At 39.1% G+C, this 144,179-nt stretch overlaps 6 protein-coding genes across 7 annotated transcripts in view; 3 read left to right on the top strand and 3 right to left on the bottom strand.

The window, feature by feature from the left end:
• The window catches only part of LOC139456280 (protein-tyrosine sulfotransferase 1-like), a 60,479-nt gene extending 4,781 nt beyond the window's left edge, over positions 1–55,698 (bottom strand). The window contains exons 1-3 of the mRNA XM_071237904.1: positions 55,584–55,698; positions 14,819–15,938; positions 1–5,403 (exon numbers count right to left, since the gene is read on the bottom strand). The exon at positions 1–5,403 is cut by the window's left edge and continues 4,781 nt beyond it. Coding sequence (XP_071094005.1) covers positions 5,088–5,403; positions 14,819–15,624 — 1,122 coding nt within the window. The 5' untranslated portion in view covers positions 15,625–15,938; positions 55,584–55,698 and the 3' untranslated portion in view covers positions 1–5,087. The remainder of the gene's footprint in view (positions 5,404–14,818; positions 15,939–55,583) is intronic.
• Positions 55,699–76,970: 21,272 nt separating this feature from the next.
• On the bottom strand, positions 76,971–80,391 carry LOC139455497 (coiled-coil domain-containing protein 86-like). Its single transcript, XM_071237047.1, has 4 exons — positions 80,232–80,391; positions 79,825–79,954; positions 78,323–78,397; positions 76,971–77,626 (listed from the first exon to the last, which is right to left on the bottom strand). The coding sequence occupies exons 1-4, from the start codon at positions 80,348–80,350 to the stop codon at positions 77,561–77,563; spliced, it is 390 nt and encodes a 129-aa protein (XP_071093148.1). The 5' UTR covers positions 80,351–80,391; the 3' UTR covers positions 76,971–77,560.
• Positions 80,392–83,405: 3,014 nt separating this feature from the next.
• LOC139456279 (arginine/serine-rich coiled-coil protein 2-like) lies at positions 83,406–91,883 on the top strand. 2 transcript variants are annotated; one of them, XM_071237902.1, is made up of 8 exons: positions 83,406–83,494; positions 84,607–85,069; positions 85,430–85,521; positions 87,024–87,191; positions 88,436–88,775; positions 89,287–89,414; positions 90,206–90,331; positions 90,798–91,883. In XM_071237902.1, the coding sequence occupies exons 1-8, from the start codon at positions 83,426–83,428 to the stop codon at positions 91,056–91,058; spliced, it is 1,647 nt and encodes a 548-aa protein (XP_071094003.1). In that variant the 5' UTR covers positions 83,406–83,425; the 3' UTR covers positions 91,059–91,883. The 2 variants fall into 2 exon arrangements, with proteins under 2 accessions (XP_071094003.1, XP_071094004.1); XM_071237903.1 differs by lacking the exon at positions 83,406–83,494 and adding an exon at positions 84,148–84,235.
• A 680-nt stretch (positions 91,884–92,563) lies between these two features.
• On the bottom strand, positions 92,564–127,121 carry LOC139456277 (E3 ubiquitin-protein ligase DTX4-like). Its single transcript, XM_071237901.1, has 9 exons — positions 126,905–127,121; positions 122,130–123,063; positions 107,514–107,575; positions 106,388–106,546; positions 103,827–103,888; positions 101,413–101,559; positions 99,747–99,908; positions 98,980–99,069; positions 92,564–97,302 (listed from the first exon to the last, which is right to left on the bottom strand). The coding sequence occupies exons 1-9, from the start codon at positions 127,119–127,121 to the stop codon at positions 97,078–97,080; spliced, it is 2,058 nt and encodes a 685-aa protein (XP_071094002.1). The 3' UTR covers positions 92,564–97,077.
• A 423-nt stretch (positions 127,122–127,544) lies between these two features.
• On the top strand, positions 127,545–132,754 carry LOC139456276 (coiled-coil domain-containing protein 92-like). The gene is made up of 4 exons (XM_071237900.1): positions 127,545–127,729; positions 128,278–128,429; positions 130,852–130,899; positions 131,744–132,754. The coding sequence occupies exons 2-4, from the start codon at positions 128,303–128,305 to the stop codon at positions 132,460–132,462; spliced, it is 894 nt and encodes a 297-aa protein (XP_071094001.1). The 5' UTR covers positions 127,545–127,729; positions 128,278–128,302; the 3' UTR covers positions 132,463–132,754.
• Positions 132,755–141,908: 9,154 nt separating this feature from the next.
• Positions 141,909–144,179, top strand: part of LOC139455496 (mitochondrial import inner membrane translocase subunit Tim22-like) — a 9,754-nt gene continuing 7,483 nt past the window's right edge. Inside the window, exon 1 of the mRNA XM_071237046.1 lies at positions 141,909–142,164. Within this exon, the coding sequence (XP_071093147.1) occupies positions 141,909–142,164 (256 nt within the window). The remainder of the gene's footprint in view (positions 142,165–144,179) is intronic.

Genomic DNA, 144,179 nt, shown 5'->3' with positions numbered 1-144,179 from the left:
AGAGTTGAGAGGTGGTCTGCCCCGTGTGGTTACCATTCTCTGTGATCCAGTGTATGATATCTCCAGTCTATAATGATAGGTTACCATCCTCGGTGATCCAGTGTATGATATCTCCAGTCTATAAGGATAGGTACCTTGACCTATTTGACAGCTTTGTTCAGGAAGTGACACCGTCATCCCTCTTATCATTGACTTAATACATAAATTATCTCAGACAAGAGCTTGAAATGAACAATAAAAAAAGAATTACTTTTCTCCACAAAAGTACAGCATAGATCTACATTAAAAATTGTGGCCTCTGAACTAGACTTTTGATAGATTAACATAAACCCAAATGCTGTTATAAACAGCCATAAAATGTTTTCCTCAGTATAAAGACAAGTGAAGGAAGTGCTTATAATTCCACAAGTTCCTAGTTGTATAAGAGACTGGTGATTACAAATTCTAACCCTAAACCTAAACTTAACCCTAAATTTAAATATTTTTAATTGTTGCTTCTTCCACATCATATTCAAGTACAATGTATTCAATTAATGTTTTTTTAATACTTCTACCCAGGGGTTACGTATTTTTTTTTAAAATGTCTAGGCAGGGGTTACGAATGTTTTAAAAATTTGAGGCAGGGGTTACGATTGTTTTAAAAATGTCTAGGAAGGGGTTATGATTTTTAAAAATGTCTAGGAAGGGGTTACCATTGTTTTAAAAATGTCGAGGCAGGGGTGATGATTCTTAAAAATGTCGAGGCAGGGGTTATGTTTTTTAATAATGTCTAGGAAGGGTTTACGATTTTTTTTTAAATGTAGAGGCAGGGGTTATTATGATTTTTAAAAATGTCAAGGCAGGGGTTACTATTTTTCATAATGTCAAGGCAGGGGTTACGATATCTAAAAATGTTAACCCAGGGGTTACCAATTTTAAAAATGTTAACGCAGGAGATTACGATTTTTAAAAATGTCGAGGCAGGGATTATCATATTTAAAAATGTTGAGGTAGAGGTTATGATTTTTAACAATTCCAAGGCAGGTGGGAGTTTTACCAATGTTATGGCAAATGGGACAAGGCTATTTCTAATACACTGGATAAAGATGATACACTGGATAAAGATGATACACTGGATAATAAAGGTCGACAGTACCAATTGTACATGCACTAATTGTGTCCAGACAACATTTTTATCACCTAAAGGATGAATTAATAAATGGTTCTAATAATTTACTTAATTTCTACATGACAATAAAATATATCATTTCAAAATGACATGACATTTCTATAGTTAACATTGTTACTGGCCAGAAATCGTCAATGTTGATAAAATTACATTACTAAAAAAGTATGCATGCAGTCTCATTTTGAAAATAAGATCTTTATAATCTTCATGTTAATGAATTCAACAGTGTCAAAATACATTAAGACCTTCGTATAAAACTAGCTGCATACTGTTCAGCCATTTTAGGAGTTAACACAAAACATCCTGAAAAAAACTTGTTTACACTCCACATGGTGCTTTTAACATGAAATATCAATAAGAAATTTCAGTAATGGAATTCCGTATTTCAACAACAGGTTGAGGTATATATGAGAAAAGCGTAACAACTGCATTCATTTCCATAGATGCCTTCTGGTCTAACAAGCAAAACACTAACAGGATATAAACTCTTTATATCATGATAATACATGACGCTGAGGGAATCCAGAATAGATTAGAAGGTAGAATCAGGGAAACCTGAAAGAGATGAAGAACAAGGAAGGATGAGGGCCCAATTTGGTCCACGGAAATGTCAAACTTTAAAGTTGTGGATAAACTTTGAAATATTGGTTTGAAAACTATCAGATATGTTGAAATGGGTAAAATGAGTGGGAAAGGTACATTTTTCAAACTTCAAGTGAAAATCTAAGCATGAGCATGTCAATGATCCAACATGAATGTTTTATCTACATCTCATATGATCTCAGCCTGGATCAAAGACTTGCTCATCTTCAAATATTAGCAAATTAGTATAATGGCTAATGTAAAGGAAATATACTTTTGGGTAGAATCTTGGCAACAAGGTTAAAAACCATCAAAAAACATCACTGATTAAGAAAACTGAGGTTGCCATTTTTTCACGAACTTGGCCACCATTTGTAATCCACATAAAATAACTGTCTTTGATGTTGTGACACATAGGCATGAGACATCAAATGAAAGCTCTTTTTATGCCCTTTCTGCTGATACCCAATAGCCTTTATATCTCAATAAAACAGAAAATTATCAGTCAAAAACTGTTTCTGATAGACATGACTGAATGGCCAAATTTCCTCCCAAAATGTTCTTAAACCTTTAAATTCTTATGTTAACCCATATACTAAATTCTTAATGCTACCTCATCCTTTTTAGACATGGTTTTAATAAGGGTTCTTTTTGGTCCACTTGAAGAAACAAGTTAATCTTATTTAAAAAGGGCCACTATACTTTTAGGGAGAGTGTTTTGATCTGTTTTAACTCAAATCCTTGACCCAAGCAATCTCATTAAAATCAGATCTTAGTTCTCGCTACTGCTTAACAAAGATCTGAGGACATCCCATTAGGGGTCACGTCAGAATGACCTTTCATCCAACAAATCAGAGCGTCACTTACCAGATCATGAAAGTGACAGTCGGAATGTGTTTTCTAATCATGCAGCCACGATATATTTAACACGGGGCATTCCGAACGACAGTTACAGGTTTGATGATTATATCCATACAATCTATGCCATCTATAAGCCATTCCAGAATGTTCTTATTAGTTTTAAATTTTTTAATCGAGAAAACGTCAAAATATGTTTTGAAGAGTAGTCGCCAGTTTGAAACTAGTGTCGGAAAGCTCGAGAAAGCTGCCTTATGATTGGCCAATGTCGATTTCTTGTCAGTCATTTCACTGGTTGGTCAAAATTTGCGAAAAGTCGTTCTGACGTGACCCATAATGGGATGTCCTCAGATCTTTGTTTAGCAGTAGCGAAAACTAAGATCTGATTTCAATGAGATTGTAACCCAAGCTAATTGTTTGTGGAAAACTCTCCAGACAGTTGGTGAAAATTTCATTTTGAGGTCACTTCTTGCTCAAGGTCAAATTTCATCCCAAAGAAAAATTGGCCTTTTTTATTCACTGTTGCCACAACTTGTCAATGATGTATGACTAAGATTGACAAGACAAACTGCTTTATATCAGTCGCTTGAACATTTCCAAGACGTTTCCTGTAGGGCTGGGACGGGTAACTCGGGTACTCGGGTCAGGTAGGTACTGTGTAGGACCTGGGTACCCACAGGACTACCCCGATCCGTGGTTAGTCACATGATATATTGTTTCATGACAAAAATTCACAATATAACTACATTGTGACATGAAAATTTTAAGTCTCTAATGTTCGCATTTGTTCATGACTATGAACACGTTCCTTCTGACTTATGTATGTTTGAACAAAGCTAAAACTTCAGTTAACTTCAGTGTATGCATGACCACATCGTTGTGTACGTGTATCTAAATACATTCTGCCAGGGCTACTGTCAAACTATTCCCAATCGGACATTTTGTACCTATCTCTTGACACCAACAGCGGGTACCCAGGTAGGGTTGGGTAATAGGGGGGTGGGTATCCGGGTAGTAAAATTGGACTCGTCCCAGCCCTAGTTTCCTGACACTCTTTCAATGGTTTCCCAAAGCTCCCCTTTTGTCTTTATTGAGCCAAAAAGCACCCATATCTCATCTTGTCCTTCCAGTCGACTCAAGACAAGGCTGAAAAATTACAATCAAATGTTTCTCAGTCATCTCTTTGTAAACTTTGGTTACCGGGATATGTGTTGTAACTATATTAGTGTGAGAATGCATGTTCCACAATTATCAGAATATAATTTTACTTTTTAGATCAGTTCACTTGTCAAATGATGACTGCTTCATTTACTACTATTTCTACTGAAATATCAAACAGCTGTTCTTAAGACTGTGCACATTGTTATAATGTAAAGACTCACAGGAATACAGGCTCTTAACATGCTATTCTTAGCAGTTGAGATTCATCAGTTTTTAAGAGTTGCATCACATCAAAACATTATCAATATTTGAATGAGTGCATTCTGTATAGAACAACCAATATCAACCCCACCTGTGCTAACAATTAAAATCCAACAGGTGATAATGCAAACATCAAAAAATGGTTTCTTTTTATTACAGTTTGTATTCTATCGCTGTGTTTGAAATTAGGAATCCTTGGGTCTTATGTTGCGGTAGGCCAAATGTTGCGGTAGGCCAAATCTTCAGACCCCTTAAACCTTAAATGTTCAACATTAGGGCAATGAAAAGGTCTCCTTGAAATGCTCATATTATTTAATCAGGTCATACTGTCTTTTGCTCCAGCTTTTTTTTTTTTTTAAATTTAAAAAAATTAAAATTTCAACAGCAATACAGCTATCTTTACACATAGAATAGAGCAAGGTAAGGGTACTGTGAGTTACTGAACACAGACACTTTTGGAAACTGACAAAGATTTGTAACTTGTTTTTAACTGTGGAAATATTTTTACGCCCATCTTACAAAACAGATAACTTTGTTGCATTCTCAATCAAAGTCAGATTCTTAAATTCTATATTCTATATTTTTTCTCCCCTGCCCACACCGATTCCTAGCATAGCATGGGGATGACAACACACAAATTAATATGGATGACCTATGAACAGTATAACACAGCCCAGTTTCTGTCACAGAAGATAACCCTTTAGAATAATGAACGACAATATCAATGGTTCCCACATGCCAATGCTGATCATTTAAGCCCAGATGACATTGGAAATCAGTGGTTCAGTGTGTCTTACATTATCCAGATTAATACAAATACTATGTTCAAAACTAAGGGCGTCCTGGGGTCCTTGTGTTTGCTCCAGTAGCATTTGCATTGTGGGACCCCCTAACTGTGTAACATTTAACATTTGGATAACGACAAGGACCCCTTGACGTTCAGGCTTAATTTTCGTATGCTGCAAAGTTTATACAGAAATTGACTGTAAAAGGATGATCTTTGAGACAGTATTCATAATCATTAACACATTCATAATGCCATAAAGTACCCATGTGATCAGTGCACAGTCAAGTTGGATGAATGTCTATTTTGAGGCTCTTTGCCTTTGCTTTCTTCCAATTTGTCAAAGATGTCCTTTTCACGTTTTTGCCACAGATCTTTATTCTGTTGTAAATGTAGCGTGTTGTCAGAAACTTCAGGGTCTGGCTTTCCGTAGTCCGGTGGGTTGGCTTCTGGATCGTAGCCTAGAGTTTTTAGCATTGGGGCCACCGAGGCCATATCATGTACAACGTCATCCGGAATACTGCCCACCCATTTGGTCAGTGCTTCAACGTTAACCGGCTTGATCACTTGGTCCGTGGATTTCTCTGTTCTGAAAAGAGGACAGAATACTTGGAATGGAAGACCTGATTTATTTTCAGGGAGTGACTTTCATATTATTATTCATCAACCCTAGAACTTGGAATTGCTCTCACGTCATTAAATAGCATTTGTTTTTGGGGAAATGAAACACTGCTAAACAAAAGGTTATGGGGGTAATTATCATTTACCATTTGGAACCCTCCGTCTATGTTCGTTTTTGAGAGAGAGATGTCAGATATGCTGCTCCAAATGCTTCCTTGGATTGTGCCAAGAATTTTGAAACCTCCACATTGATTGGTTAATTGGAAAGTTTACCTGACATGACCTCCTAGGGAGTGCTTGTCAGATCTTGACAGACAAAGATAACAAATAGGAGATAAAGATCTGTTTCTTACGAGAATGCTTTTTGTGATGTGCAGTGTTAACCTCTTTCAGTGATCTACTTGGAATAATCCATTTGTCTACTGTTAACAGCGATAGAAAGTTTTAGTCCACTAGTCCTTCTCATGAAAACAATAACATATAGCAAAACCCTTAAATATGGCAAATGTCTAAGGTACTAAGCAGTGTCCCCGCTGGCTTTTGAAACTGCCAGCCCTTTTGGACTGGCATCTCTAAAAATTACCAGTCCCCTATAATTTTTGCCAACTTTCAACAAATATAAAAAAGTATGGAAATTATTTGGTTTTAATTCTTTCAACATCATGTTCAGTGCAAAGATGTCATCTCTAAAGTAACTTAGTTAGATCTATAAGCCATTCACACAAACTTCAGTTACAATTTTCTCTTCTTTTTTTTATATATACATTTCAAGACGTCACTACAAATGGATATTTAACCTAGAAATAGACACGGGGAAACCGTGATGGTAACAGACAAGCAGACTTGAATAACACCGATGCTTTGTTCAACAACAAAGATTTATAAGGTACTTTATTTGCCGGTCCACAGGGACTGTCACATGTATTACCGGTTCAAGCCTTATTTTAACGGTAAAAAACTGGTAATTACGGGTAAACGGGAACGCTGACTAAGTCCTTATGAAATACCTTAACTTTTGGGCAACGAAAGGTAACAAAAGTGAAGAAAATTTGGAGAAAGAAATGGGGAAAGAAACAAGTTATGAGCTATCTCCCTCCCTTCATAAACACAGATCTGTCGAGCTTCTCTGTCAGTCAGTCATTGTTTTTATCAAACAATTGAAGGTTTTAATCATAGTAATTTAATTAATTAATTTATTTATATTGATAGTGACAGTACACAAGATCTTTTTTCAATAATTTACTTATTTCTGGTCAACACAATTAAAAACACACTGCTTTTTAAAAATATTTAAAAATTCAGTCAGCTGATTGGTAAATCAAATCTTAAAAAATCTTGGCATTGACTATGGACTATAGCATGTATAGGCCAATAACTCCATTTGATGATGGACACATCAATATTAGCAGGGTTAGAAATTGGCACTAGTCCTATAGTCCTTGCCAAACTGCCCAATAGTAAAGGTATCTTAAGGACTAGTAGAATTTGGACATTTTTAATGGTTTTGCTATATGCTATCATTATAAGGACTAGTAGACTGAAACTGTTTCTACCGCTGATTAGTTATATGGCTGGCTGTTAAGTTTGATGTGGGCTACTGGTAATATGTCTCTTATTTTTGTGCAATAATAGTAGAACAAGAAAATAACTGTCATATATAATGGTCATGTACCTTTTTAACCGTCAAAGACCGACTAAAATCGGCATAGACCACATTTATAGCAATTATTGTGCATTGGAGTTCTAAGGGTATGTGACACAGACACAAATGCTGTGATCATAATTCATATACACACAATTTCATCTTCACATATCCAGTGTTTACAGAACAGATGTCCAATATGCAGACAAACCAAACTAATGTGCAAAAAAACTGAAGCTAAAGAAATCAGATCAGGTAAAAAATCAAAATGCAAAAATGCACTTGAGGTCACAAAAACAAATATATTGAGCATTTTTAGCTACCTCCACCTGAAACTATGTCCAAGAATTATGGCAAATATGGCGGATACCATGAATAAAGAGTCATGTTATTCCACGAATAACTTTGCAGCAAACTATACTAAGCCTTGGTAAATTAATTACAAGCTTTTCATCCCACCTACCTCGCTGCCAAAGACTCTGTCCTACATCAAAGCAGTGTTCAAAATACAGGGGGCCCTGGGCTCCTGGAGAATTGCTGCTGCAGCATAATTTGAATCCTGGGACCCCCTAAATCGTTCACTTGTACATTAAGGTATCTCTTGTTTAGTTTAGACCACTGCATAATATCATCCCCAAGCATCTACAGATGAAGTAAACCACAGTGTATTATGTTGCCTTGTTTCTAAATTACTTGAAGAAATATCCTATTAAGTGAAGTCTGCAACCAAGACAGCGATTTGCAATCTTGGGGCCTGGGCTGGTATTCATTTAATATCAATTTTATCATATTTGGTGACTCATGTCAAATTTGCAATTATGATAATTATTACATCTAAAACTGTGTCTAGTGTGACATTTAAAGTAAACACTTTTCTGCTGGATCACTCAACAATTATTTTGTATGTAACTCGGTGCCCAAGCAGCCCATGCTTGCGGTGAAAGGCGACTATGCTTGTCATAAAAGGCAACGAACGGGTTCCGGTGGTCAGGCTTGCTGACTAGGTTGATGCATGTCATCGATTCCCAATTGCGTGGATCGATGCTCATGATGTCAATCACTGGATTGTCTGGTCCAGACTCAATTATTTACACCGAGCCATCATATAGCTGGAATATTGCTTAGTGCGGCATCAAACAACAAACCAAAACAAAACAAAACATATGCCGTACTTATTGACAAAATAGAATAAAAATTGTTAATCAGGGATACCAGAAAGATGAGTAAGCGATGTCGTGTTTGCTAGTTATACTTTAAATACAAATATGACATCTAATATTTTTTCTTATCTATGATATTATTGGGACACCATTACTTATAGAATGATTGATATGTTGCACTTAATATACATTTAAGAACCTACAGCTTTAAATGCTGAGTGTTTCCAGAAGTAGACCATGTCGCATACATTTTAGATACTGGCACTGTATATATAAAATAAGTTAACAATTTTGCATATTACATGGAAAAAAATAAAGGCACACAACACTAAAGAACATGCAGTGATTTTAACACAAAGAGCAGGACTATAGTTCAATGACTTGGACCCAAGAAATGTAATAGTCAATGGCAAATGTCAAAAAGTCCATGAAACGAAACAAACGCATGCTAATGCCATGTGCTCTCAAATCAACAAAACTGGCAGATAAACCATAATAACAAACCAAAGCAGTACCGTTCATGATTGGATGAATACATATGATCTGGCTAGCCTAATCAACATCGCGACAAGAAAAGTGCTTGACTTAGTCACTGAGGCTCCTGACAGCGTTTCCTTATGATACAGAGAGTATGATGCAAAGACACACACTTCTCAGGTCTTCAATTACAATTTTGATGGCTGCAGCGGTAGAAATTGGCACTGGTCCTGTAGTCCTTGCCAAACTGCCCAATAGTTAAGGTATCATAAGGACCAGTAGAAATTTGCCATTTTTAAGGTTTTTGCTATATGTTATTATAAGGACTTATATAAGTGGACTAAAACTGTTAGTTTCTACCGCTGTGGCTGTGCATTGTTGTATTAAATCGATACTAAGTAGGACATCTAACCCTTACTATTTACCTAAATTATGAAACATGTGACGCCTTGTTTTGCATTTCTATCGATTAAAAGTCTGACTACTTAAACAAATCATTTGTAAGATTGAAATTTTATCAGCTTATGACCGGTGAGCAATCCAGGCTCTGAAACTCTGACATGTTATACATGTTATATACATTCTTATCAAACATTCATGCTTCATACATATCCCATCGGTTGACAATTTATGTACATTGATGCATTGAACAGAGCAAAATACAAAAACCAAATGCATTTAAAAAGATATTGAATGGAGTGAGTGAGTATGGTTTTACGCCGCTTTTAGCATTATTCCAGCAATATCACAGCGGGGGACACCAGAAATGGGCTTCACACATTGTACCCATGTCGGGAATCAAACCCGGGTCTTCGGCGTGACGAGCGAAGGCTTTAACCACTAGGCTACCCGACCGCCCCTATATTAAATGGAAATCTAAAACATAATTTATTGTGGCCTTATGAGTGAGTGAGTGAGTGAGTGAGTGAGTGAGTGAGTGAGTTGGGTTTAACGCCGCTTTTAACAGTATCACAGTTATATCGCGGCATGTCAGCTTAATGTGGGAGGAAAGCCCGAAGTGATGCAGGTCTCAGACGTTTACCACTTCGGTGAAACCCACGAGCACGGGTATGGTGCTGACAAACCTAGAAACATCATCGGGGCGAACCGGGATTCGAACCCACAATCATAGGTTTCTGGCGTGCCCAAGGGACGCAACTCTGCACAGCGAATCGCGGCGCCTTAGACGACTGGGCCACCCGTGCCCCCTGTGACCTTATGTGTGTGATTCATGGTTCATAAGGTCTCTTCCTTATCTCCAGGAACCCTCCTCCAAGATAAAGCCTTCTAGTGTTCCCCTGTCATAATTAGAAAATGCAATCCCACATCTGTACTTGTTTTCATTTCCCTTAAAGACTAACAAATAGCTCTTCAATCATCTTTTAGAGGAGTATTTAGAGCTCTTCTTTCAAGTGACTTAATAACTTTACAAAAAGAAAGCAGCTATTAAATCTACTGCGGATGTCATCAGCATGATGCAATAGTTAATTTTTCCTCAGCTACGGTAGAACATGGTCATAAAGAACGAGGTGAGGTAAAATGGGGCTTTACTTTGCGTTCCTAATTACTGCACTAATGCAGCAATGTGCATGCACATGTGTGCTTGGCTGCTTATACTAGTCTGGACTAATGCCGTTTACATAGTGCTAGTCCACTGAAATACCATGCCACAGTGTAACATGGATACCTCACTCAGACACAGTGAACTGACTCTGATCCGACCTTAATTCTTGTTGGATCCCATTAATGACGGAGCTGCTTTCTGGACAGGATTGCCCTATCCACTAGACCACAGAGGTGGTTACAAAGAACATGGTAGACTTACATTTAGTCTCTGAAATCTTATATTACACAATATCCTTCTTGACTTTAAAAATATTTAAAAAATCCCTATGCTGATTGTGGAATAGAGCTAGCTTGAGCTGGCTAGACTTACTTTTGTATGAGTTTCTAGATAAAAAAAATTCATAAAATAAATATATTCCACGGTCATGGTGCACGACTAAGAGCATGTACCGGGTACTAACGGTCCTACTGAACTTTACACAAGTCTTGACTCCTTTACCATAAACATATTATCTAAAATTCATCATTTAATTTTGTTTAGAGTGATGAAAATAATGGGCCTTTGCTAGCAGATAAGTGTCCAAAAAATACAGAATATAATTCAGCACCTGTTTATAACAGTTGTGTATAATAGGAAAAATATATACAAACTAACAAATATTTCAGCTCTTTCACACTCAAAAACCACACACACACCACACAAACCAAATGGTTACTAACAGTAACAAATCGTTGCAAGCCTAACATTGCTATAGCAAATTGCAAGATTGCTATAACAAATTACATCCACAAAGTACATGGTATTTATACAGTTCTGTATCTAGCCAGTGACTGATATATATATATATATATTTGAATAGTGGGGAAATCTAAATGGTGGCTAATTTGTCAAGAGTGCATAACTACACATACAGTGTAGAATGAACACATTTCATCAGGCACGAAGAGTTTGTTATCTCCATGTGTTACTTCAGCACCATGTGCTTCCCACTTAACATGTGTTCCTGCTGTGGATAATCACAGTTGGGAAAGCGACAGCTGGATTAGGCTTTTGTTATGATAACATCACTCAAACATGTGTCAAAAATATAATTATCAAAATTCCATAAAAGAAAAAAAATTAAATTCATAAACAACATATTCCAATTTCAATGCCCTCATTCACAAACTATCATTATAAATTGTATGCTACTAATTTCTGCTCAGGTAGCCATGATGGCAGCATCATAAATTGGCATTAGTCCTGTAGTCCTTGCCAAAGTGCACAATAGTTAAGGTAGCTAAAGGACTGGTAGAAATGTTTAAGGGTTTTGTTTTTAAGGGTTATGTCATCATTATAAGGACAAGTGGACTAAAAATGTTAGTACTGCTGTGGTGGTATGTTCATTTCTCAGGTAGCAAAATCCAAATATTCCCAAAAGCGTTTCATTTGATCAAACAACTCGTTCATTTAACATCTTATTCAGTCATGTCAGTCTCATCACAAACATGACAAAATAAAATCATCATTCATCTTGGGACAATTTGCAACGAAACCTGACCCTTGGAAGTCAAATTCAGTCATCCAAATAAGTACATTGAAGCCGAAATTTGCAACCATATATCTTTCTAGTGTCAAGTGTTTAGGTGGCAGTTTTAGGGGTAGCCATTTCTTATTAAGAAACAAATCTGACAAGTCCACAATTAATTTCAGCTTATTATCTTATGTGACATGCTTCCTCAGTGAAAACTACCTGAACTTTCAACTCTCAAGTTCATAATGGACAGGCTTGTGTCTGTGTCAAGATAGCTACATCTACAATGATGTAGGTCCACGTCACCACCTTGCTCTACTAAAAAAATTAATTTCCACAATAAATTAATTTTTTAGATTTTCATCCAATTTTTATTTGAATTTGACAATGTTTGAAGTGGAAGGCATTTATATATATTTAAACAAATTTTTCAATGCATCTGTGTACATTAAAATAGATAGTTGTGATTCACATGAAGCATGAATATTTGGTGGGATAGACTAACTCTCAAAATATATAATTTTGACAGAAACAAACACATGGTAACTCAATATAAATTGAAAAGGAGCCCCAAAATGAGATGGGAGAACAGAAACCTGGGGAAAATCTAGACTAGCATTACAGTAAAGGACCCGTGAAGATTCCGGGGTAGAATAGGTCTTCAGCAACCAATGCTTGCTGTAAAAGGCTACTCTGCTTGTCGAAAGAGGAGACTAACAGGATCAGGTGGTCAGGTGGTCTTGGTTTATGCATGTCATCGAGGCCAATTGCGTGGATCTATGCTCATGATGTCGATCACTGGATTGTCTGGTCCAGACTCAATTATTTACAGACCGCCATCATACAGCTGGAATATTGCTGAGTGCGACGTTAAACAACAAACAAACCAACCAAACCTTGCAGTAAGGGCTGGGCGAAAGGGAAAATCATATGGTTCAGAGACTGGGAGTGAGGCTATTGGTATGACTATGAATATGATGTTTTTCATCAAGTAAAGAAAGAAGAGAACAAAATTATATTTGAAGATACTTCAAGGCAATAAGATGATGTGGGGAAGGGTCTTTGATAATGAGGTTTGTAGGATGAAAATGTACTAATTAATGTAGTAAGACCTAAAACATAATTTATTTCCCACGGAATGCTTCATATGACCTAACCAGCAAAACAAAAAGGCAGCAACCTCTCGTCCCTGAGTCATCAACTTGGTAAGCTATGACCCTTCATCAACACAGTGTATCACTATGAAAATAATAATTGCCAATAAACAAGATAAAAGCCAATTGCTTGTACAGCAATCATAAGCTGGGCCAACCATGCACAAACAGTTTGGGAAGCAAAGTCTGCTCGTGTTTTGATGTTTGGAGACGCTGTTGACAGCGACTTAGCCATCTTTACACATAGCTGGGGCTATTTAGGTCTGCCCTTCACACTAAACAGACAGGGGATCAAATACTGGGGATTCCAACATGCCCTTGTTAGTTTATTACCACTTGACCAACATGACTGCACCAGAATTCCACATGCCACAAAGAAAGTCTAAACTCTAACCTGATTTTTTCAAAATCAAATATTGGTTATTGTGTGAGAAAATATTTTCCGAAATTCATGTGTCAGATTAAAGTGTGATTTTCACCTGAAAGCTTGTTCTTTTCATCCCTTCACTTCCTCAAAAAGTAATTCTTTTACACTCTTTATATTTTTCCAAAAAGAAAGTCAATATTTTTGAAAGGCAGAAATCTATAAGACACAGCACTGGAGACATTGGTTAACGGAAGACCCAAGGTGTCAACGTTGTTGCACTTTTGAAACAGAAACATTTTGTGTCAATTCAAATTCTTTCATGCATTGATTATGAATAATATTCATATCATAACTGATTACTAACAATGTGACATGCTTCAAATACCATGTCTTTTTATATCGGTCAACAAATTACTTCTATTTTTATCTCTCCAAAAGATCTCATTCAGATCAAGAGATTCTTAATCGTACTCTAGGGCCCCATTCAACAGAGGAACTAAGTGCTACGATTATCAAGTCTAGGTAAAGATTTCAGATTGCCAAGAAGAACAGGGCCCTGGGCAGTAGGTTACACTCATAGTTAAAGCATTCACTCTTCATGGAGGACACCCTGGTTCCATCACCTAACCTAAATTACAATAATGGTTTGTTTTCATGAACTCATTGTTGCATCTGTGTAGGAACTACCACACTCTCTTGGGGTGGAACTTATATTGTTTGTTTGTTGTTTAACGCCGCACTCAGCAATATGACAGCTATATGACGGCGATCTGTAAATAATCTGACTTGCATCAACCAACTTTTACGACAAGCATAGTCAATTTTTACGTTAAGTATGGGTTGCTGAAGACCTATTCATCCACGCAATTGGGATACGATGACGTGCATCAACCAAGTCAGCGAGTCTGACCACCCGATCCCGTTAGTCGCCTCTTACGACAAGCATTATGAGTCGCCTTTTACTGCAAGCATGGGTTGCTGAAGACCTATTCTACCCCTGGAGCTTATAAGTCATCTGACAGGTCAATATGACTACGATACCAGTACATGTATACTTAGTAGCCCATTCAATACCATCTTTAACAATTAGCTACTCATCAACAAACACAAATAGGGGCAAAATAGAAACACCATCAACTGCAATTTGAAGCAATAACTTCACTGAAGTCCTATTTTTGTTCTTTTGATATATCTGGAATTCATGGCCTGTATCTTAGAGAGAACACTTTGCTGCAAGTGTCTTAACACCCAGGAGTGAGCCTGGTCTTACCCTGCTTTTAGCAATATTCCAACAATATAATGGTTCGAAACACCAGAAATGGGCTTCACACATTGTACCAATGTGGGGAATCGTACCCGGGCCTTCTGCGAGACAAGCAAACGCTGCACCACAACCCCATTATGACTAGGATACTCATGTTTAATTTCGAAGCACTGGTTCAGGAATAAATACAACAAAGAGCCGACAAGCTCATTATGATAGTGTGGTCAGTTTGTACTTACTTTGATAATGAGATTCCTCCTGGCTTGCCGACATAGTCCTCGTGATGCAGCACCGACTGATTCCAGGGGAGCTCCAGGAAGTTGAGGATCCGCCGCATCCACAGTTCGGGATGTAGCACAAGTTGTTCATAGTACACAGGCATACAGCGATATGGCCCTACTCTCAAACACTGACCATACATCGACTCAACGGCCTGGTTCCACTTCTGCAGACACTTCCTGTAACTCTTCAAATCAAAGCCAGATATGGTGACTTTGCGTGTGATGATCGAATGTACGACAGCTCTCCCGTCACGGACCATCAGGATGTATTTGGAGTAGGGGAACAACTGACTAAGGTATATGGCAGATTTTAATGTGAAGGGATCCTTGTTGCACAAGTGGGGGGCGGCTTCGCCATGTTTGGCAATGATTTCCAGAATGAAAGCACGCACAGCAGAGTCTAGAACATCTCCAGTGATTCCCGCATTGGCTAACCGTTTCTTCTCCGTCGGAGACTTCTCCCACTGGGTTCTCATGCCGAGAATCCGAGGGACCACCCGTGTCTCCTCACCACATCGCACCTCGGGATGAGCGTCTAAAAGCGCCCGCATTAAAGTAGTCCCACTTCTTGGCATGCCACCGATGAATATGATGTCCATGTTTTCGTCGTAAGGAATGGCATTGTGTTTGTTGTCATACATGAACTTGGTTGGTTCCTTCGGAACCATGAACATTTTGGGTCCGTTATCACATGGGAGAGCATAGTACAGAAGATACACTGCTGCCAAACAGAACACAACTCCATAAAATAGTTTTCTTCTCATTACGGCAACAAAACCAATAAACAAGATAAAAATGGCTTTCGATTCAACCTACCTAAATCACAGATTGAAAATAAAGTTTTCAAATAAGGATTTCACGGATTAAAGCTTTCTGGTAATATCACAAAATCGGTGGCAACAGGTTCCTTTCAAGACTCATTCACTTGTGACAATGCTACACATGTCCAACAGCATACTTCTGAATTCTGAGTAGTCCTCAGAATAATGAAATTCGATGACAGATAACACGGTGTGGGTAGTAATGGACACGGCTGGCAGATGGTTTCAGTCTTTACAATCCATTGCTGCAGAGTTCCCTGTTAATAGAAAAAAGATCAGCTGACAATCCACATAAACAAAAGAAGTAAATGGCTCTGAAGCTCACCTGACTTTTTGGACATTTGCAACATTTATATACACACCCATGTGATACATTGTCAGAAGGTGTCAGGGATATTGAGCATGTTGAGTATTTAGTATCAAGGAGATATTTCCATCTATCAGGGAGAATCTTAAAACAACAACCATTAAATTTAAATGTTAACCAGTCATCATACGCTATCAATTTACAATGGCTTAGTACCCATGGTACCATAATGGTCAGTTCTCCTTATCCATACTCATCAAACATGCTTCCTGGGCCTTCATTTATGGAATATAAAAAAACAATTTCAGAGAATCATAATTTAAATTTGTCACAATTTAATTCTTTTTTTCTAAAAAGGACAAATTAATTATTAAGTGTGGATGTAGCATGAGATTTGTATGTATTAACGTTTTCAGATTAAAAATCATGATCGATCAATCATGTTGTCAATTAATATTTCAGTAATCTAAAGATTAACTTGATTAACATGATAAACCCACAGGAATACGTAGCTGTACACACACAAAGTATTTTTTATTGACCAATGTATTCTTCAGCCTCGTAACTCAAACCCTGTGATGAGCCACTGGGCTAGCCAACCACCCCAAAGCTCAAGAGGAATCACATTAGATTCAGGTGAGCTAAAAAATCATTGTTGATAACAACTAGATGTGATTTAATACTGACAGGCCATTGTAAACGATACTGCCGATTAGCAGATGTCCCAACATTTTACATGACTAAATTATTCAATAACCTTCTATGCTTGTTTGCACACTGAGCAGAAGTTATTAACTGTATTTTCTTAATTGTATGTTAGCTCATTGATCTTTTTTTGTTTGCTTAGCAATAGAAATTAGCACTGGTCCTATAGTCCTTGCCAAACTGCCCAATAGTTAAGGTATCATGAGAGCAAAGTGAAATTTGCCATTTTTAAGGGTTTGTACTATATGTTATCATGTATAAGCACTAGTGGACTAAAAATGTTTATTTCTATCACTGTTGCTGTACAAATCAAACTGCTGAAATGAACTGTAAAATTAACTTCATGGGCCAAATATTATTCTAAACCTCAGAACATGTTGAATCCATATGACACTGATTTAAAAAAACAAATGTCTTGCTCAAGATTTTTGTAATTCTGAACCCATGTCAAGTCGTGTTAGTCGAATTACAGGTTTACCATCATCGAGAGCTGAAGCCTTCATCTACACAGGATCTAGTATCAAAGGATAAACGATGATCAGAGCTGCAGATGCTCAATATTGTGTGATGCTGGATAGCCATTTGAGATAGTTTTACCCCTGAGTAACATTATATGCAGTTCAGTCAATGGTATTCATTACATTTCCTCTTTCTGAGGCTCTTGTGATGACTAATACACTGGTGGTATATGTATGTTGACAAGAAACGAATGGCCAAGGAAAGACTTTTTAATGTTGGTTTAGAGAAACTGCAGATCAGCGTTAGAAATTGGCACTAGTCCTGTAGTCCTTGCCAAATTGCCCAATAGTTAAGGTATCATTGGGCATGTTGGGACCAGTAGAAATTTGCCATTCTTATGGTTTTGCTATATGTTATCATTATAAGGAGTAGTCGACTAAAACTGTTACTTTCTACCACTGCAGATAAAAAATAATAATGAAAATTAGAAGAAATATAAAATCTGAAAATTTCATTGATTTAAAAGACATGACTATTTTGAATTAGCTGAAATATTTCTGACTGCAGCTGCAACTCAAAAAGCCAAACAAACCAGATGTGTCCCTTACTGTTGACATCCCAATAGGCACCAACAAAGGGTCATTGGGCCCAGTACAACATCCCTATAGGTGCCTGTGGTTTAGCTCAGTTCCATATCGTGAGCCCTTCAACAGACTAGCTTATGCAGCCCGGCACTCAAACCAGGAGTCATGAAATGCTCCACATAATGTGATTATTACCAGGAAACTAGAACAAGAAATATCTTGAGTGCAAACAATGTGCATCTGCAACATCTGTATCCATTGGGCTTCTCCAAGCCATGGCAAGTCACTTATAGAAGTCCCTATCATACCTATACATGGATGAACAACACCGCAACAAGTATCCCAACTATCCGTTAAATAGGGAGACATTCCACCAAGGCAGTTACAACGTTTCGCAAAATGAGGTGTGCACTTTGGGCTCTCAAGGAGCTAGACAATTTGTTTGGAAGTTGTGTTAATTTCTTTGAATAGTTACCAAAAGATTTAATTTGGGTGTTGTAATTCCATTACATGTGTACACTCGGTCTACCTGACTAAACGTCTAAATATGATTAAAATGGGTTGCCGAGCGCTGCAAACACAAGCCCGCGAAATTCACACTTAGTCTGAAATTAAATTGTGCTGGGGACAAGTAAAAATCCAATGATCTTTTTCCTTATTGAATTAGAATTAGAAGACTGTAACTCCGAACAAGTTCGTAATGCTTCAATATGCTACAAATTGGAACTGAACGAAACTGTCATAAAATGCAAACAAATTCTGAGGACCTGGGTGAAATAAAGTTTCTGGACTAGTCTTAAAAAACACAAATTCTTAAGGCTGGCAGAGCAACAGATGGGCTGTGTATCATATATGTATGTCAACAGCAATAGGAATTGGCACTCATTAGTCCTGTAGTCCTTGCCAAACTGGCCAATAGTTAAGGTATCATTAGGACTATTTGAAATTTGCCCTTTTTAAGGGTTTTACTATATGTTATCATTGTATTGTTTGTTTGTTGTCTAATGCCACACTCAGCAATATTCCAGTTATATGATGGCGGTCTGTAAAATAATCGAGTCTGGACCAGACAATCCAGTGATTGACATCATGAGCATCGATCAACGCAATTGGGATCAGAGATATGTATCAACCAAGTCAGCGAGCCTGACCACCTGATCCGGTTCGTTGCCTTTTACGGCAAGCATGGGTTAACATTGTAAAGACTAGTGGACTTAAAAAAGTTAGTTTTTACCCCTGATGTGGTGGTGGTGGAATTGGGTTTAACGTCGCGTCCAAGATTATTCCACTTATATAGCGACGTGCATGTACGTGTGTGTGTTTGTGTGGCTGCTTGTACTAGTCTGGACTGATGCCGATTTATAGTGCTAGCTCACTGAGATACCATGCCGCAGTTTAACATGAATACCCCACTCAGACACAGTATACTGACTCCGAGCCGACCAGTCCTTGTTTTAGCCCCTTGGTGCCGAGCGCCAGACAGGGTAACAACAAGTACCATCTTTTAACGTCTTTTGGTATGACGCGGCCGGGGATCGAACCCCGGACCTTCCGCTCTCCGGGCGGACGCTCTACCCCTAGACCACGGAGGCGGTCTGCCCCTGATGTATGCACACCAGGCCAACAAAAGGACGATCAGATCATGGAATGAGAATAACACTGACACGTAGCTGGGAATCTAGGTGGCAGTATGATTTATGTGTATATTGTAATGTCATGCATAACAAAAGTGACGCTTGACATAATCCAATCCGCTGAATTCAGCAGATGCATCGAAAATTCTTATCCCTGACAATGGAAGATGACGATCACAATTTCCACTTCTAAAAGCTAACTTAAGCTGAGATTCAGGTGAGCTGAGTCCTGAGTGCTGTGGATGCCCCAAATTATTATTATTATTCTTACAGTCAAAGTAGAATGCTAAAAGATCACATAATAAATAATTAACTTTCAAAAGTTGAAACAAGACAAAAAAAACAATGAAACGACCAGCTACATGGCCAACGAAAGGACAGACAATATACGAAGATGCATTCCAAGTCCATCCTCAGCTAACTTAAAGCTGAGATTCAGGTGAGTTGAGTGATGTAAGACCAAGTAGGACAAAGACGTGTGGGGCTGTGTGCACCTTGCCACCTCCGCCTCAGTGGCAGGGTAATCATTCAATCTCCAGGGTGAACACAAAGACGAAATGTCACATAAAGAGAAGAAAACAAACAGAGCCGGCGTCAAGTACTGTGTTATCACCTAGAGAGGTGCGATGCTGCTGGAAATAACAATGTATATTGTCATGCACCCAACACAAACACCCTTGTTGTAGAAAATGGATCTGTGCAGAAATACAAAAAGGCTACATTGCACAATGCAGATGAAACTGTGATACAAAATGTACAGAAATTATGGAATTGTTTAATGCATATACTGCTACTTGATTTGATCGTGAGGTACATTATTGAGTGTAACAGCAGCGATAGAAACTAACAGTTTTAGTCCACCAGTCCTTTTAATGACAACATATAGCAAATCCTGTAAAAAGCGCAAATTTCTACTGGTCCTTATGAAGTTTGGCAAGGACTACAGTTGAGGTGAGGTGAAATTGGGTTTAACGTCGCGTCCAAGATTATTACCCTTATATAGCGACGTGCATGCACGTGTTTGAGTGGCTGCTTGTACTAGTCCGGACTGATGTCGACTTATAGTGCCAGCTCACTGAAATACCATGCCGCAGTTTAACATGAATACCCCACTCAGACACAGTATACTGACTCCGAGCCGACCAGACCTCGATTTAGCCCCTTAATGCCAAGCGCCAGACAGGGTAACAACAAGTACCATCTTTTAACGTCTTTGGGTATGACGCAGCTGGGGATCAACTCCTGACCTTCCACTCTCCGGGCGTACACTCTACCACAAGACCACGAAGGTGTATAAGGACTATAGGACTAGTGCAAATTTCTAACGCTGAATAGTGTTAAGCAGGAAAGTCATGTTTAAGTACTTGTCATAACCCTAAATGTTCACGCACAAAATTAAGGGGTAACCCTAGATTCAAATAAACTACTCAAAATAAGTTAAAGAACACCCAGTTTTTATCATATTACTACACTTATTCTGTCATGCCATGACAGATTAACTACAGTAATATGAAAGAATCAGATGTTCTTTAACATCTTGTCAGTAGATGATATTAAATTATGACTAGAACCTTATTCAAATCTTCTTAATCATCATTTAATTAGTATCAAGCGCTTCACTGAGTACTGCTGACCACACCCATCTCACGTACACGTTACGTCTGCGACTGTTCATATGAATCTCTGACTGGCAGGTTTAAATACAAAATGTCCCTTTTTGTTCCAAAATTGGCTTTTCTTAAGCACACAATTTATGGGAAAATTAGTTTTTGATATTCACCCCAGAACATATATCACAACCAATGTCACATGGTGAACGATAACTCAGTAAGGCCCCAAAAATCAATGCTGCTTGAGACAGTTTCAAAGAATACCAATAATTTCTTCCAAACCTTTATGTTTTAGATGCAGCTCTCAGTTATTGATGAGGATGAGTGGCACTTCTTTATCAGGATAAAAAGGTACAGTTGCTACAACTACATGATTGTAATGGCTTGTATCACCAAAATGACCCTTGATATAAACAAATTCCTCAGAAATCTGCAGATCCGTGGAAAATTGTCATCCTTGTTCATAAAATAACTACATTTTGGGAACAAAACAACTAGTCTCTCTGGACTGGTGATGTATCTACCGTATTTCCTCTATTAGACGCCCGGGCTTCTATTTATTTCAGACAAGCCTTTGACCCGGCATCTATTGGAGGCCGGGCTTCTATTAATACCCCCATTTCACTATGACCACGAATGTCCCGTTGTATCAATTGATCGACCCGGCGTCTATTAGAGGCCCGGTTTCTATTTTTTGCACTGAACAATTGACCCGGCCTCTATTAGAGGCCTGGCATCTAATAGAGGAAATATGGTATTCCTGACTGGAGGATGCACCTTGTGCAGCATTGTTGCATAAGGTGTTTGGGTTGACAAACAATTACCAGGATATGTTTGTACAACACATGACTCAAATGCCAAACACCCACTGAGATCCTTTAGCTGTGCTACAAAAAGATGAGTAAGAAATGTTTCATTTCTCATGTTTATGGTGGTGAGCTGGTTTTCTTCAAAAACTTGATGCCCTTACTTGCTCCAAATGCCCACAAGCACAATTTCTGTAACACATTGCTGTTTAATGTGGCCAAGAGATATTTGAGAGATAACTCCCTTTCCACTCATTCTAAAACCAGTAGGTTCTTCAGCGCATCCACAGGACAGACTTTACTAGCAGCAAAGGTAATATCTCTGGCTATACATGAATTCTTATAACATGTGATGATCCAATTGACACAAGCCACAATGTCATCAAAGACAATATGAAATGTCTTAATTCTTTGTTAGTTTGTTTGTTGTTTAACACCACACTCGGCAATACACAAGCTAGATGACGGTTGTCACTAAATAATTAAGTCTGGACCAGACAAGCCAGTTCCTGACATGAGTATCAATAAATACAATTGAGTGAGTGAGTTGGGTTTAACGCCGCTTTTAACAGTATCACAGTTATATCACGGCGTGTCGGCTTAATGTGGGAGGAAAGCCCAAAGTGATGCAAGTCTAAGACGTTTTCCACTTAGGTGAAACCCACGAGCACGGGTATGGGGCTGACAAACCTAGAAACATAATTGAGGCGAACCTGGATTCGAACCCATAATCATAGGTTTCTGGCATGCCCAAGGGACGCAACTCTGCACAGCGAATCCCGGCGCCTTAGACGACTGGGCCGACCGTGCCCCCTAAATACAATTTGGATATTATGACATGCATGAACCAATTCACGCAGTCTGACCATCCGATCCTCTTAATTGCCTCTTACGTTTGTTTAACGCCACACTCAACAATATTACAGCTACATGACAGCAGTCTGTAAATAATCAAGTCTTGACCAGACAATCCAGTGATTGACATCATGAACATCAATCTACACATTTGGGATCTATGACATGCATCAACCAAGTCAGTGAGCCTGACCACCCCATCCCATTAGTCACCTGTTACAACAAGCATTAAGTCGCCTTTTAAGGCAAGCATGGGTTGCTTGGGCAGAATTAGATGTAATAAATATCATAATTGCAATTTTACCAAATATGATAAAATTGATAATAAATGAATACCAGCCCAGCCCATCCCTCCCCAGCCCACCTCAGCCCACCCCACCCCAGCCCAACCCAGCCCCCAAGATTGCAAATTGCTGTCTTGCTGGCAGACTTCAACATGTTCAAGTAATTAAGAAGCAAGGCAACATGATACACTGTGGTTTTCTTCATCTGTAGATACTTGGTTGCTAAAGACCTTTTCTAACCTGAACATTCACAGGTATCTTATTTCTTTGAAATACTGGTTAAACAAGCCAGTATAAAAAAAAACAGACTTGAATGATTTATAAGCAATGTGTCTAACAGGAATGTCTTTTCTTGAGCAAACGATCCACTGTCACGACACAATAATACTCAATGATCATCTGGCCAAGTCACACCTTGCTCCCATCCAATACACAGGATATGGTGGTGGTATCCTGCTCCAGATTCCCAAATGGATAAATATCCTTAGAAGTTGATGGTTCACTGTTTAGAAATGGAGGGTGAAATGAATTTTTAACCCCATGAAGATTTCAGGTTAGAATTGGTTCCCAGCATCCCAACATGCCCAAGTTGGTTGTAAGAGGATCAGATGGTCAGGCTCTGTAAGTTGGGTGGCCGAGTGTCATCATACCCTGATGGCATGGATCATTGCTCACAATATTAATCACTGGCTTTTCTGGATCAGACTTGATTATTTACAGGCCACCTTCATATAGCTGGAATATTGATGAGTGCTGTATTAAACAAACAGCTATTCCAGTAGTATTTGTGTCTGTATTCTAACCCAATTTTCAATATTCCAATACCGTATTCGACGTAATAAGCGCCCCGCTCTAATAAGCGCCCACGGCGGTATTTACTAATATATTGGCCGGTGAACAATCCAAATTAGCACCCCTTCCGATTGATCAATGTTCACAAGACTTATTTATTCGCGTACAATACGCACACGTGTGTTATATGCACCCTTAATTATGGGCGATTAAATTCTAGAAAAATATATCTGTCGTACCAAAACATTTCAGGCTGTCAGCATAAACCACGAAATTTATCTTTCAACTCTATTTTTTCCCCCAACATAACATTCTAATAAGAGACCCCTATTACTAATTTTGAGAGCGCCCTGGGCGCTTATTACGGGGAATACGGTATTCCATTTTATGCATTAGTGTGTACTTTTCTGCATTGTGTAAAGCCCTGTGTCATGTTAAGGTATGCCCTTTTAAAGCAAGTGTGCCAAGAAAATTTGTACAGCAAGAATAAAAATGGCGGCAGCCATCTGTCTAGAGGAAGTCACTTTGTACACTACGTCACTGGTACTTATATTTTTCAGTATTTTTATTTTTTATTGGCCTATAATAAAAACAAATACACATAGCTACAAGGTCTGTCCTGATTTGACTTATAAGTGTGCCCTCAGTCAAATTATCTAAACCTGCCAAAGCAATCTTAACTGTGTCAGTTGCACCCAAATACAAGGAATTTCGAACATTGCAAGAAGACAATTTTCAGCATTATTTAGAATGAAGACATGGAATTATCAACTGTCATTAGATTTGGGTTTTACAGTGGGCACCATATTGCATGAACATTGCAGGAGCTATTTGGAACACTCACTCACCCAACGAAGAAGCTTTCAATTTTGTGATGCATTACTGTGTATAAATGTAGACAGTGAATCGAATCTCGTACTTTTACCTTCTAACAAATCAGCCAAGTGAAAGTGACGGCCTCCAACATGTTCAACAATGATTCTTCCTAGGCCAGTCCTTGAACTGCATACAAATGTCATATGTGATACTTCCCATAAAAGATAATAAAAAATTCATGACTTGAATGCCAGAAAACGGAAATCCTTCTTTTGTTCACCGAAGAGTACATCCAATTCGAAGATCAGAATAGATTTGTTACTTAAAAATACATAGAACTAAGAACTAAATTTCATAATTCTACACAACAGCACATGCAGATTAAGGCCAGAAAGCATTGGGGATGAACAAGTGATACACATACATACCTCAGGCACAACTAGTGAGACGAGAACAGCCTGAGGCATGTCTTGTTCTGATGTGATATGCATCCTACAACCTACTCTAGGAGCTCCTGTCTTGTACAATTGTAAGTTGTCATGTACATCTAACTTACAAGGGATAACCTGATTATGTTTCCAAGTTTGTGATTAAGGGTCACCAAAACACTGTAAGACCCATATCACTTCGGGCTTGACCTTCCCTTTCAAGGCGAGGTGTAATGGGGTTTAACATCACGTCAAAGATTATTGCAGTTACATTATTTTTAGTCGACTTATCCTTATAATGATAACCCTTAAAAATTCAAAACCCTTAAAAAAGGCAAATTTCTTCTTCTCTTTAAAGATATGTTAACTGTTGGGTAGTTTGGCAAGGGCTATAGGACTAGTGCCAATATCTATCGCTGAGACAACAACAAAAAATTATGCAGAGCTCCAGATAAGCTTTTGGTGTTGTGGGTATTTTACCCATGCATTTTAAAATCATTGGGTATCAGTAATTCTATCTGCGTATTCAAATTTCTGTTACCCACTAGTTTTTACACATGTGGGTATTTAAGATAAATATTAAAAAACACTATTAATCTAGTCCCTGCAAACTGGTGTCGTGTGGGTTCGAGAGCTTTATAGGACTCAAAAATACCACGATACTTCCACAGGAAAGTGTGATGGCAAATGATCATGATGTAACTGTCATCGTGGAGTTTGGCAAGGTTGACGGAATGCCCGTTTTTTTCAAAATAGGTTGCTGATTTGCTAATCGAATACGCAGGGTTACTTCACAATATTTTGATGATACGCACAAGTTTTATTTTTGTAGCGTATCTGTAATGTTCGTTGCGTATTTGATACGCTTGGATTATATTTTACTGTGTATTTCTGCATTTCTGATGCGTATTTTACGCAGTTACGCAGCTTATCTGGAGCTCTGATTATGACTCATATATAGCAACGTGCATGTGGAAGGGGGGGGCTGCCAATACTAGTCGGGACTGATGCCGATTTTATAGTGTTAGCCCACTGAGTTACCATACCGCAGTTTAACCTGAATACCCCACTCAGACACAGTATACTGACTCTGAGCCGACCAGTCCTTGTTTTAGCCCATTTATGCCTAGTGCCAGGCAGGGCAATAACAAGTACCATCTTTTAATGTCTTTTGGTATGATGCGGCTGGGGATCGGGCGCTCTACCAGTAGACCATGGAGGCAGTCCCCATATCAAGATGATGCACAGGATCATAAATGAAACATTGTTTAAATGTATGTCCCTAACCACTCACTCACTCACTCGCCCTCACTCACTATTCCGGGGTAGAATAGGTCTTCAGCAACCCATGCTTGCCATAAAAGGCTACTATGCTTGTCGTAAAAGGCGACTAACGGGATCGGGTGGCCAGGCTCGCTGACTTGGTTGATGCATGTCATCGATCCCAATTGCGTGGATCGATGCTCATGCTGTCAAACACTGGATTGTCTGGTCCAGACTCAATTATTTACAGATAGCCATCACATAGCTGGAATATTGCTAAGCGCGGCGTTAAACAACAAACAAACAAACAAAACACTCACAGTGAAAGCCCTGCATTACTTCAAGCATTCTTCCCACATCAACCTGACACATCGTATCATAACTGAAATACTGTTCAAAACATGTTATAGTTCACTCACTCACTCTGGGAAGCATGAACTGTCTGTCTGGGTGAGCTAACAAACATCACTGAGGCAGCTTCCAACGAAAAACTCCAACATGAACCATTTATTACGAACAACTTCATCATCAAAATCCACAATCAGCTTTCTTTATCAATTTTTTATCAAAATGTTTCAGATAAATCTAGAACTCAACAACAACAAATTTCACCAGTGTCAGACTACATCACGATAATGCTATTTGTGGAGGAAGTCAACTAGCTGTGTCAATATTGATTCATCACTTGAGTTGAAAACACTCGGGAATGAAGATTACATGAGAGGTCTTCAGGTATCAGGATAATCTCGACTTGTTCCATCTACCATATTTGACGTAATAAGCACCCCGCTCTAATAAGCGCCCATGGCGATATTTGCTAATATATTGGCTAGTGAACAATCCCAATTAGCACCCCTTCCGATTGATCAATGGACACAAGACTTATTTATTCGTGTATAATACGTGTGTTATATGCATCCTTAAATTATGGAAATTAGTACATCTGTCAGGCTGCCAACATAAACCGTGAAATTTACAATCTTTTAACCCTGTTGTTTTTCACCAAAATAATATTCTAATAAGAGCCCCCTATTTCTAATTTTGAGAGCGCCCTGGGCGCTTATTATGTCGAATACAGTAATTGTACAATATTCACTCTCCAGTACTGTGTGTTTGAGCGTAGTTCCTTCAGAACTATGATCACTCATCCTGCAAAATATGACAACCTCTGCAGATCTGCAACTGACAATGTCATAAACAAAACCATTATTGACACGTAACCCTTTAATCATGCGGACATAAAACAATCTGAAACTTTATTGATCTGAAACAGGGATTTATCTAGACTTGCTCAGCTGCTGATATATTCAACCCAACCTCTGCAGCAATTGTCAGTAAAAATTCCCAAATTGGATTTACCATGTTCCTTTTTATGTAAATTTAGTAAAACTAATATGATGGCTTCATCAAGGTGACTAATGCATTCCATTGATAACAGGGGCAAGTAGGAGAAAAGGGCTAAAAATAGAACCTTATTGTAATGTTAAAATACCTCTGAAAATAGTGTGCCTAAAAAATCTCAATTTGGAATAAAATGACAATTATTTCTCAATTTGCCTGCCAAGGGCCATCTTCCCAAGGCAAGGGAGTTAACTGACTGTAACAATCCAGATTCCACCATTGCTGAACTGGGCTGGAATTTCTGGGTTCAATCGTAGAGCCACCAGTGGCTATTACCAGTTACGTCCCTTCTATGCATTGTCAATACAATTTTTATCAAGATCCATCATACACTTTAATGTGATGTCAGGGAAAGAAGAAAAATAGAAATTCAAGTGTGATACCAACATGACTAAGGTACCATATAGCTGTTTTGGAGGGGCCTTAGGAATTTAAGTGTGCCAACATCAAGAATACTATTGATAACAAAACAAGAAAACAGCGTGCCACCATCCCCTTCCAATGGCACATTAGAATTTTGTTTGTTCATATAGTAGTGAATATAAACTATAAAAAAGAGTCCTATAAAGCCTGAAGAGGAAATAAGCACTTGGGCCACTTTATGTCATCAGATAAAAATGATTAAATGTGAAAAAAATACACACAAAATCTCCCCTCTCTGGGAAAAATAACTCAGCCTTGAAAAGTATCTCATAGACATGCACCAAGTAAAATAACCTGGATCGGGAGCCGAAACTCTGTAACGAAATAATTGACGGCACCAATTTTCGAACTATTAGTCTCGACAAGTATCTCTTAGATAAGCATGCAAATCTTTATTCGAGTAATTTCAGTAACATCGGAGAAAACTTGTCCCCATTGCACACACATCCGCCAAGTAAACCAACATGAATCAAGGGTTGTCTCTTAGTTATGCATGCACACTTTCATTCATGTAACTTCAGTAGTTTCTGAGAAAACTTGTTCCCATTTCACACACATCCACCTAGCTGAAAAGCATGGAGCAAGGCCCATAACTCTATAAAAAATGAATTTATGACACCAATTTTCAAAATCATTTGAGATCATGACCAGTAAACTCATTGTGTAAAATTTCATTCCTGTGACTTAAGTAGTTTTTGGAGAAAATTTGCCTACTTTGAGAAGTGGACGGAAGGACAGATGGACATGATGGATGGACAGACAAACTCTGTTCCTATAACCTCCACCCAAATTTTGCAGAGGGGGACAATAATAGGTTATCTGAAATCAGAGCTCCAGATAAGCTTTTGGTGTTGTGGGTATTTTACCCATGCATTTTAAATTCATTGGGTATCAGTAATTCTATCTGGGTATTCAAATTTCTGTTACCCACTAATTTTCTACACATGTGGGTATTTAAGTTAAATATTTAAAAACACTATTCATCTAGTCCCTGCAAACTGGTGTCATGTGGGTTCGAGAGCTTTATAGGACTCAAAAATACCACGATACTTCCACAAGAAAGTGTGATGGCAAATGATCATGATGTAACTGTCATCGTGGAGTTTGGCAAGGTTGAAGGAATGCCCGTTTATAATTTCAAAATAAGTTGCTGATTTGCTAATCAAATACACAGGGTTATTTCACAATATTTTGATGATACACACAAGTTTTATTTTTGTAGCGTATCTGTAATGTTCATTGCGTATTTGATACACTTGGATTTTATTTTACTGCGTATTTCTGCATTTCTGATGCGTATTTTACGCAGATATTCAGCTTATCTGGAGATCTGTGAAATGTTTGTCTTTCACTCTTGCAATCATTAGAGTTACAGTCAGTGTCACTCACTATGCTGCTATCTGTTTACCATCAACTGCTCCTTTCAGTGATACCAACACATGACCCTGCCATCATGCTACTTCCAGAGGTGCTGAGAATCGAGTTCTGTGATGTGGCTAAATAACTGCACTGCCGCTGGTGTAGTCTGAGGCCTACAAGGCCACCACATGCCTACCACATGTCCTGCAGTCTAAATATCCTGTTGCTGTAGCTGGGAGGCAGGACAAGATGTTACATGTACACTGACAATAGCAACAAGTATGTGTCAGTGTCATCATTTATCATCACGTCATAAGAAATTCTAAGCATTCCATGAATAATTAACACACTAGATTATCACCAACTGTGGCAAGCAATTAAAAGTTACATGTCACACACAAGGAAGAGAGAGTTAGTGTGGCATGTTTTATTCATCACTTAACACCCTAACAGCCGATACTAAAACGTGTTTCACACATGGTACAACTATTAAAAGAACAACCTACTCACAACTCAGAACTACGAACTATCTGTCCCTCATGAATTTGTACTGAAAGTCTCCCGTCAAGGCTCGAAACTTGCAAAAATGATTCATTCAGGACCGATACTCCATAAATCCTTATATCAAAGGTTGTAGGTTGTCAGACTAACATCTAGTCTCTAAAATAAACATATTTTACAGAAAAAATTGTTAAATTATAGTCATACAATTTAATAAAAAGGCCTCAAGAGACTTTCTTCATTTTCAGATACTGAAGTAATCTAAACTAGCCAAATATAGACTTGCATGGGCTGTATTGGATATATTTGTATCAGGGTCTGTATGACAGACTATCCTCAATTATCAAGGGTACAATGTCTCCATTCTATTATGATAAATAAATAACCTGGACCCACTCACAATACCTTTGTTTTGAGGCTGGTTCGAATGACATGGTTAAAACAACAGATGACTACCATATTTGTCGTAATGAGTGCCCCACCTAATAAACGCCCACGGCCATATTTGCTAATATATTGGCTCGTTAACAATCCCAATTAGCACCCCTTCCGATTGATCAGTGTATACAAGATTCATTTATTCGTGTGTAATATGCACTCGTTATATGCACCCTTAATTATGGGCAATTAAATTCTGGAAAAATATATCTGTTGTACATAAACATTTCAGGCTGTTAGTATAAACCACGGAAACTTTTTTCGACAAAATAATATTCTAATTAGAGCCCCCTATTTCTAATTTTGAGAGCGCCCTGGGTGCTTTTTACGTTGAATATGGTAATCAGATTTCGCTGTTCATGACTCAAGAAGAGGTAATCATAAATTAGTACTCAGAAAAACATCATTTCTAGTTAAGAGTTCACTTACAACATGATTTTGAATGTATAAAAAGGGATTGGGTCATCAGGTGGTCATGGTAAGTCCTGTGCCATGATCATGGTATATATATTTCCTCATGAAAAACACCAGAGGAGGAAAGGTTCTTTTGAAAACAAGAGTCTTCAGATGAAATGTTTTTACAGACTAATCGTTAGTCTTGAGTCATGGGAGTATGTCATACTCATGATAACAGAATGGACATTATGAGTGAGTGAGTGAGTGAGTGAGTGAGCGAGCGAACGAGCTCTATTTAAAGTCACGTTGGCAATATTTCAGCCATAATGTGACTTGAACAAGTTATACAATATTTAATAAACTGTCGACGAAGTACAGTATAATAACTGGCGATATATATCACAGATTGACTTAAAACAACTTGTAGAACATTAAAAATATCTGATTATTGGGGTACCTCTGCTACCTGCATGGTTCCCCAGCAGGATTTACACTTCCCCAAGTAACTGGTGACTTGTTTAGCCAGAGATTAAAAGTGAACAAATATTCTGCAGTTAAAATAGAGGTAGATATAAATATACTTTGAAAGAGGGGGTCTTACAAACTCTCTCAGGAGGACTATAATTTCCCTGTCCTTCAACCCCTGTCGAAGGCATAGCCATGAACATGATAAAAAATCTCAGTTACTAATCATATGAAACAGAGAATCCAATATATACATGATACATACAATACAAGTGTCATTATAATGTTCATTGTCAATAGAGATATCTCATCATGAAATAACAAACACTTATGATAGCTGTTTTCATACACAACATACTGACATACATTTCCCCAATTGTGGAATGATCACACATATCTACCCATCATGACCCATATACACGAGACCAAGTCTAATACCTCCCCGAAAGTGCCACTAACACATCCTTCCCCAGTTTCATATTTCCTCCACTTTCATTAACAATGACAAAGTACCCAAACCTGCAATGCTGCACTGTTAATCTACATAGCTGGTGCATGCTTGGTACAGTGTGCATAGGAAATCCTGTTTCACTTACATTTTAGTGAGTGAGTGAATGAGTGAGTTGGGTTTAACGCCGCTTTTAACAGTATTCCAGTTATATCACGGCGTGTCAGCTTAATGTGGAAGGAAAGTCCGAAGTGACGCAGGTCTTAGACGTTTACCACTTCGGTGAAACCCACGAGCACGGGTATGGTGCTGACAAACCTAGAAACATAATCTGGGCGAACCGAGATTCGAACCCACAATCATAGGTTTCTGGCGTGCCCAAGGGTCGCAATTCTGCACAGCAAATCGCGGCGCCTTAAACGACTGGGCCACCTGTGCCCCCCACTTACATTTTAGAGCAGGCATGATGAGATTTTTATATCGTAATTCCTCTAATTGATGCCGGATAAAAACTATGGCTGTCATTGCATATTGTGATATCGATGTATTGATAAATTCCATTGTGGATCGTGTATCAATACAATTTTATGAATATTGATACTAAATTAACAATTCAGTGCAGGAATGTTTTACATTGTTTACATTTGGGAAGATAATGGATCAAGTCAAGTTCATAGTTAGCATTAAGTTGATTAATTGAAGGTCTATACACGTTGTTAATCGATGTATTAATATGTCATGGTACTTAATCAATATCTCAATACAAAACTTTCCAATCAATGCCAACCCAAGTGAAAAACATTTGGAATCAATGAGACCGGGTCTCCATTAAAATACCAAGTCAAAATATCTCAGAGCTCCAGATAAGCTTTTGGTGTTGTGGGTATTTTACCCATGCATTTTAAAATCGTTGGGTATCAGTAATTCTATCTGGGTATTCAAATTTCTGTTACCCACTAGTTTTTACACAGGTGGGTATTTAAGATAAATATTTAAAAACACTAATCCCTAGTCCCTGCAAACTGGTGTTGTGTGGGTTCGAGAGCTTTGTAGGACTCAAAAATACCACGATACTTCCACAAGAAAGTGTGATGGCAAATGATCATGATGTAACCGTCATCGTGGAGTTTGGCAAGGTTGACAGAATGCCCGTTTATAATGTCAAAATAAGTTGCTGATTTGCTAATCAAATACACAGGGTTATTTCACAATATTTTGATGATACGCACAAGTTATATTTTTGTTGTGTATCTGTAATGTTCGTTGCGTATTTGATACGCTTGGATTTTATTTTACTGCATATTTCTGCATTTCTGATGCGTATTTTACGCAGATACGCAGCTTATCTGGAGCTCTGTATCTATTAGCGGAAATACGGTAATTCATTGCAGGCAGTTGTGTTCACCAATCATCTGTCACAGAAATGGCAGTCTGTATTTTTTTTAACAGCACTACAGAAGGGGTGACTGGCAACTATTATCCAAGAAGTTTCATCGATGTTTAAACTAAGTTTGTTAACTACTGCTCGATCACTGAACAGATTTTACTAAAAAAAAAAATCCCCTACTTGTCAATTTTCTAAACATCCAAGGTGCTTATAATGGCAAATACGGTATATGTATTTTAATTCCTCCACCTTCACTATCCGCTAACATTGGCTCGGATGACAACTTCCAAAGGTTTGCGGGCAGTCGGGTAGCCTAGTGGTTAAAGTGTTCACTTGTCACGCCGAAGACCCGGGTTCGAATCCCGACATGGGTACAATGTGTGAAGCCCATTTCTGGTGTCCCCCGCCATGATATTGCTGGAATATTGCTAAAAGCGGTGTAAAACCAAATTCACTCACTCACTCCAAAGGTTTATTATCACAACTTGACATCCATTTTAATCCTTACACGTATGTGACTACACGTACAAAGACTAGAACTGGGAAGTCACTGTTTCAGTAGTCATCAATTGCGCCATTCTTCACAAGTTTTCCTGTATGTTGCCAAAACATAATCCTGAATTAACAGTGAGTGAGTTGAATTTAACGCCGCTTTTCTCATTATTTCAGTTATATCACAGCATGTCAGCTTAATGTGGGAGGAAAGCCTGAAGTGATGCTGGTCTCGGTCGTTTACCACTTCGGTAAAACCCAGTAGCACGCATATGGTGCAGACAAACCTAGAAACATAACTGGAGTAAACCAGGATTCGAACCCACAATCATAGGTTTCTGGCATGCCCAAGGGACGCCTTAGACAACTGGGCCACGAATGCCCCCACTGAATTTACAGAGAAAAAGGTCTATGACATAGCCTGGTGTTTAGTAGTGGTGTTCTTGTAGTATCATTATCAGAGCCATCTTGTGTACACGTTACGTCCTTTACTGATTATGATACAGCAATACAGCACTGTATCGTGATACAAGGCCCACAATACAATACATTCACTTATGACCCCTGTATCATGATACATACGATACTTTTCATTACATGTTATATTGGTGTAAAAACATGTGAATAATAACAAACTGTTAAACCACCAGCTTATGGAGATTCTCTTGTATTTCATAGTTGGCTAAAAATAGCATACCAATCACAGTGCCCTCTACCAATATGTTTCTGGCCAACAATATGCCATCTTGATCTCGGAAATTCTATAACAAGTGATTCACAGTAAAAATACCAACTTGTAAAATAAAACTACTGTACTGTAATATGAATCGTATGGCACCAATAGTATCGGGACACGTGTTGTATCATGACCCCATCGTATCGTTACACCGCTAGTGGTTAGTCAGCTATCTAAGTAGCGACCATTTTGGTGGCCAAATACGAGTCAAATCTATGATTGGAGACATAAATTTATGTACTATTCGCCAATGGCAACCTAAAAGTAAACATAACTGGCGACAATATCTGTTTAAGATATCTGTTGGCTCCCAATCTCATTAAAATCAGACCTCGCTACCACTAAACAAAGATCTGAGGACATCCCATTAGGGGTCACGTCAGAACGACCTTTCAGCCGACCAATCAGTGCATCGCTTACCAGATTATAAGAGTGACAGTTGGAATGTGATTTCTAATCATGCAACCTCGAAAACTTTAACTCTGAACGATAGTTTAACGACTGAATCCATACAATCTAGACCATCTATTAGCCATTCCAGAATGTTCTTTTGTTCAGGTTTCAAAATTGTAGTCGTGAATTTGTCAAAATATGTTTCGATGTGTAGACGCCAATTTGAAATTAGTGCCGTAAAGCACAAGAAAGCTGCCTTCTGATTGGTTATTCCATTGGTCAAAGTTGGCGCAAGGTCGGTCTGACCCGACCCGTATGTCCTTAGATCTTTGTTTACCGGTAGCGAGAACTAAGATCTGATTTTTATGAGATTGGTTAGCTCCTTAAAACTTAGGTTTGGTTCCTAAATATTCATGTTAGGAGTCGCTTGGCTCCATAACACACAAAAAAAACTTAGAGGGTTGTCAGTACATTTGCCCTTCACACCAAGGGCCCTGGTTTGATGTCCCACATAAGTTTAACTTGTGAAACTCATTTCTGATGTCCCCTGACCTTTTGCTGGAATACTTTCAAGAGCTCAAGATAACTTTTTGAGCAATTGAATTTTTACTATTCTAATTGGGTTAATACATTTTTCATTGGGTAACCAATATTTATTCATTCATCTATTCATCACTGTATTGGGTTTTTCCCAAAATGAGTAAGCATTTTGATTTTTTTTAAAAATGAAACGTTTTAGATGTATATAATGGATATAAATATAGGCTTGACTCAGAAAAGAAATTAGCTGGTAATTGTGTTTCGGAAATTAGCTCTGTTGTATGCATGCTGAAAATGCTTCATCATGTTCATTGGGTATTTACGAGTGCTGTATTCACATAATTGAGTTTTTCATTTAATGCATGCGTTTCTGTACGCAAGTTTATCATGTTAATTGAAAGTAATTTGGTTTTGAATAGTTTTGGAGGTATTTTACACAAATACGCAGCTTATCTGTAGCTCTGCTTTCAAAAGCATTTTAAAACATTATATATATATATTTATATATAGATACTCATGCATGATGTAAAAGAAATCAAAATTCGTAACCTACCAGTCTGTGACAGCTTGGGTACACATACTGTCATAATACAACTTGTTTCATGATTCATCATCACTTCAAATAACATCTCGTCATCATCAAATATCGTTTTGTTTAGTGTCAGTATCTATTGCTCTAACTTCATAATATGATAAAAGCAGGTTACAATACATTGCCAAGCCAACCGAAAATAATTGTAGACATGAAAAAAAATGTATGTCCTAAATAATTCATTATTCGTATGTTCCCACATTGCACTGCCCAATAGTTAAGGTATCATAAGGACAAGTAGAAGGGTTTTGCGATATGTTATTATTATAAGGACCTGTGGACTAAAAATGTTAGTTCAGCGTTAGAAATTGGCACTAGTAGTCCTATAGTCCTTGCCAAAGTGCCCAATGGTAAAGGTATCATAAGGACTAGTAGAAATTTGTCCTTTTAAAGGGTTTTGCTATATGTTATCATTATAAGGACTAGTGGACGAAAACTGTTAGTTTCTAACCCTGTAGTTGCTACCGCTGATGTTGTATAATGACAAACCTTTGGACCATGGGTGTTCTTTACTATAATGGATCGTGGGTTTTCTGAGAAGTGTCTGGATTATAGGTCTGAAGAGATTGATCCGGCTAACAATACATACATACAATACATACCCACGGTTTAATGGTGGTACGTGAACAAGTGTTGACATCAAACCCTGAAATATTCCTTGCCAAAGTGCCCAATGGTAAAGGTATCATAAGGACTAGTAGAAATTTGTCCTTTTAAAGGGTTTTGCTATATGTTATCATTATAAGGACTAGTGGACGAAAACTGTTAGTTTCTAACCCTGTAGTTGCTACCGCTGATGTTGTATAATGACAAACCTTTGGACCATGGGTGTTCTTTACTATAATGGATCGTGGGTTTTCTGAGAAGTGTCTGGATTATAGGTCTGAAGAGATTGATCCGGCTAACAATACATACATACAATACATACCCACGGTTTAATGGTCGTACATGAACAAGTGTGGACATCAAACCCTGAAATATTCCCAGCAGGGTGAAAAATACATACTTGTGTTTCAGGTAGCAAGCCTTTATTACATATGATGATGATATTGGTGAATTGTTACAGTTATCATGCTTTTTTTTTAAGGGATTTATCTAGCATTTCGAACATTTATTTGAAGTGCCCTTGGCAGATAAATTGGGAAAAAGTCAAAATCCAGAGCTCCAGATAAGCTTTTGGTGTTGTGGGTATTTTACCCATGCATTTTAAAATCATTGGGTATCAGTAATTCTAGGTGCGTATTCAAATTTCTGTTACCCACTAGTTTTTACACATGTGGGTATTTAAGTTAAATATTTAAAAACACTATTCATCTAGTCCCTGCAAACTGGTGTCGTGTGGGTTCGAGAGCTTTATAGGACTCAAAAATACCACCATACTTCCACAAGAAAGTGTGATGGCAAATGATCATGATGAGTTTGGCAAGGTTGACGGAATGCCAACTTATAATTTCAATATAAGTTGCTCATTTGCTAATCAAATACGCAGGGTTACTTCACAATATTTTGATGATACGCACAAGTTTTATTTTTGTAGCGTATCTGTAATGTTCGTTGCATATTTGATACGCTTGGATTATATTTTACTGCATATTTCTGCATTTCTGATGCGTATTTCACGCAGATACGCAGCTTATCTGGAGCTCTGAAAATCCTTTTACTTTTGTATGTATTTTACTTGTGGGGGGTGCTACCAGAAGGGCAGAGTGAGTGAGTATGGTTTTACGCCGCTTTTAGCAATATTCCAGCAATATCACGGCGGGGGACACCAGAAATGGGCTTCACACATTGTACCCATGTCGGGAATCGAACCCGGGTCTTCGACGTGACGATCGAACGCTTTAACCACAAGGCTACCCGCCCCCCCCCCTCCCAGAAGGGCAGAACATGCCTATCTTTTCACAAACACCTGGTGTCATCACTGATTTTTAATGATCCATTCACATAATATTCACCCCTATTTTGCCCTTAATTTGGCATTAAGCCCAATGGAATTTGTTAAGGCAGATATTTTTGAGTGATTATTCTCTGGTGTTGATGTTTTATATCTGATCGAAATTATCCATGGTCAAGGACAAAGTTATTGTAAGGTGTCTAAAAAAGAAGGGGTGCGAACTCCCTGCACTTGCTGCACCCCCTCTGGATCCGCCATTGTTTTGTTTGTTTTGTTTCTGGCCCCAAATTTCCAGTGATTGACATCATGAGCATCGATCGACACAACTGGGATAGAATGACATGCATCAACCAAGTCAGTGGGCCTGACCACCCGATCCCGTTAGTAGCCTCTTACGACAAGCATAATCGCCTTTTAGGGCAAGCATGGGATGCTGAAGACCTATTCTACCCCGGATCTTAGGAGTCCCTAAGCCCTATGCCGGTGATGTTGCTTGAATAGGGCTTAAAGCAGCGTAAAACCATACTCATTCACTCTCTCTCTCAACACAGTCTTTTCATCTCTTTTCTCATTTCAGTTGTTTTTGTCAGGTCAGGTATAGTGGCCTGACCTCTACTTGATAACCTTCGGACAGTTATGTTGTGCTCGTAATTTCTATGGATAGCAGATGACCCTCTTTAAAGTCTCTGTCACCTATATTGGCATCGGACAGAAAGTGAAAACATTTCCAAAATATCCATTGTATTTGTTATATGCCCAACACAAAGAGGCGTGAGTATGAATATCTCCTACACTGTACAATCCTCAGCCCGGCTGAAAGAAAATGGCTGTCTAAATCACAGGGATTATTGTTCGACAAACCCTTCACAGTCATTGTGTCAAATACCTAGACATAGAAAAATCCTATTAGAACTCAAGCGACCATACAATACTATAACCCTTTCCTTTTCAAAGAACCAGCTCATTCACTCTCAGCAATATACATATACAAAGCAGGCTCTTCACTTTTCACTAGCGACCTTGAGTTTTATTATTGCTTGCATGGCCACAAGCTGGAAAGTGAAAATGAATTCCTATTCCACATACTGGGAAACCTCTTTACCCCCACGGGATGAAAATCATGCATTAATATATAACAGTGTCAATGTCAGTCATGTAGATAACACGAAACAGTTAAGTTTGTTTGTTGTTTAATGCTGCACTCAGCAATATTCCAGCTATATGACAGGGGTCTGTAAATAATCGAGTCTGGACCAGACAATTTAGTGATTGATATCATGAGCATCGATCCACACTATTGGGATTGATGACTTGCATCAACCAAGTCACTGAGTCTACTTTTACGACAAGCATAGTCGATTTTTACGTTAAGTATGGGTTGCTGAAGACCTATTCCACGACGGAACTTCACGGGTCTTACATATAAATAGATACATATGTGTGATTCAAACACTTGTAATGAAAACAGAACCAGCAAATAAAAAATCATGATTTACATATTTAACCAAGATAAACAAGAGATTTTACAAAGTTATTTCGTCAAAGTTTTTGCCAATAATTGGTTGATGTAATTAATCATTCACAAATCTCCATCATGTGCAGGTGAGCACCTGAGGTAGCAATAAAAAAACAATGAAGATGAATCAGCGACACTTGGGTATTGATGACTGAAGTTATCAGGACACAGATCAAGTATTATATGGCAATAAACATGACGAAGTAGGGAGCAGCCAGGGGGATGTTTACCACTGTCACCTTTCACAATAGAGTTTTGTTTCCAGAACGTTCAATTACTGACATTACAGTAAGCCCTTGTTCCTAAAAATCATGAATGTGGTTATTAAAATGAAGAAAAATTTATAATACTTACATTAATATCATAATGTCATCAATTGAATAAATATGTGTAACATGATGTACTAGCCTCAGGATATTAATAATATTATCCATCCTCATCACATTTAATTAATTAAGGTCAATTCTGACAGTCACCAATTAGCCAATTTACCACAAAAACAATGTTTCAGTTTCACACCTGGTGTTGTTACTGGTAGATTGACTATGGGCCCTAGAGCCTGACGAGGCCTTCACTAGGGCTGTTACGATTCACTCGCGTATTCAGTGCATCGAACTGTATTCATTCATGAATTGAATTCGTTATTCGTGGCCACTAGAATCGAATATTTATGAAAATGCAATCATGTGCATTTACATACCCTGTACCTAAAAATATCCATAAGAACATATTATATGCATAGATTTCTTCAAAGATAACACTCTTATAATACTGAATTTGACAGTATTGTGGTCACTGGTCATTGTCGCATTTGAGCAGATACTAGTACCTGGATAAGTGCAGTATATAAATGTATAATATATTGATAATTAACAAACCATGTTACATAATTTATGTTATTGTTTCACTGAATATAACAAATAATACATCAGCTGCTGACTTGTTAATGTATTTGTGAATTAATATTCATATTTGTTACCCTATATTCATGATATGAATCATATTCCACTCATAGTGTATTCATTGCAGCCTTAGTCTTCAAACATACAGACCCTGAAACATTTAAATTTCTGAAATAGCCAATGCCAGTCCCACGCAATAGTTCAGCAAGTCTAGATTTGAAGTCTGAAAATGAATAGATTCTCTTGAAGTCCTTTCTCCAATACATAATACAACAATTGAAAATGAAGACAATAAAATAAATCTGTGCCTAAAACCTGTCACTAAGCCTTCTTCTACAGGAGATCCCAGTGTTAATGTATGGACTTTTATTATCAAAGCTTACAAGACAGAAATACATTATACTAGATTCAGTAGATTAGTGGCTTAACAGTCACAGACTGTAAAATATTTTCATTTCAAAGACTAAATGTCAGTCTGTGTGGTGAATAGTTCTTCCTTAAGTGTGCTCCATAAATGTAAGTACAAGATTCCCTCAAGGGCTGGTTGCAAGATTACTGTTAAACATTATCTTCATCTCTTTGCTGACACAGGGCTCTCTCCTCGTAGAAAGCAAAAGTCATCATGACCCACTGAGATACTTCCTGGAAGTTATCTCAAATTCTTAAGTGTCATACCAGCACTAGCAGATATAATGGAAAGGCATTGTCTTTTTTAAATCCATGGTTTACTAATCTGCAGACAGTAAATTTCACATACCGTACTCATAGTAATAAGTGTGCAAGCATTTAAAAAATTGACAAAGGGGGAGTTTATTAAAACTATACACAAAGAGTTGTACCGTATTTGACGTAATAAGCGTCCCGCTCTAATAAGCGCCCACGGCGATATTTGCTAATATATTGGCTAGTGAACAATCCAAATTAGCACCCCTTCCGATTGATCAATGTACACAAGACTTATTCATTTGTGTATAATATGTGTATTATATGCATCCCTCATTATGGGAAATTAAATTCTTGAAAAATATATTTGTCGTATATAAACATTTTAGGCTGTCAGCATGAACCACGAAACTTTACGTTCTTTCAAGTCTGTTGTTTTTTACCAAAATAATATTCTAATACGAGGCCCCTATTTCTCATTTTAAGAGCGGCTTGGGCGCTTATTTTGTCGAATATGGTATTTGTTTTCTCAGTTCTGTCGGTAGTGAACAAACTTACTTCAAATGTCAGCGTAACTAAAACTTTTTCCATGATTAAGTAACTAGGTAATTAATTATATACTCATTCTGTTCTGCTGTTTTCTGTAAAGAATCTTTAATAGAACAAAAACATAGGGACTGTCACTTAGATGTTTGGTATTTAGGAGTGGTGCTTATAACAATTACTCACAATATGGTCTAGAAGTTGGTCAAGTGGCGCTTATTGGAGCAGGACACTTAATACAGCAAATATGGTATGATAAATAAATCCAAAATTATGATGAAAGTCATTTGCTTTTGCTGTCTGCTAAAATATTTTACAGAAAGAAAAGTATTAATGCCACTGGCATAGGCCAAACTTTGTGGCCCATAATGTAAATGGTATGAAAGAGACTATGTGTAATAGCTGTTACTGTTATAGTCTGTCTTACAGACCCTGATACATTTATATCAACTACAGCCCATGCAAGTCTATAATGTTTGGCAAGTCTAGATTACTGCAGTATCAGGATGAAGAGAATCACTGGGCTCCCTTTTTATTAGATTTTTATTTTCTGTATGATATGTTCATTTCAGAGACTATATGTTAGTCTATTACTGTTAATACTGGATCGCATGGCAGATGTTTTGGCTTTGGAACATTTCCGCCTAAAAAGGCCCTAAAAAGGACACACAATGATTTGCTATCCTTGTTCAAGCAATAGGATATAAAACAAAACAAGCAGCTCAGTACAAGTAGTTCAACACTGTTAATATATCCACCTTATCTACAATCCTGCCTGCTCAGGTCTGTCAGTCAAGACAACAGTGAGTCTGCTGTCTTGAAATTGTCTTTTCAAAGGATTGTCTCTAAGTGTACTAGGCCGAAGAGAATGTCACAATAATCTGGCTTCGGAGTAGTCGCTGATGCTAGGTGAGGTGTAGAAGGTATACTACTGCTAGGAAAGTTAACATGCATAACAATCACACAGTCCCAATAGAATCCGATGTTAACTCTGATGCGATACCTCTCTGCATGAAGATCTCCACTGAAGGTCCCGTTAGTGGAGCTTTCCAATCAGCCAGTGAACTTTGAGGCTTCGCTTCTGAGTTCTCAGTAAGATTCAGCACAGAATTCATACAAGCATATCTGATCTCTGTTGATCAGAATCTGATAAATTATGTCTGTCATGGTACGATTCAGAATTCGTACAAGCATATCTGATCTCTGTTGATCAGAATCTGATAAATTATGCCTGTCATGGTACGATTTAGAATTCGTACAAGCATATCTGATCTCTGTTGATGGGAATCTGATAAATAATGCCTCACAGTCACGATACGATTCAGCACAGAATTCACACAAGCATATCTGATCTCTGTTGATCGGAATCTGATAAATAATGCCAGTCATGATGTTGTTGTTGCTGATATTTGAAGCATGCTGTTGAGCACCATGACATCTACATCGAAAAAGGAGTACACTCAAAGTAATATTTGTGTTGTGTGGGTTTTCTTTTGTTAAAATAGAAATTTCCAAATCAAGGTGGTATGAAAATATAGCTGAATACTTTTAGAAAGCTGAAAACTGATTGCCTCGAGAAGCCACCAATCCTTCATTGAAATTGGGTAGTCAAAGTTCATTCAGGATTCACCTGACACAAACGTTGATGTCCTTAGTTCTCCGTGCAGAGAGGTATCACATGGGAGCAGAAGAACTGATTTTAATGAGATTGAACAATCATATGGATTACACAGGGTTTTGTATCAGTTTGTTTGTAGGACACTGACTGTTTGTCGTCCAAAATGTCCTACAGATTTTTTATTAATTTGTTGTGATGTAGAAGAATTTCTTATCAAAAGTTCACAAAATAATGAAAATATCTTAATGACATTTGTCTCCATCAGTCATTACAATGTTTGACAATTCACTCATGAAATAAATCTTACTTGACAATTCATCAAGTGTGGCCTTTTCTATTCGGATTCCCACCAGGCAATCACAGTAGTTTATGACTGATTTGTTGGTGATAACTTGTATCCAACCAACCCACGATGGACTTTCGTTGATAGTCAGGACATCACTAGTGATACATCACATGACCTTATGCTATCAGCAGTATCAAAAAATGCCAAAAAACAACGGGACCCATGAAGATCCAGGTTAGAATAGGTCTTCAGCAACCCATGCTTCACATATAAGGCAACTATGCTTGTCATAAGAGGCGACTAACAGGATTCGGTGGTCAGGTTCGCTGTCTTGGTTGATGCATGTTGTTGTATACCAATTGCATGGATCAGTGATGTTAATCACTAGATTATATGGTAAAGAATCAATAACTTACAGACCGCCGTCATATAGCTGGAATATTACTGCGTTTAAACAACAAACAGTGATAGAAGTTGGCACTAGGCTAATATTAGTCCTAATTGCCCAATAGTTAGGGTATAAAAAGGACAAGTAGAAAATTGCCATTTTTAATCATGTTATCATTTTAGGGACTAGTGTTCTACAACTGTTAGTTTCTACTGCTGACAAACAAATAGAAACAAGTGCTGAATGAACAAGATAAGTTCTGTGCAATGTCACATGAACAGTCCGGATTAGTTGTCATATTATCATCACTGACCACTGATGATCCACTAATGACCCATCATAGGTTAGGCCATAGTAAATTAATTATTAGTTTTTTTATCCCACGAACATCATGCCTCATATTATGTCCCCAAGAACTTCACATGGGGCTCAATGTAACCACTGGTCATATCCCGCTAGTCCACAGCTCATTTCAGACTACTGGTTTATGTAAATTAACCAGATTCTGGAAGAAAACAATTCTCAAAAGTCTCCACATCTGTACTAGTTTGGGACTAGTGGCTCTGTCTCCCCTGCATCATACAGCGTTAGAATTGGCACTGGTCTAAAATTAGTCCTTGTCCAACTGCCCAATAAGGTACCATAAGGACCAGTAGAAATTTGCAATTTTTAAGGGTTCTGCTATATGTGGTCATCATAAGGACTTGTGGACTACAACTGTTAGTTTCTATTGCTGTTATATAAGTACAAATGGTTCTGCTATATGTTATCATCATAAGGACTTGGAGACTACAACTGTTAGTTTCTATTGCTGTTATATAAGTACAAATGGTTCTGCTACATGTTATCATCATAAGGACTTGTGGACTACAACTGTTAGTTTCTATTGCTGTTATATAAGTACGAATGGTTCTGCTATATGTTATCATCATAAGGACTTGTGGACTACAACTGTTAGTTTCTATTGCTGTTATATAAGTACAAATGGTTCTGCTATATGTTATCATCATAAGGACTTGGGGACTACAACTGTTAGTTTCTATTGCTGTTATATAAGTACGAATGGTTCTGCTATATGTCATCATCATAAGGACTTGGGGACTACAACTGTTGAATGAATAAATGAATAAAATTACTGTGTGGCAGGGTTTGAACTAAACCCAAAGCTTTACTAGCTACTAAAATAAAATGCTGTGCTTGAAACTAACAGTTTTAGTCCACAAGTCCTTATAATGATAACATATAGCAAATCCCTTAAAAATGTTAAATTTCTACTAGTCCTTATGATATCTTAACTATTGCAAAATTTGGCAGGGACCACATCTACAAGACCAGTGCCAGTTTCTACGACTGAAATGCCCTTGTAACGTTAAAACACATGGGGAAATTGGGAACTTTTAACTAGCCCCAGGCAAGCAGGCTAGTGTTAAGTTCTAACCCCAGTGTGGTGCTTTGTTTGATTCCTTGACAAAATATGCAATATAATATATACTCAAACCAAAATCGTAGAAAGTATGTGAAAATCAAGTAATCTAATACCCCTGCCTGAGCTCCTCCACGGCATAACTCTGTTCTGTTTACAGCAGGTGCCCCGTCCCAGTTCATTAGACAACGGGTCTATTATTCTACCAAACATTCACACTTCAAGTGAGTCGCCTCTAACAACAAGCATAGTCACCTTTTACAGCAAGCATGGGTTGCTGAAGACCTATCTAACCCTGATCTTCACGAGTACTAAATAAACTGAATATTTCCTTAAATATGTATTGCAGAAGTTTTTTATTACCTCAAATGTACATTGCATTAATGGTTGATTGTCAATAAACTGTATATTTCCTTAATTCTATAAATTTGCACCAATGGCCGATTGTCAATAAACTCTATATTTCCTTAATTCTTTATTGCACCAATCTTTGATTGTCAATAAACTGTATATTTCCTTAACTCTATACTGCAACAATAGTCATTTTTCAACAAATAGTAAGTTACCTTCAGAATACTGTGGTTATTATATCTTACCATAATTTTATATTGCAGCAATAGTTATTTTTCAATAAATTGTATATTTAATGTAGAAACTAGTTGTGGTCAGCTGTGTAGGTCGAAATTACTTTACTTACAATAATAATAATAACAACAACAACAACAACAACAATAATAATAATTTTTAAAAAAAGTTGAATTGATTATAAAACAAAAATGTTGATTGATTGTTAACAATTGGTCATTGATCAATTATTTAGTCATGTAAAACGTATTGCTTCTTGTGGTGTAGATGAGTGATCCAATATACGTAAATAATAAATATGCTACTGATTGCATCTCTGTACCAACCCTCCGACACTAAACTGATACAATGCATTGCAGAATCTGTATCTATTGCATAATCCAATAACCTCGCATCTTTGATGTAGACAGAACGGTTGGGGGATTGGGCAAATAGTCCTTGAGTGATTAAGGGTATAATTCATTTGGCTCACAACTGGGGTTATCAATCAAGTGTGATAACAAATCAATAAGTATTAAGTATAAGTGGGCAAAGCTAGGACAGGTTCCAAGATCAATACACAAACAAATAGCTAATCAGAAAACCGGTCGACTCATTTCGCCTACACAACAGATGACATGAACTTGTCATACAAAGGAAACTTTAGGAGCAAACAAATTCAGAGCAATGACCATGAATGTTGGTCACCATAATAATATGGAACCAACTATTAACAAAATGATCCCTGAGGTCGTATATTGTATTAAATAAACAAAGAACATGTTTTCTTTAACCTATATTTAAGTAAAAAGAATTTTAGGCTAGGCTTTCCAATTTTTCAATAATTCATATGAGACTAAAAATGCTGCCTGCTTGTATCTCTATCAGTCAGTGATAGTTAGGGATTTACAGGGATTTACTAGGAACTATCTATTTGTAGAGTCGAGGTGACTCAGTAATGAGTTTTAGGGGTCCAACATGGTGTCTTGGCAACTGTAATAGGTGAGGTGAAATGGGGTTTAACATAGTGTTCAGGATAATTGCCATGATGGCACTTATATAGCGATGTACACGCATCCGTGTGGCTGCTTGTTGAATAGCCTAGTCGGCAAACGCCGGTCTTAAACTACTTATAGCAATCCCTCTAAGATACCATGCCACAGTTTTAACATGAATATCCCACTCAAACACAGTATACTGACACCAGTCCTTGTTTTGTCCCCTTAATGCCGAGTGCCAGGCAGGGTAACAACAAGTACCACCTGTTCACATTATTTGGTATGACATGGTTGGGGATTGAACCACCGACCTCCCGCTCTCTTGTTAGGCAGAAACTCTATCACTAGACCAAAGGGGTGGTTCTAATTGCATTTTACAAACTAGTCTGTCTTACAGGCCCTGATACAAATGTATCAAAGATAACCCCTGCAAGTCTAGAATATTTGGCAAGTCTAGATTTTTGCAGTATCAGGAATGAATAGTCTCTGGGCTCCTTTTTATTAATTTTTTATTAAGATAATAAAACAACTATTTTTTTTTCCGCACGATATGTTCATTTCAGAGACAAGATGTTAGTCTAGGGCCAAACATGAACATGGGGCTCCTGTGAAGACAACATGTGGCACACTTCGCTTGATTTCCAAGAGGCTTATTGACCTCATACCATTGCACATTTTAAGACGTCTTCAGCCTATTATCTGATTATAGATGGGGATTTCAATGTTAATTACTTGTTTCCATTCCCTATTTATATGCACATATGATGCAATACTTTTGTCTGGCAGAACCCTAAAAAGTGAATTAATCAGACTTTTTGCATGTATTTGTAACAATGATACTATGAGAGTCCTTAAATTCACTAGGTTAAGAACTTGAAGAAACGTGATGAACACACACTGAACTAGAATGAATATTCCTCAATTACACTGTCAGCGTTGGACTTTATAGGAACTCCACTGAGCTGATTATGGTAATCTGTTTTCAGCATCCAAACTATATACCGTATTCGACGTAATATGCACCAAGGCGCTCTCAAACTTAGAAATAGGGGGCCCTTATTAGAATATAATTTTGGTGAGAAAAAAAACAGAGTTGAAAGATTGTAAATTTCGTGGTTTATGCTGACAGCCTGAAATGATATAAAAGAAGAATCATTGCATATTATACATGATAGATATATTTTCCAGAATTTAATTGCCCATAATTAAGGGTGCATATAACACACAAGTGCTTATTATACATGAATAAATAAGTCTTGTGTACATTGATCAATCGGAAAGGTTGCTAATTGGGATTCTTCACTAGCAAATATATTAGCAAATATGGCCGTGGGCGCTTATTAGAGCGGGGCGCTTATTACCTCGAATACAGTACTCACAATATTCTCACTTGCCCTCATTTAACCTTATTCTGCCAAATCGGGCTTGTAGTAATTTGTTTTCTGGTGTTATTTTTATGACACATTCATGCCTCATATGTCAGTCTGGACTAAATCAGGGTTTCCGTGAAGACCACATTTGTTTTCTGCGTATATTCTGTAACTGTCATGTACCGCCTCTGTGGCCTAGTGAATAATAAAGCGTCTGCCTGGAGAGTGGAAGGTCAGGGTTTCAATCCCCGGCTGCATCGTACCAAAAGATGTTACTTGTTGTTACCCTGTCTGGCGCCCAGCATAAGAGGCTAATACAAGGACTGGTCGGATCGGAGTCAGTTTACTGTGTCTGAGTGGGGTATTCATGGTTAACTGGGGCCTGATATCTCAGTGGTCTCGCACTATAAAACCGGCATTAGTCTGGACGAGTACACCCATGCACGCACACACATTGCTATGTACCGTATTCGACGTAATAAGCGCCCTGCTCTAATAAGCGCCCACGGCGATATTTGTTAATATATTGGCTAGTGAACAATCTCAATTAGCACCCCTTCCAATTGATTAATGTACACAAGACTTATTTATTTGAGTATAATACGAACTCGTATGTTATATGCACCCTTAATTATGGGCAATTAAATTCTTGAAAAATATATCTGTTGTATATAAACATTTCAGGCTGTCAGCATAACCCACGAAATTTATGATCTTTCAACTCAAAATAATATTCCAATAAGAGCCCCCTATTTCTAATGTTGAGAGCGCCCTGGGCGCTTATTACTTCGAATACGATAAGTGCAATAAATTTTGAATGCATAGTTAAGTCTCATTTCATCCCATCTGCAATTGTTGAGTCCTGTTTAGAAAAAGAACACATTTTCATCTTCAATGAAGTTTCTGCCAATATTTATTCCCCCTTTCATCCAAGATCACTCTACCTCCCCATAAAAAGGAAATCCTCTTAACTTTCTCATCCTTTCACAAATAATGTATAAAGCAAATATGAAACATTTATCTACTTAAACAAAGAATATCATGTGGGACAGATTGTTTTTCGCAAGTTATAAATAATCCCCAGACAAAGAGTACATTTCAGATTCATAAGCTACATGTCTGCATACTTGAAAGTGTAGCAGGCAAGAAAGACTGAGATATCTTAGGAAAATAAATACAAACGTATTGCCAGTAAAATTTGGTTACTATCGGAAGTATGTTACCTTTAACGACAAGACACTTCACTAACAGACAACAGATGATACTCTAACTTCATGAAATGACATCGCAATACTTGACTCACATCATAACCGTGCTAACACAAAACCTTCAGAGATTTAAATAATAATGAATAAACAAGGAATACAAGTCCCCATTAACAGGTAGTTCTAAAATAACAAATTAACACAACCAAAGCCTAGAAACATTTGCTCTTGTCCATGCATAACTAGTTCGTCCAATCAAATCCAGCTTTGATACTGATTTATTACATTGATACAAGGTACATAAATCATGCATCACATCACAACACACGTCCGGATTCATCAATATGCTTCATTCCTGCGATGGAAATGAACTCAAAAACAAAGCAAGCCCAGAGGGCTAGTGGGATTTCTTTCCTGCTAGCCATTCAAACAGTCACGTCCTTATGAAACAAGACCGCCTCCGTGGTCTTGTGGTAGAGCGTCCGCCCGGAGAGCGGAAGACGTTAAAAGATTGTACTTGTTGTTACCCTGTCTGGCGCTCGGCATTAAGGGGCTAAAACAAGGACTGGTCGGCTCGGAGTCAGTATACTGTGTCTGAGTGGGGTATTCATGTTAAACTGTGGCATGGTATCTCAGTGAGCTAGTACTATAAATCGGCATCAGTCCGGACTAGTACAAGCAGCCACACACACACATACACGTGCATGCACGTCGCTATATAAGTGCAATAATCTTGGACGCGACGTAAAACCCAATTTCACCTCACTTCATCTTATGAAACAAGAAAACTTTCAAAATAAATTTAATCTTTAATTTACCATCAAGACATCAAAATATTAAGAATCATTCAGAATATTAAGATTCAGTGAAATCAGAAATTGCATACATTATTCATTACAAGAAAGACTCCAAATGTTGTGCCAAATGTCTAGTTCAGCGATTTGATGGTGAAACGAGAGGATGACAGATAAATTACAGCATCTGTCCAAAAACCTACAGGCCCTACGGGCTAGTCAAATGATAATTTTATTATCCAATGGTAATTTCTATTAGCCTCTTGGGCCTACGAGCAAGTGTTAATTTCTATCCCTGAATTCATCTATTTCATTTTCCTATGGGAATTGTGTTTAGGTTGAATCCTGAATGTGGCTCGATCAGTAGATACGGATCTCCACAGTCCTGTGCCCAGTGTCCATGCCTGGGCATATTAACTGGACATATTAACTGGCACCCTCTGTTATACTGAGACACTACTTTCATCAGCAGGCCTGTTTTCACCTAACTTGCCATACAGGTATTTCACTAGAATCTGTCAGTAGTTTCAGCTATTGGTCAGTAGTTTCAGCTATTGGTCAGTAGTTTCAGCTATTTGTCAGTAGTTTCAGCTATTGGTCAGTAGTTTCAGCTATTTGTCAGTAGTTTCAGCTATTGGTCAGTAGTTTCAGCTATTGGTCAGTAGTTTCAGCTTTTGGTCAGTAGTTTCAGCTATTGGTCAGTAGTTTCAGCTATTGGTCAGTAGTTTCAGCTATTTGTCACTGGTAATTTATACCAGCCTGCAAGTAGGTGAAGTCGATCTAACACATTACAATGAACGAATGACTGACCCCTTTTTGTAGGAATCCCAAAGTGTATTGCAGTGTTCACTTAACATGCTGTTTAAACAGCTTACCCTTAGCTGACTCAACAGGTCTACATTAGCGTAATCAAAAAAAAGTCTTATACAAATGTTTAAAAAAAACACAACCTGAGTCAGCTTTTATGATCTGGTTCAGCACAGATTTAAATATTTAAATTCAACCCATGGGGATTTCAGGTAAGAATATAGGCCCCCAGCAATCTAGGCTTATCATAAAAGGTGACAAAATGAATTGGGTGGTCAGACTCAGTGACTTGGTTGGTTGTGTGTCGTTGTATCCCAATTGTGTGGATTGATGCTCGTGAAGTCAGTCACTCAATTATCTGGTACAGCTTGATTATTATTTACAGACCCCTCTCATACAACTGGTTTATTGCTGAAAGCGGCATAAACAACAAACAATAAATTATTCAACTATATAAGATAGCTATGTGATAAATCACAAAGAACAATAAAGAATGATGCATGGCTTATGTCACGAAACATATTGTTCTATCAAGACATCATTTCAATCTTACAACTTGATAATGTAAATTGGATGTTATTTTTTAGGGTGAAGTGTCTTGTGAGTTGTTTCCAGTAGAGGTAGCTGGGAAACACAGATAAAAGCAGTGGCCGAACGATGGCATCCATAAATGGGAGAGATTTAACAATCGGCATTAGGAGAAAAGGTACAGATAATCAATAATGCAAATTGTGAAAATATGTGGGAAATACCAAATTTACACCCCCCTGTTCATATAATGAACTTGTCCAACATTGCCGAGGTCAGATTCTATTTAGGGAGTCATTATTTAAATAAAGGTAAATATTTTCAAACCTTGTACACTTCATTAATATCCTTAAAGAGGCTGTACATAATATTGATATCTCATATAAAAAATAAATGACTCATAAGCACCCCTCATGGTTTATTCTCCCTGCAGTGTTTTAGTGTACAATAAACATCACCTTTCTTTTCTTAATTACATTCACAGCAGTCAGGTAAGACATGTACATCTATAAAAACTTCACAACCCCGTAAAGAGATAATTTAACTACAAGTGACAGCCACATGTACAAAGTCTGAGTTGTCAAATTCTGACATGTCGTGGTAGCCTTGAGCCACTTAACTGCGACATATATCAAATTTCTTTCAGTCTAGCATTTTTATGTTAAAGCTTACAACAGCCCATATGTGTGAACTGTAAAATCGACTGAAACAATGAGAACAAGTATAGACAAGCAGACAAGCATTAGGGCATTTTGTCACAGAATAATTCATTAATTGTTTGATCACCTTCATCAAAATGGATGAGTGAGTTGGGTTTAATCATGTTAATGGTGCTTTTAACAATCATCAAGTTACATCCCGGTGTGTCAGCTTAACGGAGGATGAAAGCCCTAAGTGATGCAGGTCTCAGACATTTACCACATTGGCGAAACCCACAAGCATGGGGATGGTGCTGACAATGGCATAAAAACACTATTTTAGTCAATAATGTAGACAAGTAACCACGGTAACCTTTGTCCCAGCAATGAATTTCTTACGGTTTACTTCTTCCGGGACAATTCCAAAATTTTTATGTTTGCACATCCCTGTAATTATCCCTTGAGTGAGGTCCGAGATGGAAAGGTGACAGCTTAATACATAAATCATACCAAGGTAGTTTCAACATGTTGCAGTGCATGTACAATATCAACCATGCTGATTTACTCACTCCTCATTAACACCTGTCAAAGGTATTATTACAAGCATGTCCTTCCATACAGGTTTGTTTATTAACACCTTCTGTGACCTGAGGTTCTCCGCTCCAAACAACAAAGACTGGCTATAATTACACTTTTCCTGTGTATTTGTCAAACGGAAAGAGGTGCAATAGCTGCCCAATACACAAATGACGTCAATCCGTGTTTAATAATGACTGAAATAGCATAAAGTGTCACCATGCCCCACAGCATGCAGAGAATTCTTATTTCACAAGCTGCACCAGTCAACTGAGAAACCTACATACCTTGTGCCAAGTATGATGTATATGTCAATGTAGTGATATTCAACAGCTGCTGATACTAGCCTGGCAGATATTTGGCATAATATGTTTAGATGCAGGAAGTGAGTTTATTCAACACACACTAAAAGAAACTGTAATTTGTATGCAATATGTATTAATATGCGTATCTGTGCATCTTCAGGGTTGAACAATGTCGGAGGCTACTCTCTCTCTACAATGTATGTGGTTCATTTCCGGAGCCCTACACTTTTGTTTTGGTTTGTTGTTTAACGCCGCACTCAGCAATATTCCAGCTATATGACGGCGGTCTGTAAATAATCGAGTTTGGATCAGACAATCCAGTGATTGACATCATGAGCATCAATCCACTCAATTGGGAGCCTGACCACCCGATCCCGTTAGTCGCCTTTTACAACAAGCATGGGTTGCTGAAGACCTATTCTACCCCGGATCTTCACGGGTCCCGAGCCCTACGCTGGTGATGTTGCTTGAATAGGGCTAAAAGCGGCATAAAATCATACTCATTCACTCTCTCTCTCTCTCTCTCTCTCAAAATTGAGTCTTTTTATATCTTTTCTCATTTCATTTGTTTTTGTCAGTCGACCCCGTAAACCAAACAAATAAAATATAAGGCCTTAATTTCTTTCTTAGAGCGAGGCAATTAACAGCACCATGTATCATACACCCTTCTCTTCATGAAACACAATTCTCTATATCATAACAGGTCTATGGATATGAAGGGAAGCCATCATTCTCCTGAGGCAAGGGAGTTAACGATAATAAAAGTCCAGTTTCCACATTTGCCGAACTAGGCTTGAGCCTCAGATGTAATTTTGGTCTTATGAAAATCATGTAATGGGTGAGGTGAAATGGGGTTTAATGTCGCGTCTAAAATTATTGCACTTATATAGTGACTTGCATGCATGTGTGTGTGGCTGCTTGTACTAGTCCGGACTGATGCCGATTTATAGTGCTAGCCCACTGAGATACCATGCCGCAGTCTAACATGAATACCCCACTCAGACCAGTATACTGACTCCGAGCCGACCAGTCCTTGTTTAATTCCCTTAATGCCGAGTGCCAGACAGGGTAACAACAAGTACCATCTTTTAACGTCTTTTGGTATGACGCAGCCGGGGATGGAACCACGGACCTTCTGCTCTCAGGGCAGACACTCAACCACTAGGCCACGGTCAAATCATGTAACGAAACAGACTACCGGTTCATAAACAACATGGGGTCTGCTGTGCAAGTAATATGAAAGGTGGAATCTGCTGGGTGAAAGGGGGGTCCACAGATGGGACATTACATGTAACATCGCTATGGTCAAGCCACAAAATTCTAGTCGAGTTCAATTATATTGAAGTAGTGACAAATCTTGCAACTAAGGTTGTGACAAACATGATAACTGGCATGAAAACCTGATATATCAAAATAAAGGAAATAACCATTTAAGGTTTATTTGTAAACTTGAGATCTTTTGCACATATATGCAGAGAGGAGCATTTTACAATATATTTTTATACCATCTTGTATGTCACCTTAACACTGATAGACACCATTGTCATAGACACCAAAGTTCCTCTGGATTTTCACTTGTGCCAGATTATGTGACCCTTGTATACATGTATCCTCTTGTATCGATACATGACCTCAAGATAAAGAGGTATCCTGGCATAGAATATTACAACACACAGAACGTGCTGAATACATAATTAGACCCCTAACACACCAGTAGCATACTACAATAAAATCTAAAGTATCTACAGTATGCAAAGATGGAGACTTGGAAAGCAGACACTCTGTTTTATTGATTTTTTTTATCATGTTGAATATGTGGCAAAATACATTTCCCCCAAGTAACCATTATAATTGGATCCAAGACCACAATTCTTTCACTATGTTCCTGGAGCTATACTTAACCCATGGCCATTCACGATATGCCGTGATCACCATATCACTGTAAGTTCAACAATTTTGTCATGAAATGGAAATATGAACTGATTTTCAAAATAATCATGTCAATGAAATAGCACCACAACCAGGATGTATATTTCATTTGATTTTCAGGAAGTCTCCGATTACATGAAAGCATTAGGCCCCTATGTACGTTCACATTAATGAGCTGTTTCCAGCCTGACAGATATATTCTATAATGTATGGCATCGCATGGCTTTCATTACATATTACAAATTCCAATAAACGACCCATTTCAACCTACAAACCTCTATCCTCATATCATAAGCAAGCAAAAAGAAGAATTATATCAAGTTGAGCATGATCTGGAACCTTGAATAATCAATAATAGGCCTATTGGTTTGTTCATTTTCTACAAAGCGGTACATGGATACTGTTACACAACCAACAATATAACTATGTATTTGCTATTCCGATGGCACTGCACAGTTGTGTGTTCAAAGTTTACGGCATACTATGTCATAATTCTTTCAAAGGCTAATTTGTGAAACGTCCGATTCACAAGCAGCACCGCTTTGACTCCACGATTGTAAACAATCAGCGTCGCTCGTGTAGAGTTGACCTTTCTCGTTTATCGGCACAACAGCGTGGGTATTTAAATATCGTGCACTGAAAGAACTTGGCAAGAACTTGGCAAGAACTTTAGCGCTCCGTATCAATGAATATGTGACTCTACATAGTCTTAAACTATCGACTGAAGCAGATTCCATTCGCCATCCTCTTTCATTGCAGGCTCATCAGCCGAAGATAAACAAACGAAGCACATACAAACCCAATGTCAGTTCCAAACATTCAGCGTAGTTTGTAAGCCTACCTGACGCTCTGCCAGCCCGCCGGGCAGATGGTGACAATATACATCCAGGAGTCACTTTGGTATATATCCATGGATACAGTTTAACAGACGATGCATTTCGCTCTCAACTGATCCGACGCTGCCGCAGCTGTCAGACAACAACACATGGGGATTTCTACTTCCGGTGGTAGCGCCACCTAGTGTTTGATAACATTGATTGCGCGGGAAACTCAAATACTGAGCGGCAGGTGATATTTCGGATCTGTGAGCATTTAGGGTTCTTTTCATTCATTGATTTGTCAGTCTATTTCTTTCCTAAATTAAATTTGTTAATTCGTTATGCGTGGTAAAATGGGGAGATTATACAATTTCTTTCTTTTGGGATATTCTATTTCTATTATTTGAAAGGTAAAATCAAATAGTGTAGCTAGCCTTATTTCAGACTTAACCTAAGTCAATAAACGGCGATGTACATTGGCTCTGAAGCTGGTTCAGTTGCGTTCTACAGTAGGATAAGAACAAATATTGTAAGCTAATGAGGATGCTCACGAAAAATAATACAAAATATCCCCGTGTTATGGGTTTGCGGACGCTTAGGTCGTTTAAGGAGCCGCAATTCGCTGTGCAGAGGTGCGTCGCTCGAGCACGCCAGAAACCTATGATTGTGGGTTCGAATCCCAGTTCGCCCCAATTATGTTTCTAGGTTTGTCAGCACCATACCCGTGCTCGTGGGTTTCACCGAAGTGGTAAACGTCTGAGACGTGCATCACTTCGGGCTTTCCTCCCACATAAAGCTGACACGCCGTTATATAACTGGAATACTGTTAAAAGCGGCGTTAAACCCAACTCACTCACTCACTTCGGACGCTTGAGAAACATTCATAGTTTTCTCGCTAGTCACATCACCAACTGTACAACATCTCACTTATAAAAGACAACTTTGTCTTAAAAACATGCTACCATCTGAGTCTTAGTTACAATGTCTGTGTGACGCCACACCTCGTTATAGCGCCAGTAATCGCGATAGCCAGGGCCGTCCGAAAACGTACATACGTTATGTCCGAAAACCCATGATCCGACAACACAAGAATTGTTTTAAGTTATTTTAATGCCGTGACATTTTGAAATACTGTTCAAAGCGGCGCTGAACTCCAAATTATTGAAATACAGTCCAAAAGAGACATATTTACCCGGACGCCATTATTGTAATGTTAAAATATATTTTTCGTCTTTTTTTTCTTGCAACGAAGGACAAGTCATTAAAAAAAAAAACAGCGCGGCAAGAAAAAATATATAACACATTGAAAAGGGGCGATCGCAAAGTTTTATCACAACTATATATAGGGAGTGCAATGAAAAAAATGACACAGTTCTATTTTTTTTAAATAAGAAAAATAAAAATTTGTATATTATTGAAGACAACTAAGTTACTATTTATGGGTGGTGTGTGTGGGGGTGGGGGGTCATAGAGCTAACATTTAGTCCAAGAAATAATAAAGTTATGTTGTTTTTATTCTATATAAAGGAAATAAGAACTTCATGGAGCCCAGAACACTGCTCAGTTTTCCAGATGATTCTAGGCTTGATTTGGTCTCGTTTTCTAATTTATTCTTTAGGATATGGGAGACAGTCAAAACCTGCACATGCTACTAGTGACCACATTCTGACCCTGAATCCCGCGTATGCACCGAAGTATCGGAACATGTATGGTGACACAATACATTCTCAGTCACACGTTATGTGGTAGAAATATAAAGTAAATTATATTTTTTCCTTTTTGAGTGCTTAAGTTACAGTAAATATATTTGATTCAAGGTTACAACCTATAGTTCCGAGTTAGGTTTCAAGTTAATCTCTTGGATGAAATACAACTCCAACATTGAAAGTGTCGAGTTTCATGAATCGCTTCCCAAACTAAATTCAAGATCGTTTATCTTTACATTCCAAGAACCCAGCGTTCATTACCAACTGATAACAGCCATTCTTGTCAACATTCAAGTACATATCACATTATTAGGATGAATATAGATATGTACGCATTATTTTTAGTATCTGGTTATCAAGCGTGTAGGAGCGGGTTATGAGGTGAGGTGAAATAGGGTTTAACGTCGCGTCCAAGATTATTGCACTTATATAGCGACGTGCATGCACGTGTGTGTGTGTTTGTGTGGCTGCTTGTACTAATCCGGACTGATGCCGATTTATAGTGCTAGCTCACGGAGATACCATGCCGCAGTTTAACATGAATACCCCACTTAGACACAGTATACTGACTCCGAGCCGACCAGTCCTTGTTTTAGCCCCTTAATGTCGAGCGCCAGACAGTAGGCGCCTCATCTTACTCTACAGTTTTGTTCAACTATCCATGTCGCTATGATCACCATTGGCCGTGTCACTCCTATATCCGACGGCCTTTCAAATGTACACCAACACCCTTGATGACATTCCATGCCGATTGTGTCCTGTCACGGGAATCAACCTCAGCGAGGCATTGCGCCATTTTATGACCGCTTCATTCAGTGGTTGACACTGTGAAACTCAGTTTTCAAACTTGACATGGTTTTTTATAACATCTCTCTTTTGAATATGAATAAGTTGGGTTTAACGCCGCTTTTAACAGTATTCCAGTTATATAACGGCGTGTCAGCTTTATGTGGGAGGAAGGCCCGAAGTGATGCAGGTCTCAGACGTTTACCACTTCGGTGAAACTCACGAGCACGGGTATGGTGCTGACAAACCTAGAAACATAATCGGGGCGAACTGGGATTCGAACCCACAATCATAGGTTTCTGGCATGTCCAAGGGACGCAACTCTGCACAGCGAATTGCGGCGTCTTACACTAGTGGGCCACCCGTGCTTTCTATTGAATATGAAACTTGCAGTTTTAAATGGCGGAAAACAACATATTCAATCAATCGCTTTGCCTTACTCTACAGTACATCTCTACAACCGACGCAATCTATCAATATTATGGAAGGCATTGTATCCTTTGCTTTGCAACAAGAATTATTTACCCCATGATGAATTTTATACATTCTGAATTGTTCCCCAAACAGAAATATACAGTGCACTCAACATAACAATTTCTCAACAATAATACACTGTGAGGTATCAGCTTTCTTTGTGATATTTAATAATTCATCACACGAAATAACATCTACCTCTATGGACGAGGCGCCACATAGATTTGTGATGCAGACAATATCAAGCCTTATTTGATTGATTTACAAATTATCGTGAACGTAAATTTAGGCTATCTACTCTGATAGGGTGAGGGCGGAAGACGCAGAGGTCGCAATGGAAATTAAGGTAATGCGCACCAAGCAGATAAGTACGATCAGTTCAACGTTAATCTTATAATGAGAAGTCTCTTACCAGTTACGTAATGGTGATGTTGTGACTCACGTGGTGTATTCACTTGATTACCAACATGGTTACAATTCGTGTTTTCGGCTGTTACGTGTCGATTCCCAAATTGAATCAATATGTTAACCCAGAAATATGTACGTGAAAGTGAGTGAGTATGGTTTTACGCCGCTTTTAGCAATATTCCAGCAATATCACGGCTGGGGCAACCTGAAATGGGCTTCACACATTGCACCCATGTCGGGAATCGAACCCGGGTCTTTGGCGTGACGAGCGAACGCTTTAACCACTAGGCTACCCGACCGCCCCTGTACGTAAAAGAATTTAGCGTGAAACCAACAAGCAACTTATACATGGTATAGACAATCAACAATTGTATTAAAAATTAACCAAGTTTACAAATCAATACAAATTACTGCTTACATTAAATATTCCTCCATTCATGACAACTAGTCATTGTCCAAATACAATTCAATGAACTTCTAACGAATAAACCAAACTCACTCACTCACTTACCCATTCCTGGTGTCCCACGCCGTGATATTGTTGGAATAGTGCTAAAAGCGGCGTAAAACCATACTCACTCAGTTAATGTTGTGTTCATTATATGATGTCCTTGTCTGTAGTCAGGGGACCTTAGTGTCAGCCTCGCACCATGGAACTCGTATATCCTTTAGAGCGCCCTTTTGGCCTAAGTTAAACTGTATCGATTATTATAATTGGCCTAAGTTAAACTGTATCGATTATTATAATTGGAAGTGGAAGAACTCACATCAACTGATTCCCAAGTACAATATCATCATCATCATCATCATCATCATCATCATCATCATCGTGTTTCGCCCTTCAGTCCAGTGGCTGGACATGTAGAAAATCTTACCCTGGTGTCTTTTGATATCATATATATATATATATATATCAATACGAGTCATTGCATAAAATAACTCTGAGTGATATCAAAGATACGAGGGGAAGATTCTGTTCATCATCAACATTATTCTTCCAACTGTTTAAGTTTATGAATAGTAACATGATAGTGTCTTGAGTGGAAACAGTTCAGCTTTAGTGGCAGAGAGATTAGTGATGTCATTTGATATCCAACAGCATGGTAACCGATGACGTCACAATGATCTGCAAAGCTTTGTGATGCAATTTCATTGATTTTGATGCTTGATGACACGCAAGCGATATCTCCAGTGGAAGCCAGATTTGGGTGATGAACAGAGAATCTCATCCTGGTGTCTTTTGTTATCAAATATTTCAACATGAGTTGATAACAAATCATAATTCCGAGGCTTACCGAGGAGTTTTAAACTTTTATCGATGAATTTTGACATATTTGATATTGAAAGACACGGGTGATTTTATTTATCACCCAAAATCCTTTCATCTTTTTTTCAGTTTGTAAACAGTCAGACGCAAGGTCTTGATGTAAAAGTACTGCTAACACGCTTCAGAAGGAGATTAGTGATGTTATTTGTTTGTGACATGACGATAGCCGATGACGTCACAATGGTCTACAAGCCATTGTGAAGCAATTTCATAGCAGCGATATCTCCTAGGAGAGACAGCTAGATGTCACCCGATGAAGTTCGCTTTTAGAGTGAGTGAGTGAGTAAGTTTGGTTTAACGCCGCTTTTAACAGTATTCCAGTTATATCACGGCGTGTCAGCTTAATGTGGGAGGAAAGCCCGAAGTGCAGGTCTCAGACGTTTACCCCTTCGGTGAAACCCACGAGCACGGGTATGGTGCTGACAAACCTGGAAACATAATCGGGGCGAACCGGGATTCGAAACCACAATCATAGGTTTCTGGCGTGCCCAAGGGACGCAACTCTGCACAGCGAATCGCGGGGCCTTACACGACTGGGCCACCCGTGCCCCCTTCGCTTTTAGATGATAAATACTTACCATTCCCCGTGACGTCCGGCTTCATTGAGTTTCTGACTTATATCTGCCTCACTTCCACAAACAATGGCCATGAGCCAGTGCGCCTACTTTACACCAACGTGAAACAAACACGTACCGTATTTCCTCTATCAGACGCCAGCGCGGGCGTCTATTAGTTTCGCGCAAGTCATACATGCCGTAAATAGTTTTGATAGGGATAATTAATTTCATCAAATGATCAACCCGACCTCTGCAGTGTTAACGGCCCGGCGTCTAATAGAGGCCCGGCTTCTAATTTATCTAACAGCGTATCACTAGGTTTCAATTAGAGACCGGCCTATTTTTTAGGCCTGGCGTCTAATTCAGGACATACGGTATCTTTATTTCCATACGTCTCTGCAGTAATCACCAGAACAGTTCTGTGGATTGGTTAATGTTCTTCAAAAATACACAATGCACCGAAACAAACAAGTGACTGTGCGAAACTTTCAGCGAAACACAATATATAAACAACATTACTATTTAAAGTAGCCTTTCATAAATACAATATATAGGGAGTTGCATCAGCACAAAAGGCAACCTCAAGGACAAAATCATTTGGTATTTCTGTAAAGAGCCTCAAATAACGGCAATGTACTCACGCACACTTGTTAATTGGCATATGTCACGATAATATGGGGCCTAAATATACCTGCACAACAGCATGGCGGAGAGCGCGAGATCTAGTTATAAAACGATGGCCAATCTGCTGCATCTGGCCTTTTGTGGCCTCGGTGAGAGTAATGGAAAGTTACATGCTGTCAGCAGTTAATAAACCATTCCTTTACAGACTTGCAGCTTTTCTATTCATATACTGGTATAAAATTACGCAGACAGCTTTGCAGCATTATTACACGTTCGTTCGTTTGCTACTTGTGGAGATCAACTGAATATTGAAAACTGGGCGTTAGAAATATTTCAAAACAACAGCGCTCATGGGTAGCCTATAGTTTATAAGCACATTCATGTACGTGGATGTCTGTTCTTTGAATGTGGTCAATAAACTCAATGTGTTACCAGTCTTCCAAAATGCAACCTGATTCCTTATATAGTGTAACACGATGTCAAAAGGTTTTCGTCTGTAGAAAGAATGTGCAATTTTCTCATATTCGAGTTTAGAGAGAAGTTATGAACGGATATGCACCATGTTGTTGCAATGTCAACGAGGCCTCGTTTTCAACTACTGCATCACGTGCAGGGCAGCAATGGCCGATGGCCGACAGCACGTACCCGTTGTGTGGTAATGGGTAGGCGCCGCACTCCAGTACATCTCAGAGCAATCTCATTAAAATCAGATCTTAGTTCTCGCTATCGCTAAACAAAGATCTGAGGACATCCCATTACGGGTCACGTCAGAACGACCTTTCATCCAACCAATCAAAGCGTCGCTTACCAGATCATGAAAGTGACAGTCGGAAAATGTTTTCTTATCATGCAACCTCGAAAACGTTCAGACGGGGTACTCCGAACGACAGTTACGGCCCGTACGACTGATTCCGTCCAAATGTCTATCTCTCGCTTCCGTTGGATAAACATTTGAACGGAGGAAGCGTTGCACAGAACGTGGGAAGCACTGCCATACAATCTCAACCGGATATTAGATATTCCGGAATGTTCGTTTGTTCAGTTTTCAAAACTTTAATCGAGAACTGTGTCAACATATTTTTCTGCTGCTTTCTAATTGGCTGATGTCGACTTCTTGTTGGTCATTCCAGTGTTCGGTCAAAGTTCGCGAAAGGTCGTTCTGACGTGACCCGTAATGGGATATCCTCAGATGTTTGTTTAGCTGCAGCGAGAACTTAGATCTGAATTTAATTAGATTGATCTCAGAGGTTCCTAAAATGTGAGCCGGTGTTTCAGAGGCCTACTGTTTCTTTTCTTCTTTTTTTTTAATGAAATATGTCATACAGTTGGGTGTTGTTCCAAAATAAAGTTCACAAAATTTTTGGAATCACACACACACACACACCTTATCCCAATTGTGTAGATCGATGCTCATGATGTCAATCACTGTATTGTCTGGTCCAGGTTCGATTGTTTACAGAACGCCGTCCTAATAGTTTATCTCGGATATTGCTGACTGCGGCGCTAAACATTTAGAATAGTTAGTATACAGACTGTACTTATGCTTAGTCGCGACATACCCACGTGTGCTACATCTCGTCTCGGTGTAACAGGTGGTAAACAACAGGCCGACACGGAGGCAATGCGTCTGTGTATTAACCATTGTATAAACACCTATATATAACCACACTAAATATGTGGCTTCGTCTTGACGCACATACTTTAACATAGATGAGGTGAGGTGAAATAGGGTTTAACGTCGCGTCCAAGATTATTGCACTTATATAGCGACGTGCATGTACGTGTATGTGTTTGTGTGGCTGCTTGTACTAGTCCGGACTGATGCCGATTTATAGTGCTAGCCCACTGAGATACCATGCCGCAGTTTAACATGAATACCCCACTCAGACACAGTATACTGACTCCGAGCCGACCAGTCCTTGTTTTAGCCCCTTAATGCCGAGCGCCAGACAGGGTAACAACAAGTACCATCTTCCGGGGATGGAACCACGGACCTTCCGCTCTCCGGGCGGACGCTCTACCACTAGACCACGGAGGCGGTCTACTTTAACATAGACTTACCACAATCGTGGAACGGGGCCCTGGAATAAGGAAAGCACGCCTCCTTCTTCATTTTAATATATATTCCTACCTCCATGTAAAAGATATCTTTTAGAAATATCTAGTTATGACATCGATCTCGTGTTGACTTATGTTCAAGTCAACGCCGACATATCGTGGTCAGTTGGTGCAAGTACACTGGTCCTCCAGATGACCACATGTCCTGAGTCATAGGATATGAGACTAAGCAATGCAAGTGATTGAATCGGTAGTTAAATAACTAATGCCATTTGGAGTGAGTGAGTGAGTTGGGTTTAACGCCGCTTTTAACAGTATTCCAGTTATATCACGGCGTGTCAGCTTAATGTGGGAGGCCCGAAGTGATGCAGGTCTTACACGTTTTGGTGATGACAAACCTAGAAACATAATCGGGGCGAAACGGGAGTCGAACCCACAATCATCGGTTACTGGCGTGCCCAAGGGACGCAACTCTGCAAGCGAATTGCGGCGCCTTAGACGAATGGGCCACCCTGCCCCCCTAATGCCATTTGGAAGTTACTACAAACGTCATTAGATGTCTGTTAACATGAGTACGAATCGCCAACAAACATAAATATGTTTTGTCATACACTAATTTAAGATACAATTGACAAAAATACTATCTCTATAAAACATACAGTAAACGTGCCTCGGCTATTTCCCAGGTGAATTTATGCATGAGCTTGTTCGATAGTAGATCATATTATGACATAAATCATATTAATATAATTTGAAAATTATCAACAAACAAACGCACGCCAGATAGTGAAATAATGGCGAAACCAAAGAAGAGGAGACTATCATATACCCATAGGCGGATACAGCTTTTTGAAAAGGGTGTGTGTGCACAATTAAGATCTATTTATTGTCTTTGGTGGTAATTTATGCAGACATAAAGATTTTTTTCGAAATAAAAAGGGGGTGGGGTGTGCACCACCCGCACCTCCCACCCCACCCCGACCCCGCACAAGGGTGTGTGTGCACAATTAAGATCTATTTATTGTCTTTGGTGGTAATTTATGCAGACATAAAGATTTTTTTCGAAATAAAAAGGGGGTGGGGTGCGCACCACCCGCACCCCCCCCCCCCCCCCCCCCCCCCCACACACACACACACCCCCTCTCTGTATCCGCCCATGTATACCGATAAACGTCCTGAATACCCTGTGGGTGGCCTTACCTTTATGCTTTGATTTTCCTCTTTTAAACAAGCACCAAATTACCAAGTTTTCGTCCCTCTCTCCCTCGCAAGTCATTGACAAACGAAATTGGCCACAGTTATGTCGCTATGACAACCCCTAACCAACTCTCTCGTGTCACGTGTACGTATATTAGAGGTATGTTCCGGCATTTTATTTTTGCTCGATCAGACACGAATATTGTCCCGTTTGATCGAAGATATGCCGATATGTTTGGACGTATGCTGATGCTAGAGATTGGAGAAACAAGAGACTCCTGCAGCTTTCTTTTAAGTTTTGAGTTTCGTTACTTTTGATTCTAAGATAATAATAATAATACTCTGATGACAAGCCGGATTAGATGGTGATAATAAATTGGACATGTTGGTTGGTTGGTTGGTTGTTTAACGCCGCACTCAGAAACATTACAGCTATATGACAGCGGTTTGTAAATAATCGAGTCTGGACCAGACAATCCAGTGATTAATTTCATAAGCATCGATCCACGCAATTGGGATCGATGACATGCATCAACCAAGTCAGCGAGCCTGACCACCCGATCCCGTTAGTCGCCTTTTACGACAAGCATAGTCGCCTTTTACGGCAAGCATGGGTTGCTGAAGACCTATTCAATCCCGGAATCTTCTCGGGTCGGAGAGAGTGTGTAATGATTTCCGTATGTAAAATATTTTATACAAGTATCAGAGCATATGAAGTGTCTGCTGTATGATACATGAATGAGCTGCTTTAATCTTGCAGGTTACAATAATCATTCCCCACTGACGGTACTGAACTGATATTTCGGGAACAAAATAATGAATGAGCTCCCATTTGGCAATAAGAGGACAAAATCTGTTTCACTAAGTTAAGTCTGGATTTGCGAACAGTACCCCATGCTGTTCAATACAAAATGAAACGATGCGTGCGAAGAAATAGAAACCATACGAGCTTCTATCTTAAACTCTCGGATAACCTGACAACACGTGCCACCTCAGAGTCGGTGTTTTGAGCTCAGTCGCGTGTCGTTCAACAAAGATAAGGTCACCCAAGCAGCTTCACTGTCGTGCTAATCAGCTTCACGTGAACATGATAGTGTAAACTATACCTCCGAACTTCAACATTAACACATATACCACACCACGAGTACGGCCAATTAGACATAAAGTACGGCGTGTAAGTGTTTATATAATATATCTCTGAAATAGGCCAAAGTGAGTGTTGCTTAACACCCCGTTTGATAATAGTAGTGACTAAATTAATGTGCACATATAATTAATTCAAGCTTTTTTTTATGGACATTACGCATGTTAATGTTTAATTTTTAACACCATCTTAAATTCTGTTCCTCTTTTTTTTGACAGATTCTGTAGGATTTGTGCACTTACCTTGTATTTTCCAATGAAATATTTACACAAATACTACAATATCCCCAGCAGTTTATATCTGGGTTTGAGAGGCGACAAAATGGCCCTCGTGGTCAGGCTCCGTGAGTGGGTGGATTGCATTTCAGCGTATCGAATCGGTGCTCATAATATCGATCACTAGACAGACCGCCGTCATATGGCTTGAATAGTGCAACGCTAATCAAACAATCAAACACACAAACATCGAATTCTAGATTCACTCCGTTTGCAACCAGGAGTCGCTCTACCGGTTATATTCACAAGTAGTATAGGTAATGATGGTTCTGGCTCACTTCCACTGGAGCTGGATTCATATACCTATACTGCTACTACAGGTGGCATTTTTTATGCCAAAATGATGATGCGATTCAACGATAGTCATGAGATTCAGCTCTAGCTCACCAATACCTGGGGCCAATCATTGCTTCAGATGAGTCTAAATGGTAATAAAAATATTCTTCATTATTTTTATCGATAAAGCGATATTCAACATTTTTATTAAGTTCTTCGTTCATTTTACTACTATACTACTCTCACATATATAATTGACAAATATTGATTAAAACTGTCGTGACTGAAATTAAATGATATATTTAAACTACGCAATTGAATGTAGTGTGATTGTATATACATGTATTAGCGTGTGAAATCAACTGTATCCAATGTCTGTCCAACGGGGAGGACAGATTGAAGCCAATTATCCTGAATTAATTGGTTTTTCTGGAATTAGCGTCAACAAGCAGGGTACAACGTACTTGCGGGAGTAGGTAGATCTCGTTGCTATGTAGGTCACGGTACAGACAACAACTAGCTCTAGAACAACGAGGGATTATAAGGTTGTTGTTTTCAAAATAGCATTAGCAGATGGGACACGGTCGAAACACGTAGCAGTCAATAGTAAACTGACGGACAAAAGAAACGTTACCAACGATATTTCTACTATAAAATATGACCAACACAATTTGAAGCAGCAATAACAATTGTATTGTAGAAATTCATCATTCAGAACAGTAAAATGCGAATTTACTCATTCAACAACAAAGTAGACAAGCGTCCTCACATCGACTGCAGGTATCCGATTCCATTCCTCACGGAGGGCAACGATCAACGCTTGCCTCGTTAAGGGAGGATGTTGACGTTTCCGAAGACGAGAAATTTCTCATCTTTTTTAAATCATAAACTTGATAATAAGAATGAGTGGGGAAAATGGGTGTGGGGTTGTTTGCAATGGATGTGGGGTTGTTTGCAATGGATATCGGGTAGTTTGCAATGGGTGTGGTGTAGTCTGCAATGGGTGTGGGGTAGTTTGCAATGGGTGTGGGGTTGTTTGCAATGGGTGTGGGGTAGTTTGCAATGGGTGTGGGGTAGTTTGCAATGGGTGTGGGGTAGATTGCAATGGGTGTGGGGGTAGATTGCAATGGGTGTGGGGTAGTTTGCAATAGGTGTGGGGTAGTTTGCAATGGGTGTGGGGTAGATTGCAATAGGTGTGGGGTAGTTTACAATGGGTGTGGGGTTGTTTGCAATGGGTGTTGGGTTGTTTGCAATGGGTGTGGTGTAGTTTGCAATGGGTGTGGTGAAGTTTGCAATAGGTGTGGGTTAGATTGCAATGGGTGTGGGGTTGTTTGCAATAGGAGTGGGGTAGATTGCAATGGGTGTGGGGTAGTTTGCAATGGGTGTGGGGGTAGATTGCAATAGGAGTGGGGTAGTTTGCAATGGGTGTGGGGTTGTTTGCAATAGGAGTGGGGTAGTTTGCAATGGGTGTGGGGTTGTTTGCAATAGGAGTGGGGTAGTTTGCAATGGGTGTGGGGTAGTTTACAATGGGTGTGGGTTTGTTTGCAATGGGTGTTGGGTTGTTTGCAATGGGTGTGGTGTAGTTTGCAATGGGTGTGGTGTAGTCTGCAATAGGTGTGGGGTTGTTTGCAATGGGTGTGGGGTAGTTTGCAATGGGTGTGGTGTAGTTTGCAATGGGTGTGGTGTAGTCTGCAATAGGAGTGGGGTAGTTTGCAATGGGTGTGGGGGTAGATTGCAATGGGTGTGGGGGTAGATTGCAATGGGTGTGGGGTTGTTTGCAATGGGTGTTGGGTTGTTTGCAATGGGTGTGGGGTAGTTTGAAAGGGTGTGGTGTAGTTTGCAATGGGTTCGGGATAGTTTGCAATGGGTGTGGGATAGTTTGCAATGGGTGTTGGGTTGTTTGATGAATAAAACGAGGGTGTGAGGTGTGCAGTATCAGTCGGTGAGAACGGTTTTCGTGTCACAACGAGCAGAGGCCGGAATGTCACAGCGCTCCCAGTATTCAGTTTGCTCCCAGTACGTGTGTGAAGTACACCTGTAAGTTGAACTTAGTAAACCGTTTGAATAAATAATCGTCCTCTTATTGAAACTCGAGTTGTTCATTCCTTATGGGCCAATTTCTGGAAGTGAAGTCCAAACAAAGAATCCGGTTACACGATTACGACCCTTTGCAAATGAGTGAGTGAGTGAGTGAGTATGGTTTTACGCCGCTTTTAGCAATATTCCAGCAATATCTCGGCGGGGGACACAAGAAATGGGCTTCACACATTGTACCCATGTCGGGAATCGAACCCGGTTTTTCAGCGTGACGAGCGAACGCTTTAACCACTAGGCTACCCGACCGCCCCTTGTCCGCGCCTTGCACGAGTTGGGTTTCACCAAAGTTGAAAGTTTCAGAGACCTCCGCCACTGTAGGATTGATATCGCCTCAAGCTGCATGGCAACTGCTCGGGGTGAAATTTGCTGTACAACTGTATCACGATCACAATCATTGTCCCTAGTTGCCGTGGAATACGTAGTGGAGAGATCATGAGGAAGTAGACCCAACGAATCCCGTCCCAGCGCCTTCAAATCAGGAAAGGACCCGTGAAGATCCGGGGTAGAATAGGTCTAGAACCCATGCTTGCCGTAAAAAGGCGACTATGCTTGTCGTAAGAGGCGACTAACGGGATCGGGTGGCCAGGCTCGCTGACTTGATGCATGTCATCGTATCCCTATTGCGTGGATCCATGCTCATGACGTCAATCACTGGACTGTCTGGTCCAGACTCGATTATTTACAGACCGCCGTCATATAGCTGGAATATTGCTGAGTGCGGCGTTAAACAACCAACAAACAAACAAGTCACGAAGGGGCGACTGATGTCTCCGACTTAAACCATGGTATGGTCAAATATAATTTCTCTATAATATTGCATATATATTAAAGCTCTGTTCCACAAAGTGATCTTAGCGCTAAGACAATCTTAACTCCCACATTTTAACAAACTTGCGACAGCCGTAGCACAAAGAACGCTTTGTCGAACGGGCCAAGGGTTTTACAAAAATAGCATGGAGATATAATACACCAGATAATAGAGGTGAGGTGAAATGGGATTTAACATCGCGTCCAAGATTATTGCACTATAGCGACGTGCATGCATGTGTGTGTGTGTGTGTGTGTGTGTGTGTGTGTGTGTGTGTGTGTGTGTGTGTGTGTGGCTGCTTGTACTAGTCCGGACTGATGCCGATTTATAGTGCTAGCTCACTGATATGTTGATATAATGTATCAAATTGTAACCTACTGAGAATTTACAATCGTAACAAATCAAAAGTTTGCATCAGTTGCGTATTTGATGTAAATTGTAATGGACTCAAATGCATTCCAATAAAATATTAGACCTCTCGATCTACTTGTGCTGTTGTGATTGTGAACAGTTGTTATTTTGATTGTCAATGTTGACAGATTAGATAGCATGAGGTGTAATATTTCAACTGAATTATTTAATTTACTGTACCAATTTAATCATATCATGAAATGAACAAAACCCCAACTAATTAATGTCCAGTAAATGTTCAATCTACATTTGATCTTTATATAATTTACAGAAACAGATAACTCTTTAACAGTTTGTATTCAAATATTTCAAATGCATAAATTGATATTGACATTACTAAAAACTTAAATTATAAACAGAATTATTTTTAATTCCCATGCGTATTGCAATCATAACTCATTAATTCCCTTTGTTTAATTGTGAAACCCATCTGGTTTTACGTCCACAAACATGTTTTGAAACTTTTAAAACAAAAAGATTTCTTTTGTGCAAGCAATTGCCATGTATTATTGATTATTAATCATATCAATTTATATATAAGAATATAGTTGTGCTTACTGTGTCATTTTGCAATATTTATATTGTTATGATGTAATATTTTACTATTGTTAACAATCTTTAGAACTTTAGTTTATTTCAATCAAGTCAAGTGGTGTGATCATTTTGATATTTTTTTATAATTCAATCAAAACGCGAAAAATAAAAAAATATAAATACATAGAAGAAATTTGTTTTCCTTGTCAAATAACGATGATAGCATGAAATTATCTCATGCTCCTTGTATGCATGCTCCTTGTGAAAATTCATTCCATTTCTTCTTCGAATGTACCTTATATGATGATTTTAGGGAGACATTACTGACAGGCTGTGACAGCTATCGATAATCTTGGAGGACAAAAAACTCTACATAGTATTCTTTTTGGTGATCCAATCTTAGATGTTTTCCTGAATACAAAAATATTCTTGTCTGTACACAATTTTATAGAAACGACTAACAGATTCAGTAGCTAGCATATTATTGTTTCCAAACTGTTATTCATTAATATTGTTAAATCTATATTGAACACTAAAATGTATAATATTAGGATATGTATGAGATACACACTGTCTTCACTTTCCAGCACATTGTACATATCCTTCATATGAGCACTGTATATATATTGCGCACTATGTTTCCACAATGGGAAGCTTCAACTGTTAATTGTTCATTTTCATTATGCAATATTATGTATAACTGTATATAGGGAGACTGTATATAAGTGCTGCCCTTTGTCTTTTTGGACAATAAAATATGTTTAATAATATTTCATCTTGTGATCTGAAAAAGTTAATATTTTCAAGTCAAGATATCAACTTTAGTAAACCACATGAAGGGATAAACATTGCATTTGACAAAATAAATTCAAGTCTTATATTTTCTTTGTGATCTTCATGACCTTACTCAGAAAACCATAGTGTCAATGAGGCAGACTGACTGTAGGTGTGACAAAACGTGATATTTCACCTGATTTTCACTCCAGCGAAAGTATGTTTTCAACATGGTTAGACTAAACAAAGTATTTCATGATTAAATACATACTGGTAATGCAAATATCAAAACGTGTTTCATTAAAACAAGAGTGAATTTCTGTGTGACATTCATATAAAGAGCTTTAGTACACTGTCATTAAATTGATGCATCTGTTGAGTTTACTGTTTACAAAGAATATTCTGTTTGAGTTTTCGACAAATCAGATGAATTGATGCCTTCAAGATTGTTCTTAAGTAGCATATAATGTTACACACTGTGATTAAATTTCCTTAAACTTCTCTATTTCAGAAGAATTTTGTTTTCAAAATAAGCAATATTTTGAGAGAAGGTGAATATGCATTGTTTATAAAAAATGTTATTGAAGTAGGAATATTTGTTTACCATTTGTTTACAAGCAAGAAAATTATTTTCTCCTGGAATTTAATTAGGTGCTTTTGACTGACAAAGACAGCCAGTCGATGTTAAGTTTTGAAAACTTATATTGTGAGAAATAAAGATATGAAAATTTTGGTTTGTTTTTCTTTGTTAAATATGAGAAATCCAGATTGTTCCATCAACATAATTTGTACCGATACATATATTTTATCTTGGCTTGATTACCAATTGAAGTTGATTCCTTTTTATCTTTTGTTATTTTATCTGTACTCATATCTGATCAAGACATTTTCAAACTATTCAGGATAAATGTATTAGTAGCTTCCTTTTGATATACAATTACCTATCATCATACAGGATTAGGTGAGGGTGTTCAAGAAGTTGGTAGTTGTATCAATTCTTATATTTCTTCAATTTCATACATTATTTATATTTATCAATTTTTAGTTTCCCTTTAACTTATTTTAAACAGTTCACACATTATTACTTTTGTTGTGCACGGTGCAATCTCAATCGGCAATAATCAGTTAAGTAAGTGATGTTTGAAAGTACCATCTGTCATTGTACACACTGAATAGAGTTATCGCCCCTTCCGAATATTTATTTTGACAACCGAATTATTTTCATAATTAACATTGTAATATGTTAAAATGAAAATCTTCGCAGAAAAAGTGTCTTTCGTCAACTGGACTCATGGCAAAACGATGGTGCGTTGTGCAGCAAACACCACTATGAAACGTGAAATAAATATATCTCAATCTTGATCTAGAGTTCGCCAAGCCACGCATTGACTGAGCAATTTTGCAAAAGGAAACTGACGTGTTTCATGTTATGCGGTTTATTTACGATACAAAACTTCTGTCATTGAATGTACTGTCACATTGTCTCTATATGCCGACGAGGTTATGATAAAACAATCTATTTCTGAAATACGTATCTCGAAATACACCTTTCGATTCACTTCCGGGATCCTGACAGCAAAATGCTAATTCCAGTGTATTACAGGCATATTTTAGTTGGACCTCATGATTTAATGTGAAATATCTTCTGTATTAGATACAGAGGATACTATTTTCTGTTTGTTTAAAATGTCCATCAGTGAAATGCACAACATGCTGTCCGTTACCTATGAGCTGATGCGACTCTCACTGCATGGAGCTATGCTCTCCAAGCCTCGTTTTCGATCCAAGATGGCGAAAGTGTGAAAAAGGTCAATAGTGAGAGTAGAAGCTGTCAGAAACGTCTTGAGGGAACAGCTAAACACACGGTCCAGACCTACCTTGATCTGGGCACGAACAAAACAAAAACGGAATGACCTACGTGAATTGTCAGGAATACCCATTCTGACTAATATCTCACCATGCCGTATTTACCTTTCCTCGTTCATTCCAGAACGTGTTGTTTTCAGGAAACGTCAATATTTCTATGAAGTAAGCTAATGGAGTGTCCATTATTCCACGGTGTAATTGTTTCCTGTTTAAGTCCCCGACACATGCTGATCATTCGTCACATCTCGGCTCTTTCCGTAAACACCGATATTCGGTTTGTTACGGAATTACATGGGCAAACCGGCGTCACGTGTTACCATACTACGTGTTAGTTTCTGAAAATTATGTACATAGGAGAAAATCGCTGTCAAAAACAGAACATTTTGCTCGGTTTTTGCACATTTTTCTCCCAATTTGACCGTTTATTATTTTTCTTATGACATTTTTTTCATGTCATTCGATAACTAGTAGACTGATCAATAACTGTACTTTGTTTTATTATTTTCACAAATAACGCTTGTAGAGACATTTTTGTGCAACATGCAGAAATCCATGGTCCACTGACAGGCCGTCACGCATACGACTGACCCCCTCTCAGGTGGTCACTGGTACGCGAGACGGGAAAGCCGTCTCGCGTACACGTTACGTCCTCTACTGGTTACAGTGAAACACTTGACGAGCCATGCAAGGGCGAAAACACGCAACTGTAGCTGGTCGACTGGGACAGAGCTAAACTGGTTCCATGCACTGTTGGTTCCCGCAGCTAGCTTTGCGCTTTTGTGGTTACGGTAGACAGTTGCCCAGTCAAAGACAGAACAAAAAAATAGAGCTGAACGTTAACACCGCCATCATCATCATTATCATCCGTCATGCAGCTGGGATATTGCTAAAGACGTACATGCTCCCGTCATGCAGTTGGGATATTGCTGACGACGTACACGCTCACGTCATACAGCTGGGATATTGCTGACTACGTACATGCTCCCGTCATGCAGCTGGGATATTGCTGACTACGTACACGCTCCCGTCATACAGCTGGGATATTGCTGACGACGTACACGGCCCCGTCATACAGCTGGGATATTGCTGACTACGTACACGCTGCCGTCATACAGCTGGGATATTGCTGACTACGTACACGCTGCCGTCATACAGCTGGGATATTGCTGATTAGGTGAACACTGCCTTGGGCTAACTATACAAATTGACAGTAGTCCACACTAGCACAAGCAGCCACACACACACACACACACACACACACACACACACACACACGTCGGTATATAAGTGCAATATTCTTGGACGCGACCTCACCTGATAGTTTTTGAGTGTGTGGGTCTGATTTTACGCCGCTTTTAGCAATATTCCAGCAATGTCACGACGGGGAAATGTGCTTTATACATAGTACCAATAACCTTGATTCAAACTGTTCTACGATTACGTGTGCCCAGCGCATGGATCTTTTCCCAGATACATTTTGTCAATTTCCGATAGAGAAAAAATCGTTACATTTGCCAAAATTATTCAAAATCAAGCGAAAATGGTGAAAACACACGCTCCGTAAAGATATTTTTACACTTTCTGAAACATTGATAAAAAAAACTTGGGCCTTAGACTCTTAGCAGCCATACATGTACGTACTGTCACTGTTGATCCTAGAAACAAAAAGTTAAGAAAAGCGCACACAGTGTTGAATGTGTGAAACGTCACCTTTGATCTTGTTATTGTGAATAATTTAAAAACAATTAACTATCTGTAACTACCCCTTTATGACTAACATCCTGTTTGGGGACAACAGACCATCTGATGCAATCGGTCATACCCGGAGCTTCCAACCCCATTTAAGTTCAGGGCTTGAGAGGGTCCAGGGGGCGTGGACGTGTCCATTCCACTTGGTACCTATTCCACAATTGACGATTTCTGTTTCATTCGTGTCCAGCCGGCTTGTTCCGTTACCTCCTAACTACATTTAATACGAAGCATTGGATCGGAGGACCCGCGCTGTTGACGGTCAAAGGGAAGTAACTGTGAATCATGTTACCATTATTTTGCTAAACAGACTTACCTCCCTTTTGAACAAGGGACATAACTCTTGATTTCACGTGTGTGATTATCTCCCTTTGTATAGAGCACACGCCGTGTGTGAAGTTTTGAGCAAGACACTGTGCGGGGATCAAGCTTCTCACAGCGATAGCCCCGTTCGCAGAGCTCTCCATACTGAGAGTGTAACGAAGGTGTCACCAGGCTGGGAAGGAGCTTGTGCGGAAATCAAGCTCCTTCCCAGCGCGTGACACCTTCGTTACACTCTCGGTATGGAGAGCTCTGCGAACGGGCTGTCGCTGTGAGGAGCTTGTGCGGAAATGCGGTAAGGGAGTTAACTCTTGTACAAGCACGATTACCTCCCTTTGACCATAAACAAAACCACCACCGACTACAACATGCATGGTTCTTAGCTGTTATTTCAAATTCCAAATCCATTTTAGAAGAGTAAGTGACTATGGTATGAAATGGGCTTCACACACTGCACCCATGTTGGGATTCGAGCCCGGGCCTCTGGCGTACGTACACGCGAAAGCTCCTCCCAGTGATGTCATCTCTGCACACAAAGTCATTGAATACGCACAGCAATGTTGAGAGTTTTGAATATTTTTTTATTAACTATAGCCTGCGGCAGTGCATTTTATAGCAAGCTCTAGTTAATGAAAGAACTTTATTTTCAATATATTTTTTTTATTTCGTTTTTCTTTCTTAATTGAAGTGGCTAAAAGGATTTAAAATAGGAACTAATAAACATATATTATTTTTTAGATTCATTAATTTTCATTAATATGCAAAGGACGAATTATTAAATACCGTGTCATTCATGAGTACCCGAGATGTCTGACGCCAAGAGCCATTTTCAGTTGCGCCATATCGGCTCATTCCTCACCACTTGGTATCTTGTAGATTACGGAATGGGACAAGTGTGCCATATGGCATTGGGATCACTCGCAGGTGTCCTTCACCTATTCGACCCTTTTCGTTCAGTTCCGTAACGGCGTAGGCATGACTTGATAAATTTGCACTTAGTTTCACAGTGTGGATGTTGCTCAGTCGGTTAGCTGTTGGGCTAACAATCCGAAGGTTGCGAGTGTTCGCGTCCGATGGATTCTCACAAAAACTGGAGGCTTGTCTTTGAGACATGTGACCTACAGCATGAATCGTCCTCACGAGAAGTTGTGGTACTGTATTCAAAAAGTGCACTCAGAAATATTTCTGCTATGGGACTATAAATAATCAAGTCTGGACCATACAATCCAGCGTTTGACATTGTGAAGATTGTGATGGTTTGTTTGTTTGTCTGTTGTTTAACGCCACACTCGGTAATATTCCAGCTATCTGACGGCGGTCTCCAAATAATCAAGTCTGGACCAGACAATCCAGTGATTGACATCATGAGCATCGACCCAAGCAATTGGGATCGATGACATGCATCAACCAAGTCAGCAAGCCAGACCACCCGATCCCGTTAGTCGCCTTTTACAACAAGCATAGTCGCCTTTTACGGCAAGAATGGGTTGCTGAAGACCTATTCTACCCCAGAATCTTACAACCACTGTCAACCAGCATGTGTTACTGGGGACCAATTCTAACCCAGAAGCTTCATGGGTAGATACAGCACTGCCAATAGATTGGCCTCATGTAAATCCCTGGTTTAACAATCTCCACTTTTCACAAATCTATTGCCATGTGGAATGGTCGAGAATGACAACCCGATCCCACTTACAATAAACTGGATTGCTGAAGACCAGGGCCCACTTGCACAAAGCGATCTTAGCGGTAAGATGATCGTAACTCCCATACTTTAACATAGGCTTACAATAGTCTTAGCACTAAGATCGCTTTGTACAAGTGGGCCCAGTTCTTCACTGGGGTATGATAATGGTAAGATAGCATACACTTTTGCAATGTCACAGAATTACAAGTGCCTCCATATTCTTACTGAGATCTTGCTGGCTGCAGTAACCACAGTTGTATACCTGTTTTCTCCCTCTTTTGACATCTCAAAAAAACACAACACACATATCTAATGTTTAAACATATTTCATTCAAAACATCTCAAAACAACATTAATATGGCATAAAACATATGCCAGACAATGATCCACTATTGAATCAGAAGCTTTCCTATTCTCATGCCAAGAATTCAAGAGGTTGCCTTACTTTGCTTGTAATGTCAATAGATGTTTATGCCAGACAACCATAATTACCTGTTTAACAGACCTGCCTGCAACTCAAATGCCATTTTCAATGTTCAATGACACCCCCAAAAAGAAGTCTGTAATGGGATCTTATTGTGTCTTAATTTTTTATGCAAAAATGTACTGTTACATTTACATTTTTAACTAAAGTTTGTTCTCTCCCACATGCTCTCCAACGACTTCAGCTGAAGTGGAAGAATACCATTTTCTATTATTTGTAAAATGACATTTATTTTTTCCCCTCCTGTATTGGTCCTGCCTTATATTCAAATCATGAATGTTTCTGAATATTCTTTATTACACATTTTTACTGCTGTGAAATGTCTACTTTCCTCACTTTTCAATGTTTAATTACATGGCCACTTAAAACAATAATGGCATCCCATTTGGGCACAGCATGAGTAACCATGGTAACAAGCTCTTCATTTGAAACACATTTCATCTCTTGGCCAGAGTGCGAAGTTGTTTTTTCTTCATTCTCTTTATTTTTGCTGTGCTCTTAATCTGCAAAAGTTGAAAATAAGATATGCAAATTATAACTCACAAAGCTCACAACATTGGTCAAGAAAAGGAATATGACGTATATCTGATATTATCACTATTCTTATTTCAAGGTTCCTGTCAGTAATCAGGTCAGTCATTACCTATGAACATTTTATACATGCATTTCTGTTATCTCACAACAACTCAATTCAAATTAAAGCATATCCAAGGCCGTAGTTAACTTTTTTTTGACTGGGGGGGCAAATAAGATTATTAATTTTTTATACAAGTTAACTTTCACAAGGAAAAATGTTTTCTGTACAAAATCCAGTGGGGGGGCGGCTGGCTACGGCACTGATACCATGGCACGTCAGCTTGATGTGCGAGGGAAAACCCAAAGTATTTACAACTCTGTTGAAAGTTGTTGTTTAACGCCATGCTCAGCAATATTCCAGCTGTATGACAGTGGCCTGTAAATAATCAAGTCTGGACAGACAATCCAGTGACTGAGTTTGTGAGCACCAATCCACGTTGGAGTAAGATGACACATCAACCAAGTCATCGATTCTGACCGGCACATCCATTTGGTCGCCTCTTACCACCAGCATAGGTTGCTGGGGACCAATTCTAACCCAAAATCCCACTGCGGTCTGGACCATCCGTGTCCTCATTGTAGGAGGATCCTGACAACCCCGATGTACACACATTACAACTTACAGTTTGCACTACTTCAGATTTCAAAGCATTCAGTTCCCTTCTCTTCTGGTTGTCTTCGGCCCGTTTACGTTTCCTCTGAAAAGTCAGACAAGCGAGTTAGATAGTTCTAATGAGTTGTTGAGTTACATTTAGGCCATACATTCATTTGAGACCAAATAATACGGATCCATTTTACACAGGGTTTCGTTTGTTGTTTAACGTTCGCCACACTCAGTATTGTGCCAGCTATATGACCTCAGTCAGCAAAATGCCAGGTCTGGAACAAACAATCTAGTGATTGATATGAGCAACATCCCACACTGTCAGAGTACAACACACAATCAACCACAACAACGAGTCTGACAACCTGATCCATTCTGATACCTTCCAACAACCAACACAGGTTGCTGGGGACGTATTCTAAACCCAGGCGCCACAGGGCTGTATAATGGTTCCCATCATTAGTGAGTGAGTGAGTGAGTGAGTTGAGTTTAACGCCACTTTTAACAGTATTCCAGTTACATCACGGCGTGTCAGCTTAATGTGGGAGGAAAGCCCAAAGTGATGCAGGTCACAGACGTTTACCACTTCGGTGAAACCCACGAGCACGGGTATGGTGCTGACAAACCTGGAAACATAATCGGTGCGAACCGGGATTCGAACCCACAATCATAGGTTTCTGGCATGCTCAAGGGACGCAACTCTGCACAGCGAATCACGGAGCCTTGGACGACTAGGCCACCCATGCCCCGGTTCCCATCATTAAGCTGCTGGTGATATATCCATAAAGAATATAATTCTGTTCTCAAAGATGATGAAAGTCAAGTACTCTTGTTGGTTATGTTCATTTTCTTTACTGTCAATTTCTATAAACAATCGGTCATGTACAGTTGTATAGATTTATTGGAGTTTTTACGTCATTTTGGGGGGTCAGTTGCATAGGGCAAACAAGCCATTTGCTAGTTTCGGCCTCACACACTCATGTCATGTATATTTTATGCCTTGACAACCACCTTGTGATGTATTTCCTTTACTTCTCATATTGAACTATCTCCATTTCTATAACACAAAAGCTCGTACTATTGACTTAAACACTCATCACAATGACAATACACTACATTAGGGCTGGGACGGGTCCAAGTTTACTACCCGGGTACCCACCACCCTATTACCCGACCCTACCCGGGTACCTGCTGTAGATTTTCAGAGATAGGTACAAACTATCGTATTCGGAAAAGTTCGACCGTAGCCCTGGCAAAATGTATTTAGATACATGTGTAAGACGATCCACTCATGCATACACTGAAGTTTAATGCATGAAGTTTTATCTTTATTCAAACATATAAAAGTCAGAAGAAATGGGATATTAGCGACTTATAGTGTAACCATAGAGTTTTAGATAATTTTTGTCATCAAACAATATATATCCCGTGACTAACTACCGGTCCGGGTAGTCCTGTGGGCACCCGGACCCACCCGACCTGGGTACCCGAGTTACACGTCCCAGCCCTACACTTACTTACCTCAAGTTCCTCTTTTCTGGCTTCCTTCAATCTGTTCTGGAACTCTTTTATGGATTTTTTCTCTGCTTTTTCTGACATTTTCTTATTCCATGATGATTTCAGTGACTTCACCTTTTTTATCTCCGAATGTCTGAAAGATACAATTTCCTTCAAATATTGGCATTGCCAGAACTAACCATGCTAACAGTACATGAGTAGTAAACAGTAAACTACAGTAACATAAGATTGCTATGTCGCGAACCCAGAATACGGCACTAGGGCTTCTTCAGTTGATGACTATCATCAAGAATCAGAATGATTGCTTGTGAAAAACAAGACATTACTAACATTAAACATGTACGAAGGATCGAAACTGTAATCTTGTACACAAACAGATGAACTTAACCAGATGCTGACGGAACGATTACCTTGCTGGTCGTGGTGATTTCCACGCTCTACCTGACTTAGGTTGCCCCCTGGGAATATTATGTAAAGAATTTTTGACATTCTCTGTCTTTTGGGCAATTAAATCGTCCGATGTCGCCATATTTACAGGCACTCGACGATCCACACGTGTTTTGATCTAAATATAACTATTGCTAGATTAGTACCTTTCATACATATATTTTATTTATTTCTATCAACGTTAAACGAACAAGAAAGTGTTTTATTACCTCCCTTTGACTAGCGTGACGAGAAGCGTATTGCGACTTCGGCCTCAGATCGGGGTCAATCAAATTAATAAATGAAACTAAATAATAACAAATCATCACAATATTATAGAAAACAATTTGGAGTAAAGCGGAATTACTGTTGCACTCGGTAATTCAATACACATAAACATTAACAATTAGCTTACAACACCAGTTTGATTCAACCTAAAATTTAATCAAAACCAACTTTTATTGTCGGGATATTAAAATATTTATGATGTATATAGGATTAGGTGATTGCCCCAGTTATAGGTTAACATTCCAAAAGAAAAACGTCCCATGGCTTTAAGTCTGTGAATACTGAATATGTTAGCAATATCATCTATTGTATGTGACAGATTATGTTTTCCTCTTTTATCTACGTATGTATGTATATATATTCTTCATGATATATTTAAATTACAAGCTCTGTGCAACGACGCGCCGCTCAACTCCGCTTCACGCCACTCCACTCGGTCCTAAAAAGAACCTCGACCGGCATTATGACAGGATCTATATTAAAACTAGCTTCAGTTGAACTGTCACAACACAACCTGGCGGTAGTCAGAAACCTGCCATAACTGCTTAAATTGTTTCCGTTTGCTTTTGTCTTCATATCAAAGTGCACATACCAGTTTCTGTTGGGGACAGTTAATCGTTTAGATATATTTGTTTCTTTCTCACGAAACGCTCCCTCTTGCAAAATCAGCAGTACTGGAAATCCTCGTAAAATACCCCACACATCACACGACGTTTCAGCTGACACGTCCACCAATCCCAGGACACTATAGCTGACACTTCCACCAATCCCAAGACACTATAGCTGACACGTCCACCAATCCCATGATGCTTTAGCTGACACTTCCACCATCCCATGATACTATAGCTGACACGTCATCCAATCCCATGACACTATAGCTGACACGTCCACCAATCTCATGACACTATAGCTGACACGTCCACCAATCCCATGACGCTACACCTGGACAAATTGACCAATCCCGTAAAGCTTTAGCTGTTGAGCTGTTGGCCAATCCAAAGTCGTGCCGGTTGTTGACCAATCATGAAAAATAAACAACTGAGCCCTACGACCATGTCGACCCTCCACCGGTTCTACCGGTCAGAAAACTGAGATATGACAAAAGCTCACAAGTTCATCTAATTCAGAAACGCTACATCCAAGTCTAGGTATCTATGTTTTAACAGTCGATTATGTAATAGTGGGTGTGTGGGTGGGTTTCCATTTAGGTACCGACCCGGGGAGATCCGGGGTAGAATAGGTCTTCAGCAACTCATGCTTGTCGTAAAAGGCGACTAACGCGATCGGGTGGTCAGGCTCATTGTCTTGGTTGATGCATGTCATCGATCCCAGTTGTGTGGATCGATGCTCATGATGTCAATCACTGGATTGTCTGGTCCAGACTCGATTATTTACAGACCGCCGTCAAATAGCTGGAATATTGCTGAGTGCGGCATTAAACAACAAACAAACAAACAAACCACCGCCACAATCTTCACCATCACAATGTCAAACACTGGATTGTATGGTCCAGACTCGATTATTTATAGTACCATAGCAAAAACATTTCTGAGTGCACGTTTTGAATACACTACCATAACTTCTCGTGAGGACGATCTCTGCTGTAGGATCGATGCTCATGATGTCAATCACTGGATTGTCTGGTCCAGACTCGATTGTTTACTGACCGCCGTCATATAGCGGGAATAAACAACAAACAAACAAACATTTCGGGACTACTGAGAAAGCTCGATGTGGGTTAAACATCGCAAAATCTAAATTCCTTAGAATCAAAACGTGAAAATGATGACAGAGATTTGTACCATCGCATTAATGTCAATGTAGCAGGGCGTGGAGTCATCCCACAGATGACATCCTTACCTTGTCAGCTTGCTGACGGGGTTAACCTCTTTGGTCATGTGGACAAGGCGTCCGACCTCTGATCAGAAGGTCCGTGGTTCGAATCCCATCACGGGACTCGGAAATTTTATGGCCGCTACATTGACAATGCATAGTGATAGCACATGTTATATATACCGGACTACACACCTTTGTAATAAGCCGAATTCAAGATATACAGCAAACACCAGCATTCATTTGCCAAGGGATATTTTTGAATTGGCATGGTCTTTCTGTTAGTTTTCAGAGTAATCCATCTTTTCTGGGCGTTTGTTTCATAATAAATGTTCGCTTTCTCTGTAACATAATGATAAATAAATACATGTATATATTTTCAATATAAAATAATGATACATAATTATATTTAATTTGATTTAAAATGATGATAATTAAATATATATTTCTAATATAAAATAATGATAAGTAAATATATATTTTGATTTAAAATATCATTATGTTACACTGAAAATAGAATATATATGTATCATTACTTTACATTTTTTATGTAATAAATCCTCAGGTAAGACGGACGGAAAACGTGCAGTCAATTTGTGGAAAAATAATCGCTCAGATTTAGTTGACATGTCACTAATTCGTCTCTTAACAGATGTAGGGAACAGCAGAAGATAATTAACACATCGAACCAGACCTGGACACTGATGAATAGCCCTGTCGGTGTGTGGGGGAGTAATTACTTCCTTACATAATTAGCTTAATTAGTGTCTAAATTATATAAGCGTTGTATATCCGGTGGATTGTTGGCATTACGAACTAGCTTACCTACCAAGAAGTAAGTAAAGGTACTTTTTTTGTTTACGTCACAGATAGAAAATATTCATTGTTGGTTGTGTTCATATATTCAGCTGCGATTGATGTTCTTCGTGTCCCAATGAATACCAACTGTTGTTCGAGTAAGATCCATAACATTTTGTAAAATATTTCTCTGTGGCTTAGTATTAGTACATCCGGGATATTTGCAAGATTCGCAAAGACGCCATCTTTGTTGGCGAAAATGGATCTTCTGGCAAGCTATTCCGACGATGGCGATAGTGCCAAGAATACGCCAACCAGAATGGATCAGGTGAATATATACTGCAAATATTAGTGATGGGGTTTATTTATGTTGTAGAAATATTCAATTATTTTACTTGATATTGTGCATGATCGAATCAAAATAAAACACTGCCCACCCAATCTTTCAAGTTTCATTTCTGTAGGACGTCAATACAGGACGTATTTGTGACTTAATTCGTAACAGTATCATTCAGGGATAGTTTGTAATCGAATCAGTGCAATTCACTTTCACGTTTTAATATGAGTGCGTCATACTTTGATATCACCCTTATCTGCCGAGGAACAGTTTCTCCATGAGAAATAGTTAGGTGTTGTACATTTTGTAATGACCTTGACCTCAGTAAACATGGGGGAAAACGAATTTGGCAACAGAGGGTCGGCCATTTTAGAAATTCAGATAACCCATTTATCATGTGAATGAAAGTTCATTAACCAGAATGTGTGTATGTATCGTGTATGGATGGATGTTACATACTAGCAAATACAAAAATATTCACGATCTATAAGGGTTTGCAACGTTAGTGTATAGGTCTTCATAAATGCTGAAGCCATGAAATATTCTTAATAAGTGAGATGAACACTAATACTGTGTGATAATAATCACATGCGAAAAAGAAAATGGTTATAACTGGCTCTTTTGCTTTTGATTAACCTCAAGTCAAACTTGACTAGACAAGAAGAGCAAATAAGTTGGCCCCAGATGTTTGAGAAGGGGTAAACAAACGATCATCGACATCTTCTACGGTTTGTGAGTATGTGCCTGACTGGTAAAAAATGATAACTTGCATTATATATAATTTATCAATAATACACTACGGTTTATCATCCATGTCATTCCGATTTTACCGTTGCATGTTGATCATGCACTATGCCCTGTACCTTTTCTAGCAATCAGAAAAGAGCCAACAACTGTCTCAACATGCTAAAGGGACATATAAGTGATGATAATGCAGTAAGGTTCCATAAACCCTTGTAAAATTTATGCTTGATTCATTTGTTATCAAATCTTGATTACCAAAATATTAAAAGAATGTTAGGAATTAGATTGATGAGGAGGATTAACCATTTCAGTTCTCATTTCTTTTACTAAATTTCTAGGTGAATATCATTCAATTTCAGATGCTGCCAAAAGTTGAGTCAACCAAGTCTGATGCCTGCTTGGAAGCAGAATGGGAATCCTTTGAGAAGATGATCAGCGGAACTGGATCACCTGACGCACAGGCTCCACCACCTTTACCTGTTGGTCCCCCTGAATTGTCGGTTTCATCTGAACAATCATACTTTTCTAATATGTCTGAACCTCCTACACTTTCGAACATTAAGGACCAAACTCAGTTTTTCAATCATGCTGACCCACCCACATTAACTAATTCCACCGAACCAATGACCATTTCTGATGATGAAAGTACTTCTACTGTTACAAGTCCTCAGAATCCTCTCAAGCTGACAGACATCATACTGCCTTCTCAGTATGATGATGAGATGCCTGTACTCACCAAGATAACTGGATCACCATTGTCATCAGAACATTCCAGGTCAAGGTCCTCCTCCTCAAGTTCAAGGTCCTCCTCAGCTGACTCAGGTAATGCTCCTCAACAAAGACAAGGGCGAAGTCGTAAAAATTGTTTGGTTTTTGTTACTTGTTGAAATCATGTATGTATGACCTGAAATTTGAATAATGAACTTTTTACTTGCCCTGGAGATATGATCGATAACTGTCTTAGGAAGAGTACCAAGCCAGATTGAGTAGACAGAATACATATGTTCTTTTCAAACTATTCATGAATTTTGACATGATGAGCATTTTGTTCTAACAGTTTGAAAGTGGGATCATCAGATTATGTTTTTGAATTTATGTTACACTTCCAAAAAATATTTTCAGACATTGTCGTTCCTGAATCTGTTCTGCAGTCAGAATAATGGTAAGTTTTTTTCCTTTCAGTGAGAAGCGAAGAGAGGAAAAAGTCACCTTCACCAGTGTCATCAAAAAGAGAGTCATCACCCAGGAAAGACTCTTCCAGTTCTAAGAGAAAGGTATCGGTGTCACTGTGAAAGGGTTTTCTTGTCACTGACAGATCAGTGTTATCAGAAATTAATACCTCAACTGGTGTCTCGGGCTTTTCATCTTGATCAGTGCTGGTGGAACTAGGAACTGTTTCAAAAGGCAAAACAACACAGCTGATTTTCAACCATATGTTTTCCCTTTTGAATGTGAAGATGTCCAGTTTCTGCTGAAGCTCAAATAATCAGTGACATTAAGACACCTCTTTTACACCATTGATATTATAATGAATGAAATTGTCATGACCATGCACTGAGAAAGATAAAAGCACAACAGTTGAAAATTAATTTCTGGGAAGAAATGCCTTAGAATTACAGCAAAAAATCCCCAAGTACCCACATAAATTCACTTTCTTTCCTTTGGTAATTCTCCCTTGAGGACAGCATTGTGTGAATAAGGTTATAGAATTAGGGATAATTTGGGCTTGTGTTACAATGAGTATAGCATATCTCGATCCATTGTGGACTTAGTCTGACCTGTCGCTTGCATATCACATAGGTTTTGCGGATCCTATCGCTGTTAAAGGAGATTGTCAGCACCATGTGGCAACAGAACTGTTGCCACACACTTTTGTTGATGACTGGTGAGTATGAAACAGGTGTATGTATAGTTTGTAATAGTTTGGTGTTCTTACACTCGTATTCTAGCCGCCCTTTTCACTTGCGAATACAGCAAGGGGTTTAGGGGTGGACAGCGTTGTATTTGCGCCATGCGGTGTGTTCAGAATTGAATTTACTTATGAAGTCAATGAGGATGGATTTGTCAGTTTTTTGTTTGATTTTGATTTGATTTTGAGAACCATGAGGCTCATGATTTTTTTCTAGGTTTATATTGTGAAATGGTACAAGTCCTAGTTTACTGACATGGGCAAGGCATTCCCAGGTGCTCCTGTGAAATACATCTTTTCAGTTTTTAAGCAGATATTGTTCGTTTGTCTATTTCTTAATCTTGTTTTTGAAGGTTCACATTTTTTTCTGTACATGACTTCACAGAGTAACTTTTTCGGAAACAACGACAAGATATACGTCAGTCTTTCAAAAACATATTTGTTTCCTCGTCAGATTGTAAGGTAATTCTTATAGTGAGACAAGAATATGTTCTCATTCGTAGCGTTCTACAGACTTTTAGGACTGAAATAAATTGCTTAATACATACACTGGACAATTTAAGAAAATGGGATTTTCATCATGTTTGCTTGAATATATTTCATGTATTTGGGAATTGTGTTTTTAGCAGTTACTCTGATTGAAGAAGGTGAGCTGTGTATTAATCGTTCAAGTGCTGATGGTGTGTGCCTCTGACGCAGGGTGGTTCAGTAATGTTATTATGTCTATTGGGCACAAGTATGTTCCAAGAATTACGATCTCTTTGTTATGTCTTGCTTGAAATGAGAAAGATACATGTCTCAATTATGGACATAGTTAAGTGCAAATTGCCATGAAGTGTTTCTAATTCTTTTTTTCATGTTTTGCAGGATGAGAAGCGAGATAAGCGGTCAAGATCAAGGTCACCTCATCGGTCAAGATCAAGATCACCTCATCGCAGGAGGCGTCGTTCCTCGGACAGGAAGAGGTCAAGGTCCAAATCAAGAGGAAGGCGAAGGTCCTCTGAGAGAAAACGAAGGTCAAGGTCTCATGGGAAGGTATGTTACTTAAATGTCTTGTATTTTTCCTTGAGTTCGTAGATACTTTGAAATCTTGTAAAGAGTATGCTTGTGTGTATAATTATGTGGTAATTAAATGTCACTTTTAAATGCACTGCATTCTGTAACACTGATGTGTTAGTATGAGTTTATTCACCGAAGTGGCAAACGTCTAAGATCTGCATCACTTCAGGCTTTCCTCATTCATTAAGCTGGCATGTTGTGATATAACTGCAATACTCTTCAAAGCAGCCTTAAATGCAACTCATTCAGTGGTATGAGTTTCAGTATCCTCAAGTTTGATTGTCTACCAGCAGCAACAGGTCAAATGAAAATAGCTGTGCAGCATTAGAAATTGGCACTAGTCCTATAGTCCTTCCCAAACTACCCAATAGTTAAGGTATCATAAGGACTAGTAGAAATTTGCCATTTTTAAGGTCTTGCTATATGTTATCATTATAAGGACTAATGGAGTAAAACTTTTAGTTTCCATTGCTTCTGTGTCCCCTGTAGCCAGTAATGATGTAGATGACGTACATATGTAAGTTGTAAACCCATCCGGGGGGGGGGGGGGGGAGAATGTGTTTCTAGTTGTAACAGTATGAATCCTTTTCAGGATGTAAATAATGACTGGTTCAGAGCTACAGATAACCTGCGTATTTGCGTAAAATACCCCCCCAAAATATTCAAAACCCAACCACTTTCAATTAACATGCATACAGAAACGCTTGCATTAAATGAAAAACTCAAATGATAAAAACAGCATGCGTAAATACCCATTGAAGCTCTTTCAGCATGCGTAGATGGGGCAATTTCCGAAACACAAATACAAGCTAATTCTCTTTACAAGTCAAGCTTTTAGTTAGAGCCCTTATATTCATCTGAAACATTTAATTTTTCTTGAAATATTAAAATGTTAGCTCATTTTGTGAAAAAACCAATAGAGTGATGAATAGATGAGTGAAAAAATATTGGTTACCCAATGAAAAATGTAATAACCCAATTAAAAATAGAAACCTTCGGGTAAAAACTCAATTGCTCAAAAAGTTATCTGGAGCTCTGCTGGTCATCCTGTCATTGTTTTCAATTGGTGTTCTAGGTTTGAAAGAAGGCATGAAATTTAAAAGGTCCTTGTCATATCCCTGATGTTGATATTCAACCTTATAAGGAAGAATGATTTCTCACAATGACTGTTGCGATACAGTCAGTCTGGCCATTTACATGACTGAATCGTTTTATTGCAGAGGAGCCACCATGGTTCATCAAGATCACATCGAAGACGCCGCAGCGGCTCTCGCACCAAACGCAGGCAGTCTCGTGAGAAGCGTTCCTCACGAGATACCCGTAGACGTTCAAGTGACCGTAGTCACAGGCGAGATAGACGAGATCACAGTAAGGAAAGACGTAGGAGAAGCCGAAGCAAAGAACGAAGGCGCAGTAGATCTCGAAGCCCTGCACGTGGCAAGAAATGCATCACAAGGGCTGTTGGGTCAAAGCCACTGACATTCAAAGAACAGATGAGGCAACAGTTGTTGAAGGCCAGCAAGATGCTGTCAGAGCAGGCAGATGGATCTGAACAAAAAGGTATGGGCAAGTGTGTAAATTATGTGTAAATGTAAATCATATGAGCTGACTAAATTGGGGCTTGGTTGTTTCCATTGGTTAATCCAATGCATTTCAATGAAGACCCTCAAATCATGTGACTGACACTGACCTTGAATATTGACTCCTCACATGATCAGTATTGACCTGTCACGTGATGAACATTGACTCGTGTACTAGAAAACAAGATGACGTCTAGTATGCTAACATTTTACAGTTCGCAGCTAAGTTACTGTAATGAAACATAGGGCTGTTTAAATGCTTCATAAACTTTAAAGTGATTTTCAGTATAACAAAACGAATGATTACTCTTGAAGAGGTCAATATGCGAAAGCATGGACCCAAGGCCCTTCTTTTCGCATATTGTCCTCATCAAGAGTAATTATTTGTATAATGTATGTAACAGAGTTATGTATTCGCTTGTCAGTGTATTTGTAAAGACACCTAATACATTAATAAACTTGCATCAATTAAAAAATGAATCCTATTTCAGAGTTGCCAATTGACACACAGAACAACATGCCCTTAAGTGCGTCCAGCGTGTTTGCTTCAGTCAGTGCCGGGGGCAACGTCACGCCACAAATGGCTCTCCTGCAAACCATGGCTGCAATGCATCAAAAAGTAAGAAGTCTTCTTTTTTTTACCCATGTTGGTGATTGGGCATTTGCAGTGGCAGCTCACTATGATTTACTGGCTGACCACAAGTTAGAGACATGACGCTCATCACTGGCAGAAAACTTTATCTAGATAAAGAAGACAGGCATGGAAGTGCCTTTATTTTCAAGTGAGAATGGGGGCACTCTTTAGGTCTGTCTCAAACAAACGTGTGCTAAGTTTCAAGACAGATACACTTTCTTCCCTATCACTGTTGATATCACTGATGAATCCATTGTTTGTTCATGTTTTTCACCAATGTGTATTAAAGTCTTTGTTAAAAATGTTGAGATAATCGTATTTGTTCTCAAACTATGTTAAAAATTAAAAGTTGAAATGTCAGTTGTATGTGTGGACAATCTCACTATGCCATGTTTACCGTCATATGCAGTAGAAACAAACAGAATTAAATACTGTGGGTGGTGAAACAATTTCCTAAATGTAAATTTTTTATCATCACATCTTGCAGTAAATTAAGTATCAGAAGTTGTATCAAAAGATGTGAGATGTTTGTTTAATATTCTTGAAAATGTAGGTTTGCTGTTAAGGGCACTTGGAGTGTGTTTTAAGCGTGCAGTCGGCACACTTATGATATAACCCAGAAATTTGCCTAGGTATTCTCTGAGACCTACATAGCTTTAAGCGTTCCTCACACTTGAAGCTGACATGCCTCTGTATGACCAAAATGGTATTCACACAGCATTAACCCAAACTCACTCCTTCTCTCATGTGTTAACTGGTGTTATTGTGTGATCCAGGCCCAAGAGATGACCGGTGTGGCTGTGCCCAGGTTCTATAATCCTGCTGCAGTCAACCCTCTTAAGTACGCGGAGCAGGTGCAGAAGAGGAAACTACTCTGGGGCAAGAATAAGGAGAAGAAAGAGGCAAGTCCACTTGAATTGTGCAATGTAGACAAATTCAGCACTATTAATACAAGTATACAAGAAGCTTGCTTTTGGGCTGTTGACACTTTTGAGTATGTTCGATAATAAAGAATATTTTCTAAAATTTTGTTCATTTATAAAGGTTCTTAGATTAATGCAAACTCAAAATTTTTGTTTTTTCAGGCAGCGTATTAAAATCAGTTTTAGTACTATGGAGTTATGATGGCATTTAAGAAAGCACTAGTGAAAACTTATATAAAGCAAAGGATATATATATATATATATTTATATAAAGCAAAGGAGATATATATATATATATATATATATATATATATATATATATATATTTATATGTCAGTACAGTAGTTCATTTGATAAGAGATTTGACTTCTTGATTACATTTAAATCATATCGGGCACACAAGCTATTCAGTGGAAATTATGTGTGAACTGTGTGTTGGTTTCAGGATGAAGGTCAAGGTCAGTGGCAGGGGACAGCTTTTGTGTCTGACAATGATGGCAAGATGGCTGCCAAGTTCCGTAAGCTCATGGGGATGAAGGAAGGAGCAGATAAGGATTCAGATGAAGAGAAAAATGAGGAACAGAAGAAGAAAACTGAAGAAATGTTTTACAGACTTGATAAGGAATATGAATTTGCCCGGATGACCACGCATACACATCGAGGTATTGGTCTTGGGTTCCAGTCACAGGGATTGCCAAATCCATGATCAGGTCATCCGCTGACCCAGATGTATATAACAGGCCATATGAAGGAGACCTGATCTCCTGGAAGTGGTTGAGAAAATTGTCCGCATAAATCTGCATGTGTTTGCCAAATTGTTTGTAGCAGCATAATTTAAGCACTGGCAGCTGGTGATAATTACTATTTATTGTGTTGTTGCATTGACAATTGGTCCTTTGTGATAGGGTTGAGTGGGTTGTAAATATTGTAACATTGGTGCTTTGTCTATTCTAAGAATTGAAGCAGCATTGTTCAAGCTATCGTCAGGATAAAGAATTGCAATGCCTTGAATTGATTATGCAATTTCTGTGAAGTTGATTCCGTCTCGGCACTTGCGTTTTTGATTTTTGTCTTATTTCTGCAATAAGTAGATGAGCCAATCCATGCTGCCACTACTAATTAATTTTTTTTAATATATGTTTTGATAATCAGATTGTGTTTGTTATAACAAACTAGCCATCTTATTCATGGTTTTCCAATGTTCTTTGGTAAGTAATGTTGGGGTCTGACCATAATGTTGATGTGTATGTTATACACATCAGCAGAAGAAGAAAGAGACAGTTTAAGTATTAAGTCCTGTGGCTGTGACATAAGGCATGTTTTGAAACAAGATTGCTATTTAGTGCTACATTCTATTCAGAGGAATAATGAACACTCACAGAAAAGACACAAGTTGTTTTGAAATCCAGAGTTTCATCCTTGTTTGATGGTGATGTCGAACTGTTGTACCACTTGTTCTGTGATTAATAAGTTGACTTTAGTTAGTAGACTGCAGTACAGTTACTGAGTTAATCCAGTGTGTGTGTGTGTGTGTACATACTAAGTACTAGATCTAATTCTGGAGTTGAGTGTAGTACGCATCGATATTTTGTAGTATGTATATATTTGTTACGCTGTATGCCTGAGTGAGTGATGTATGTTCAAAAGTACATTTTGTAAAAGCATTAATTTTGTGTACATTTTGTATTATAATTCCTAACATTGAGACATCCGGTTTGGACAGAATAAAGAAACTAAAGAATACAGGTGGAAATTGTTGGGGTTTTTTTTAATCCTGTGACTTGGTTTGAATGGGTGTTATCTGTAGCTGGTGGCCATATTACAGCAGAATGAAGAGTAATCTGCATCTCATGGTTGTAGCAAGCTGACCTGGGGAGACTCTGGGCTGGAATATCACTTTTCATGTGAACCCTCTATACACAGCGCCAGAAGAAAGCATAAATGTTGTGGACTTTTTCTGGTACCTCCACTCTCAAGGCCCACAAAATACAATACAAAACTGTAGTGCCTATAGTTCTGGAGAAACATGTTTTGACAGTGTACTTCCACAACCCTGTAGGTTTCACTTGAATCACCGTCATGTCAACAATATTGGTACAGTGATCGATTACTATCGCAGGATCATGTTAAACAAAATACAAATATATATATACATTTCAACAGATTTATTGCAGGTATCACTATTACAGATAACTGCATCCTTTGAAAAAAATCATGTTGACATTAAATGCAGGAATATCAAACCTTGTATATGAATAAAAATGTTGCTATGTACAAAGGAGAAGGGTTGCCCTAAGTTGGTGACGCTTCAAGGGACAGAACTGCGTATGTTTGGGGAATAACTCTCAAAAATACAAATACACACAAAATATTAAATTTATTAGCTATTTCTACATCCAAATGGTTGTAACTATTTGACAATCCCTATTTAGATGAATGCTTCTGAAAATTAATGATACACTTAAAGCAAATATATGCCCACAATTCACCTAAATAGATGTTTCAGTTTCTCATATAGGCAATTCACAAACAAGAATGCTTGAGACATTTGGGCCCTCATGTCAAAATAGATCACTTTGAAGAAGGATATCTGCTAGGGTGTATTGTGTACATTATAAGGTCTATAAACCATGTGTGTATTCTTTTCATGTCATCCAATATTTTGCATTTAAACATTCACTTTCTAGCATGCCACATCATCATAATGTGCTGACATCATGAAACAAGGTTAAACTGAAGTGCTGTCTAAGAGAAAGAACGTGTTGTAAAGTGTCAAGCTGGCAAATCACTTCCCCGTCAGGATTTGTTTGTTAGTTGTTAAACGCTGCACATAGCTATATGACCGAGGTCTGTAAATAATCGAGTCTGGACCAGACAATCCAGTGACTGACATGATCATCGATACAATCAATTGGGATACGATTACATGCACCAACCAAATCAGCAAGCTACCACCTGATCCCGTTAGTCGCCTCTTACGACAAGCATAGTCTCCTCTTAAGACACGCATGATTTGCTGAACACCTATTCTAACCTGGATCTTCGCAGGTACCCCATCAGGATAAAAAAAAACTCTTGCAGACAAAGTGACTTTTAGTTTCATCTGCACTGCTGAACATAGGTAATGGATTGACTCAAAACGTCTTTAAAGCCTTCTGATACCCAACAGTTCCAGTTTCACAGTGAACTCAAGAATGTACACACACCTTCAATAGCATCTTCAATAGCACCTAAAATGTTGATAGCTGTTTGGGGGTCCTTGGGGTATTTGTATTTAGTATCACTAAATCTTTAACTTCGTGTTATGACAAGGACCCCTTGACTTTCATGCCTATTTTGAACACAGAATAGCGTTTTATGCAATCTGAGCCTATTTATGCACCACAACATCTACCCAAGCAGAGATTTGAACTCAAATCTCTGGCTTTTAAGCAAGCACCGCTTTTAACATTATTCCAGTTATTTCACGGCGTGTCAGCTTAATGTGGGAGGAAAGCCCGAAGTGATGCAGGTCTCAGATGTTTACCACTTCGGTGAAACCCACAAACACGGGTAAGGTGCTGACAAACCTAGAAACATAATCGGGGCGAACCAGGATTCGAACCCGCAATCATAGGTTTCTGGCGTGCCCAAGGGACACAATTCTGCACAGCGAATCGCGGCGCCTTAGATGACGGGCCACCTGTGCTGCCTAGCAAGCACGAAGAAGTCACCTAAGATATATAAATGCACATTCCTTTGATTGGGGCATGCAGTTCTTGCATGATTAGGTTATCACAGGAGTGTATGGATTACCTGAAAATGTCAATAGCTTGTCTTGCACATCCTTATTAAAGTTTTACCAAAGGTGAGCTTCTGTACCTTTGTTACTCTGGCTCCTTTTCCTTTCATACAATACCCACAGTATCGAACAGTCATCAAACACCTGGACGTCTTAGCAGAATGTCGGTAGTATACTGTAATCTTACATGAGGTAACTGAAGAAACCACAGACAACTTTCCTTGGATTCCTGGAATTCCAGGATTTGCCCTCTAAGAATGATGTAAGGCTAAAAAAAAAATAGTCTCGGTTCTCACGCATCGCCCGCATCATTATAAAGTTTACCACATGTTTTGTTTTTATTTCCATTTTTAAAATGACACACCAAAAAATCCTTAAATATTCCAAGTCCAACGGCAGTCAAATACTGTGTTCCAGTATTTTGCTCATCAGGGAATATATTTATGTAGGGAGGCCCTTTCCCAGGTCGATCGTACTCAATTGCTTATTGATTACACAACTGTTTAATGGTTACATACTAGTTTAAATAACACACACCCCCAAAAAAAGAAAGAAAAAAAGACACTGCCACCCGCACTATATTTTCAAAAAAACATTGCCTGAGAACCAATTCTATTATTTTTTTAAGCATAAAATGCACTTATCTAAATCCTTGTTATAAATTTTTTCCCCCAAACCCCCAAAGATTGGCGATGTTCATCCAAAAAACAGTTTTGCTGTTCTCATGTCTGAAACCATTTTTCTTTCTTAACTCCAATACATGTACTTATTCCTATAAATATTTATCTGGAATACTCATACATTTGTACTTACATCATTTCATAATATTCAACATTATCTGATGTTTTCATGCTGAACCCTTTAACCTTGAGGTCTGTGCAAACAATGGAAAAACATTTATTTGTGTAGTTTGTTGTTAAACGCCACACTCCACAATATTCCAGCTATATGACGGCGGTCTGTAAAATAATCGAGTTTGGAGCCAACCCAGTGATTGACATCATGAGCATCGCTCCACACAATTGGGATACGATGAAGTGCATCAACCAAGTCAGCGAGGCTGACCACCATATCCCGCGAGTCTCCTTTTACGTCAAGCATGGGTTGCTGAAGACGTTATTTGTGTAAAAAGTGTAAGTAACAATAAACAATGATACAGAATGAACATTCGTCAGTGGTACATGACATAATCATCGCTTCATCTGTAGACATACACGTCCTCAAACTCAACACAGATGAACCATTCAGACAACAAATCATTTCATAAATTGAGATATGGCCATTCTAATTTAATATGAATTTAATATACACTGTAATGCTTTTCACCTTCAGCAGTTAAACTGCTACAACATATACATATACAGAGTAACTACTTACTGCATAGAAAAAAACATAAAAAGATCAATTAAATACCCGGTATTTACCCGGTTGTCTTAATTTTAGCCCAATACTTAAATCAGGAGGAATTCAAAAAATGTTCTCAATATACAATAAATGAATGATTAGATATATTACTGCATTGTGTATGGTGTCTTATCAATATTTCTTGTCACAGTTTTGTTTCAAAATTGGCTTAAAACCAACCGTATAAGTGACAGATCTGTGAAACGAGTAATTAAATTATTGTACTTGATAACATAGGATAGGGTAGCATTAGAGTGGTAATGTTCTACAATATGCCAGTCAATTATATTATTATTCGTTTCCTTGTGTCAATTACAAGAAATATGTGACAATTGATCTTACTTAAACTGAGGGTTTTATCAAAATTATTTCAACCAAGGTTTCTGAGCACAAAATCTTGCAATGATGACTATAATATCTACACTGCATCATGAAGTATATATTGGGATACACATAGGGCTGGGACGGGTAACTCAGGTACTCGGGTCGGGTGGGTCCTGGGTGGGTCCTGGGTAGGACCTGGGTACCCACAGTACTACCCAGACCCGTGGTTAGTCACGTGACATATTGTTTAATGACAAAATCTCACTAGAGACTACAAGTCGCTATTGTTCCCATTTCTTTCTGATGATGCACACATTCCTTTTGACTTGTATATGTTTGAGTAAAGATAAAGCTTCAGTCAACTTCAGTGTACGCATGATTTGATTGTTTCCTGAGAGACCACATATCTATTATATGGTCTCTGGCTTCATACATGTATCTAAACAGTTTTTGCCAGGGCTACAGTTAAACTATTCCCAATTAGACATTGTGTTCTCAACTCTTGAGACCTACAGTGGGTACCCGGGTAGGGTCGGGTAATAGAGGGCTGGGTACCCGGGTAGTAAATTTGGACTCGTCCCAGCCCTAATACACATTGCAATGAATGTTGCTTTTATATAAATATAATGATACTCTAGGATATGATATGTTTTTTCAACACCTTAAGCTGAAATTAATCAACTAGTGATACAGTTCTGTCTTCAGGTTAGGCCTTACATTTTATTAGGAAAATCAACCAACTTCTCCCTTACATTCTTACTATATTACATGATAGTTTTAATGAAATAGAAATTCAAATTGACAAACAAAGAAAGTCATTTAGCGGGGGTAAGTAAGTGTATTTGGCGTCACGACAGTGGTCACTTGTTTGTAAACATAATGGTCATTCGGTTGCGAGTTCAACTCCAAGCATGGCTGTGGTCATCTATCCGACTCTGCCATGAGATAAGCTCACTCAAGGTTTAAGTTCAGGTGAGCAAAGAAAATAAGGGCTACAACATAACGAAGCACTATAGTCAAAATACTCTAACAAGAGTGGTATAATCCGTTCACTAAACAGAAATCATGAGACAAAATAACTTAAAACAATTACAATTATAATTGTAATAATAATAACACAGACTAAACCTACGTACATCCTATTATCATAACAAACATCACAGTGAGCGTATGGGAGATGAGGTCAAGGTGACAAGGTCAAGGTCAAGGTCAGAGTCTAAGAGTTCAGATCGTCTTCACAAACACCTTGCACTGCCAGCTCCATGGTTACATTGTTCAGATAGTTGGGGTCTGGGTAGCCGTGCCCCGAGACATTTGAGCCAAATTCTGTTTTATGATGAATCTCGTTCCATGTGACGGTATCGCCCTCCCCTGTAGTGGTGGACACACCGATTGTGAACATCAACCTTCTCTGCCAGGCTATTGTCAGCAGTTTCAGGACCTAGCAACAAAATAAACATGTCAAATCTATAGTGAGACAAGCATGGGTACTGGGGACCTAGACTGCCCTGGACTCCCCACAGTGAGACAAGCATGTGTACTGGGGACCTAGACTGCCCTGGACTCCCCACAATGAGACAAGCATGTGTACTGGGAACCTAGACTGCCCTGGACTCCCCAAAGTGAGACAAGCATGTGTACTGGGGACCTAGACTGCCCTGGACTCCCCACAGTGAGACAAGCATGGGTACTGGGAACCTAGACTGCCCTGGTCTCCCCACAGTGAGACAAGCATGTGTACTGGGGACCTAGACTGCCCTAGACTCCCCACAGTGAGACAAGCATGTGTACTGGGGACCTAGACTGCCCTGGACTCCCCACAGTAAGACAAGCATGTGTACTGGGGACCTAGACTGCCCCGGACTCCCCACAGTGAGACAAGCATGTGTACTTGGGACCTAAACTGCCCCGGACTCCCCACAGTGAGACAAGCATGTGTACTGGGAACCTAGACTGCCCCGGACTCCCCACAGTGAGACAAGCATGTGTACTTGGGACCTAGACTGCCCTGTACTCCCCACAGTGAGACAAGCATGTGTACTGGGGACCTAGACTGCCCTGGACTCCCCACAGTAAGACAAGCATGTGTACTGGGGACCTAGACTGCCCTGGACTCCCCACAGTAAGACAAGCATGTGTACTGGGGACCTAGACTGCCCTGGACTCCCCACAGTGAGACAAGCATGTGTACTGGGGACCTAGACTGCCCTAGACTCCCCACAGTGAGACAAGCATGTGTACTGGGAACCTAGACTGCCCTGGACTCCCCACAGTGAGACAAGCATGTGTACTGGGGACCTAGACTGCCCTGGACTCCCCACAGTGAGACAAGCATGTGTACTGGGGACCTAGACTGCCCTGGACTCCCCACAGTGAGACAAGCATGTGTACTGGGGACCTAGACTGCCCTGGACTCTCCACAGTGAGACAAGCATGTGTACTGGGGACCTAGACTCCCCACAGTGAGACAAGCATGGGTACTGGGGACCTAGACTGCCCTGGACTCCCCACAGTGAGACAAGCATGTGTACTGGGAACCTAGACAGCTCTGGACTCCCCACAGTGAGACAAGCATGTGTACTGGGGACCTAGACTGCCCTGGACTCCCCACAGTGACACAAGCATGTGTACTGGGGTCCTAGACTGCCCTGGACTCCCCACAGTGAGACAAGCATGTGTACTGGGAACCTAGATTGCCCTGGACTCCCCACAGTGAGACAAGCATGTGTACTGGGAACCTAGACTGCCCTGGACTCCCCTGCATTCCCCACAGGGAGACAAGCATGTGTACTGGGAACCTAGACTGCCCTGGACTCCCCCTAGAATCCCCACAGGGAGACAAGCATGGGGTACTGGGGACCTCATCTGGCCTATTCTTCCCAGAACCCCAGAATTCAAAGCCATTGGGGTACTGGTACAAAGTAATGTACACAACACATTGTCCATTGATCAAGTGAACAGGGGCGACTACAGATGACTCTGTCTACAAGTCCTTATAATGAAAACATATAGACAAACCCTTAAAAATGGCAACTTTCTACAAGTCCTTGATACTTAACTATTAGGTAGCTTGGCAAGGACTACAAGGCTACTGCCAATTTCTAACGCTGCCACTCACCTTTCTCCCTTTCTCATTGTCAGGAAGATAAGCCACTCTGGGGAATCCACGAGCTGAGTATCTCTTGCCAGTATTAGGATGCTCTGGACCCTAGAATCACAATGCAAACATGTTGGCACTGAAACAAAATCTGATGGCTTGACATGGAGAATGTGAAGGGTGGTGACTCATCTGTCTACTTGGTTGACAGTATACACAATTGCTGATGGCCTAACAGTCGGGGGCGGCCGGGGAGAGTGTGAGGGGTGGAGACTCACCTGTATTCCTGGGTTGACAGTGTACACAACTCTGATGGCCTGACAGTTGAGGCAGCCAGGGAGAGTGTGAGGGGTGGAGACTCACCTGTATTCCTGGGTTGACAGTGTACACAACTCTGATGGCCTGACAGTCAGGGTGGCCGGGGAGAGTGTGAGGGGTGGAGACTCACCTGTATTCCTGGGTTGACAGTGTACACAACTCTGATGGCCTAACAGTCAGGGCGGCCGGGGAGAGTGTGAGGGGTGGAGACTCACCTGTATTCCTGGGTTGACAGTGTACACAACTCTGATGGCCTGACAGTTAGGGTGGCCGGGGAGAGTGTGAGGGGTGGAGACTCACCTGTATTCCTGGGTTGACAGTGTACACAACTCTGATGGCCTGACAGTCAGGGCGGCCGAGGAGAGTGTGAGGGGTGGAGACTCACCTGTATTCCTGGGTTGACAGTGTACACAACTCTGATGGCCTGACAGTCAGGGCGGCCGGGGAGAGTGTGAGGGGTGGAGACTCACCTGTATTCCTGGGTTGACAGTGTACACAACTCTGATGGCCTGACAGTCAGGGTGGCCAGGGAGAGTGTGAGGGATCGGGTGGAACTCCATCTCCCCAGGGGGACAGTTTCCAAGGCGTTCACCATAGATTGTCTTACATGTTGGGCACTGGATGCTGCCATCCTGCAACGTTAAGAGTAGAAACAGTGAAAAACCACTGTTAGATCAATGTACACATTATGCCACATTATCAACACAGTCAAGCAGGACATGTGACACACAGGATACTGCCTTGTGGGACACCCTGATTGTAATGGTCTGGCAGGGTTGAACCCACACGAACTTGAAATTGTCTATCTTTTAAAAACAGAGATACAAAAAGAGGCAAATGGCCCCTTAAACCAAAATCATGAAGATCTTTGAAAATACCACACTTCCATGTGGTATTATATGCCTTTTCGAGATCGAAAAATATTGATACAGCATGTTGTTTATATATTTTGGAATTTTTAATAAAAGATTCTAAACGTACTAAATGATCGATGGTACTACAATTTTAGCGGAAAACACATTGAATGTTAATAATGAGATTGTTGGTTTCCAAGTACCAAACTAAACAATTATTTACCATACGTTCCATAGTCTTACAAACGCAGCTAGTAAGGGATACTGATCTGTAATTAGAGGGATCGGTATGATCTCGACCAGGCTTAGGTATAGGAATGACAGTAGCATATAAAAATATTTGTCTGCCTTCTTCCTTGCCTTTCTAGCTTTTTTGCAGTCAGTGTTAAACCATGGTTTGTGGATATGTGGAACTGTAGAGGACTTTGGTATACCTTCATCAGCAATTATATTTAATTCATCAGAAAAAATTTGAATAGGATCATTAACATTTAGAAATAATTCAGGCTGTAATCTTTGAGTGCATGTGTGAAATAAATACCAACTGGCCTTTGTAAAATTCCATGTTGATGATGGTGGAGCATCAGTTGGATTTACGGTTGAAATTACAGTGGAAAAATGGTCAGTTCCACAAAGGTCATTGTGGACTGACCATTCGAATTCATTAAACAGATTGGCATCAGCAACAGATAAATCCATAGAAGAGTATGAGCCAGTTGCAGGATGTAGATATGTGTTAGACCCATCTTTAAAGATACATAAATTGTTATTTGAGGGGAAATCCTTGAGTATCGTACCTTTTGTATTGGTGTTATTACTGCCCCAAAGTGAGTGAGTTGGGTTTAACGCCGCTTTTAACATTATTCCAGTTATATCGCGGCGTGTCAGCTTAATGTGGGAGGAAAGCCTGAAGTGATGTAGGTCTCAGACGTTTACCACTTCGGTGAAACCCACGAGCACGGGTATGGTGCTCACAAACCTAGAAACATAATTGGGGCGAACCGGGATTCGAACCAATCATAGGTTTCTGGCGTGCCCAAGGGACGCAACTCTGCACAGCGATTTGCGGCGCCTTAGACGACTGGGCCACCTGTGCCCCCGAGTTGGTCATAAAGGGCCTGGAGATCAGACTGACAGAGAAGATGATGGCGAAATATAGAGGGAACACAAAGTAAAAACAATATGCAGCGTAACACGGACTGCAACTGCCTGAAGAGGGGTATTGAGTGGAACAGTAACCCCCGATGGGGTCACATATGAATGCTAAAGAGAGACAACTCACCTTGTGACCACTATCATACATAGCATTGAGACACATGCGATGGAACATGTGGGTACACTTGAGAAGGGAGACAACCTGGTGGTCTTCATCTCCAGCACTTCCGTAACTTGACTCTTCATGCAACGCATCATAGCAGATACAACAGTCCTGGAATAACAGAACCATCACTTGATTAGCAGATACAACAATCCTGGAATAACAGAACCATCACTTGATTAGCAGATACAAAAGAGTGAGTGAGTTGGGTTTAACGCCGTTTTTAACAGTATTCCAGTTATATCGAGGTGTGTCAGCTTAATGTGGGAGGAAAGCCTGAAGTGATGCAGGTCTCAGACGTTTACCACTTCGGTGAAACCCACGAGCACGGGTATGGTGCTAACAAACCTAGAAACATAATTGGAGCGAACCGGGATTCGAACCCACAATCATAGGTTTCTGGTGTGCCCAAGGTACGAAACTCTGCACAGCAAATCGCGGCGTCTTAGACGACTGGGCCACCCGTGCCCCCAGATACAAAAGAACAATAAGACCACCATTTGAATAGCAGACACAACACTCCTGGAATAATATAACCATCACCATCATCATTTTAGTGTCCCCAAGTATTTATACAGACGAAGAAAATCACTGTGTTCCCTTCCTTCTTTACAAAACACTCTTGCCTCATGCGAATCACATCTGTCAAGACCGCCTCCGTGGTTTAGTGGTAGAGTGTCCGCCCGGAGAGCGGAAAGTCCGGGGTTCGATCCCCGTCTGCGTCATACCAAAAGACGTTAAAAGATGGTACTTTTTGTTACCCTGTTTGGCGCTCGGCATTCAGGGGCTAAAACAAGGACTGGTCGGCTCGGAGTCAGTATACTGTGTCTGAGTGGGGTATTCATGTTAAACTGCGGCATGGTATCTCAGTGGGCTAGCACTATAAAACGGCATCAGTTAGTACAAGCAGCCACACATACACACACATGTACATGCATATCGCTATGTAAGTGCAATAATCTTGGACGTGATGTTAAACCCAATTTCACCTCACCTCACATCTGTCAACATACAGACGTCCATCTTCCCGAGGCAAGAGCGTCCACTAGCCTTATTATCAAAGTCTTGTTTCCACTCTTGCCACACCAAGCCCACTTTCCTGTGCTAAATATGATTGGACTATCGCACATATTGATAGTCCAATTAGAGAACGGTCCACAAAATCAACATCCACGACTGGTACATATTCGTACGAAAGAGATTTACCGCTGCCTGTCTTTGTTGACATGAATATGTCTGTTTCACCTTTTAAACCCCTCACCAATTACCTGTATTTGTCTTGAAATTGCGAATTTTTCGTTTTCTGATTGACTAGGTCGTCGTCTATGGTAGTCGCCATCTCTGTGAAGCCGTACGAGATAAGAACAGCTATCTGACTGGATATCGTGTTTTCATTACAAGGGGTACAACTCATTATCTACGCAAGGTTGCGCGTGGGTTGAGCCAAGAAAAGTTGGCTTGATGTGGCAAAGGTTGGAACAATGGCTTTGATATAGACTAGTGGAAACGCTTGCCTCGGGAAGATGACAGATGCCTTGAACACTGTTTTCCTCTCTCAAATATACGAAAAGAAAGGCCCTCAGCCTCACATTTTTAAAAAAAATAGAGCATCAGTCACTGTAGCTCACCTGGATATATAGTCTAGTGTAAAAGGTTAAAAGTAAAAAAAGACAGTCACTTAAAAACAGTTGCTGTCAGCATTGATGTTCAAATATTTTCTGCATTACATACTGAGGACTAAAACCTAACACTAAAATCTAATGATTTGAACAACATTCGCATCATAATATAGAGAAAAATACATGCCAAAGTTAACCACCAATATGCCTTTGAGAGAATTTAAGAGCATCGTCATAACAAGGTCATAAATAGTTTTATTCAAATATGGTTGCCCTGACAATCATATTTAAAATTGGATATCAAAGACTTGAACAAATTGGTGTGTCATTGTTGGTGGCAAAAAGCATGTGAGTCTTAGCTTCATTCATTGGTCATGATTATACAAGGTCTTGAGGTGAGGTGAAATGGGTTTAACATCATGTCCAAGATTATTGCACTTATATAGCAACGTGTATGCATTATGTATGTGTGTAGTTACTTGTACTAGTCCGGACTGATTTATAGTGGTAGCTTACTGAGATACCATGCCACAGTTTAACATGAATACCCCACTCAGAGCCGACCAGTCCTTGTTTTAGCCCCTTAATGCCGAGCGCCAGACAGGGTAACAACAAGTACCATCTTTTAACGTCTTTTGGTATGACGCGACGGGGATCAAACCCTGGACCTTCCGCTCTCCGGGCGGACACTCTATCATTAGACCACGGAGGCAGTCTACAAGGTCTTGAAGTTATGAAGCAATGACAAGCCATACGTACCTCATTTGGAGGTTTGGGTTCCACTTTGAGATAGCGTTTCAGCACCTCATCTGCAGTCTTAGCTGGAAAAATAGCAAAATGTTAACATAAATTGAAACCAAATCATTGATGAAAAACAACATTGTGTGATTGTTGATTGCAGTTTCAACAAGCATTGTACATGGAATTAACATTTCTGAAAAACGTTTGGTCTTTTCAGTTATCATGGTCACCCACCAATGAAAAGATTTACATCATGATGACTTAAACCCCTTTCGCTAGATCACACAACTCACGTTTATTACAGCAACCACAGTCAGATTATTGCTACTGACACCTTGAAACAAACTTTAGTTGACAGGGAATGGATACATATATCATTAATGTCATACTATGACTCATTAAAAGTCATATTTGTTGTAGTTCGACTGTTATGTCTCAACAAAGTTTTCCCTATCGAGAGTGTGTGAGCCTCGGCTGTGACTTGAATATTTCATCAAACCTAGGCCTATCGATGCTTCAAAAGTTGGCACTAGATCTACCTCGCGTGACAAATTCCAAGAAATGAAGTCAACTGTCTGTCACTCCATTCCTAAGAAGCATGTGCCATATATGGAAGTGTGACTATGATTTATCAATGAAACAAGCCTAGTTCTCGTGATGATTTAAACCCCTTTCGTTTATGCCCAATCAAGTTATATCAATCATTCAACATGACTTGGCTTCTGAGTGCAGATGGTCGCACCGTTGAGCAGTGCACGAGATAACTTTTGAGCAATTGAGTTTTAACCCTAGGCTTTCTGTTTTAATTGGGTTATTACTAGGGCCGTTACGATTCACTCGCGTATTCGGTGAATCGAACCGTATCCTTTCATGAATCGAATTCGTTATTTGTGGCCACTAGAATCAAATATTTATGAATATGCAATCATGTCCATTTACATACCCTGTACTTAAAACAACCATAAGAACATATGATATGCATAGATTTCTTTAAAGACAACACTCTTATAATATTTAATTTGACAGGAATTTGGTCACTGGTCATTGTAGCATTTGAGCAGATACTGGTACTTGGACAAGTTCAGTATGTGAATGTATAATATAGATAATTAACAAACCATGTCAAATAATTTATGCTGTTAATGTTTCACTGAATATAACAAATAATACATCAACTACTGACTTATCATTAAATTTGTGAATTAATATTCGTATTCATTACCTTATATTCGTGATACGAATCGTAATTGCCTCATAGGTTATTCGTTGCAGCCCTAGTTATTACATTTTGCTTTGGGTAACTAATAATTTTTAACGCTTCTAATCATCACTCTATTGGGTTTTTCCCCAAATGAGTGAATATTTTAAGATTTTAAAATAAATGATGTAATGTTTTAGATGTAGGTAACTTTTCTAAATATATAGGCTTGACTCGGGATGTAAATTAGTTTGTAATTGTGTTTTGGAAATTAGCACTTTTGTACGCATGCTGAAAAAGCTTCATTGAGTATTTATGCGTGCTGTGTTTATACATTTGAGTTTTTCATTTAATGCATGTGATTTTGTACGCAAGTTGCTTGAAAGGAATTGGGTTTTGAATATTTTTGGAGGGTATTATATGAAAATATGCAGCTTATCTCTAGCTCTGGGCGAGCAACATTATAAGCTTATATCATTGAGTTGGGTTTTACACTGTTTTTAACAGTATTTCAGTTTTATCAAGGCGTGTCAGCTTGAAAGGGGAGGAAAACACAAAACGATGGAGGATGGATGAGACGTCTACCACTTTGGTGAAACCGACAAGCAGGTAAACATGGAGGTGACATACCTAGATTCATAATGAGAGAATCTGGGCTTGGGACCGTCAATCATAGATTTCTGTCACACCTATAGCACAGCGATTTGAGCAATTTTATTGTTGGTGTGTATGACAGCTTGATGTGTGTTTCATTGAGTCTAAACATTATTTACAAAAGAATTCTGCTAAACTTGGGCAGGTCACTATAATCAGCAGCAGCATCACCACCACCACTGTCATCACCATCATCATCACAATGGTTACCTCCATCATCACCATCAACGACATGACCTGTGAAGATCCGGGGTAGAATAGGTCTTTAGCAACCCATGTTTGACGTAAAAGGCAACTATGCTTGTCGTAAGCGGCGACTAACGGGATCGGGTTGTCAGGCTCGGTGACTTGGATGATGTATGTCATCGTATCCAAATTGCGTGGATGGATGCTCATGATGTCAATCACTGGATTATCTGGTCCAGACTTGATTGTTTACAGACCGCCATCATATAGCTGGAATATTGCTGAGTGCGGCGTTAAACAACAAACAACCAACCAACCCAATGGTGTGGATCGATGCTCATGATGAAAAGCACTTGATTGTCTGGTCCAGACTCGATTATTTACAGACCGCCGTCATATATCTGCAATATTGCTGAGTGCAGCATTAAACAACAAACATCAACTACACCAACATCATCATCCCCATCACAGCATCAGTATCATCATCACCCTGGCTGAAGCCACCATACAAGGCAGACTGTCCCAGGAAGACAGTACTCACGTTTACTCTTGCGTAGTTTCTGGAGGAGGATTCTGCCTGAGGAGGGGAAGTTGTCCTGAGGCTGCTGGGAGTTGGTTGCAGATGGGGGAGGGAAGACCGGCGCCTTCTGGTTGGAGAATGCCACTGGCACAGCAGGGGACACCAGCATATTAGTCATGTCTGGAAAACAACAGGCTTTACACATGGCTCCATGTCAACCGCCTTGCTCATATGAGCTGACACTGTTCATATTTCACAAAATCTTGAACAAAAAGAAACTAACAGAAAATATAATAAATAATTTTAAATTATTTTCATTTGACCCTCTGCTCTTTCACAAAATCTTGAGTGAAAAGAAACAAACAGAAAATAAAATAAATAATTTAAAATTATTTTCATTTGACCCTCTGCTCTTTCACAAAATCTTGAGCAAAAAGAAACAAACAGAAAATAAAATCAATATTTTAAAATTATTTTCATTGACCCTCTGTTCTTTGCAAATCTTGAGCGAAAAGAAACAAACAGAAAATAAAATAAATAATTTTAAATTATTTTCATTTGACCCTCTGTTCTTTCACAAAATCTTGAGCGAAAAGAAACAAACAGAAAATAAATACATAATTTAAAATTGTATCAATTGACCCTCTGCTCTATCTTTGATAACAAAAATACATTGATACAACATGTATTGTTACTGTTCAAAAAAGGGATTGTAGACCTCCACATGGGCTGATATTCGGCCCAAGTCAGCAAAAATGGCCCAATAAATGTTTATATATCAGGAATCATAACAAACGGTATGGTTCTGCGGAGTGATCTAATTTCACTGATAGCAGGGACAAAAACAAGTTGTGACAGGTATTGGACTTTTGTACAGCAATTTATTGCAATAATGATTCATGTTTTGCAATACGTTCCACAATATCTTGCATGCATTCTTTCATCTGTAATTTGTTATGAACCTGCATCATTACTGGTAAGTTTATGGTCAGTGTTTGCACAGTGAGATGTTATCTGCAATTTTCTAATACAGTTTGCTTTCTGAAAAGACCCATTCGTCTGACTTCCCTTGCACATTTTTAACAACTTTTACATCAAATTCTCTCCTCCTGTTACAGTACAAGGGAAACATACAGTCAGTACTTACTAGATACAACCGGACTGATCCGGCTTCCCCGACCCTTCCCAGCATTTAACTGGAGTGGGATACTGCAAGGAAAAGAAACAGTAGTCAACATAAGTAAAACACTGATGAATGCAATTGTTCTTAGAAAGCTATCTTTGCAAAACAACATATATCCATCCAATGTGTCGCAGTACAGTGTGAAACTCTGGGAGATGATAAGCAAGTGTCTAGAACAGTCTACCCATTGTGCTTCTAACTCCACATGAATATAAACAAATAATGAGAGTGAGTGAGTGAGTGAGTGAGTGAGTGAGTTAGAGGTGTAACGATACGGGAGGGTCGCGATACGATACATATCACGATACAGTGTTTACTGGTACAAGCTAAGCCAAGTTGATGTCTTTCTGCTCTCTAAAAGATGTGACAAGTTCAGTTGAAGAAGATTTAATGTGTTTATTTACTGTTATAGCAAATTGTCAGCAATACAGTATGTTTTACTGAAACAACAAACTGGCTTTGAAACTATTAAATGTATTTCATGTATTTTCTTGAGTATAGTGTGCACCAATGTATAATGCGCACCCCCCTCTAGCGGGATCAGTATTTTAGGAATTTTTTTGTTTGAATATTATGCGCAGAAAAAATTACACTGTACTCCTTCAGCAAAGTCCGGCAAACGAATGGGTGATGAGAAACTTCGTCAGTACAAATTCGAAATTTGAGATAAAAAAACACCAGACATGTTGATTTACCGTTTAAATTGTATTTTTTGTTCAGCTAGGCATTGTTTTCTATCCAGGGATTAAGATTACCTTGAGTATTTTCTCGTAAACTAAGCCGGACACAGCAATCAGCTGTACACACGTTTTCTTGGAATCTACCGGTGATTCGGTCAAGACACACCCAATGATATAACTTTACAGGATTTTAATGCAAGGATCGGCAAAAATTGTATCTGAAACTATTTTTTTTATCAGGAATAATATATTCCAATATCTTGTTAATTTAGATGCAGCTTTTACTAAACATATTTAAAATAATAATAACCCTAAGCGAAGCAGCTGATCGCTATTGCCGGGTATTATTTTTTACATGCAACCAGTCTGACCAGTCACCATCAAGGCTCCCATGCACGTGATCGCGTGATCGCGAGAATTACGTGTTGACATAGAATCGTCCAACAAAAACAAATATGACTTTTAACGAATCAAAGTATGGCATTTAGGATATATGTATCCATTCTCTGTCAACTAAAGTTCGTTTCAAGGCGTCAATGGCGGTAATCTGACCGTGGTTGCTGTTAATATCTTCCGATCGCTTCACACACGATTTCGCCGAAATTAATTAAAACAATATTAAAAGGAATTTTGAATAAAATCAATGAAACAAGTTACAAACAAAAGTCTAGATATACAAAGAACACTTTTTATAGCCAGACAGTGTAATTACATGAATAATTTGCGAACTTCAGTATGGATTTGTTGACATGGTATTTCCGGTGTTACGTGCTCACGGTAATGTCTTTACATGGGGGAAAAAACTTCAAAACTCATTAATTCGTGTATAATGCGCATCCCTTTCTACACAGCTGTGCACTATACTCAAGAAAATACAGTAAATAAAACTGTGTTATGAAAATATCGTATGTATCGCGATACATGCTTTCCAAATCGATGCATCGTATCGTGGGCTGTGCATCGGGATACAATAATGTATATTGTTACACCACTAGAGTGAGTTGGGTTATATCGCGGCGTGTCAGCTTAATGTGGGAGGAAAGCCCGAAGTGATGCAGGTCTCAGACGTTTACCACTTCGGTGAAACCCACGAGCATGGGTTTGGTGCTGACAAACCTAGAAACATAATCGGGGTGAACCGGGATTCAAACCCACAATCATAGGTTTCTGGCGTGCCCAAGGGCTGCAACTCTCCAAAGCGAATCGCTGCACCTTAGACGACTTGGCCACCCGTGCTCCCACAAATAATGAGAAACTAAATGTGAATCTCTTATAGTGATATCACATAGAACTAAACATGATCCTCTTCTGTTTAAATGCAAGAAACTAGGCAAGATACATATGACTAACACAAACTAATATAAGCAGTGAATGAATTAATATCCAATGTTCACAGGGCCAGAAGGGCTTGTTAACTAAAAATGTTGCAAGCCCTCATCATATTTTACAGATCCTACAGTCGGAAGCATGTTTGTGCCAAAACTGCCAATATGACATACAAGACTGTTACAGTTCAAATTTTTCACCCAGTCACAAAAGCCAGCAGAAACCCTGTCAACTACTTCGTGTGAGTTTCTGATCAATGAAGAAATGAAAACATACAGACTTTGGCATTAAACAATGCCTTAACCGACTCTTAACTGACTGAATTATATATATATTGACAAGTAATTTGAAGTAGACAGTCCAGCTTTATGGAAATTTTACTTGCCAAATTAAAAGTCACTGGCATTTGGCTAAAAGACGGGCAACTAAATTAACACTGAATATAAGTGAATATTAATAAATTGTGCATGTGACAATGCCCATAGCTGCATCAATTGCGAGTGAGTAAAGTTTGGTTGAACAACGCACTAAACAGTACTTCAGTCATATCACAAAGTGACCCATGAAGATCCGGGGTAGAATTGGTCTTTAGCAACCCATGGTAAATGGCGACTATGCTTGTTGTAAGAGGCGACTAACTGGATCAGGTGGTCAGGCGAGGATAGGTCTTCAGCAACCCATGCTTGCCATAAAAGGTGGCTATGCTTGTCATCAGAGGTGACTAACGGGATCGGGTGGTCAGGCTTGCCGTCTTGGTTGATACATGTCATCATATCCCAATTGCGTGGATTGATGCTCAGACATCAATCACTGGATTGTCTGGTCCAGACTTGATTATTTACAGACTGCCTTCATATAGCTGGAATATTGCTGAGTGCAGCGTTAAACAACAAACAAACATATCACAAAGTGTCAGAAGTAACATAGGTCATAGATATTCACCCCTTCGATGAAACCCAAGAGCACAGGTAAGATGCAGACAAACCAAGAATCATAATCGAATCAATATAACCCATGGTCATTGGATCATGTACACAGCTATTTCAAAATCATAATAAGCAGAACATGGACAAGGCACTGACACATCCTAGTGAGCCATGGTGACAACCATACAACACTGGGATGCTGAAGATGCAATAAATGACATATGCCCTGACCTTGCTAGAACCAAAAACAGTACCTTCAAGTTGTGTTTTATTTGACATGCCTGTTTCACCATCTCAAAATGATTAACAACAAAGAGAAATCCTTCAATAATTGTGATCTTCATTCAATGTTAATCAGGATCATGGTTGTAATGGGAAAAAAAATGACTTGTTTGTTCGTTTGTCATTGAATGCCGCACTCAGCAATATTCCAGCTATATGACGGCGGTCTGTAAATAATCAAGTCTGAAGCAGACAATCCAGTGCTTTACATCATGAGCATCGATCAACGCAGCTGGGATACGATGACATGCCTCAACCAAGTCAGCAAGCATGTGAAAAATAACAGAAACTGTCCAACAACGAGCTAATGCATATTCTTTAGTGTTTCAAGGTTGGACATAAAAGTTTAAAATTCACAGAGCCCTCTACCGATATGTTTCTGGCCTACAATGTCCCATCTTTGATCTCTGAAACAAATGTTTCAGGGTTGTGATTCACCTGTAAAAAGAAAGAATATCAACTTCTTAAATAAAAGTACTGTATAAGGATATGAACTGTATCGCGCCCAAAGTATCGTAGTGGCCCCATCGTATCGTTACATCTCTAGAGACATGAACATTTTGTTCAATCATCATGTACAAATGTTTCCACACGTAATATTCATCTTTCACATTAGAATCAAGAGCTTTCATTTCGATACGATACATGTCTGCGTCAAGATGTGCAAACATATCCTTTTAAGGTCACTTGAGTTGAACCTTGAGTGAACTATGACTATCCAATCACAATTAAGGATGAGTGGGTTCTCAAGCAAATAAGATGTCAGGTTTCTAAAACAATTCAACTTCATTTCTGTATTGCATTGATTTGGAAATTTCAATCTCAGCAAAACAAAATCACAACCACAAATACAACATCTATAGAACATGCTTTTGGGTGGTGACATGACAAAAAAAATATCAACAACACTCCAATAGCGCTGTAAATTTTGTATTCGGATTTCCACGGTTATATTCGTTTTTGAGATAAAAAATCAGATAGGCTTGTCTGAATGGATCGCTCACTCGTACAGAGAAATTACAAGCCTTGATGCTGAATGGTGGATTAGAAAGATATAACCTTCTATCAAGGGGTCCTCAGATCTTCATGCAGAGATCGGGGCGGTCGGGTAGCCTAGTGGTAAAAGTGTTTCGATTCCCGACATGGGTACAATGTGTGAAGCCCATTTCTGGTGTTCCAGCCGTGATATTGCTGGAATATTGCTAAAAGCAGCGTAAAACCATACTCACTCACTCATGCAGAGATCTACCTATCGGAGTAAAAGACCTGGGCTCGTTCCACAAAGCGATCTTATTGCTGAGACCGCCGTAAGTCTATGTTTAAGTATGGGAGTTACGATCGTCTTAGCGCTAAGATCGCTTTGTGGAACAGGGCCCAGGTTTTAAACCTATAGGGAGTCTGGGTAATAAAACAGGTCCCCAGCAACCTATTGCTAAAGAGGCGACTAAATAGATTGAGTGGTCAGGTCAAGTGTCTGGGTTGATTGTAAACATATCCCAATTGCGTAGATCAATGTTCAAAATGTCATGGATTGCCATGCACAGACATAATTATTTACAGGCTGCCGTCATACAGAAGTAATATTGCATCAAACAAACAAACAAGCTGATTTGAGTAAGATTGAAGACTCACACAATTCATCAAACAACGAACAAACCCTACCGAGAGTACAACCACCAGAAAAACATTCTAGAAGAACTTACACAAACAGGGACCTCTCGTACAGCTGCATTGTGGTCTACATGACAAGTGCCGATGTCATTCCCTCTATGGGCGAGGAGTGGCTTTACATCCGTTCAAGGTCAGCAGCAACTGTGCATCACAACCCATCCACAAAACAGACATTACAAGGTCCATGTGCAAGCAGGTCACAGTAGGAGAATCGCCATCCCTCTGGAAAGCGCAGCTCGGTAGAGTGACATGAGAACGAGATACTTGAGCGACAGAGAGCATGTAATCAGGGTAATCACGACCCCTGTGCCTGCTGACGGAATTCAGTTTGATGAGCCATGCTCTGGTATTGATCAGCTCCCTCATCACCACTGACACTGCCCATGCCTACAGACTGCGACTGTCAGAGGGGAATTGTGCACTGCCAGCATTACCTTACATACGCATGAGGAATACAACGCATTGTCTGCAGAAGGTCTGTAATTATTCCACGGCATTGACGGCAAGACCTCTACTGCAGTATGCGGATACCAGTATTCATGAACTTTCTTAAATGCAGCACAAAGACGTTAACTGTTGAATAAAGGTTGATTGTGCATGTTCTTCAGAGACCATAAACAGTCCTTACACAGAACTAGTTTCTGTATACTGGGCAAATCACCAAAACAGATAAATGCCCCTATATGAAGAACAGAAAACAGGCCCCTATATGTAGAACAGAGAACCGGCTCCTATATGTAGAACAGAGAACTGGCTCCTATATGTAGAACAGAGAACAGGCTCCTATATGTAGAACAGAGAACAGGCTCCTATATGTAGAACAGAGAACAGGCTCCAGTATAAAGAACGGAGAACAGGACCCTATATGTAGAACAGAGAACAGGCCCCTATATGAAGAACAGAGAACAGGCTCCTACATGTAGAACAGAGAACACACCCCTATATGTAGAACAGAGAACAGGCTCCTACCGTATATGACCGCGTATAAGCCGAATTTTGAGGACCAGAAAAAAGATTCTGTAGAAAGGGGTCGGCTTATCCACGGGATACACTTTCATGATAGTATTTTTCAGATCGTAATCTGTCAGAAACATCGCCTGAATGACGGTCCGATAGATCACAACTTCCCGAAAGTTTGGAAGTTGCCACGACTAGAGCCATTATTGTTATAAATTATCAATAAAGTTATTATTATACACCAATGTTGTCATTATTAAAAAAATGTTATACATGTTACTACTTCCGATAATAAGTTTTCAATTGAATGTTCAAAGTTTATCGTTCTTCGTAAACTCCACAATTTTTACATGTAACAATATATGTAATTCACAGCTATAATATATAATCCCCAGATGAAATCGCCAATAGCTATTACGTACGTTTTGCAAAGTTCATAAATTGATAATGAACAAGTGTCTACCTTTATTGAAAGAGGCAAATAAACAACTGTATCGGCGAGTTATTCCGTTCGCCATTTGCAAAAACATGTGATCAGCTGTTTCCTGTGACGTCACAAACGGTGATCACTGTGATTGCTTCCTGTTGTTTAAAAAGCAACACGGTACACAAGGAAATGAGCATTGATAATAACGGGCCGATTGGTATTGTCATGTTGTTTACACAAACATTTTCAAGTTGTGGGTGCTTAGCGATCGTGTTGGGAGTAGGGGCTTAATTCCTTTGTTTTCGAGAGATTAGTTTAATAAACTGGAGAAGCCTGTGAGTAAGTGATGGTCATTCAATGTGTTCATAGTATGATAGTTTATTTAATTCAATTGGATTAACATACAATAGTGGTGTAAAGGGGGTTATAAAACTTAGTATATTTTTACTGACTGACAATCGCAAAATTACCGTGGGTATAGACCATACACTATCGGACCAGTGTCCCCTAGAAAATGGCACTCCCCAGGGCAGCATCCTCAGCCCAACCCTCTTCAATATAATGATAAATGATCTATTCGAGGGCTTATCCCCTAAACTAAACACTTCAAAATTCGCGGATGACGGAGCCCTATGGATCCGCACTAAAAGCATTAAAATGGCAGAAAACTTAATCCAAAAATCTCTAAATAAAATACAACAATGGGCAGACAAATGGGGCTTCTCCCTTAACTCAGATAAAACAACAGGAATAGTATTCAAACATAAAAACATGAAACCTGCCTACCCAATCCTCCAGCTAAACAACCAAACAATCAAATTCCAAAAACAAACAAAATTCTTAGGACTTATTTTCGATCAACACCTCACCTGGGAGGCTCACGTCCAAAACCTAAAAACTAGATGCAGCAAAGACCTTAACACATTAAGATGTCTCACCGGCTCTAACTGGGGAGCCTCCAAAGATACCCTCCTCTCACTATATACAACACTAATTAGATCAAAACTAGACTACGGCTGTGCCATATACAATACCCTAAACAACTCTCTTTCTAAAAAACTTGACTCAATACAATATCAGGCTCTCAAACTAATTACACGCACCCAACATGGCACCTCTTACACCTCACTTCAGGCCCTTACAGGAGAAATGCCACTAAATCTACGCAGGGAACATCTAAGCCTTAATTTCTGGGCCGCGTCCCAAACAAACCCTCTCATCCAAAACCTAATTAACCAAAACATTAGCCCAAGAAACCAAGCTCTAGCTCGCAAACACCCCTTACTCACCCCAACATCCCAAAGAATAACTAACTACCTCAATGAACACCAAACTCAAAATCTTAAACAAAACTGCAAAAAATCAAATATCTTCACCCCTAAACTCAAAATACCCCAAATAGACACAACGCTAGCTAACCAAATAAATAAACAAACCGACCCAAACATAGCTAAAACCACCACACTTGCATACATACACGAAAATTGGCCAAATTGGTGTCACATATACACTGACGGATCTTCAGACCCGATCTCCAACCACACAGGCTTCGGAGTCCATACCACACAACCAGTTATATCCACACAATCTTACCGACTCCCTAACAACCAATCTATATTCACGGCCGAACTTATGGGCATGGCCTCAGCCCTGCATAACCAACAATCTAAAAACAACAAAAAAATCCTAATTCTCACTGACTCCCTTAGTGGACTACAAGCCCTCCAAAACAAAAATACCAAAAAACGACCTAAATTAATAAACCAAATACTTAAAAGCTCCAACGACCTAACAAAAGCAGGCAAACAAATTACCTTCTTGTGGATCCCCGCCCACGTAGGAATTTACGGCAATGAAAGCGCCGATAAAGCAGCTAAATTATCTCTCAAAATACCAGAAATAAGCCTAAACCTACCCATCTCAAAATCAGAAATTAAAAGTGTAAACAAACAAAAAATAACCAAAAAATGGCATAATCAATATCAAAACTCAAATAGCCAAATAAAAAAAGTGCTCAGAAAACCACTAGCCAAACCTAAAATCCTACACCCCTCTAAAAAAATTGACAGATTAATTACAAAACTCCAAACAGGACACACCAACCTAAATAACCACCTAAAACAACTTAAAAGACACACCACAGGCAACTGCCCCCACTGCAAACAACCCGAAACCACAGAACACGCACTCATTCACTGCACCCACTATCAAACACACAGAACCACACTACAAACCGCCCTCAATCTAAATAAGGTTCCTACTCTAGATGAAATACTAAACCCTCAAAATAAACTAGAAAACTTCAAGGCCCTAGGCGTATTCCTAATCAAAACAGACCTAATTAAGCGCATCTAAAAATTAATTAATCTACCAATCCAAAATCCAATAAACATACAAACACGCACCTCACCCGGCTCCCTTAGTTCCCTCCTCCACCCACCTCGGCATTTATTCCAAATTTAAAAATTTCAAAAAATCAATATAAGCAACCCCTAAAAGCCCCCTCTTGGGTTGCACACACCACTTTCACCCTTCTCGGAATACACTAAATGGTCCGGCCAGGCCCGTGTGCGAAATACGCTGTAGTCGGAAAGCGCACGTTAAATCTTTTATATCAGTCAGTCAGTACTGACTGACATTCTCATCATGAGTTTGAAACGAATACGCCATGCTTACGATGCTGAATTCAAACTCGCTCTAGCTGATATATTTTCTCACGGGTTCATAATTCTATATACACCGATTCACAAAATGGCGCTTGTTGTTGATGGCAACATATAACGATCATTATGAGATTAAAAAAAACAACGAGAAACAGCTTCCCACATTATGAAAGTGGATGACTGGTTTGTTAAATCTTTATTAGAAATAATAATGACTTTTTCAATATAATTACAACGTTTTTCATCTTATATTTTTGAATATCTGCGAGTACCGGCACATGTCTTGCAGTCCGACTTCGCAGTGTTTTTTGCCCTTCAATTCCTGGTTCGGCTTATCTGCGGGTCATATCATTTTCTCTCGTATTTCAATGGTCAAGTTAGCACCTCGGCTTATCTACGGGGTCGGCTTATCCGCGGTCATATACGGTACATGTAGAACAGAGAACACACCCCTATATGTAGAACAGAGAACAGGCCCCTATATGTAGAACAGAGAACAGGCTCCTACATGTAGAACAGAGAACACACCCCTATATGTAGAACAGAGAACAGGCTCCTACATGTAGAACAGAGAACACACCCCTATATGTAGAACAGAGAACAGGCCCCTATATGTAGAACAGAGAACCGGCTCCTATATGTAGAACAGAGAACAGGCTCCTATATGTAGAACAGAGAACAGGCTCCAATATGTAGAACGGAGAATAGGCCCCTATATGTAGAACAGAGAACAGGCCCCTATATGTAGAACAGAGAACAGGCCCCTATATCATATATATGTAGAATAGAGAGCAGGCTCAAATATGTTGAACAGAGAACAGACCCCTATATGTAGAACAGAGAATAGGCTCCTATATGTAGAACAGAGAACAGACCCCCATATGTAGAACAGAGAATAGGCTCCTATATGTAGAACAGAGAACACACCCCTTTATGTAGAACAGAGAACAGACCCCTATATGTAGAACAGAGAACAGGCTCCTATATGTAGAACAGAGAACAGACCCCCATATGTAGAACAGAGAACAGACCCCTATACGTAGAACAGAGAACAGACCCATATATGTAGAACAGAGAACAGACCCCTATATGTAGAACAGAGAACAGACCCCTATATGTAGAACAGAGAACAGGCTCCTATATGTAGAACAGAGAACAGACCCCCATATGTAGAACAGAGAACAGACCCCTATATGTAGAACAGAGAACAGGCTCCTATATGTAGAACAGAGAACAGACTCTATACATGTAGAAGGTGGGGTGAAATAGGGTTTTATTGTCGCATTCAAGATTATTGCATTTATATAGTGAAGTGCATGGACTAATGCCAACTTTAAAGTGCTAGCCCATTGAGATACCTTGCTAAATGAATACCCAACTCAGACACAGCATACTAACCAGTTCTTGTTGTAGTCCCTTAATGCCAAGCAGCAGGTAGGGTAACAACTACCATGTATTAAAGGTTTTTGGTATGATGCGGCTGGGGATCAAACCCATGACCTTCTGCTCTCTGGGCAGACGCTATGTCCACTGAACCAGGTTGTACATACGTAGAACAGAGCCCTAAATGTAGAATACACAACAGGCCCCTATACAAGCCCCTATATATATAAAACTGACAAAAGGCCCCTATTTGTAGAACAGGTGAATTAATGTTGTATCATGGAAACTGGATAACATCAAGTATACCAACTTCAGAAACATTATTCAGAAATTGCTAACAAACAAATTAACCATGCACACTTGACTATCTAATTCTTACTTATTGGCCAAGTTCCTACATGAACAGTACAACAGCTATAGCAGGTACATGAGGACACTTTTGCGCCTTGAAACACACATGAGTGAGTGAGTGTGTTGGGTTTAATGCCGCTTTTAACAGTATTCCAGTAACATCAGTGCGTGTCAGCTTAATGTGGGAGGAAAGCCCGAAGTGATGCAGGTCTCAGACTTTTACCACTTTTGTGAAACCTACAAACACGGGTATGGTGCTGACAAACCTAGTAACATAATAGGGGCGAACCGGGATTCAAACCCACAATCATACGTTTCTGGTGCGCCCAGGGGACGCAATTCTGCACAGCGAATCGCGGCACCTAAGCCCTTAGACGACTGGGCCACCTGTGTCCCCTCAAAAACACACATGAAACCGTAACCACTGATTTACCTGTGTCTAACTATACTCAACTACAATATGTACAAAATAATGCAAACTTCAGAAATGTGTATTCGAACATTGCTACAACTTCTTCAATATACTATTGTAGCAACATTTTAGTAAAGATCCTTTAATCATTGTCAAGCCAGCCTGACAACTATACCGTGTCAAAATAACTGAACTATGCATTCTACCAATAAAATAGCATCATAACAAGATGACAGGGGTAGAGTTAACAAACAGTTTGTAGCCAGCAGGGCTTGCTTCTTTAAAAAATTACTGACCCTTCTCCAAACTTACTGGCCCACGACTAGATGATGGAGGAAGAAAATCGTCCGAAACCGAGGTCGCATAGCAGAAGTTACCCAGGGTGCTCAAAATATTTTAGAACTCCTCATCCCTAAAATGTCTTTTCCTGCACTCTAAAATTAAGTCTTGGCTTCCATTTGCCTCATTCTGTGGTAATTTATCTGCAAATCAAGAACATTACAAAATGGCAGCCAGTTGTGTCATTCTATCGAGAAGATTGGGATATATCGTTCTTTGAGTTAACCATTCACACGACCTCATTCCCCCTACATATTTCCTCATTAAAATTACACGGTTCATGAGCAGTGTCCAATTAAAAAACAATTAAACAGACACAAAGAAAGGGGTGACATTTCAACTAGCCAGATGGGACATCAACTTTATGAAGAAGAAGAAGAAGAAGAAGAAGAAGAAAATTATTTTATTAAAGTGTCACATGCTGCAGTACTAAATATATGGACATATAAACATTTCATTAAAAAAACAGCACCCGGCCAGTTGGCCTACGAGACACTATTTACATAATGGTACATTTAAAATATATTTTAAAAAAAGAAAGGAAAAATTAGTTGCAACTTTATAAATTACTACACCCACACCCACACCCACACCCACACCCACACCGATACACCTACACACACATCCGCATTAAAATCCCGCTCAAAGCATTCAAACAGGTAAGCATACAGCATACAGCATAAGTTTCAGCAAGCCTTTCATAATTTTAACTGGCCACAGGCCAACAGTTAAATCAACCCCTGAGATGAAAATGCTAAATTTGGTTGCAATGATTGACACAAGGGTGTTCGGCACAGGTTTATCAAGAATACCACTTGACAGTCATGAGATGAATTTTGACATCCATTACATAAAAGTCAACTGGCACATCTTAGAGGTTTTCAATTATGAACAATGATGAATGATCCTTTCCACAGCATCTTCCTGAGGCAAGAGAGTTAACTGACAATGAAAGTCCAGTTTCCACCCTTGCCGAACTAGGCTGGTATTATGGAGTTACATTTTGGCTGGACTAACGAGTCTATGCATAGTCCAATCAAAATCGCACATCGAAACCGAAATCTGGTTCGTAAACTGTCATGCAGATTTCAGTCGATTGCAGGATTTGCAATACATGCACACCGCCAACTCGCTGTCAACAGATATTTTCATGTTTTTAATCAAGGTGCTCACGTGATTTGATGCACATCGCGATGTAAGACCTTCACAGTACACACCAAAATTAAAAAATTGCTTCGCAAACCCAGTCAGTAATCATGTTAATGTCCAAAGCAAACATTCTCCATATGGCTGCAGATCAGATTAGAAATTTGTTTACAAATATTAGCGACACCATCACCATTGCTGTGATCATCTTCTCTTCAGTTTTAGCTTAATCAAGTGTGGCCTTGAAGTAATAGTCAAAAATGCATAAAAAATATGGTGGACACAGTGGAGGTCAAAGGTCACAGTGGAGGTCAAAGGTCACAGTGGAGGTCAAAATTAAAATTTGCCCCCAAACATGACAAATGTTATTTCACAATAAAAACATAACATATTTCAAAATAATGATACATGCAAAACTTGCTCAGTAATGGGCAATAATGAGATAAATGACATTGCTTATCAGCGTATAGAATGCTGAATAATTTGAGTGGGTGAGTGAGTGAGTTGGGTTTAATGCCGCTGTGAACAGTATTGCAGTTATATCACAGTCAGTCAGCTTAATGAAGGAGGACAGCCTAAAGTGATGCATGTCTTAGATATTTTGCACTTTGGTGAAACTCACAAGCATGGTTATGGTACTGAAAAACCTAGAAATGCTAGGTTTCTGGCATGCCCAAGGATGTAACTCGGCAAGCAAATTGTAGCGCCTTAAACATCTGGGTCACCCATGCCCACACGATCGGCTGGGATCGGCTGTCACAAAACGACGATGATCCAACAATGCACTGTTTACTGTCATGCACAGTGGAAACAAACATGACCACACCCAGAGAAGTTAATAGCGGGGCGTATAATCTGCACCTGATCGCAATAATTATACAATAAGTCAGCATTAGAAACATCGCTGTTATTTGTTATATATTCTTGTAATTAGGGGCATGCCACAAGGGTACTGAGAGTTTGTTTTAACTATTCCATCGTGATTTTAATTGTGAGTTTGGCACACTTATATATACATTTTGAACCCTTTGAAGAATGTGCGCAGTGTGCTGGCCACGGATGTTTTGATGGACTGATGATTGACATGTGGGCAGTTCAGGGTTTAACAGTTTGTTATAAAGATAAAAATTGTTGTTGACAAAGTACAGACGGGTCCACAAAGTGAGTTTGCTACATCCGTTACAAACATGATAAACGTGTTCGTTATATCCATATGATAAAAAAAGCAGCAAATGGACGTGGACAAAAACAGTTTGTTATATCCGTCAGTTCGTAATAAGCGTATTCGCTATAAACACAGTTTACTGTCAAATATTCCTGGCACAACCAGTGGTAGATATGGTAAAAACTAACAGGTTTGATCAACAAGTCCTTATAATGATAACATATAGCAAAACCCTTAAACATGTTAAAAAAGGCAAATTTCTACTTGTCCTTATGATACCTTAACTATTGTGCAGTTTGGCAAGGACTACAGGACTAGTGCCAATTTCTAATGCTGACAGCTTATCTCAGATGATTATTAATATTTTTAGTAAGGAGTAAGCATAATAGGGCACCACATTGTCTTTTGAGAAGCCACCAGCTGAGGCAGTCTTTCTGCTTGCTAGAGAGGCAGAAATAGGTGAGGTGAAATGGGCCTTAATGTCACATTCAAGATTATTGCATTATAGAGCTACATGCATGCTTGTGTCAGTGTATTCTTGTGGCTTTTTGTAATAATGCCCATTTTATAGAGCTATTCCTCTGAAAGAAATACCATGCTGCAGTTTTAACATGAATACCCCACTCAGACACAGTATACTAACTCTGTGTCGACCAGTACTTTTTTCATGCCCTTAATGCAGAGAGCCAGGCAAGGTAACAACAAGTATCATCTTTTAACATCTTTTGGTATGAGATGGCCTGATATCGAACCACCAACCTTCCACTTTCTGGGAAGGCTCTATCAACTAGACCACGCAGTCTATAACTATAACATGTATAAGAATAAGAAAAAATAGTTACTAATACTCACTTATTTGCAGCAGAAGGCATGAACTGTGAATGCGCTGACATTCCTATTGGTATACTATTGTGATACATCATGGACATTGACGTAGATGGCACAAATCCCGAGGTGGACGACACCATGATGCTCGGCGCCAGACTGGACGATGCCACATTGTTGTACCTGCTCCGAGTGAGAGGGCCCTGAAATAACTGACCGCTGGTGGAAGATACAGAAGGAGCCGGAGGTAGCAAGTTGAACATACTGTTCCCATGGTTACCAGCACTGGAGCTGGAACTAGCCACAGAGTTGCTGTTCATTGTATGTTGAAGAGCCCTATTGCTTGGAGGAATTAATCCGTGAATCATTGCATTGGAGGCAGGAGGCATCATATACTGATGTCCCATGGAGATGGATGGATTTGGAATGTTTAAACTAGCACTACTACTCTGCGTTTTACTGCTTGATCCAAAAGCATGGAAACGACTTTTACGTTTTTTCCTTGATGATCGTAAGTGCCGCAAACTCCCGTTCGGAAGCCCGCCATCTGAATCCGAGTCCGAACTACTGGATGCTGTTCTCTTGTTTACACCTGATGACATGGAGGTAGATGAGGAGGTGCTTAAAAGTTGCGGAGGTGGCAACACCAAATTTTGTGCTTTTCCAGTGTCTAAAGGGTATGGTACACTTAGAATCTGCCGTCTTATTCCACGTATTGTCCCGGTTTCAATTCTCACTTGCTGCATAGCACTAAGATTGATATAATAAGGCAGCTGAAGAAGGGTAGCGCTCAGGTCAAGGATCTTTTGTCCTCTACTGTAGTAATCTTCAACAACACCAGCAACATCAAAGTCGTAAGTGTTCCAACTGCCTGGTGTGTCACCTGACCACTGCCATGCAATCTGATTGGCAGAATGGCTAACTTGGGGATAGATCTTCCTTCTCACTGGACGTGTTGTACCTACAGAAAAAAAAGAAGGAAATATCAGAAGAAGAACAAAGGTGAACAGGAGGAGTGTTAGTGTTTGGAATTTGGCACGAATTTGGCCTGTCAAGGTCACTAGACTCAAATGATTCAGCAGAAGACCTCTAGGACCCCAGGAACCCCTTAGCTTCAATGTATGTACTTATTCTCTGAATCGGTCAGTGGACAGATTGTAATCGATGAGTTTCAATACTTCATGGGCTTGCATACACGATGTTTCTCCATGTCCAGTTAATACACCTGTGAAGATCCAGGCAAGGACAGGTCTTCAGCAACCCATGCTTGCCATTAAAGGTGGCTATGCTTGTCGTCAGAGGCGACTAACGAGGTCGGGTGGTCAGGCTTGCTGACTTGGTTAATGTATGTCATTGTATCCCAATTGCGTAGATTGATGCTCATGATATCAATAACTGGATTTCCTGGTTACAGAAAGTAGTATAGGCAATGGGGGTACTGAAGCACCCCACCCCTGACTAGTTTCCAGGGCCCGTTCCACAAAGCGATCTTAGCGCTAAGTTTTTTTAACACAGGCTTACGACAGTCTTAACACTAAGATCGCTTTGTGGAACGGGCCCCAGCTCCTGACAACTGTTCCATGGAGGCCTTAAGTTTTAACAATCATGTGACGACGATCCAATGATCAACATGTAGTGAAGATGAGAAAAAGATTAATAGGACAGGGGAGACAACAAGCACGTCAAGTATTCCGTGCCAAAACCAGGGAAATGGTAGGAGAATTAGAATAAATTGTTTCCTCAATATATAATGGCATCTTGATAAATACTAATGCCACACGTGTCGATCATAGGATCGTCATCACATAATTGCCCCAGTACCTCTATGGCCTATACTATGTCATATAGCTGCCATATTGCTGAGTGCAGCATTAAACGAGAAACAAACAAACATCGGCAACATGTCTGGAGCAACACATGCAGTGGCCTTGTAGCCTCCACAAATTGCTTCAATGTCAGGCAATGGTAGGCTTTGCACAGAGGTCATGCACGGAGTAGGGTTCATTTCACCTCATTTCAATACCTGACTCAATACAAACATACATATTCCCAGGTGATTGAGGACTGCAGTGTAGGGTAATGAATGAGTAAGTGAGTTATAACTTAATGTCGTATCAGCAACATCACAACCACATAGTGACAAGGGCAAATTATGTATTCATTAAACATGTTAAAAGCATGTAAAATTATACAGTGAAGTGTATATGTTCGATGCAATATGAAATAAACAATGGTGCCGCTGTACCAAGTGATCTTAGCGCTAAGGTGATCGTAACTCCCATACCTTACCATAGACTTACGACAGTCTTAGCGCTAAGGTTGTTTTGTACAATGGCATCCATATGGTTAAAAACATAACACATAAAAAGACTACCAATCGTAGTACAACAAATGCAATGAGGATAAATCCAGGAATATAGACCTGGGAAGTATTGATGCTGATTCAGAAGGGGCCCACTAACAATTTAGAGATACCAATCCTGTGATCACATACACAAAATTTAAGCTCCTCATGTTCCTAAACTGGTTTCATTAAAGATGTCGAAATGAAGTATGACTTTACTCATGAGTGGATATTATGGTCAAAGATACAGGATCAAAACATAAATATATTTCTTTGTCTTTTACACAGGTCACGCCGAAGACATTCGATTCAATGGGGACAATGTGTGAAGCCCATTTCTGGTAAAAGCAGTGTAAAACCATATTCACTCACTTACTTTTACACAGCACTTGAGCTATATGCATGACAGGTTGTCGGTCGGTATACAAGTCTGGACCAGACAAAGCAGTGATTGATATTATGAGCAATTCACTGTGATACGATGACAAACAATCCATTTTGTCATCTCTTACCAGCATAGGTTGCTAGGAATCTATTCTAGCCCAGAAATAAACATTACATCCGTTATTTTATAACAATGTTACATGAGAGAGTGAATCTGAGTAAGTATGGTTTTACGCCGCCTTTAGCAATATTCCAAAAGTATCATGGTTGGGGACATCAGAAATGAGCTACACACATTGTACCCATGTGGGGAATCGAACCCAGGTCTTCGGCTCGAAGAGACCTTTTGCCCCTAGGCTACCCCACCGCCCCAGTGATACATAATGAAATTGCTGAATAATGGTAATAATTCAAAGTAATGTCTTCAAAGTGACTGACATGAGGGACATTTTCAATATGGCTGCCAAATTGAGATCAGAATTCTGAGAGTACAAGTTCATGTTGTGTGGTGCAAAGTTTCTGAAAGGTACTAGAAACAGATCCTAATGGAGGAGGAGAGAGGGAAGAGGAAGATGGAAGTTGGGGGTGTGGGTGTATTAACCATGAATAAGGCACGTAACTCAAAATGTCCACAATGAATTAATGTTATTTGCACAGTTTCAACACTTATGTATTTCAATGAAACGAAAACTGATGAAATTTTATCTATATAATCATGATAATTCTACAAAAAAATAGTTTTTGTTCTCAGGCACCACTGCATCATAAAGTCTGCCTCACGTTTTGTTTTTATTTCCATTTTCAAAAAACCCATAAAAATCCTAATACTTAAACACCATGCACACAAATAGGTAAAAATGGAAACAAAAACAAAACGTGCAATGAATTTTATGATGTGGGCTGTGCCTGAGAACCAAGACTGTTATGTTTTTTAGCCTAATAAACATTTATTCATCAGGTATCTCTGTCATGTATAATGAACATGTATAGACTTGAATGAATAATGGTATTGAAAATAAACATTTTCATCTTACTGTACTTTTGTATTATGTAATAAAATTAATGTTTACATACATTCATGCCACTACCACGGTTAACTACATTAACAAACATGGCAAGGGTCCAGTGTTTTTGTCTCTCCTTTGACAATAACCCCATGCTTAAATAAACAACACTGGGATTATCCCCTATTTGCAAGGCTGGATAAGCAGGAATGCACCACCCATACAGCTGATGCTGAGCACAAGCACTGTAGTAAGAGAGTTTATATAAAATAGACCAGCTTTTGCGAAATTGTGACTGATATTTTAAGTGTGTATTCATGAGAAAAGATTCTTATCATGTGTGTGAATTAGAATTTAGTTACTTTTTAATTAGTTATTTTCACTTTTTAAATATTGATCACAAAACAGCCGATTACATACTAAACACTTTAAAAACATTTGAATTTTCTGGTTGGTTGCTTTTGCTTGTCATGTCCATTTTGACTTGCTCCTAACTGAACTAGCTTTTTCAATTTGCATTCCACTTGCCCTTTGTAAACTTTACCATCCATGGACTAGTGTTACCATGGATAATAATGCCTACAGTCATAGTAATTGTGTGAATGTGTGCAGTCATCATGAGTATATAGTATAATTCTCTACAGTAAACATTGTAAATACAGACTAAGACTAAGAGAATATCATCATTCAAAATATGATAAACATCATGTACATGACCTTTGCAGTGTGTACACCAAACAACCCATACTTTTACAGGGTTATTTTTAGTCAGTGGAGACTCATGGCTGATATATATGACTATGGTCTAAATGCCAAGTAGCTAGCACGAACAAGTTCTTATTGCTGACGTATGCAAAACAATATCAACTTGGCTGATTTTTGGGCCCCCAGTTTTGTTCACATCTATCACGTTGACTCGACAACATTTCATTCGCTTTTACTTTGAGTTTAGATGTCCGCATGGGGTTGTTTTATGATATCTACGACAGCACATTGCGATCGGAACATAAACATTTTAATTCCTCACAGCTCTTTCAACACTTTCGGTTAATTTATGTTGGGTCACACACCTGATCCTTGGCGAATTTGACACATGTTTGTAAAATCAACAATGTACATGCACAACGACTGGTTGACTGCCCCAAGATACACTTGTGGTGCTTTTCCATATTGGCCTTCAATCTGACAAGTCACGGGAGAATCATAAGGCCTCCATCGACCATATTCACTCAACCATTCCCATACAACAAATCCAGCTTTCGGAATCACATTTCCTTGGGTAGCCATATTTGTTTCTTTTTTGGCAATAGCATATTCCTTGAACAGACATTATAAAACCACCATTCAATGTATTATCAAAATGTTTTCTTTGTGTTACTAGATGCATTTATTACACAAAATACATTTTTGCCTCCATGATGTTTATTACTTGATAGAAGACCGTACCAACATTACGTTTCTGGCATATTAAATTTACACAATGCTGTCTTATACAATTAGTTGTAACCCTAATACTATCTAAGGAAACAACGCGTTAGCGTGATTTAAGTATTATTAACCACTATTAGTATTCATATGTGCCCCATTGTATTATGATATTTTGTATTTCTTAAATCATTCACATCTATCTTTGTATATTTTGAAAAGAATGAACTATCGCGTAACTGTCATCATTTCCCGGCATGCTCTAACATTCCTGTCGTCGTGAAGGTAATGGCTGTCTGAGTATGTGTTGTTAAGGGAAGACTTGATGAAGAAAAACGTGCGCTACATCTAAAGTACGCCATTGTTACAGAATGACGGATTTTGCATTTGATTAATAATTACAAATGCGTCCAAGTGTTGTCATTTAGATGGAAAGAATTCAGGCTAAATCCAGATATTGTCGTCTTACAGTAAGTCATGTGTCATATGTTCTCAACTCAATTCAGCGTAATGTTGCAGATTCATTCAACCACCATCATAAAGACATTGATTGTTGGACATGTGTTTTTCAATTCTCATCTTCATCATGTTGAAAACTTGTGTTTCAGATGATCATCAGCTGCCTTGTGTACTAATCAGAATACTAATCATGCGTTGACGAATTTACCAATTTTTGCGGAGGGCGGTCTATTTTGTTTACAATGATAAAATTGAAAAAAAAAACCCGATGTTTACAAACAATACAATCTGTCATCTGCTTTGTAGGATACACGAAAATTATGTGAAGTGGTAACATTCTTTTGGATTAATGTCGAGTTAATTACACAGATGAGTTAGCAAATTTCAGAGTATGTCTTCCATGCTATTTAAAAAATAGCCATTTTCATGATAATGATTTTATCCACTTTTGATTGGACATTCTCCCGTGTTAACCTACACCAAAATAACCTATATTTCTGGGCAAATGTTCAACAGTTTATTTCAACAGGAATGAAAAATGAGCTGACTTCTGTTGTAGACTGAGTAAACACCTTCCTTAAAGGATGGCAACACAGGCAGCAGTCCACCAGCGGAACCTGGAGAGTTCCATTCTGTTCATGCAACAGGAACATGCCACAACACTCAAAGGACTTCATGAAGAAATACACACTCTACAGAAAAAGTGCACAGGTGAGACATCTGTTACAGGCATATGTACATTGTATACCTTGTAGCATTTGTAGTCCCCAGTGAGGATATTTAAACAGAAAAGGTTTTGCTAACCATAAGCTTGTTCCAAGTGACTATTGGGGATTCAAGGGCTGAATAGACCTCATGTTCATCCATACTTACAGGTTTGCATACAGTAGGGCTGCAACGAATACACTATGAGGCGAATACGAATCATATCACGAATATAGGGTAACGAATACGAATATTAATTCACAATTACAATAACAAGTCAGCAGTTTATGTATTATTTATTATATTCAGTGAAACAATAACATCATAATTTATTTGACATGGTTTGTTAATTATTAATAAATTATACATTTATATACTGCACGTATCCAGGTACTAGTATCTGCTCAAATGCGACAATGACCAGTGAAAACAATACTATTAAATTAAATATTATGTGTTGTCGTTGAAAGAAATCTATGCATATAATATGTTGTTATGGATATTTTTAGGTACAGGGTATGTAAATATACATGATAGCATATTCATAAATATTCGATTCTAGTGGCCATGAATAACAAATTCAATTCATGAATGGTTACGGTTCGATTCACCGAATACGCGAGTGAATCGTAACAGCCCTAGTAGACAGTGCATTCTTCCATCACCCAGGAATATCCCTGTCAAATATGTAGTAGTGGTGCAAGTCTGTTTTTAATAATTTAATGAAGTGAGGCTGTGTATGCATAATATAGCTCTTAGAAATCAAATGAGCCCAAATGAATTTTGTGTGAACATGTCCCTTTCCTTATAGTGAGGTTGTGTAGATGACCACATGGCACATTTATCATATATGTTATTGACATTTGTGCAGTGTAATCTGGTCAGAGCTCTATATGATTTTCCTCTCACAGAAACCAGGCTTTACCTTTATTGTGGGTTAGATACAAAGACTACACCACAAAGCATCTGTATGTAATACGTTTGATGGAGTGCTTGGTGTATACAAACCTGTAAAGTGTTGACGATGAGTTCCCCAGTTCCCCATACTTGGATGAGAGCGAAATAATGAGGATTGCATGGTTACACTGTGTGACCTGGTTGATTGTGCGTCCTCATGCCTGACACAATGACTAGATGCTCATTCTATCAACCACTGGATTGTCTGGCCTGGACTATGCAGGCTGCCATGATCAATGCGATCTAGCTGTAGGATGACATGGTCCATTCAATTATTCCAGATACAAGGCTGTGGTTATAGTAGGCTCTGATTACCACATGCTTGTCCCGAGTAGTGAATGCTGAATGTTGATAATGTCCGTTGTTGGGTGTGTGTGTGTTACTGGCATGGAAAGTCTCACTGCAAGTGTTTGCAGGGCTTTGATCAGTGCTGACTCTCACGTTCTAAGAAGAGTTGAATTTCTAATCGTGTTGTCTGTGTACAGTACTTTTACAGGTCGGGCAAGTTTGTTCAGTACTTGTTCTTGACCATAGTCCATTGATTGGCATATTCACGGATACCGTAAAAAGGTCATGTAGGATTTTCTAATTAAGTGCCCTTGTCAGGCAAACTGGGGAAAAACTTATTATTTTGTGCCAATTTTGAATTCTTTTTACAATTATTATTTTCTTAAATATAGAGGCATTTTAACATTGCATTCAATACAATAATGCCTCTTCCTTTTTTTGGAACATGGGTACAATGTGAAGCCTATTTCTGGTGTCACCCACCATGATATTGCTGGAATATTGCTAAAAGCTGTGTTAAACCTAATACACTCACACTCATTTAATATTGTGCCTGCTTATCAGTGAAATACAAGTCATCCCCACAAAGCTGTATATTTGACACAACCTGGTAACTATATCAACATGAATGGAGACATTCTCATTCCATTAGGTGAATTTTTACTGTCATTTGCTGTAGACTTTGGGCAGAATATTGTCCAGAGCAGGTCTAGATAAACCCTTGAATATGCGAAAAGCAGTGCTAAACTCTTAATCTGGTTGATCAATAATGAAGAGGCTACTCTTTCTTGACACCAGTAAGCAGCAGAAGGTCCAGTGTTCGTTCCCAGGCCTCGTCATACCAAAAGACGTTAAAAGATGGTACTTGTTGTTACCCTGTCTGGTGCTCATCCTGAAGGGGCTAAAACAAAAACTGGTCGGCTCGGCGTCCGTATACTGTGTCTGAGTGGGGTATTCATGTTAAACTGCGGCATGGTATCTCAGTGGGCTAGCACTATAAATTGGCATTAGTCCAGACATGTACAAGCAGCCACACACACACAGACACACACGTGCATGCATGTCGCTATATAAGTATTATAAGTGCAATAATCTTGAACACGACATTAAACCCCATTTCACCTCACCTGACATCTGTGGGCTATGTGATGTAAATGTTGAAAGATGTGTTCCTTTGTTCCAGATCTAACATTCCAAATCACTATGCAAGGCTATGGCTTGGGAGAACCAGGTATTATACCATTGTGTTTCATGTATCATGTTTTCTATCCACTATATGAACAAAGGGCATGATCATCCAAATATCTATAATTTTGTAGCCTAAGACATGCATATGATGAAAATATATCGAAAATGTTCAAGAAAATGATCATAAAACTGGAGCCATCACGACAATAGTCATAGGACACATGGGTATTCCAGATTAGAATTGACTCCCAGCAACCATAGCTGGTATTCTGAAGGCCAACCAAATGGATCTGGTGGTCAGACTCGGTGACTTGGTTGATTTGAGTGTCCTTGTTCCACGATGATTGTTGCTCTCAATGTCAGTCACTGGATTGCCTGGCCCATACTTAATTATTTACAGGCCAGCATCATATAGCTGGAATATTGCTGAGTGTGGTGTAAGGCAACAAACAAACAATGGTCATAGGGCTTACATTGCTTAATGACAGGTGTCATGTGCATCTTGGGGGCACGGGTGTCCCAGTCGTCTAAGGCGCCGCGATTCGCTGTGCAGGGTTGCGTCCCTTGGACACGCCAGAAACCTATGATTGTGGGTTCGAATCCCGGTTCACCCCGATTATGTTTCTAGGTTTGTCAGCACCATACCCGTGCTCGTGGGTTTCACCGAAGTGGTAAACGTCTGAGACCTGCATCACTTCGGGCTTTCCTCCCACATTAAGCTGACACGCCGTGATATAACTGTAATAATGTTAAAAGCGGCATTAAACCTAACTCACTCACTCACTCACTCACTCATGTGCATCTTGTTTGAGAATAAATTATTTACAAAAGCTTTCAGAAATTCTTATGATTAATACATATAATGTTTAATACTTGCTCTCCTTTAGAGTCTGGAACCAAATTAAAGGGTTTACAATCTCAACTAATGGCCGAGAAAGAAGAAAAGATCAAATTTGAAACAGAGGTGGAATCAAGAGACAAGAAGATCAAACATTTGGAAAGTGAGCTTCATACTCAAAAGAAGAGGTACTTAGGTGAACTAAGATCTCAGACTCATACCATTAACAATTTTAAAGCAGAACTGGAGGCCAAATCTAATAATATAGCCTATCTGACTTCCGAGCTTCACAGATATAAGCTCAATAACAAAGTGGACCCAGGTGCTGACCCTACTATACGGAGAACACAAGCCCCAAGCTATATCCCAGCTCCACCAAAAGATATCCAGTCCAAACTACGGAGACAGTATCGAAGATATGGAAATGCAGACGAGCTCCAGGCCCGTCCCCTCCGAGTTGCCTCGGGTAAAAGTAGTGGCTCGAGTCGATCTGAATCTCCAGACATCGCACCGTTCCTTAAAAAAGGAGACGGTGTGCCGATTATTGACAAGCGGCAACAGACCACAATCCTGCCACCAATTTCCAAAATGGGTCAAGAGAGAAATGCTGTGTTGTTACATCAGGTTATGTCGTCTCAGCAACTAGGGAGACGGAAGGCAGATTCAACATCGCCAGAAATTGCAACATTAGCTGTAGAACAAGTGTCAAGGGCAGAGCCAGGCTGGGTTCACCATGTCCAGGAGTCTACCAACTCGGAGTATAAGTGAAAGTGTGCTTGCCAAGTTTCTATATCACTGAAGGACAAATATAGTGGAAGTATCCTGTGCTGTGTGCTTTATCATTTTAGTCATTGTTGGATGTGGGGTTATCATGGTTATTATGAGATCAAACTTGCGATGGACATTATAAGCAAGACTCAAAGGCTATGGGATTTATTGATGTTAAAATGACAACCTATTGGTTAAGAAATATTCAAGAAATATTTTGCTAGTGTGAAAACCAATGTACCATGTGTGGAATACTAATGCTTTAATGTGACAAATTCTTAAAAAAGGAAATTCTGCTGTTTAGTGATTTTATTTATGATATTATCTTAAGTATTTAACAGTATTCCAAGAATGTTTTATTTTATTTGTTTCACACTATTTCATATATCAGCAGAAATGATAAATATTTAAAAAATCTTTTCTCTATATTTCCCCTTAAAGAGTTGGCTTATTATTCTATTCTACTCAACCTTTGATAGGGATAATCAGATATGTCATTCGATTTATATACATGTATACGCTTCAAATATGAGAATCAGTTTCGTGCATCATAGAAGATAAAAATATCCCTATCTAATGTGGAGTTGTATACCATATTTGACATAATAAGCACCCAGGGCACTCTCAAAGTTAGAAATAGGTGGATCTTACTAGAATATTATTTTGGTGAAAAAAACAGAGTTGAAAGATAAATTTCGTGGCTTATTCTGACAGCCTGAAATGTTTATATACGACATATATTTTTCCAGCCAATATATTAGCAAATATTGCAGTGGGCGCTTATTAGAGCTGGGCACTTATTACGTCGAATATGGTATATGCTTTTTTAACCGAGCAAAATGAGTCGTCAGAGTTAGTCTCTCACTGTAAAATGACAGTATTGACAGTCATTGTAATAATGGCCACACTTATAATTTTTCATCCAAAGATTAAGACAAGTCTGTTGATATGATTTAGAAAATATTGATGTGATACATGAAATATTTCAAAAATGTCTTTCGCTCCACTCATCCATCCTTTGTTTACCCTCAGTTGTTACCATGGTAACAGATATTCTATTTCATGCTGTGAAATGCATCTGATGTATGTCTGTTTTAATGTGTGTTATTTATTTGCTCCCTGTGTATGAATGTGTGTTTCATAGAAGGCGTGAATTATATATAATATATTGATTGTTTGGTATTGGTTTAGTTTTAGTACAATAACTACTAATAGTATCGTTAATGTTGAGTACAGGATGGCGTCGTGGTGTTCATGTTTTCCTCTTTCAGTAAAGATAAAACTACACCAATTTACATAACCGATATGTAAATTTTAGGGTATGATTAACTTATGAAATACTTCTATGTATGAACTATTTTTGAAGATGATATTTTAGTGCGAATTATAATCAGAAACGTATAACTTTTGGTCCTAACTGCTGCAGATCTATGTCATGTATAGAATAATATACTGAACAAAAAACGTTAAGGGTCATGAATATTTTGAGGGACACTTATGAAATTGTGTGTCCAGTCTTCATTACCACAAAATATTCTCCAAAATATTCATAATCCCTAACTTCTTTTGTTCAGACGATATAGAACTCAATGTCTCCATGGTCAGGCTAAAATTACCAAATGCTGGTCACAATTACGTTGATTTTTAGAATTGGTGGCAAATTATTCTTTTGATATAAGTACATGCTAAGTTCCAGTTGAACCTTACTTGTAGACCTGAATATGTTATCATGGTATTATGTTTGAAATATGTAATCATGGTCAAAAAGGAAATGCAGAATAATATTCAGATGAGCCTACAATTTTTGTATTGGTCATCCAGCATCTGTATTTATGAATGAATGGCTTAGGACCTTGTCCATTGCGAAATGTTGATGGTGCCAATATGGCGACAACTAGTTCCATTTTCCGTCCAAACAGAACTTCTTCACAGGACAGTGGTTACAATGTGGGTTTTTCCTTTCAGACCAGAACTGTGCTGTCATAACTAACTGTTGCTGAGAATTGTTGATTATTTATCCTCTCATCTCATTATCATTAATAGTGTGGAATCCTGGCTCATGAAAATCAGACCTTTTACTCTGATGAGGAACTGAGGACGCCTCTTTAGAAAGTCATGTCAAGTAAACGTTGAGCTGACTTTGATCACCAAACCTAAATGTAAAATGCATGGATTCATAAGCCAATCCATTTCTTTTTCACCTTCATTTGGAAATTTTGACCTTAGCCAAGAAAACGGAGCACAGATTTACATTTGAAAGTAGACCCAGACATGGTGCCCCAAAACTCCAGCGTGTAGAAAATATAATAGCACAGCTTGTATATGTTGCATTTGGAACTAGCAACCCATGCTTGCCGTAAAAGGCGACTTTGCTTGTCGTAAGAGGCGACTAACTTGATCGGGTGGTCAGACCTGCTGACTTGGTTGATGCATGTCATCGTATCCCAATTGCATAGATCGCTGCTCATGATGTCAATCACTGGATTGTCTATAGCTGGAATATTGCTGACCAACAAAAACAAGCAAAGCATCCCAATAATTTTTGTTTTCGAGTTACAGAAATCAGACGTTTGTCTGAATGCTTTACTCACTTAGAACCAGTTAGAACCAGGATGCTGATTGGCTGATTAGAATGTTCACCTGACACCACCTCCTGTATAGGTGTTCTCGAATATTCATGCAGAGTAGTATGAGAGTAAAAGATCTGATCTTTATGATATTGGTTTTCTGTCACTTTGGACTGAACTGATTGTGCTGACGAGTGCTAAAAGAGATGTTGCATATCTTTAGGTTGTGGTCTCAAATTTGATATACCAATTGCTGGGGATGTCATGATTCACTAGTATATCGATGCATCAGTAATATTCTCTCGATACGTTATCCAATAAACACCTACCTGTATCGATTCATATTTTGATCCTCTATTGATTCATATTTTGATCCCATATCATTTCTCACATGGAACATTTAATATAATAACATCATGTCTGTTGAAACGCATTTTGTTTGAACAACTTTAGCTTTCATGACCAATCAGCAAGCATTTTGAATAAGTTTTATGACCTCAATATCCTCGCATATTTAATGAGCACTGGTCTGGTCATGACACCCTTGTAACATGCAATTCATACTTTTTATGCTATCCAATCAACACTTCTGTTTTCCTGTATACAATGAGGAATATGAAACAAAAAATTCATGCATAATTGACGCAAATTAAGTATTGCGATATGTATCATGTCAGGAGATAGTCGGATCATGACATCAATACCAATTGCAGAAGTTCTTTAAATCACACAGGAAAGTTTAATGAAAATACTATGCAACTATGTAATAAAGATTTAATCTATTATTATTTTATAAATATATTCTTAAATCATAAACATTGGTAGGATGGATGTATTAATTGTCTACTTTATTGAATCTTTACTTGTTTTATTCAGGAACAGGCAGGTGAACAACATATAAACATGACTGTCAGAATAAAGAGTTTGGTTTATGCAGTGTCCACTTTATAGGAGGGCAGGCACATAGACTGGTGACTAGATATGGTGCTGTTTGTGTAATCAGCTTCCCAGGAGCTTGGTAGAGTGATGGAGTCACTGTCTAGTGCATCAGCTATTGGGATATTAAGAGTGGGTATACTAGTGATTCATGGGGACTCATATCAAACCCTCTTTTAGTGAAGTTCGAAACATCTTGCATGTATCATTATGGTTGTGTTATGATGTATTTATATGATGTAAATATTTTTGTCGACCCGATGTATTTATCTACTGTGGCTCACAGGATACACAATTGCTTTTCTCTCTTCTCTTGCTCAAACCATCTCCACACTCGCGACTGCTTGGTGTGTTTCACATCCAATAATCATTTTGAATTCAAATTATGCAAATTATTTCTGTAAACAAAAGTCATATTACATTGAATTGAATCTGTTTGATCTGAAAAGGACTTGAACACTGTGATAACTATAGTCAACACATGGTTTTGTTAAGCATTAATCAACAATTTCATGATATCACTGACCAAAGTTTCTGCTATATTCATGTAGTCATTCTTTTATAATTTGTAAAAGGTCCCCAGCACCTCATGCATATTGTGGGAGCCGATTGTATTGGGGATCAGTTGGGTGCAATGTGAGATCTGGCTGACTGTGTACCATCATACCCCAAGGGTGGGGATTGTTCATGCTATCAGTCACTGGTTTGTCAGGTCCAGATTCAATCTTTCACAGGCCGCCTTAATGTAGCTGTCATATTGATGACTCTGGCGTCAAACATCTTCCCACTCACTTACGTAATTCATTTTACCATCGTGTCGTGCTAAGCCATGATTGTTACGCTCAATATGTGGGATATTTTGTCTCATATCATTAACAAACACTTTCTCTTATCCTATTCGGGAGGGCTACCAATTGTTTCCTGGTGATGAGTGCAAAGCAAAACATCATACATCTGCAGTATCACAGATTTGTTATAAGAAAAGTAGGTGTGGTGGGGTAGCCTTGTGGCTGAAGCGTCCATGCTTACACCAAAGACCTGGTTTCCATTCCCTATACTGACACATACTGTGAAAGTTCTTGTTTGAGTATGTTGCTGCTAAAAGCAAAATAAAACATCATTCTTTCACACACTTACTCGCTCACACACTCTCATACCAAGTGCCAAATTCAGTAGACTTAAAGCAGTGTCCTGGCTAAGATGATTGTCCTATGGGTCACTGCAGGCAGGCAACTATGCAGACTGCCCAAAGTCCCATGTATTTTCTCAATGAGCTCTGATTTCACTGCAGTGTGAAACAGGGTTATTTGTTGAATTAATGGCAGGTGGTTATTTGTGATAGTACCTCTGTCTGTCTTTAACATCTCTTTATGTGCAGTATTTGCAAGCTTGAAATGTGATACAGGAGGTTGGGTGTGATAAAAGGTTTGAAAACTGTATAAACAGTATCCATTTGCCATGATGTTTACCTTGTTCCCAGAGGAACAAATCACTATGTAACGGCTCCATGACTGTTACAGCAAGCATTCTACCTGTTTTTACTTTTTATCCTTTTGTCTTTTATTTGACTGATGTAACAAGCAGTGGCTCTTAAGAAATTTATTCCTGTTATGTTTACTTATTTATTTATGTTTTCAAAATGTCCGTCCAAATCAGCAGATGACAAAAGCCTATTTTTGAAAATCCTTTTGATTTTTGCGCTGTTGAATATCGTTTCAATGCAGTAATCAGTATTGTTTTAGGTATTCATTTTGTATGAAATAAATATAGGGAGGTTTGTCATCAAAAGCCATGAATGTGTTGTGTTGTTTTTACAGTGAACTACAAGATTATTTAGTACTATTGAACTACATTCATTTATTATTCGAATCTTAAAGACATGTTGGTAGTTTTTATCTTGTGTATGATGTAGACATGAAGAGTATAAAACAGACCCAAATCAATTGATCTCTTGCTCTGCTTGGTCTGTTTTTATTCCTTCCGTGAAATAAATGATCAGGTGATTGTGGTAAGAGCTTATTGAAGTGGAGATTGGGTGGTCAAGATATTTGAATATTCCCCTGGTTGGTTAGGTGACCATAAGATTAAATGCTGTTTAGGATCTATTGTTTGATAGGCATTACTTAGAAGTTGACGAATGACAAAGTAGACACAATTTTATAGATAACTACTTCTTTGTTAATTTGCAAAAGGTTACGATAAAGGTAAGTGGAATATCAAAATATTGAAAAACAGACTCCATGTCCCTTATGGGCCACCGTACAAAAGTTGATGACCTGTGAAGATCCGGGGTAGAATAGGTTTTCAGCAACCCATGCTTGCTGTAAAAGGCGACTGACGGGATCGCTGGTCAGGCTCGGTGACTTGGTTGATGCATGTCATCGATCCTAATTGTGTGGATCGATGCTCAAGATATTAGTCACTGGATTATCTGGTCCAGACGCGTTTTTTCACAGACCTCCGTCATATATCTGGAATATTGCTGAGTGCGGCCTTAAACAACAAACCAACCAACCATTTGCTTGATACGGGTACCTGTTCGGAAACCTACAGTGAAAGAATATATAAGCAGACATCCCCAACTCAACCGTGTCTTCTTTTATCTGTAATGATGATAAACGATGCATCAAGCAAACGGAATAACCCAATATGAAAATGTAATGTCATACTTACCACATTTCTGCCTCAGAAAATAAGTGCTTGCTGCAAGCATGAAGATAAAATGCACAATCAGAATTCATATTTATGGACAGGGTATCATTTTAAACTTACTGGGAACATCACTGCGGCTATCGGGTCTTAAACCCCAAGACGACTCATGCACAGCCCGAAGAACACTATGTAAAACTGAAGGACATGATGGGCTCTTTGAAAGACATGATTTGTCATTAACCAGAACTGACAGCCACGACACAGTATCAAACATTACCCCCAGATGGGTACTTAAATCACTTATGTATGTAGGGCCTATAATAAAACCAGACAAGTGCATATTTATATATTTTCTGGGTTAAATTGCTTTTGCTATTGTCCGTCCAGTGGACACACCAACGCACTCACCAACACAACGCACGCACGCACGCACGCACGCACGCACGCACGCACACGCACGCACGCACACTCACTGAAGGTACAAATGGCCCAAGGTTAACACCCTCTTTTTTTAAATCCTGGATACGCCTCTGAACCTACGAATTCTAACCTCACATCGGCAATGAAAATTGATACAGTTGATATGTACTGCTACACAAATTCCAGTCTAAATACTCCTTAGCTGGTTTCAAGACTACCAAGGTAAATCGCGTGTCTGGAAGTAATTTTTTAAAAACTATCCCCAGGCTTGCTCCTGGACAATGCAACCCCGCAAGTACCATTCGATTTTAAGTTTTAAAACGTTGAAATGTTGGTTTGTTTTGCCTGTTTGGGGTTACTGGGGAGTATTCTTCTGAAATTCAGTATTAATTGTAAAGTACGCCATGGAATGTGAGAGTTATTTGTTATGGTAACTGCTAATGGACGGACAACGATAGGTACTCCGTGTTATTTGTTACCAAGACGTAACTATAGAGCGATCCAGGGGGTATTGCCGTGACCTTGGTCAGTAACTAAGCCAGCATCCTCATCTCCCTAAATAATGGATTAAGATTGAAATTGTGTACAGCATTAGAAGGCCACCGTCTGCCTGATACGATCGCGTACATTCGACCTTACCATTTATATAGTTAAAGGGCTGTGTGTTAGCCTTGTGGTTAAAGGGTTACCTCGTCACGCCTAAGACCAAGGGTCGGTTCTCCACAATTATGGACTCACGCCTACTTTGTTTATAATTACAGTAGAACACGGATATAGCGAACAAACGGATACAACGAACACGGATATAGCGAACAAACGGATACAACGAACTGTTAACAAATCCCCGATTCATCTCCTATATAATATCATATAAAATATGCTATCACGTAAACTGAATTTGAGAAGAATACTCCCCAGCAACCCCAAACCAACAAGACAAACCAACAATTTGTCAACGTTTTCAAAATTTCGTCTATGAAAATATATAATTCTGATAGAAACAAGCAACTGTATTTGATTTGAAAAGAAACCCCAGTGGGTTTCAGACCCGGTAGAAAATCTAGACGGGAATCATGTAGGGACATAGTATTACAGTTTGGGTTGGGCTGATGGGAAAATAATATGGTTCAGGGCCTGTGAGACAGACTACCCACATGAGTAAAGTGTGCAAAGCTCATTTCTGGCGTCCCCTTTGATTTTGCTGAGGTATTGTTCAAGCGTCGTAAAACTATACTCACTTACTGACAGTAAATAATCTTTACCCTGATTATCCGGAAACCCTACTTTTCGGACGATTACGAGCTAGATGTAATGGGTTGTGTATGTAAGTTGTAGGTGAGAGGTGCCTTTACTCTCGCTATATAAATCTCAAATGTTGTAGAAATCAATGTCCTTTTTAGTTTAACCTCAAGTGCTATTCCTCTACCTAGTGGATGAATTGACTCTTCTTTAACGATTACTTCAGCATATATACTAATCAAAAGAAGAGAAAGAACACCCGATTATTTCATATTACTACAGTTAATCTGTCATCATTAACTATAGGAGTATGAAAGAATCGTGTGTTCTTTATCTTTTTTCGAGTAGGGGGCACGGATGGCCCAGTCGTCTAAGGCGCCGCGATTCTCTGTACAGAGTTGCGTCCCCTGGGCACGCCAGAAACCTAGGATTGCGGGTTCGATTCCCGGTTCGCCCCGATTATGTTTCTAGGTTTGTCACTACCATACCCGTGCTCGTGGGTTTCACCGAAGTGGTAAACGTCTGAGACCTGCATCACTTCGGGCTTTCCTCCCGCATTAAGCTGACACGCCGCGATATAACTGGAATACTGTTTAAAGCGGCGTTCAACCCAACTCACTCACGCACTCTTTCGAGTAGTATATTAGTATAACAGGACAGGTCAGCTTAAAGTTGGAATAAGTGGAATGATACACTCGTAGATGTTTTCCAAACTCATGGGCGTAGTAGGTAAAGGGATGTCAGGCAACGATTATATTCGTTTTGGATCGGATTAGAACAAGGACTAGCGGCTATTGGCATAGATCAATTAGCCAACCCCATTACCACGTCGTATATAGGGATGCTGAAGTAGTGGTGGCGATGATGAATGGTGGTGAAATGGGGTTTAACGTCAAGATTATTGCACTTATATAGCGACGTGAATGCACGTGTATGTGTGTGTGTGTGGCTGCTTGTACTAGTCCGGACTGATGCCGATTTATAGTGCTAGACCACTGAGATACCATGCCGCAGTTTAACATGAATACCCCACTCAGACACAGTATACTGACTGCGAGCCGACCAGTCCTTGTTTTAGCCAATTAATGCCGAGCGCCAGACAGGGTAACAACAAGTACCATCTTTTAACGTCTTTTGTATGACGCGGCCGGGGATCGAACCCCGGACCTTCCGCTCTCCGGGCGGACGCCCTATCATTAGACCACGGAGGCGGTGGCGATGATGAAGGGACCCCAATAAGACGTATTATTTCAGGTAATAATGATGCTTAAAAATCATCTGATTTGGTTTTTTAAACTCTAAAACTAAATTGAATTGGTCGCAAGTGTGAGCCCATTGAAGAGCAGGGTAGAATAGGTCTTCAGCAACCCATGCTTACCGTAGAAGGCGACTGTGCTTGTGGTAAGAGCTAGGCGACTAACGGGATCGGGTGGTCAGGCTCGTGACTTGGCTGATGCATGACATCAGTCAGAAGCGGCCGAAAAACACAATGAATTTATCGTTTTGGGGAAAAAATACTGAAAAAGTGTCTTTTCAAAAGTTATTTTTTTATCAATGTTAAACTTTACAACCCACAGTGGGCCCCAATTCGTATTCGTCAAATATTCATTCCCACTTTTCAATCGCAGCAAAATGGCTGCGCCCATGGAGAGCACGGCTGCGGGAATGCATGAATCCCAAGACGAAACAAATGTATCAAAACTCGAAATGAAAGATGTGCAGAACTTTAATTTTATTCTGGACAATGTGATTGGTGAGAAAAAACACAGATCTCGTGTTTTGATGCCACTCGGGACATTTCCTCAGATGGCGAAGTCAAAGGAAGAAATAATAATTTCAAGAGCCTTCGAGAGCTGTACTTTCAAATCAGTTGCAAGTTGTGTTATTGGTAAGGAGTTACGCAACGTGAAAATTAACAAAGATTATTGATAAGTAACGGTAACATTAAAATCAGGGCATGTTTATTTCTGTTTGGAAAAAACGGTTGAAGTGTCGTAAAATCTAGTCGAATGGCGCACTCGTGTTTACAAGGGCACGAGGATGACATTACATTTCCATTTCATCAGTTTATTCAGTGAATGTCACCTTTGTCTAATTTTATTTAAATCCAAATGTTAAGAAAAAGAGTATGTTTTTATATATGATATGACAACATTCTTTTTGAGAAACAAATATCTTTGAATATCTCTCTAGATCAACATAAGTTGCTGTTGGTGTCATTGGCGACATGTACTTCAGATATTTACTTCATGTACCTTTCTGTATATATGCAAATATAACCTAGTGAGACAATATTAACAGAACTAAATCAACATTGTAGGGTATTAAGGTAAACAGCACACTTGTGGCATACTGCATACTTGACTGAGTGTATGTGACACCCAAACTCAAACCCTTTTCTTGCATTTGAAATTTTAGACCAGCGACACATATCAATCAGTGTTTATTGTTTCACATATTCATTTACATCACATCTTCACTATGAGACCTTTTTTAACATCAGGGCTGTATATATCTCCACATGTTTTTGAGCCCTTAAACAATATGTAACCACACACTTTATGATGTAATCAAGGTAGATGCTTCAAAGCCAAGTGAAAACATCAAAGTGTTCGCCACTTTCCACTGTGGTTACATTACGAATTTTAAGCTACACAGGAAAGATATTCAATAAGTAATGGAAACATACCTCAAAACTTACCTTTTACTTACTTACTTACTTACTTACTTACTTTGGAGATTTAACGTGCGCTTTCCGACTGATGCGTATTTCGCACACGGGCCCGGCCAGGCCATTTAATGTGTTTCCGAAAGGGGCGAGGGTGGTCTGTGCAACCCAAGAGGGGGCTTTAGGGGTTGCTTATATAGAATTTGGGAATTTTGAGATATAGATGCCGATGGGGTTGGGGAGGAGAACTAAGGGAGCTGGGTATGGTGATTGTTTGTTTATGTGATTTTGATTTGGTAGATTATTATGGTTTTAGATGCGTTTTATTAGTTCCGTTTTGATTAAGAATACGCCTAAGGCCTTGAATTTTTCTAGTTTATTTTGTGGGTTTAGTATTGCTTCTAGAGTGAGAGCCTTGTTTAGATTGAGGGTGGTTTGTAATGCGGTTCGATGTGTTAGGTAGTGTGTGCAGTGGATGAGTGCATGTTCTGGGGTTTCTGGTTGTTTGCAGTGTGGGCAGTTACCTGTAGTGTGTTTTTTAAATTTTTTAGGTGGTTATATAGGTTGGTGTGTCCTGTTTGGAGTTTAGTGATTACTCTGTCGATTATTTTTGATGGATGGAGAATTTTTGGTTTGGTTAGTGGTTTGCTGAGCACTCTTTTGATTTGGCTATTTGAGTTTAGATATAGGTTATGCCATTTTTTTGTGATTTTTTGTTTGTTTACACTTTTAATTTCTGATTTTGAGATGGGTAAGTTTAAGCTTATTTCTGGGATTTTGACCTTTTCACTGATGCACATTTAAATATAATTTGATCTGATGAAAATTTTGCTTCAGAACAATCCTATGCACTGGTGATGCATTGGCTGCTGTTTGTAAACTTCCTGTCTGTAATGTCATGTGACTGATCATGAGAGAGAGAGAGTGAGAGTTGGTGTTTGTACGTGTACGTTTCGACATCATGCGTATTTCGCACACAGGCGTGCCAGGCCCGTTAGTGGTTTTACCAAGGAGGGTATGTCCAAAAAGAAAGGGCAACCAGGGGGACTTTAGGGTTGTTTATTTAAATTGACTGATCATGTTGTGCATCTATTTTTAACTGAAGGGGCTCAAAATTAGGTGATGGCAACAAGATGGCACCTGTTTGACACCGTCTCACTTGGCGAGGTATTATAAAGATTAAATTAACAAGATGTTGTTATTGGACTATCTAGTTGTAAACAGAAATAAATATT

The sequence above is a fragment of the Haliotis cracherodii genome, unplaced genomic scaffold (genome assembly GCF_022045235.1).
Source record: "Haliotis cracherodii isolate W230 unplaced genomic scaffold, xgHalCrac1.p SCAF_11, whole genome shotgun sequence".
Lineage (NCBI taxonomy): Eukaryota > Metazoa > Mollusca > Gastropoda > Lepetellida > Haliotidae > Haliotis > Haliotis cracherodii.
The sequence above is the reverse complement of the archived record's forward strand: the minus strand, read 5'-3'. Positions and strand labels throughout refer to the sequence as shown.

Coding starts and splice junctions, on each gene's coding strand:
- LOC139455497 (XM_071237047.1), bottom strand. CDS start 80,350: ATGGCGACATCGGACGATTTAATTGCCCAAAAGACAGAGAATGTCAAA. Junction 78,398..79,824: donor CCAGAAAAGAGGAACTTGAG/GTAAGTAAGTGT, acceptor CTGACTTTTCAG/AGGAAACGTAAACGGGCCGA. Junction 77,627..78,322: donor AATCTGAAGTAGTGCAAACT/GTAAGTTGTAAT, acceptor CAACTTTTGCAG/ATTAAGAGCACAGCAAAAAT.
- LOC139456279 (XM_071237902.1), top strand. CDS start 83,426: ATGGATCTTCTGGCAAGCTATTCCGACGATGGCGATAGTGCCAAGAAT. Junction 83,495..84,606: donor CGCCAACCAGAATGGATCAG/GTGAATATATAC, acceptor ATTCAATTTCAG/ATGCTGCCAAAAGTTGAGTC. Junction 85,070..85,429: donor GTCCTCCTCAGCTGACTCAG/GTAATGCTCCTC, acceptor TTTTCCTTTCAG/TGAGAAGCGAAGAGAGGAAA.
- LOC139456277 (XM_071237901.1), bottom strand. CDS start 127,121: ATGGCTACCCAAGGAAATGTGATTCCGAAAGCTGGATTTGTTGTATGG. Junction 106,547..107,513: donor GATCAGTCCGGTTGTATCTA/GTAAGTACTGAC, acceptor GTTGTTTTCCAG/ACATGACTAATATGCTGGTG. Junction 101,560..103,826: donor AACCCAAACCTCCAAATGAG/GTACGTATGGCT, acceptor CTGTTATTCCAG/GACTGTTGTATCTGCTATGA.
- LOC139456276 (XM_071237900.1), top strand. CDS start 128,303: ATGGCAACACAGGCAGCAGTCCACCAGCGGAACCTGGAGAGTTCCATT. Junction 128,430..130,851: donor TCTACAGAAAAAGTGCACAG/GTGAGACATCTG, acceptor CCTTTGTTCCAG/ATCTAACATTCCAAATCACT. Junction 130,900..131,743: donor CTATGGCTTGGGAGAACCAG/GTATTATACCAT, acceptor GCTCTCCTTTAG/AGTCTGGAACCAAATTAAAG.